The sequence below is a fragment of the Symsagittifera roscoffensis genome, chromosome 1 (genome assembly GCF_963678635.1).
Source record: "Symsagittifera roscoffensis chromosome 1, txSymRosc1.1, whole genome shotgun sequence".
In the NCBI taxonomy this organism is placed as follows: domain Eukaryota; kingdom Metazoa; phylum Xenacoelomorpha; order Acoela; family Convolutidae; genus Symsagittifera; species Symsagittifera roscoffensis.
Genome location: NC_087062.1, coordinates 21363323 through 21507501, shown reverse-complemented (window position 1 = coordinate 21507501; position 144179 = coordinate 21363323). Strand labels below are relative to the sequence as shown.

The 144179-nt window shown below is 34.4% G+C and overlaps 4 protein-coding genes across 12 annotated transcripts in view; 1 reads left to right on the top strand and 3 right to left on the bottom strand.

Moving 5' to 3' along the window:
- Positions 1 to 7010, top strand: part of LOC134841387 (gamma-aminobutyric acid receptor subunit epsilon-like) — a 36379-nt gene extending 29369 nt beyond the window's left edge. For 3 of the 5 annotated variants that reach the window (XM_063857376.1, XM_063857351.1, XM_063857341.1), the window contains 5 exons: positions 4368 to 4571; positions 5494 to 5559; positions 5791 to 5835; positions 5907 to 5930; positions 6415 to 7010. In XM_063857376.1, coding sequence (XP_063713446.1) covers positions 4368 to 4571; positions 5494 to 5559; positions 5791 to 5835; positions 5907 to 5930; positions 6415 to 6756 — 681 coding nt within the window. In that variant the 3' untranslated portion in view covers positions 6757 to 7010. The remainder of the gene's footprint in view (positions 1 to 4367; positions 4572 to 5493; positions 5560 to 5790; positions 5836 to 5906; positions 5931 to 6414) is intronic. The other 2 variants (XM_063857359.1, XM_063857368.1) reach the window with 2 other exon arrangements.
- A 14325-nt stretch (positions 7011 to 21335) lies between these two features.
- On the bottom strand, positions 21336 to 29070 carry LOC134841377 (uncharacterized). The gene is made up of 8 exons (XM_063857329.1): positions 28877 to 29070; positions 27859 to 27968; positions 26687 to 26763; positions 26399 to 26459; positions 24250 to 24421; positions 23092 to 23293; positions 22429 to 22570; positions 21336 to 21898 (listed from the first exon to the last, which is right to left on the bottom strand). The coding sequence occupies exons 1-8, from the start codon at positions 28992 to 28994 to the stop codon at positions 21695 to 21697; spliced, it is 1086 nt and encodes a 361-aa protein (XP_063713399.1). The 5' UTR covers positions 28995 to 29070; the 3' UTR covers positions 21336 to 21694.
- Positions 29071 to 32313: 3243 nt separating this feature from the next.
- Positions 32314 to 43936, bottom strand: LOC134855533 (uncharacterized). Its single transcript, XM_063872079.1, has 5 exons — positions 43748 to 43936; positions 40561 to 40681; positions 39434 to 39582; positions 36647 to 36780; positions 32314 to 32694 (listed from the first exon to the last, which is right to left on the bottom strand). The coding sequence occupies exons 1-5, from the start codon at positions 43779 to 43781 to the stop codon at positions 32452 to 32454; spliced, it is 681 nt and encodes a 226-aa protein (XP_063728149.1). The 5' UTR covers positions 43782 to 43936; the 3' UTR covers positions 32314 to 32451.
- A 17405-nt stretch (positions 43937 to 61341) lies between these two features.
- Positions 61342 to 132219, bottom strand: LOC134855496 (uncharacterized). 5 transcript variants are annotated; one of them, XM_063872046.1, is made up of 8 exons: positions 132155 to 132186; positions 131444 to 131558; positions 71395 to 71606; positions 70489 to 70668; positions 63673 to 63817; positions 63370 to 63523; positions 62381 to 62529; positions 61342 to 61660 (listed from the first exon to the last, which is right to left on the bottom strand). In XM_063872046.1, exons 3-8 carry the CDS (start codon positions 71552 to 71554, stop codon positions 61540 to 61542), a joined length of 909 nt encoding a protein of 302 aa, XP_063728116.1. In that variant the 5' UTR covers positions 71555 to 71606; positions 131444 to 131558; positions 132155 to 132186; the 3' UTR covers positions 61342 to 61539. The 5 variants fall into 5 exon arrangements, with proteins under 5 accessions (XP_063728116.1, XP_063728138.1, XP_063728124.1 ...); XM_063872068.1 differs by lacking the exon at positions 131444 to 131558 and having other exon boundaries at positions 132155 to 132219; XM_063872054.1 differs by lacking the exons at positions 131444 to 131558; positions 132155 to 132186 and adding an exon at positions 130433 to 130614.
- Between the last annotated feature and the right edge of the window lie 11960 nt (positions 132220 to 144179).

The following is a 144179-nucleotide window of genomic DNA, read 5'->3' as shown; positions in this document are numbered from 1 at the left end:
TTATAATTGCCATTAGAATAACCAAATCAAAACGGAGTGAAATGCAGAGTTATTTTTAGTCTTATAATTTTTCCTGAAGACATATTGGTTATCTTAAAATATTAGAAATTTTTTAAAGCTGTGTTAAATACAAAATTATATATTTCGCCAGTAGCAAAGTATTAATAATTAACAAATAGTATACCTCAGGGGCGGATTAAGGGGGGGAGCGAGGCGGACGCTCCCTTTCTCAGGGATTCGACCCCCTGCCGACACAAAGGGTTCCCCCTTTGCACCATTTTGATATATCCATATTTGGTGACAGACCATTAAACACTTTCGAAAGGCACCTTCGGCGCGAATATATACTGACTTTGAGGGGGAGCTCGCGCCAAAACAAGCAATTTTTTTGGTCAGAATTTTCCAAAAAGTTCCTAAAAACGCTTTTTGTTCTGTTTTTCAAAATTTTGGCCTCGGATCAAAAAATCTAACAATCTTAAAAATCGCTCCAAATTGGTTGAAAGAAGCCTATTTGTCATAATTTGTTTGCTGCAAGGAGCAAATTAGATTCTTTTGTGCGGTATATGGCGTGTGGGGGGATGATTTTCATAAAAAATTTTAGAAAAAAAACTTTTTTCATTTTTTTTAAAATTTCATTTAATTTTTTAATTTTATAATTGCTCCATAAACCTTAAAAGGCAGTCGAAACATTCAGGGCTTCCCTCTGATACGAGCATTCTTGTTATTATTATTCCGACCTTCAAAGAGAGTGCCTGAGTATTTCTACGGCGTACAAATATTCAGCCACTTTCTTTGAAAGTCGAATAAATCATAATAAATTTGACGTTTTTCAGCTCACTATTGATTTCCCAGCTGTTTTCTGTACAATTTATCCGTGTTTTAATGATGAAAAAGAAATTTCGAAAAGAAAAACCTCAATCTACGTTTTGCACTCAACCCGCTTACTCATGTAACATATTACTGTATCTGCACGACGCGTTAAATTCTAAATTCTAAACATTGAAATTACAAATTTAATATAGATTAGGTTTTTATACAAAATCATATTTAACTAACTGTGAAAAGTTCTTACAGAAACTGAATGAAAAACTTTATTTTAAAAGCAACAGTTCAAAAGTAAAATTTTTTAGATTGTACTAATAAAGTTTGAAACTAAGTCTGTATAAACCAATTACCCGTTCTTAAAATTTTTTTTATTTTCATTTTTATTTCTTATGGGAACTAGATGTTAAAATTACGATTTATTGTAAAGTTTGGAAAAACAGCCAAGAAACAACAAAATAAACATTAAATCGTCAAAAAACTCAAATTGTGATAATATGATAGCGTTTTTTTCTTCCAGATTTCGAAGAAAGAGACTGAATATCTGAACTCAATATGTTTTTACAAGACAAATTTTGCCTTTTTGACTAGCAATGTTCCACATATATTATTATCATTCGAAAAATGATGTTGTCATCAGCTCAAATTTGAAAAGATATTTCACCTGTGATTATATTTGATTTTGTTGTGGGTTTTCAATTTTGTTATGATTGTCAATTTTATCAACTGGGGCCAAATAACGCGCAATCAAATACACACTATTGAGGCGAAAGTGGGCATTCATTCCGTCTTATAAGTCAATTCAAATTGAGGCATGGTATTTGGTGTAATTAATACTTTACTCTATGCAAAATTTATCACTTTGTTTTTCCTCTAATGTGTGGGGATTTAAATTGCTTAATAAAATCACAAAAAAACTTAGAATTTATTCGATATTATTTATTTAATCCGTCGTATTTAATGAGTGGAGATTCAATACCAAGAACCTCAAATGGTAGTCGGAAAACTCAAAGTTTTGCCCCGAGACGAGCAGTAATGTTTCAATTTATAGCCATTAAATTTTTAATATTGAATTTTATTTATTCATAAAGACATCAGTGAGCTTATACCAAAAAGTGCATTACCGCACGTTTATTTTGAATAATTTATTTGCGTTATTTTTTTTCTATATCGTATTTTACCATAACACAATTTCAAAAAGTAATTCTTACACTATTTGGTACTCCTGTTTTTTTTGTCCTGTATAGTTACTCCTATTTGGTTTCTAGCTTTAATAACAGCTGGAAAACGATTTGAATCTTGAAATATTACGGAATTGATTTTAATTTAATTTTCAATAGTCGAAACAATTCAAGTAGTTACTTTCAAACTAATTATCTGAGAAAGTTTTTTTTAACAAATGTTTTTTGAGTGGGCACATATAAACATATTTGATTTAGTACAATAGAGCTGGGTGAAACTAATTCCGAATGATAAATACGTCTAACTATCTTTTTTCAATCAGAATGATGAAACAAGAATAAACTATAATTATCGTCGGCAAGTAAACCAGTTTTTGGCCTTCTGCTCAAACTACTTAATTTGATCCTTTTTTGTAGCAAAAATTTCTTAAGCTCGCAATTAAAAAAAGTTATGACGACAGTTCGTAGAAAGCGATAATCGTCACCAACCAACTTGATAAAGTTTATTAGTTCCGTGAAAGTTCCATATCAAATCTCTCGCCTACGTGTATAGCTTTTCAATTGCTGTGTATTGCGGGAGTACTTTTTTTAAGTTAGTTTTCTTTGTTAAGTTTCTGTGTGACAAAAGGTTGCTTTTTGAAATGATTGAGTCCTGCAAAAACTATTGTCGCCTTGAATATTATGCCGAGTGTGATGGGTTTTTGCTAATTTTTGTGGTCATACGAACCACCAGTTTGCCCATTTGCACTGTTTATCCGTGTTTTAAATCGGTTGTTTTTTATTAGATAATGAGAGTTGGGATGAATAATTGTGTGAGCAAAATTTCATACAACAGTGCAAATTTATAAGAACTCTGGCTGCTCCTATAAAAAAAATTTTTGTTCAAAATATAAAAATTGATGATATTTCAAAAAAAATGGAAACAATTGGAATTTTTTTCCACATTTTTTAAAATGTTTCCCCCACTCGTGGAGGTCCTAAAAAGTTCAAAGTGAAGGTCTTTAAAATTTAAGGTCCTAAAACGTTTGATTGAGATCCAAAAGCTTGCCTCATGCATAATGCATATTTGGAACAATTTCAGAGCGTGGTGAAAACACCGCTTACGCCGCGTTATTTGCACATAACTTGTGCTTTAACAGAACATATTGCGCTTTAACAGACTTAAATTGGCCTAGTTAGCACTTTATAAAACCCGGTAACTTCCAAGTAATGTGTAAAATAAGATGAATACAAATTGAATATTGAGCTCAGAGTGTCAATACTTTCTATTTGATAAAAGAAGTTCTAATCAAAAGTGACTAGTTAATAATTCTAAATTTGTCTGAAGAAAAAAAAACACACCAAGCGCATAGCGAAAGCAATCCATCTGATCTTCAAAAATCAGAACATTAAACTCAAATAGCTTGCCTCACTTCAATTTAGAACAATTTCTAAGCCGGATGTTAAAATGTTTCATAGGATGTTGAAATTAGGATTGAGTTAGTAAAAAGTTTTAAATTTGACCAAAAAAAACGGGTCTTATAATTTGCCATTTTCTTCGTCAGATGGAGCAAGCACAGAGCTGTGTCAACACAAACCCTTAAAAACCATATCAATAAGCAAAGTATGAGAAACAAGTGAACAATCTCCCCTCTATATCAATTTAGGAATTAGACCGTTCACTTCGTTAAAAGTAATATATTTCAGCGGATCAGGTTTGAGCATAATAGCTGCAGGATTTATCACTTGAATTTTTCATTAAATTTTAGGGGGGAGATTGCTCACTTGGTATACAGTGCTGATTTAAATTAACCGGACAAAACGAATTAACTTGAAATTTAAAACGCGTTTTTCTCAATTTGGGTTGAGTTTAGCTGAAAACTGATGAAGACAAAACTTGCCTAAAATGTTAGCTGAATTAATATGATGTGATTTGTTTTGCGAAATTCGGGCCCAAAATGTTACTCAAAAATTGGGTCATTTTGGCTTTTCTTAGTTAATCAAAAATTATGCCAAAAATACGCAGTCGCTCACAGACAAAATTATAGCAAAGTGAGCCCCTTACGTAGCCCAACAAACTTTAGGAAGGGTATAAAAGGTCTCTAATTGCTGCCTTTTTAAGCTAATTTTTAAAAATTGGCACACTCTTCAAAAGTTTATGAGAGTTTTGATAACCTGAAAGTGGGTTAATCAACCTAAGAAAAAAATAATAGCTTTTTTGAATCTGAATATAGAAAAAATTGCCTTTCTAGAGTGGTTATACCAATCATACCTCCTGTGATGCTCTGATTAAGCCTGCAAAACTATTTAAAATTGTTAAATGTAAACCCTGATTGGAAAATTGATTTGGGATGTTTCAAAGCAAGATGCAACAATTGTTTGCAGGATTTCTACGTGCTGTTTGCAATTCTTATGCTGACAGTTCTGGTGGTGGCATTCTCCGTGCTTCATTTAGTCTTCAGGACCAGTGACCTCGAGGGCGAAGAGAGGGAGGAGTTCTTCTGGCATCTGGATGTATGGACTGTGTCCACACTTGCTCTCGTTTATTTCCTCTGGAATGTCGGGTTTGGGATACTCGCTATCGCCAAGGTAGCACCAAACTTTTGATAAAAAAATTTCGGAATTAAGAGTTTTTTCTAAAAAAACTAACAAAAAAACGTAAATAAATTTATTACACCTAAAAGTTACTCGTCGGACATACGGTTTTTTTTATTGGCAGCCCATATAAAATGCGAAATTATTGTTTAACTGAAAAATCTAATAGAAACGGGGAACATAGATCATGATGTTTCAAAGCTATTGCAAGTTAACATGTTGAAATCTATAAGAATTTTTTAAAAATTAAGTCGAAAATTGAACTTGATCTTTTTACCCTGAAACTTTGATCTTCACGACCGGATGAACGGGAGCTGATAGTTGTAAAAGGAAACAGAAGAACTTAAACTTAACCAAGGCGATCTCAAATAACCCTACCCAGGCAACGGAAGTCTAGTTTCCCATTACTCCTACCTTTTACAGACGCAAAAACCTAGGAAATAGGAAGTCGGTTCAATAATTTCAAATGATAAGAACAACATCGAATTGTCCGTAGGTTTTGATATTTCCCAACAATTTCTCAAGCTGACTTTTCAAGTTTAGACAATGGGTTCGAAATAAAATAAGAACCATATAGCCGGTTGCGGTCAATTTTTGTCGATTTTGTTCGTTATGCGATGAGACGATCTGAATGAAAGCTTAGATAGAACATAAACATATTCGATGGTAAAAGTTATTTAAACATCTACAGATATATCACTTGAACCAATCTGATTATTAATTTTACTTTTGCGCGGAAAAAAGTTTTAAAAGTAAAACGAAAAGAATTAGAAACACACAAAGACAAAGTTGGTCCTCAATTCCAGCGGTCAGAACAATTTAAACACGTTAGAAGTTTCTGATCACAGATGGCTATATTTGAGTTTCAGGTTTGTTGCTTTGTTTTTACGCAACATTTTGCAATTAAATGTTTCAGACTCGAAACGCTTCAAAGAAACTCAAGAACGAGGAGCAAATTTATACAAGAAAACTCATCGGAATGGTAAGATGACTTTTTTTTCAAGGGTTTTTTGGATGTATTTAACTAATAATTGCAACCCCTGTAAAAAACGAATTCAACGGCTAAGCATATGTTATTTCTGTACCTTGTAACGACACCCCCCCGCCCAACCTTGCAAAAGGGTGGGGTAAAAAGTTAACAACATCCAGCTGACTTATAAGAAGTCAATAAATTGAATGATCTGTAAAACAACACTTCGATTTGATGTTTCAGGCCGACCAAAAGTCCGTTCCAGGCTTGATTTCTGCACGAACTCGAGTGAGTGAAATCTGTTCTTACTTGCACATTTTCGAAAAAAATTGTTCTAATAATTTTTTCGTTGTTTACAGTATTCGTGCTTACTGGACGTAAATGTAAAATATTCGAACCATTCTTACAACGATTATCATTACCATTACAGCGCATGATAGATAAATTTTACTGGAGACGGGTTTCATCTTTACGAATGTTTCTCGTCCAAAAGCAACTGAAACGCTTGTTTTTCCCATTTATGCCTGCATAGAAGGCTTTTTCAAATCTTCATTGTTACAAGCTGAATACTCGAGATTTATTCTTTCAGAATAATAAAACAAAAATCGGCTTCTGCAGAAAAATGCATGAATTTCTATGGTAGTTTTCCAGCTGTGGTAAATGTTTCAAGCTTTTTCATGTTAAAAGGTTGATGGTCTACTATTTGAGGGCAAGACATCATTTCACAGGCCAGGAAAGAAACAAGAAATGTTGCATGTAGATGATCTAAGCTAGAGACGATGCACCAAACACGCCAAAAATCTGAATAGCTCGTATTTTCGTTCTCTTCAATGAATTATCTTCAATCATTTTTTGAAACTGATTTAGAAGCAAGCCTCAATGGAAGTGATGACACGAGACGACTCTGTTCTCTCGGTGGAAGAAAACCCGAGCCGAATGGGCGACCACACCCGACCCCCATTGCGATTCCAATACACGACAAACTTTGAGCATTTTTCAAACGATGAGTTAGCAGTTTCTCAAAACTGTCGTATTACACTCACTAATAAAGTCCAACCCACCGAACATCGGAAGTTTAGTCAGTCTCGGCCGCCGACCGGAAGAAACGCGAACTCGGCTGACACCGCGTGTTCCGAATCTCCACCAGACAGCACCGACGACTTGAAACCGAATCCAAAACTTTTCACGCCGAGTCTGAAAAATTTATAAGTGCGGATTTCTCTAGTGTAGTATATGCCCTTCCACCAATATATTTGCAGAAAATTTATTTGAGCACAAATAGTTGACCAAATTGTAGTTTCTGGATTTTTGAGCTGCTTCATGCTTCAAATTTTGTGAAATCAAGAGACCTGATTATCATCGCGACCAAATGATAGAGAATGCTTTCTCCTAAAATTTGACTTCAAATTGAAGAAAATCGTTTATTTTCAAAGATTATGTTATTGGATGTAGATATCAGCCTTATCGACTGAAATAAATTAGTTTTTCTTAAAAATAGTTTTTCCGTATTTTAAGACGCAAAAAAGCCTGGGTTGATCAAATCTTCTAATCTTACAAAATCCATGAGTCAAAACTTTTTTTGTGATACAGTTCCAAATAGTTCCATATGTACAGAAAGTTGTATGAATCCTTTATAATAAACAGTTCCCCATACAAGTAAATTGGGGACCCTTCGTCCAGCATTGTCATAAGATCGAAAGGAGCACAGAATGTTCCAACCATGGCCTTAAAAATACATTAAAATTTTTTTTTTCAAATTAGTGTCGTTTTGTTTCGCATCGTGTGATAAAAACATACTAGAGATTATGCATACTTGTTAAAGACAAGTCATACTATAGTAAGCAAACTGAAAAACAATTTTTGATGGAAAATGACAAGAAAAATGAGAAAAAAATCAGAACGAAATTTCAAAGTTTTTAATTCCAAAATGGCGCTAAAAAACTCGGAAAAATTAGTTTTACTCGATTAAAAATACATTTTTACGTTTTAAATTAAACTTTTCTAAGCTTTTAAGCCATTAAAACAAGCTATTGTAAGCCAGCTTGCTCGAATTAAGATGAACAACCAAAAATTTCAAACTGTTTTTTATCGACACTAGAAAAATTATTTGAATTTTGTTAAAGGTCTGTCTCTCCGATAATTAGTTTTGGTAGTTGATACAGCATGGAAAAAAAAATAAAAAATAAAACACACCCTGATACAAAATTCCTCCCCCTTTTTAAGTGGTCGGAACAACAAGTACAGAAGTCTCGTTGCCTTTGAAAGTATCAACTAGCATAATTTTGAGAGCTAAACTCTCAGAAATACAAAACAACTGTTGAAATGGTAAAACGATAGTCGTCTAATTGTTAATTCCGATACAGGAGATAGTCAACTTAATCTTACAAAGTTAGCATAGAAAGTGGTTGAGAACACAATCCAAGGGTGACAGACTGTTCCAAGGACAAACACCTGCTAATCAATTAGTCTAGCACCGAGAAAGAACATTTGATTGACAGCTTCCGAAATGAACTAAATTACTCTATACAACACTTCCCCTTCGATAATGAAACTTTAATTGAATAGAAATGATTTCACCTGTTGATTTTAAATGACTGAAACGATTGATCATGAATGATTGAAAAGAATGACTAGCTTCATGTTTGGATGCAAATTTAGACCTTATAATGACGAAATTTTTAACAACTAAAAACGATCACTGAGCAGTGATACCAATTGAGTTTTGGGTCACTAATGACTTCCCCTCTCCCTGGGTTAGAACAGTTTGAACGAAAATTTACTATTTGTTGATGTTGGTCACTTGTTTCCCTCCTTATTTTGATTGATGAAATCAATCATTACTCCCCCCATTTTGGTGACCGCAGTTCTCTTGCGCCCGCTTCTTCTAGACGTCGTGGATGAGGTCTCGTCCTGGCTATCACCCTGGCTGCTGTATGAAACCAGCCTGGCTTTCTTTGATGAGGCTCCCTTCTTCTTACTATTGGTAGACTTCGACTGGTCCCCTGGATTGGACGTTCCTTGGTCCCTTGGATGATGATGATCTAACTCACCGCCCCGTGCCGGAATGGTGTCCTGGTCACTTCCAACATCGACTTCTGTTATTGCTGTTGCTGATCGCTCTATAGGTTCATCGGGGGTGGTAGTTAATGACTGCTTCTTTTTAATTAATGACTTCTTTGTCCGTTTTACCGAGAAAATCGGCAAGTCTTCGCTGTCTTCCGATTCCGAGCCACTACTTTCTAATCTTCGCCCGATTTTTCCCCGTTGTTTTTCCGCAAGTCGTTTTGTTAAACGGTCTTTAACTGCGCGCGGAGTTGGCGGTGGTAACACTGGTTGAGTTGCTGGCTTGTTTACTTCACTCGAGGGTACCGGTAATACGGATTTAGCTGCAACTTTCAATTTCTTTGGTTTGGGCTTTGTGGCCACTCGCGATTTCCTAAGCACAACCCCATTATCAAAAGTTAGGGTATGTGTACTCTCGGATCTTACTTTAGAGTGGATTTGTTTATACCTTTTTAGGTTCCGGTTCCCAGTTCGCTGGAACAACAATCCAGATGGTCCCGGTTGTCCAATGGGGTTTGCACTTTTAAGTAGCGACGGTTCGTCGTGTTGTTGGGCGGATTGGTCCTCTGTAAGACGTCTTGCATGGGTCCTGTTTTTGATATCGTATGCGATGTCTGATCTTACACTCCAGTTTGTATCGGCTGGATGGGGCATGTCTTGCTCATTTGGATCGGCGGCATCTAAACAAGCATTCTTCGTTGTTATAACCCGTGACCAATCCAGATTTTGAAGAGATGGCTTTTTAGTAAGGTTCCGTAAAACTGTGTTCGCTTCTCTACCATGGTGAGCTTCGAAAGGCGAGATTTTTAGAGTTGAATTTTTTGAGAATCTGAGAGCACCAAGGGCCCGTTCAACCATTTTCTCCAAGGGTTCGGGATTCTTTTCTTGAGCGAAGGTAAGGATCAAATTTTTCAGACTGCCAATGGTACGCTCGACGCACCCCGTTTCTCGATGGTCGTTTACTGGTGATTTAATAATTTCAATGCCCTCCCCATTACAAAAAGCTTTAATCTCGTTTGACATGAAACTAGCTCCCTGATCAACGTGAATTTTCCGTGGCACCCCATGGTTTGTTATATAGATCTTCAAGAATTTCAGTATTTTATCTGACCGATTATTTCCACATACCATTGCCGATGGCCAACGAGAAAACCTATCTACTGCCACTAATACATATTTGCGGGATTCATTTAAGTAATTGATGGGGCCCCCAAAAATCTAATTGGACTGATTCATTTGGTTCTCTTGGTTCCGATACAGATCCAAGTTGGTTTTTCTTTATTATCGTTTTTAATATATTACCGGCTGCGGTACATTCGGGGCACCCTTCGGCAATGGAAGCTATTGAGCGGTAAATATAAGGGTACCAAACATCTTTCGCTGCATCGAACATATTTGATTTCCCGTGGTGATACGCATGGATTCGGTTATTAATCGCTGATTGAAGGTTAATTGGAATTACTAATTTTTCATTCATCCAGACTACATTTTCCTTCACCGAAAAGTCATTAACGAATTGACCATAATAGCGGTTCATTTCAGTGATTTTTTCATCGATTTCAGGATCTTGTGTAACAATAAGGTCGCGAATAGCACTCAGTTGGGGGTCAGATACCTAATTCGATTCTATGAATTTTAGATTAAATAGATCAGGTAATGAAGTAACTTTATTTACGATTTTGCAATTCCGAGGGATAATTGACATACATAATAGATTCGGGTCCACTGGTGGTACTGTTTCTCCTTTGAATGCCGAGGGTAACGAGAGAGTTGTGTTAGTGCGAATTGATCTTGTTTCTTTGGTAACGGCTTCTAGTGATACATTTGGGGGCAATTCGTCAATTTCGTCGCTACTACTATTCAAACTTGGATGTTGTTGAAGGAATTTTTGCCATTTACGCATGCTTCGATCCATTTTGGTATTTGATGCTGAAATTTGAGAATTGGATTTTGATAATTTTGAACAACTGTGTTCTGATTTAATAATAGCCCCAACTAATCCAGTGCGTATTTTGCGTAGCCGTCGGCTCAAATTACGTGTTTGAATCTGATTGGTTGATTTCCGCTAACATGTTTTTCCGCCCTCTACCGATTCATTTCGTGACGAAACTTCCAGTCTATTTATAGATTGCTTACTTTCCGCTGTACAAATTGGTCCCTTGGATTTATTGTGTCCCTTGGATGTATTCGTCCCTTATAAAATATCGTCGATGAACGCGTGCGCCTGCGGGTATTCGGCGAGTATGCAATCCATTGCGCGTTGGAATTCCGCGGGCATAGTAGTTAGACCATAGAATCCGGTCTTGAACCGGTACGTTCCCGTCGAGCGGCCTCCAATGAGAGAAAAATTGCACTGTACGCTCGTTTCAGCGTTTAATGGCAGTTGGCCATATGCGTATGTTAAGTCCATTGTTGTGAAATATATGTCTCCCTGTTTTTTTTCACTAATCGTTTGCCCAACTGTGTCCATTAGTTCCTCGATATTCGGCATTTGATATTTGTTCTTATGCACTTGTTTATTTAATTCCCTCGACTCGAGTGCTAGCTTCACGGACCCATCCTTTTTTACTGTTATTACTATCGGGGACACAAAATATTTGTCCGAGCATTCTGTTAGTTTTTCGATATGGCCCTGTTGCAATAGTTTATCAATTTCAGCGTCAACTTTTTCTTGCAACGAAATCGGAACTCGACGCCCCTTCTGTTGTACTGGGGTGAGGTTTTCAAAAAATTCAGCTTGTATTTTGTAGTTTCTTATTTTCCCTACCCTGCTAAAAAGGTTTGAAAACTGCTTACTGAAATAGTTTTGCCATGAATCCAACTCCCCCTCCGGTTCCAGTGCGTCCTGGTTGCCTTCTTCAATGGACATTATCTGTTCCCCTGGTGATTTTTGCACCAGCTGGAGTCCTAATTGGGGCATCAGATCTCTTCCAATTATTGATGGTCGGTTTCCTCCGATTACTTTTATCCTCGCGTGAATCTTCCAGCCGTTTGATTGTATTGTTACCGCCATTGTTCCAATCATCTGTAGCGGATTGTTTCCATAATCCCGAAAAGCATTATCTTCCTCCGTAAGATTATCCAATTTTACTCCTGACGTTCCCAAAGTCATCCTCAATTCCCCAATGGTGAAGATCGAAATTGGAGACCCGCTATCGATCCACATCGGTAATTGTGCCCCAGCAACTTTCAGTTCTGTAACTCTTTTATGTTTTATTGCCATGACCATATAGTCCCCGTCTGAACTGCTCGAGTCCCACGAGTGTACCACTGGATTCTTATTGACCCATCCAATGGAACTTGCATGTTGTGACGCTTCTTCATCCCCCGAGTTTTCCAGATGACCATCGTCAGCATTCTCCCGTATCAATCCTACGGCTCCCTGTCCTCGCTGGTTTCCACGCTTCCCCCTACAGGTAATTTTGTGGCAAAAGTTACATGTAACGCCTTTTGCTGGGCATCTGTCCAAATGTTCCCTGGTGAAGTTTTGTTGATCGCAGTAATAACATTTATTGTTATTGGGAAAATTTCTACCCCGATTCGATCCTCGCCCTTGGTAAGAGCCCCGGCCCCTTGCGCGATTGTTCCGGTAACCTCCACGAATTATTCCGACTGGTTCCGCTTTTATTTGGATCCCTCCGCCTCCTGATGTCAATCCTTGGGCCCCCACTGATCCCGTGGCAACATATGATGATGCATACTTGTTTCCCCTCTCGTACGAGAGAGCTATCCGGTACACTTCCTCAGGTGTTTTCGTCGACCTGCATAGTTCCTTTTGTGCCTCACGGTTATTCATGTTGACAATGAATACGTCTCTCAGTATCCGATCCTCTAGTGTTCCAAAATTGCACCGCGCCGCCAATCCGCTGAGTACGGAATGGAATTGCTCCAAACTTTCATTGATAAACTGCTTACGGGAAAGAAGTTGGTATGTCTCATATGTCTCATTTCTTTCTTTCTTGAATTCCGTTTCCAGTGCGTCTAACATTCGTGGGTAACGAATCGCCGAGAGATCCAGATGCGGTCGTCTTTTGTGAAATTCGTCCTGCCCTTTTTCCCCCAGACACAAATACAGATTCGAAATCAGCACTTGTTCCGATTCCAGTCGATTTTTTCCATCTACTTCCTCGGGCAAGGCAGTAACTTGAGCAGCTGAGAGAGTGTCGGCGTAGTAGAAGTTCTTCGGATTTAGTGAGTGCTTTGCGACCATTCCCCATTGGAATCTGTTAATCCAAAATTCCCACATCATTGGCGGTTCCGTGCATTTCGCTGGCCAAAATCCCGTGATGCCCAGTGGATTCTTTCCCCCACCTGAGACTGCTGGCTGCGCCATGTTGAAATGGTAAAACGATAGTCGTCTAATTGTTAATTCCGATACAAGAGATAGTCAACTTAATCTTACAAAGTTAGCATAGAGAGTGGTTGAGAACACAATCCAAGGGTGACAGACTGTTCCAAGGACAAACACCTGCTAATCAATTAGTCTAGCACCGAGAGTGAACATTTGATTGACAGCTTCCGAAATGAACTAAATTACTCTATACAACACAACAACAACAATAAACTTTTGACTTGAAAATAGTTTTTATTGAGAAATAGAACACCGCAAAACACATATACCACTACAAGCCTTTTATCATAATATCCTAACTCAGATTTTGCTATGCACTGTTTGTCAATTTTGAACCAATGTAGATAAGCAGCGAATACTGAGTGACGGGCATAACACACCTCAGATTGCAGGTAAACGCGGAACAAGCTGTCGCTACTTCTCAATGATGTTTGGGTTTCAGTTTTAATGAATTTAACGCTAAAATTGGCTGAAAATTAGTTTTTGATTGCCGTTCAGACTTTTGAAGAAAGCGTTGAACATATATGCTCGGAATGGTTGTTTTTTCAGACCACTTTAAAAACTCTTTGTTCTTTCAGGAGATCGCTCTTTTGCTCTGCATGGTGCCAGACGAGTATGCACACAAGTATAGTATCAAGTCATGACTACGTGGAAAAATATTTGTTTTATTATCCCGTTCAAAAAAATTGTTGCAAATTGAACTGAAGTAGCTGATTAGTTTGATTAACTTCATACACGTTACAAATTGCAACACTTAATTTATGATATTTTTAGCCTGAATGCATAGTATTTCAAAATTTAATTTACCAAAAAAAATCCAAGTCGAATCAGCTTTACCGTGCAGTCGTGTTGACTTTAATGCAGGTCAATGAACCACGATAAAAGCTCTATGGCTATCATTTTTTATTCTAAATCAAAGTAGAAAAGCTTCCATAAAGGCAATCACCAGAAGAATTCTCACAAGCAACTTGTTTAAATGGTAATCATCTCACATTGAATCACTATTTGTACCCTGGGTGATTCATCGTTAAAGTTAAGGTTTTAAAATTCTCGTAGCAATACAGTTATCAAGTTTGCTCGTGAATCAAGGTAAAACCTGGCAAGTTAACATTATTCTTTAATTGATGTCGAATAGTGAAAATTGCTTCCGTTTTGGTAACTATTTTTTAAATGCAAACTTGGCGCTGTCAGTATCGAACAACAAGACTTCGCGCTGGCCTTTAATTGGTCTCAGAAAATTTTTGGTAAATTGAATATTGGCTAAACTGTGAATTTTTGGGTGATAAAATCATGATTTGAGTGTTACAATTTGAGTCGTGTATGAAGTTAATAGAACCAATTAGCTATTTCAATTCAACTTGGAACGATTTTGTAATGCGGGATAATAAAACGAGCAATTTTCAATTACATGCTCATGGCAGGTTACTATAATTGTGTTCACACTTGTCTGGGCATATTTAGATCAAGTTATCGAGGGACCAGACTTTGTGAAAATAGTGTGAAAAAAAAACCGGCTCGAGCATATATGTTCTTCATTTTCTTCGAAAGTCGGAACAACCAAAGCTACCCGCATCCAAGTTTAGGCGTAAATAATCGATTATAACGGATTATTATGATGATTTTTTGACAATTATAATCGATTATAATTACCAAAATTAGGTCCTTAAGGGATTTATAATTGATTATAATCGTGATATATTCCAAGCGATTATAATCTCTTATAATCGATTATAATTGATTACAGTTCTTACTAAAAACCCTTAAAATCAATTATAATCGATTATAATCTATTATAATCTCTCATTTTGCCGAAATTTTCTTATATTCGAAATATATCTTTTGGGTTATTTTTTGTGTCAATAAAAAATCTCTAAAAGAGAGATCTCTTGAACACTTTGGTTCATCTGAACACAAAGTTATACCGCGAAACAAAAGTTTCATAGAGATCCTTTCATATGAGTGGAAAGGTTCTCGCGGTAGATGAAAAATAAATTTTCCAAATCAATCATGAAACTAAATCAATTTGCCGATGTTTTGGTGTTTAAAAAAGCTTAACATATGGATCACAAACAACTCTAATGGGGAAGAAATGAAAAAAAAACTTATAAATTTGAATTAATTGGAAAACTTTAAAAACATTTTTCTCATTTTTCATAGGAACCAACGTACACAAAAAGCATAAAATATAAGCAATTTAGATGCAACTTCGAAGACAAAAATGGACAAACAAAAGGGATTATAATCAATTATAATCAATTATAATAGATTTTTGTGCAAAACTAATAAAACAGAAATTTGAATAAAAATAATGGATTATAATCAATTATAATCGATTATAACTCTATCGAAAAATAGACGAATAAATAATCGATTATAATCGATTATAATGGATTAAAATTGATTATAATTTGAATTTAAAAAGAGAGATTATAATCGATTATTAATTGATTAAAATTGATTGTTTCTCAATTTTAGTGAGACTGGTACTAAAATCGTAATATAATCGATTATTAACGCTTGAAACTGGATGCGGGTAGTTTTTAAAATGAAAGTTTTTGTAGAGAGCCAACTTGAACAATTGGCTTGCCTCATTTCAATAAGAAACAATTTTGATTCCAGAATAAAAGACCACGCATTGAAAATTCTCGTCACGTATCAGCATCCGGAATGACAAATTATCGCAACTAAATTCGGTTTTTTCTACCTTCAAACACAGGGTTTCAATATTCATTAAAGTGGGAAAAAACTTTGATAAAATTTATCATTTTAATCAACAAAAATGGTCTGAATAAAAGCAACCAACTCGAGAGTATATTTTCCTTTATATTTCCGAGCTTTTTTCTTCTGCGGCCTAGCTTGGGATTGAGAGAATTCATCAGGAGGGATTGAGAGCGAGCATTCAAAATAATTTCAAAAACTTTGTTTCGGTGTCGAGTGGACCTTTTTTTTTCTATATTCAGTGTGTTTTGTTTTTCAGACAGTTTCATGAATTATAATTTTTGTGATTCGGATCTAAGCTATACAAAATATATCACAGTGAAAAATATAGCGTGATAGCCTATTTTTTCAATAGCCTAGTTCCAGAATAAAGAATGATATTTGGTTTTATTGAAAGTTATGATTTAAGTGATGACTAGGCTAGCTGATTCCTTTTAATTTCAAATTTTCAGCAGTTGCCCTGCAATTGAGACAAAACCGCTAAAAGGTTTATTATTTGAAGAACTTTGGAAAATTTAACCCATCAAAACTTTTTATGTTCAGTTGTGACAGTTCTATGTACATTTATGCAAAAACCACGAAATGATTGGCAAAAAATCAATTTAAAAACTGAAAAAAAGCTCATGTTTCGAAGATTAAAAAACTTGTGCTCCAATTTTCTCACTAATGATAAAAATGGCCTATTTTTGACAGTTCTAAACATATACAAAAGCATTCTGATTTTGGGGGCTTCGTTTTGGCCTGAATTTTATAGTTATTGCTCCTGAATACTACATATTTTGTGCCATAACTCCGCCGATTTTGAAAATTGGAAGAAGTTGATTAAACATTTTGTCAATTGAGAAAGTATCTGGAATCCATAGACAAGGCAAACGTAAAATCAAATGCTTAGCCAAGCTTGCCATGGATTCCATAAGACATCTTTGGCATTAAGGCAACTTCCAGAATTTTTACAACAGTACATTAATTGCATTTATTTTTCAGAATTGTCCCAACTCAGTTTGGCTTTGTTTCCTTCGGTGTCCCACTCTTTAACCCTACGATATTTAACCCCCTCTGCTTACACCCCCTATATCATAACCCCGTAACATGATAACCCCACAACAATTTAACCCCCTTTTAATGACGATAATTTGTTCCAAATTAAGTCTTTTTTATAAGTACAGGAGTAGTCCAATTAAGCTTACTAATTGAGGCCTGAAAAGCTAGTCTTAATTCACTTGATGCCTCTAGCATCTCAAAAGTAATTGCATTTCGATTAGTTAGAGAAATAATCCCTCACTCACGCGTTTAAAACAGAGATAACCTACATGGTGCTAATTGAAGGCAACAAAAGACGTTTGTGAGTTTTATAAAAAATCATACTGCCTATTTCTTTAACCATTGTTATACCACTCTATCAGATCAGATATAATGTTTGAAGCGTCATTCCATTTTACTTTATCTTCGAAAGATAAACAAATGCTAGTGGTATCAGGCCACGAGTATTACCTTAAACGAAAAAACAAAACAACAACAAATTGGAACTGATCAAAGTACCAAACCCATAAATGCCGCGCAACAGCAATTACGGATGGAGATAACTTCATTGAAACGAGGGGTCAACATAATCACGATATTTCCACGGGCAAACCTGATGCTCGACTAGTTTTGAAAAACATCAAGGAGCTAAGCGATAGTAACACCCCAACCGTCGCAGTCGCAACCGCCATTCAGCCAATTACAGACAACATTGCCACTCAACTAGCCCTACCATCCAAAGAACATTTAGTTCGCACCGCACAACGAGCGCGCAAGCAACGAGAAGAAGTCTTACCAGTCTCCCCAGCAAACAGAAGTTTCGAAATACCCGAACTTTTCAAAAATTTTATAAGATTTGACAGTGGGCAAAATGATCACGAGAGGATTATTTTATTCGGTGACCCTGAAATGCTACGTGTGCTTGAAACATCCAACTTTTGGTTGGCTGATGGAACTTTTAAAGTCACCCCGAAAATGTTTTATCAACTTTACTCCATACACGTTAGTCTTTCAGGATAAGCCCCTGCTTGCATATATGCGTTCCTGCCAAATAAAACAGAAAAAGTTTACCACCGTTTCTTAGAAGCCCTAAAAATACTAGTGCCTGATAGTAGACCTGAAAAAATTTTACTGGATTTTGAGCAGGCCGCTATTCAAGCGTTTCAGAAAAATTTTCCCGAGACCAAGTTGTCGGGATGTTTCTTCCATCTTTCACAAAGTTTTATGAGAAAAATCGGGGAGCTCAGATTGAAAAAGGATTACGAAACAAACCACGAGTTCGCTTTAGCACTCAAAATGTTACCCGCACTGGCTTTCGAAAAAGAAGAAGAAATAGGAAATTCAAATAGTTTGCGATCGCACTATAAAAGAGTCGGAAAAAATAGCGAAAGTTGACGAGCTTTGCCTTTATTTTGGATCTAACTACATAAAAAGTCTCGTCCCGAATCGGGAAGCCCTATTCCCCCCTTCATTATGGAATCAAAGGGATGCGGCATCATCGGGTTTGGCCAGAACAACAAATGCTGTAGAGGGCTGGCATTATGGCATACAGTCATACTTCAGTGGATCGCATCCCAGTATATGGAAAGTGATTGCAAATTTGCAAAAAGACGCGTCCGTCCAAAAACTTAATTTCTATAACGCCTCGAGTGGGCATCAATTTACAAAAAAGAAAAAATACCGGGTGCTCAACGAAAAAGTGCAGAATATTATGCATGTTTACGAAGAAAAAACTGATTTGCATTTCTTTCGCGCTATGGCGAACTTGAGTTAAATATTTGCTATTTAATTTATATTGCCAAGCAATAAAATTTTTTCCAAGTTTAATTATTTTCCTTGATTTTTCAAAATTGAGCTAGAGTCGATTTGAAACCGGCAAAATAATAAATACATACAAGGTGTTGACTTTTCTTTTCCCTCCGCCCAACCCTGTAAGGTTAACCCATTTATTGTACCCTTGATATACCCGTTATCATATTGACCCGAAATTCAACTTTTTTGGGAAAATTGGAAAATTTATTGTGCCGCCAGGAATTCGATCCTTTCAACTCTAGATTTTGAGACTAATGCTTTAACCATTATACCATGAGGCCTTTGGTTGTCATCCGAAAATTTCTTCCAAGTTTGGCTCTTTGATCTTAATTAAGCCCATGTTTGAGTTTTCAAAGCGTAGATCAATTCTGTCGGCGCCAAAAGATCAAGGTCGAGAAATTCAAATGGTTTTGGACTGTTTTGTATATGCACCAGTTTGAATCATGTCGGTCGGATTCGTTTTCAAGTTCATATCAAAGTCTAGACTATCGGCAAGGTCATTTCTGTTCAAATCTAAAACGCATTTAGCAGCGTGCGTGTTAACTCATTTTGGTTCGCAAAATTTTTCGCAATTAAAGCTTTGATGTTTACCGACGATATGGTTCCGAATCCTTTTCAAGTAACTTTCACTTTGATTCTAACAATTGGTTTTAAAAAGGGGTTAAATTGTAGTGGGGTTATCTGATTTGGGGGTTATATGAGAGGGGGTTAAGAAAAAGGGGGTTACAAAACACGGGGTGATAAGCTTGGGAACCGTTTCCTTCACCCCCACTTCACACAAGCATCAATTTTATGATTTAATGAGTGGTTTTACTAGGTTCATTATGAAGACCAAATATTTTTGTCATGGCCTAATTTATTTTTCTTAAAGAGTTCTCAGTTTTTTTCGCAAAACTTTTAAAATATTTTATACAAGCCTAGAACTATCAGTTGACAAAAAAAAAACTAAACAAATTGCAAGCGCTTTATCAAAAACTGCCGACTATAATGACAAACAGTGGAACTCGTTGGCAAAAACCAAAAAAAAATGTTCGAGAGGTAATGCTGCTGAAACCAGCCTCTAGTTCAATTCTTTTTATCGGCCAAAACTTTTTTGGTTCAGCTGACCTCAAAAAAAGTAATAGCTTTTTGTGAAGGCCTCATTTGTTATTACTTTTTTGAAAATTCAGCACTCGGATTGAAATTCAGATTCATTAAAACCCCATTTTGTGCTTAGCTTGGTTACAAAACTAAGATTTGCGTTGTAAGTAAATTGACTTTGAATTGACTTTTAACTGACTTTAAATTGAGGCCAACAAAGTTCTAGGAGGGTAAAACTTCTAAAAGCTTGTCTAGCACGTTTAAAATTTGTTTTTAAGCAAAGGTTTTGATAATATAGTAAAAGTGGCTTTTATATTGACTTTAAATTGAGTTTAAATTGTCTTTAAATTGACTTTGAACAAATCTTGTGCGAAATAAAAAGATCGATTTACATTAGAATACACTCGGTTTTTACCGAAGAAAAAAAACAGTCTATGGATTAATTCTAGGAAGAGGATATAAAACGGAACTATGTATCAATGAAGGGCTGATGTATCAAAAAACGGAACTAAAATTGTCATTGACTCAGCAACTATTTTTTTTGTGCCCTAGAAGAAATTATTCAGAAGTAGACGACTGAAAGAGTGTATTCGGTTTGCATTGCTCCTCTGACTGCTCTATAGTTAATGCCAAATTGCTGGCACTATCGGTGACCTTCAGCTGTCAAATCGGTCAAAAGCTATAGCGGAAAAAAACACAAAAACATAAACTTCGCATGTAATAAATTCGAAAATATCAAACTAAATTTTGTATAAAATACTTCAAAAAGTTGCAAAAAAAGACGAGTTGGAAAAACTCTGAAAATTAAATGCTGTTAATGTACTGTTGTAGAAACGCTGAAAGTTGCGTTAATGGCGACGGTGTGTTATGGAATCCAAGGCAAGCTTGGCTAAGTATTTGTCTCTTTATTTGCCTTGTATGTGGATTCCAGATAGTTTCTCGATTGACAAAATCAATACTCGATTGTGACAAACTTCTAGCAATTTTTTTTCTTGACAAAGCGCACAATCTTTTTCCTTTCGATTTTCAAAAACAGAAAGAAATTTTTGACACGCTCGAGCGACTCGCTCTAAGTGCTCTGCCCAGTAAGTGTGCAATCGGTTTGATTAGAACAAAGTCAACCGCAGTCGGGCCTTGAGCTGTCTGGGCCACCCAGTTAATTTGACAAATTTTTAATAACTGTACATACAAATTCAAGTACTAAAAATTTTAAAAAAAGGTTTTAAATTAATTTGATTCAAAATGATAACTTCCGCCCAATTTAAACAACAAATGATATCGATTATAATTAGTTTAAAGTCAATATCTTGAGATAATTTATTCAAGTCGGAATTGGAAAAGTACAACTCGGTAGCATTGGAGCTAAATGCGCCTTCAGTTTTTTTTAGCAACGGTCAACTAAAGATTATCTAATAAAAATTTCTTTAAAAAAATTATCTAGCTAAGATTAAAATAGTACTAAAGGATCTTCCCTTTGGGCGGCCAGGGGTCAAAATCCCAAGTTTCTGATCCTCTTTGATCCATCATTGACTTTAACCATACAAAAAAAAATTCTCGATAAATTGAAGTTTCATGTTCTCTAAGTATGCTTTTATTATATCAATATTAAGATAACGTGTAACTCTCCGACCTAAAAATCAACCAAAAAAAATCTAAAACTTGTGGTCTGAATTTTCAGAGACATTCAGCAATTATTAATTTGGGTGCACCTTTCTTTTATCTCTGTTCTTTATGTGCAGAAAAGTCACCAATAAATACTTCAATTTGATAAATTTCAGTTTCATTTTCACCTCAACCTGCAATTCAATCATCAAATATCGCAATATAAGGAAACCACACTGCTTATATTTTGCAATTAGAATAGAAATGCTCATCAGTTCCAGAAGAGAAACACACCGCTAATTTGGGGTCAGAATAAAAACACACCGTTAGAAACACCGTTCCCTCATACATCACATAGGCTGTCCCTAGTTGTTTGACGAGATATATTAAAATTAAGTGTTTTAGGTGTCGCACCATATATTTATTCTCATAATCCAGCTTTTTACAGTTTCAACTGTGGTGTCATGCTGCACTGTCGTGACACAATTGTAAAATCATCACTTAGTTATAACAGATCGGGAGCCCATCGAAGGGGTTCAAATAGGCCGAATCATTCAGCTCGAGGTAGTTTTCATACGAGAACACAGGAGAGTTGTCATTCATCATATTCGATCCACCAGCGTAGGCGCAAATTAGGATGTAATCATCATAAGGACCGCATGTAGACTGGTAACATCCCATTTTTGTGATATCATGCCACATCATCTAAAATTGAAACGGGAGCTAGGATAAACAGATAACCAAAATCGAAAAGAAGCAAATTAAATGCAACCTTTAAAATGAAAACAGATAGAAAACAGTCGATTGAAAACAGATATCTAAATAAATTTACAAGATAATCGTAGATTGTTGGTCCGTAAAAAATGTTTGATAATAGGTAAAATCGCTTAAGAATTTTTCCAAATGACAGCTTCTTCCAAAACTGTTTTTGTTCTTTTCTTATTTGGGATCTTTTTAACTATTCCCTCCCTTTGGGCAGTTGCTATGCAAACCTGTTACTGAGTTTATCTCTTCTAATAATGTTTGAACTAAAGCCTTATATAATTTGTGAAAAAATGGGGGTAATTTAAAATCATGTTGCAATTTTCAGTTCTTAATTTGTATCAAAAGAAGCTCTGATTTAGAATCATGTCCAGGCCCTTTTAATATTTATGATTAATATTGAAGAATGAAAACTGAAAAAAGGTGAAGTTAACTTTTACCAAGATGCTTCTAAGTTTTTTGCGTAGACTTACCTTCCTGAATGGGTCGGCTTCCGAATGATAGATCGTGTTGCGCATGCAAGTCTCACTTGATGCATAAGTATAGTGTGGCCCCGCAACAACATTCCCCCCTTGGTTTCTCACGGGAAACTTGAGCATTCCTACTGTGTCGAACCTGAAAACATTTCAAGCTGTTTAAATTGTCCATAACTTGAGCTATTAACCTTTGTATCAACATGGAACAGTCTTCAAACAAACTGTTCACGGAGAGTCAAAGTTTTAGCTGATACGCGACACCAAGTTAGGCTATGATTCACTGTAAGTTTTGCACTCGTATATCAAATCGCAAAATCAAAATTTGAGTGGCACAACTTGATTGCTAAAAAATTATCTGAAAAAATGAAAACTAACACGACATAGTTTCACTCATTTGAACCAATTGCGAAATCCTAGAAGCCGTGTAAATGAAAAAGTTTAAACAATTTTGCCAGTCGGCCAAATTGATTTCATCAACTTTTTCTGAACCAAAGAAGGACTGCGTTTTGCTATAGTTTTATGCACCTGCTCGCAAACTTTGACAAAAAGGATCTACTCAAAATAAACATGTTGGCAACGATATTTAGTCATCCCTCTCTAAATGCCCGTGCCTGCATGAGACTATATCGAGCTACGAGATAGAAGAGTGTCCGTTCTTACCATTCCCGTTTCACGATCCAGGCACCCGAGTCTTCAGAGTTTCGCCCGGCAGGGTACCAATTCATTGAATCGAACACGTTAATCATCACGTCTTCCCCACAGTGCTCCATAAAGTAAGTCTTTTTGGTCTCTTCAAACATGAATTCCGGAAAGCATTCTCTAGCCATGTGCATATCATATAACAGGATGCCCGCAGCTGCCGCTGTAATATGCGATACGCTCAAGTACTCATTCTAAATTAGTTCCCAAGTACTCTTCATTTAAATTATCCGGAAAAAAAACGAACAAAGTTTTGAAAATTTGAATCAGCACTGTAATGTTACTGTTACTGTTTGAAAAAATTAATGTTAGCTTTTATTTTAAAAATATGAATAAATATGAGTGTATTGTCGCCGCAGTACAAGCAAAACTGCCCACCAATCAAAAGTGTTCAACTAATCTGACAATTAACCTATCCAATAGCGGAAAATTTGTTCGAAAATTCCAAAAAAAAAATCTCTCTAATTTCGACCAGTTTTTTGCTGTTTCTGAAGCGTTTAATGTCAAGCCAGAAGCGAAATTAAAAGTGATAACTATGGGCAGCTAAAGGCTGAGAAATTAATTTCATGATGTTTTTGAAGTATTAATTTCCATTAAAAAATCTTTTTTGAGGAAGAGTTTTCGAACACATGATAGGTGGCCATATACTGTACCTGAAAAACAGAACGAGCTTTCCACTATTTTGCTAAGAGCACTCAGACAAAAACATGTTTGGAATCCTTGTTGCGCAATTTTTATTTGCTCAAAATGAGCTAAACAATGAAATCTAATTAATTCAGTATTCCGAAGAAAATGACGGAATAATTGTAATGGGGTCAGATTTTTCTCCTTTAAAATTTGCCGCACTAGAGTTTCATTGAGAAAACCCTATTTAAGTCAAATCGATTGAAAAAATCGATTGAAAAAGTAAAAATCCATTGAAAAAATTAAACCTATCTTGTAGTCGTTTTAAAAAATTGTTGGGGCTTCACATTTGTCATTGTTGACAACTTGATACAATTGATGAAATTTGTTTCTTTTAGCCCTTAAGATAATTGACGTTTTACTCCAGCTCAAAAAACTCTTTCAAATCGGTTTAGGTAAGCCATGTTGAAAAATTTGAAATTCGAATAGACTTACACAAGCAGTTGTCCCAAACTATTGGCTGCAGTCCAGCTGCGCTCCTCAAAAAGCTAGTTTCACATACAATTCCCTTGGAATAGTTGTCCTCCAATGACATAGCTACAGCCCAAGGACGAGTATTGGTGGATACAAAACCGAACCGTCGGTCCCAAGTTAGGTTGCCATATACCTAAATATTAAAAAAGACATGGTAATTGTGGATCAAGATAAAGACATCCAGAATTTTTTTAAAAATTTTTTTAGTCTTCATAAGACATTCGTCGGTAGTCTATTTTAAACTATTTCCATGTTTCAAGATTTGAAAAAGTATATTGAAACGTTAAATTGATTCAGTTATATGCAAAGCCTGAATCAGCAAAGCCTATGAGAAACATGATTGACGAAGTTCCTTCGATTAAGCGAAAATCAAAGATCTTCAAAAATTTTTAGCTTTTTTTTATTCCATTCAGAAGACTGTCGAAAATCAGACAAAACTGCAATTTTCAAGTTACTGATATTTCACGATTGCTGAATTGTGTAATAATAATATTTTATGTTTGATTGACTGAGAAGAATTGGGATTATCGCGACAATCTATAATTAACAGAAACAAATACAACAAAATTGCTCGTATCAGGGTGAAGCCCTAAATGTTCCGACTGCTTTTTAAGGTCTATGGAACCATAATAACATTAAAAAACTAAATGTAATAAAAAATAATTCCTTTTTTATGTGAGATTTTTCGTGAAAATCATCTCCCACGTGCCATTATAAAGCAAACACGATGGGATAAATTTCGCTGAGTTACAAATCAGTTAAGGCAAATAAGCTTCCTTCAGCCAATTTGGAACGATTTCTAAGACGGATTAAATCTCCGCTCGTGCGTTAGTAGTGCGAAATATATCGCGCGTTAATTGTCCCAAATTAGCCAAAATAGCAAAATTTAAACCCGCATAATTTATACAAAAAATGATTACAGGTAAAATATCTTTCAACATTTAAGCTCGAGACAACAAAACCTTTTGAATGATTTTAAAAGTTCCGTCAAAAATGGCTAGTTACAACGTCAAAATTTGTCTTAAGAAAAAAAAACACCCCGAGCACAAATATTCCGTTACTTTCTCTACGAAAGTCGGAACAATTATATCTCATTTCGATAAAATCTTTTTTGAGAAGTTTACATTTGAGATACAATTCGCTTTATGCCTCATTGAAGACATCGACTCTCTTAAATCAATTTAAAATATCAGGTAAAATATCTTTCAAAATTTAAGCTCGAGACAACAAAACCTTTTGAATGATTTTAAAAGTTCCGTCAAAAATGGCTAGTTACAACGTCAAAATTTGTCTTAAGAAAAAAAACACCCCGAGCACAAATATTCCGTTACTTTCTTTACGAAAGTATGAACAATTATATCTCATTTCGTTAAAATCTTTTTTGAGATGTTTACATTTGAGATATGATTCGCTTTATGCCTCATTGAAGACATCGACTCTCTTAAATCAATTTAAAATAAAATTAATTTACGTCCGATTATTTTTTTTGAAAATTTTGGTAGCTTGAAAGTTGCCAATTTGGCAATGCTTTGAACTTATTTATGCTCACATATCAGTTTTTATCAATAAATTTGAAAGTGTAACGCAAATTATTTATGCGTGGCGATTTTACCGCTCAATAAAATTGTTCCAAATTGAATTGAGGCTCGCTAATCGGTCGTATTAGTTTCTGATATTGTCTGAATTAGTCTTTCTTAGTTTCTGAATTGAGGCTCCCTAATCGTGTGTATTAGTTTATGATATTGTCCAAAAAAATTATTCAGTATTTTCTTCTCCCACAAATCTATATGATATCGATTGAAGGGCATTAAGAACAATCAGGGCTTTGCCCTGATATACGAGCAGTTTTGTTGGTTTTAATAATTCTATACATGACTCAAATTGTAGCAGTTAATTTCTTATAATATCAGCCTAAATTGCACTATTTGGCTATTCGGCCAAAAACTAACAGCGGTGTTCTGTGAAAGTTTTTGTAACAATTTTTTCATTTCATTTGCTGTCGCTTCATTTTGAATCAACAGCAAATTTTTGGTTTCTAGTTCTTTTTGATTAAACAATTTGGCTCAGAACTATAAAAAAAAGTTAGTATTAACTATCAAAAAGAACGTACCTTTTGATAATAACCTGCATTTTTCAGCTCCATCCATCGGTTTGGGAAATCGGTATTCCCACTAAAATAAGATGAAATTCATCTATTACTATAAAATCGTTAAATGATTTTCTTAGCATCCTTTTAAAATATATTTAACGTATCTAAGCTTTCAATGACCCTATTATTTTCAGAGCTGGTAAGCGTATGTGTAACTGTTGGTAGATCGAGTTCTGTTCATTCGTCGAAGCGTTATCGTATTTTGAACGAAAGAAACGATTACCCATAAGTAGTTGGAACAAAACTTACCATTGCATTGTAAAAGGGTCCTGTTTGGGAGCGGCGTAGGAACAATCAGCAACTCTTGGATCACTATTGGGGAGATCCTGAAAATATATGATCACATGAGAATTATAAAAAAGATTTTCCAATCGTTGATCATCAAACAGAAAGAAAATTTTCAAATCATTTTTCTCAGCATTAGGAACTGATTTTTCAAGTTTTCCACACAAATTACATGATGACCAAATGTGTTTGTGAGTAGATACAACGACATTTTTTGGGCTACTCGAATTCCATTGCATAAGTTGAAAAAATTGTATGAAAGTTCTATGACTACTTTTTTTCATGCTATGTAACTGTATGATAAACATCCTGCAATTATTGGATGGAATAGTATCAATTGTATTGAATCTTTGGTTTGAAAATTTTTGATGATTAAACCAGGATGAGCAATCTCCCTTTTCTTTAAATTTTTATTTGCCTAAGTTTTTGATAATGATACGAACTTAGGTACCCTTTAACCTAACTGAAACTTTAAAAAAAAAAACTTTTTTCTTTTTTTTGAAGTATTTTGAAAATTTCCAAATTTTGGCAATTTTTTTTCCAAATTATCCTCAAGAATGTGCTAGAAACACCTAAAAACTTTATAAAATCAATTTTTCTTGTTTTATAAGCTTTCTCGCTTGCTTTATTTGCTCGAAATAAGACTATAAATCCCTAATTCGAAACCAGTTTTTCTCGACTTAGAGAAAATTTTTGGAAATTTTCTGAAGTCAGTAGTATGCCGACTGAAAAGCTTTGATCAGACATATCTCTCGATCGATTTCGATTAAAGTTTCTAATTTCTGGTATTGCAACAATAAAAAACACTCTGAAGACAAACATTTCTGTCCGTTCTTAATGGTCGGAACACAAATGGACTATATGAAAAAAGGGCTCAAAAGTGAAAATCAACTCCATAGAGACCATTTTAAAAAAACTCCATTTGCGCCTAAAATCTTAAACTATAAATCCCTAATTCGAAACCAGATTTTCTCGACTTCGAAAAATCAACCGAACCAGGAGCTGGGTTGATTCAGCTCCTCCGCATAGAATTTTTTCCCGGGTAATTAGGAAACACAAAACCAAAAATAGGTGAAAGAACCCACATTTTGTCCCAAACGCCAGCAGTATTAAAACACAATGAAAGTGAAACTTACCGTGTCACACAACTTTTTTGAGTAATGACACAACTTGGAGTTGGCGCAGTCATGGTCATTGAAGCAACGATCATTTTTACCACCTTGGTATGGGTACTTCCGAAGAGTCTCTGAAACAGTCAAATTCTTTATGTGATTTTTCTTTCAGTATTTTGGTAAAGGGTCTTTCTTAACCGAGAAAATGCACCACTAAGGTTGGTCTTGTTCCATTTTCTGAACTTTTTCATTCGAGCAAATGGCTCTTTTTGCTTATCACATCAAAAATCAGTTTTTCTCACCTCTAACTAACTCTTTTGCTCCTATCTTATCAGAATCAGCCAATCAAATTTCAGCTCAATCTCAAAATGATTGTTCAAAAATTTCAGTCGACATAAAAATAAGCCGAAATGGTCAAAAATATTGACTACAATATCAACCAATTCAAATAATTCAAAAGTATTTCAAATAAGCTGCATAGGTTTACCAGACCAGAAAAAAGCAGAAAATAATTCCAAAAAATACTACCGTCTCATCAGCTCAAATGTTGGCCTCTTGTTAGAAATCGGCTTAATAATATAGTGATCGCCTTTCTTTTAACCAAAACAATAATTGCGATCAGAGTTTTGCTCTTTGCATTTGTGCATTAAATATTTTTCAAAACCCGAAACTACGAAATTTGGGTGAAACAAGTAAAAATACCTTTTTTTCTTTTTGACCTCTCTCTTTAATTTTGGGCGCTAAAAATAAGAGAGCTAGTCTACGTTTATTTGTCGAAATTGAGCAAGCATTTCCATATAAAAGGTGCCCATGGCCCTCTCGAACTTGATTGCTATGCTAGAGATCTGTAAAACACTTTGGAACATTGCAATCATTTGAACCAGCGAAGCATCCGAACCCGGGTCGAGCTCCACGACTTAAGAAAAAACTCTTTAAGTCGCGGCGCCACAAACCGTTTTTCAGACTAAATTTCGTACTCGCGCCGTCAGTCTTTTCTTAAGCATTGAAGTTTCATTACTGTATCGAGAAGGAAGCTACTGACCTGTTGTCCCGTACGATTGAGCGAAGAACTTATTGAAGCAGTATGCTGCCAGTTCAGACTCCGTCACTGCGAGGATCGAGTTCGCCCAGAGAAACATTATTGACAAAGAGAGGATCATTTCTGCGTCGGTGTACTACAAATTCAGTTGGAGAGAAGAGTGAAATTTTTTGGGTGATTATGTTGCTTTTTGGGAGATCACCGATTATATAGTGACTACAGGCTGTTCTATAATTGAACCAGATGCATTAATTGTTTTTCAACCACATGTCAATTACTCAAAAGTAACTCCCTTTATTATATAGTGAAATTTATCTCTTTAAAAGTTATCTCTGTTTAATTGAGCTTCCGCAATCTATCATCTGATGCAAGAGGTTAAAGATCGAACTCTTTTTTCTTGCCTTTTAAAAAGTTAAAACATAAAAATTTAATTTAAGAAACTTTTTTTAAATCGAAAAAATCTTCCGTTTGTCGATTTTTTTAATCCAAAATGAATTGACGTAAATACGAACAAAAATTGAAATTTTCAAACTTTTCGATCAATCATCATCGTTTTTATTGTTAAGAAGAAAAATTTACAAAACAAAACAAACGCTTAATGAAAAAGTAAAATTAGTCTGAACTCAGATAATTTTGAAGGTTCAGATAATTTTGAGGGTTATCTGCCGCTGCATCAGCCATTTATGCTCACTGGCAAACAACCAGTAGAGCAAAGTTCGAATTTACTCTAAATTTTTGGATTAAATTTTACTGAATTAAATTTTAAATGATGAAATGTTTGGTAATCTTACTTTTTTCCAGAAAAAAAACATGATCAGTCAATTTTTACCGCTTTTCCTTACATTGCACAATTTAACCTGCTATCAGTTTTTGTATAACAATAGAATGTCGCAAACATCTTGTCCGCAAACTGAATTTTTTTCGGAGCGTCTTGTTTCTAGTGTTCTAATAGCAATTTTAATTTCCGCGGGTAAATAATCTGGACCTATCAAGTCAATTTGAGCGGATAGCGAAAAAAGTTTGAAAAAACTGTAAAAAGGTGACTAATCTTGGACTTTGTATGCCTAAAAGAAGCACATGACCAATTGCAGTACCAAGCGTTTCATCATAAAAAACCAAACTTTCTTCGAAAACATAGAAAAAGTCGGAGTATTTGAGCTGAGGGTGGTTTTTTTCTCCAGACAAGTTTTGAATTGTTGAATTTTTAAATAGTCATTTATAGAACAACTTTATTTTATCATCCGAAAAAAAACTGTTGCCTTGAGCTCAAATTAAAAAAAGACTGCTCGTATCAGGGCGAAGCTCTGAATATTCCGACTGCCTTTAAGTTCCACGAAGCAAAGTTCGGTTCGTTTTTTAACAATTGCTGATTTTTTCAAAAAATATTTCTTTTCTAATTTGAGATTTTTAAAAAAATCAAACCAGATAAAAATTCAAAGAGATAGACTTCGCTCATAGTATCATAATAGTTCAAGGCAGATTGGCAGATAGCCCGATTCGACCAATTTGGAACAATTTCTAAGACGGATTAATTTTCCGCTAACGCGTCAAGAGCGCGAAATATATCGCGCATTTATTGTCCCGAATTGGCCAAATTGCAAGCTTTAAACCCCTATTGCTACTAAAAATGATCACAGGTGAATACTTTTTTTAAATTTTGTTTCCTGACAAAAATACTTTTCAGATGATATTTTTAGAAAACCTTCAGAAATGGCTAGCTAAAAAATCTAATTTTTTCTGAAGAAAAAAATCACTCAGCTAAAATATTCCAAAACTTTCTTCGAAAGTCAGAAGAAAAAAATACTTTGCCTGTGTTTAAATTATTTTAAGTTGTGAGTGTTTAAAATTTATCACTTTAGCAATTTTAGATTAGTCAAATTGCCTTTTTTATGCTATTAACTAATAAGCGAAAGTTGAATCTGTCTTAGAATTAACCCAAATCAATTGAAGGCATAGTTTTTGGCCCATTTTAAGTTTTGCAGTATGATAGTTTAAAAAAATTGCTCCACGAAAAAAAAAATTGGCAAAATTTGCTTATATTGGTTTGCTTATAGAAAAATATCGGTTGAAAATTTGCTCCACCTTTGCAAAAATATGATTATTGATTTCTGTTAAACTTAATAGAAATAAAAAAAAGTTTTGATATGTATGAGTTTGAAAGAATTGTTTACAACTTTGGCGAACTGATTTGGAATTTTTTGAGCAAAATTGTGACGCAAGAGTTCCAAATACTGGAAAACAGTATAATTGGGTTATCTATTAGAAGAAAGTTTTTTTATTTAAAATTCCCTAGAATGATATCAAGCGTTTGTAGACATAATAACAATTCAGATCTATTAATTTTTTTTGGCTTCCATTTACCATCATTTGAAGAAGTATATTCGAAAAGACCGACCGTTCAATAATGTGTGCAGCGTCTTTTTTTCCAAAAATCACCTAAATAAAAATACCTAATTTATTTTTTTCAACTAAACTTTTTTTAAATCAATTGTTTTACAGATAAAAAATGAAACTGTTTTGCAGATATGAAAAAGTTTTATATGCCAGAAACTTGTCCTAAAAGAGCTAAAGTGCTTTTTCTAGCCAAACCGAATAGAGGATTTAGGAAAAGCAAGAACTGCTGGCTTCAGCTTTTTTTTGCCAACCATTGTCGTCAATTTGTTTTTCTCAAACATCGGTTCTTTTTTTTCTGCGATTTTTTTTTAAAATTACCCAGGACGTTTTCGATTGCAGTTTTTTTTGAAAAAAAAATCAGATTAATTAGAGAAACATTGAATCTTTGCCAAAAAATTATGCACTAATAAAGGCTTCACAATTTAAGTTTCCACAATTGATAGCTCAACTTTTTCAAACTAACTGAAAGTTTTTAAATTGTGCTCGACACTGATAAACTTTTTGACTCTTCTTTCATGTCGATAGAATTGAGAGTCAAAAGGCCGTAAAATGAGATATAACTGAAATCCATCTGACGTTAATAGTTAGTACCTAATTTTCTGATCACAAAATCACCGCAGTCTTGGCGAAAAAAAAAGAAAAAAGGTTGTAGCTTAGTTTTTGGCACAATAACTTTTTCGTATTTTTGGGGCAAAAGGGTGGTGATAAAAGTTTTACGTTTGAGTTCTCAATCCGCTTCACATAACCTCCAATTTAATCAGTTTCAGTTGCTTCAATTTAAAAACTTTTATAAGTTGTTGACGTTTAGTTGCACTAGTTAATGAAGAGTGACATAACTCATCTCTGTAAATTAATCTAAAATCAATTATTTCAAATCGTTGCCAAACGCATCAAAATCTCGAAGGATGCTCAAGACCACGAAAAAAAAGAATTTTTGTATGATAGATTACTCATCATCAATTTACATTTACTTTTGGTAATTGGCTTTGCGTTCCGAAGTTTTTCTTGCTTTCAGTAGTTTGAACAAAAGTTTTCCCTTTCGCAATCCATACTAAACAAAAAGCAAAAACTTCGAAACTGTTTTCAATTGTATGATTCAATTATCTTATTTCATCACAAACTGTGTAATTTATGATTACCATACACTAAAAAACTACAGCTTTCTATTTTTTGAGTATTTTGAGTCAGTTTATCTTTTTCTCGTCATTGCACAGCCAGGGTTGACCTTTGCAAACAATGCTCTTTTTGAACCAATCATAAGTGAGCTCGTTCTGAACGTCGTCAAATGTGAAAATAGTGTCCATCATCTGCAATTTGGGCGGAAGAACGAAGTCGTGATAGTCCTTGACCCCATCCATCACAAGGGATCCTTTTCCGAAACCCAGCTCCGATATGATGTTATACTCAGAAGTCGAGTTGTAGCGCGCCTGAAAATTTGAGCTAAATTTGTTTTCCCCTCCTCTGAGAAGCATCAATAACATGTTAATACGTGCTCGTTGTTTAAAGAGGAAGCAACATTGCCCAGCCCAGAAAAAAAAAACCAAAATAATTGCGCGTAGATCTTAAACAGAGCACAACGAGCTGAACATATTGTATGTTGGTCCTTTACATTGTGGATAAATGTTCCGACGTTCGAAGAAAGTAAGGAATTATACATGCTCGAGTTTTTTTTATGTTCAGACCAATTCTCAAAATTAACTCCCTGGGGGAACCGATCCATCGCTCTTCTGTAAGAGCGCTGTGATACTTCGTTGCTCTTAAGTTTACGCGCACTATTTACGCGTGGCGAATTATCATGCACCACAAAACTGTTCCAAATTCAATTGAGGCTTGCTAATTGGTATTATTAATTCCCTACACGATTCATAGAGTTCAGCTTAAAATTCAAAGTTTTAAAATTCAATATTTCATTGACCAAAAACTATCCGAGACCAGTTTATGGACAGTCGGAACCTTCAGGGCTTTGCCCTGATACGAGCAGTCGTGCTGACTTAAGTGGTGGCCAATTTGCTAAATAATTGGATATTGATAGCAAAGTTTTTACAGGTGAAGATTGCAAGTTGGGGGGGGGGGGGGGGGGGGGGGAAGGGGGATAGCAAGAACATAAGTTGCAAAAGAGAAACGCAGTTTGATTTCGACTAGAAGAAACTTAATCAATAACTTTTAAATTTTTATTAGCCAACTGATGAACTACTTCAATTGCTTGAACATTATAACTGGAAAAACTTTTGGAGCCAAATTTCAAGTTACTCTTTTATCGGCTGATCATATATGGAGCGCTCTTTGATCTCAAAGCACCCTCATTGGAGTTCCGTGAATAAAAGTCTTTTATAGTTGACTTTCATTGTCAGTGTCGACAAAAATAAAAAAATCGAATATAATCCTTTTAATAAAATTATGGCTTTACTTTTTTTCGAGGCAACAAAAATTCAATTGTGATTTATTATAATCAATTTTTTTTCTTCATATTTATTGAAGACTGTTGATAAAACTCCATTATAATCAATTTTTTCCATTTTATTGTGCTTGGAATTTTAAAACAAAGGTTTTTCTACGTTTTAAATTAAAGTTGGTTACTTGTAGTTCAATTGAACTTTTTTCTGCGCAGCCTTGATCTTTTGATCGTTTTTTTTTTCAACAACTAACTTAAATTAATAAAAACTGGGGGGAGTGGGGGGGGGGGGGGGGGGATAAAACTGGAGGTCGACAAATCCCCTTTCCCTTACCCCCATAGCGTTTGCCCCTTTGCCACCTTTAAACCCCCCCCCCCCCCAATGTTTGCCCCTTTACCCCCTTTATCTTTTACCCCCAACTCATTCCCCCATCTGATCCAACCCCGCACACCTAAACCAACCCAACACCAGCCCCCCCGCCCCCACCTGAACCAACAGCTCCCCCAGCTTTTAAGTTTTTATAGAATCTATTATAATGGATTTCAAATGAAATATGATGCATTATATTTTTGCAGGAAAAAACGGGTTTAAATCCAATTTTAACCCAATTTTGTTGTCTGAGCGTAACATGATAATCGATAAATTTGATAAAAATTTAGACCACGAAAATCCAGTATAATCGATTTTTTTCACTTTTCTCAAATGAGGGTGGTATCACTTGGTCTCAAGTGGTAGCCGATTTTTCTATTTAATTGTACATTGTTTGCCAAATTTTACAGATTGGCGGAGAAGAGAAAAAGCATATATTGCAAAAAGTGAAACCTTGTTTGACTTCGACTAAAAACAAAACAAGACTACTCGTATCAGGGCGAAGCCCTGAAGGTTCCGACTGCCTTTTAAGGTTTTATGGAGCAGTAATAACATTAAAAAATTAAATGTAAGAAAAAATAAAATGAAAAAAATTTTTTCTAAAATTTGATTTTTTTTTGTGAAAATCATCCCCCCACACGCCATACAAAGTATAAAACGATAGATTTCGCTCCTTGTAACAAATCAGTTATGGCAAATAAGCTTCTGTTAACCAATTTGGAACGATTTTAAGACGGATTAACTCTCTGCTCACGCGTTAATAGCGCTAAATATATCGCGCGTTAATTGTCCCATATTGGCCAAAATGGCAATCTTTAAACCCGAAGTACCGAAAAGAGATGGGGTTTCCTATTTACCTGCCTCACGACTCGAGCAGTTCACATCGAGTTGGTTCCATCTCTCGATACTAGTTCGTGCGTCATGGGCGTAGAGCGATTTATTGCAAGGCGAGGTACCCCCAAAACCATTCTTTCTGACAATGGCACGAATTTTGTTGGTGCTCAAAAGGAGCTCCTATCCTGTGTCCAAAATTGGAACAAAGTCGCCCCGGCCGTTTTCGTCCACAAAGGCATTAAGTGGAAATTTAACCCGCCCAGTGCCCCTCATCACGGTGGCGCCTGGGAGCGGCTAGTGAGAAGTGTTAAGCGAGTGTTGTACGACATATTAGGCAACAGGAGATTAACTGAGGAAGTTCTAGGAACAACGCTCTGCCTAGTTGAACAATTACTTAACGCAAGACCGATCACTCCGGTCAGTTCCGATCCGCACGACCTAGAGGCACTCACCCTGAATTACTTCATTCTCGGTCACAGCGCAGCTAGCTTCCCGTCGTTAAGTTTCGAAGATAACTTTGATTATAAAAAGCGTTACGCCAGAGCACAATCGTACGCTAACGCAGTTTAGTCACGCTGGCTGCGTGAATATGTACCATCTCTCAACAAGAGAGCAAAGTGGCATAATGATTCGGATGTCACACTGAAAACCGGCGACTTGGTTTGGGTAGTCGAACCCGACAGCCCACGTGGGCATTACCCACTCGCCCGTATTGCTAAACTACACTACGGCAAAGACGGATGCGCCCGATCCGCCGATATCAAAACTGTTACGAGCGAGCTGATACGACCGAACGTAAAACTCGCACCTGTTCTTCTGTCTTTAGGGGCGGAGGATGTTGCAGCGCAAATGTAAATGTGCGAGAGTATAAATGCATAAAACTGAACCAAAATATAAATGCATATAGGGACAGTAGCCGAGCGTATACATGGTGCGTCCCGGCGGTTTCGGCGCCGGTTCGAACCCCGCCTAGGTCATTTCCTTTCTAGAACTCGAATGTGCACCGAACTTGATGGGATGCTCCGTAACCAGGTTCGGTCCCCCCAAAACCCATTTTAACCGTCTTTTCGCTCTAATTTGGTTCAGCCTTGGTTAAGGCTGACCTTTAAAAAGAGCAATTTGTCTCAAGGACAAATACTGGCCAATTTTGCAGCTTGCTTTGAGTTATGCAGTTTATTGTGGCCGATGTTACCGATGATAAAGCTTGTTAAACATTATAAATTATCCTTATTTTTTCAAATTTCCGGAGTTATTTTGCCGAGAAAATACTCATTAATTAAAGTGTTTAAAAACCGTTTTTTTATATAATCTTGGAGATTGACGCGCACAATTTCACCTGTGATCATTTTTCGTAAAGTTATGAGGGTTTAAAGATTGCCATTTTGGCCATTTTGACCAATTTGGGACAATTAACGCGCGATATAATTCGAGCTATTAACGCGTAAGCGGAGATTTAATCCTTCTTATAAATCGTTCCAAATTGGTTGAACGAAGCTGATTTGCCATAATAGATTTGTTACAAGGAACGAAATCTATCTTTTTGTACTTTAAATGGGGGGGGGGATGATTTTCATAAAAATTTCAAATTTTGGAAAAAAAAATTTCATTTTATTTTATTTAATTTTTTAATGTTATTACTGCCGCTTCATAAACCTTAAAAGACAGTCGGAACATTCAGGGCTTCGCCCTGATACGAGCAGTCTTGTTTGTTTTTGTTTTTAAAAGTAGCTGTAATGAATATAAGTAAAATTTAAAATTAAAAATCCAGTGATTAATTTCACACCTTGATTCGGTTGAGTTGCTTGTCGTTGTTTTGGTTGGAGAAGTCGGTGACTTTGTCGAAGTAGTCCTGCGGCGACACTCCATAGTTACAGCCATGACTCATGTACTCGTGCACTTGCGAGTTACAACAGGTGCCTAGAATAGGAAAATACATAGAAGTATGTAAAATTCAAAAACAAAATTGAAAAAAAGTTTTTGCAGTGTTAACCCTGTGTTCATGTGGTGTTCATGTGGGTCAACTGTCTTGAAGCGCATTTTGTGTAATTTTACTACTACATAAAGGCAATATTTACTCTGTATATTTTATACTTGGTTTATACCTGGTGGTTGGGGGATGGAAGAATAGCCGTTAAACACTATGACCGACATGAGTCGGTGGGACTATCTGAATAGTTGAGATACTTTGACCGAATTTCCTTTGACAGCGCTGAAAAGTGCACATTCAGTTCTCTTTCTAATCTCGAGCTAATTTTTCAAAATCATTACTTCAATTTCTCTGGGATTTCAAGCATTTATTAAGGTATAATAAATTAGTCTTGCAAGATAACCAATAAATATTACGGAACCAGTTTAAAACTAGTAATTAGATCCAATTATACTATTGATAAAACTATTGCTATAAAAAACTTCTGGGGGCTATTCTCATGCGCGAAAGACCGAATGCGCGAAAAATTTCAACCAATCAGAAATCGTTTAATATTCTACCGTTCTTACTGGAATAAAATTTACGATTTTAAATCGAAAAAAAAACAGTCGAAAGTCAATTATTAAAATGAATCAATTGCCAAAGTTGGATAATAAAACATATCAAATGAAATTGAATAATATATACAAATACCAAAAAAAAGACCAAAAAATTTACAAATTTCGAGAAACAATAGAAATATTGTTCAAAAAATGATCCAAAGTTATTACACGAGTTTCATTTGAATTTATTATCCTTCGTATTTTTGCGTTCAGTTGCAGCCAATTGATTTTTTGTGCTGTTAGTTTTTCGCCTCGTTCAATTCTGGAAAAAACTGTCTGCATTTTTTTTCTTGAAATTTTAGGATGGCCTGACACGGGCAATTTCTCGGTTTCAACTTGATAGCCAGCTTTTGCAGATACTAGCAGTTCGTAAATTGTAAACCTGTTAAATACATTCGACATTCCGATATTAATTTTTTTCATCCAAAAATTTTGAAAACAAGTAAAAAAATCTATAACTTTTGGCAAACCAACAGCAAGCGACTGAACTTGTTGGCTTTGTCTGAATTGATCGTAGTAACTTGCTACTAAATTCTGAGGAGTCCCATGGCGAAAATTTTCCGCGAAAAAATTTAAAATTTCTGATCATTTTTGTTTGAGTCAACCCTAGGGCTTGAAATCGACAATAAATGGGCTGGGTATAATGGAAATAGCAACCCTATTGAACTGTATAGGGTAAAATTTCTTGTACCGCCAAATTAAATCCAATCTCGAAGTCCGAAAAACTCTCTTTGTAACTTCCGTAAAATGAATTCGTACTACTGTCTTTGCTCTTTTCTTTTAAGAAGCGCCCAACGCACGGCATTTTTTTTTGTAACTTCCGTAAAATGAATTCGCATTCGTACGGGCTTTGTTGTTTTTCTTTGAGAAGTGCCCAACACACGGCATTTATGCGCTATCCAAAAACAGCAAAAATGTATGAATTTGCAAATAAAATAGTCGAGACGCAGTTTTAAATGTGACCTCGCAATTACTTGTATCCGTTTTCAACGAATTTTCTAAAACTTTATTCGTTGTAAAAATTGCTACACCCATGTCAGTGTTGAGATCAATCAAAAACTTTTCTTTTTGCTGAGATAAAGCCCAGGATCCATCAATTGTAATGTCAAAAATTTTTTGCGGCACTGGTGGCAGACATTATTTTCTCTCACGATATCAACTGTTTTTGACTTTTTGTTATTCATGGGGCAAAAAAATCACAGTTTTGTTTGCTGCGATAGTTTTTTTCGTAAATGATTTTCAAGCTTTCTGTTGGATGTTTTAGAACTATTTCAAAAGATAATTCTCGAAATTTGTTTTCGGCAATAAATTGACGATCGGGTTCGTGAGAACGATATTCGTCGAAAAAAATAATTAAATTTTTGGAAATGTTTGTAGTTAATTTGGCTTTGCAATCGGAATCGACCCATCTGTAATAAGTACGACATTTAGATATTTTATTTCTTGTATAACGAAACCCTTTGAATTTTAAATTTGTTTCAATTCGCCGGCGATCAGGGACAATTTGAAAATTTTGCATGTTTCTGCCGTTTTTGTATTCGGCCAATATTAATACTAAGTCCCTAGAAATAATTACTTTCTTTGAGATTATCGCGCTTTCTTTCCAGTTACTGAAATCTGATTGGCTGAATTTTGTTTTCGCGCATTCGGTCCTTCGCGTATAAGGGGTTCCGCCAATACTTCTTACTAACAAATCATGATCCATAACTAAGACTTACAATAGTTTGTAAAGCTGAAACTATTTATAATTTCAGTTTCAGCCAGAAAAGAATAAGTTTAAATTAGCAAACAGTTGCTCTTCTCCAGAAAATTTCCTCATATCTTATTTCGCAAATACCAGTATGCACTAGATCTATTGAGACTAGGAGATATAAGAGTAAGATTAGGATCGGTATTAGACTAAGAAGTTGCACGAATCCATCTGGCCGAAAATAAGATAGCGTTACGAACAGACGAGGTACCTTATCTGAAAATACTCTATGAGTAAGCCATTCCGGACTTAAACTCAGTAAACTTGTATTTGCTTTTGTGAAAAATTCACCGAATGATCTGGAGTCGAATGAGAACCAGTTGTAGTTCATCCACACCCCCTCAATCAGTGCAGTCCACGTGTCAAGGTCATCTGGCTGCACACACATCCGATTGCTCTGCACTGAATTGAACCAGTAGCCATGGAGACAGAACGAGTCACTGTCCAAAAAAAATCCTGTTATTTTTAGCCAAAAACAAAAATCATAGCGTATCATTGCAAAGTGAATAAAACAACCACAGGCTTCAACAATAATAGCAAGTTAGTAATAAATAAGTCGCCGTAAATGATCTCATTTAGCAAATTCGACAAACTTAATTGAATTTTTTGAAGGCCCCAGGCATGCTCATTTAGAGAGAAATCGCGATGACGCACAGGGATCAACGAAGATATTAAAATCAAACTTTTACCAACTACTGTTCACATTGTTCACAATTCTTTCACATACATTTTTTGTCAAATTGATAGCAGATTGATGAATTAATCGGTTGAGTCATTTTCAGCTATCGAGTGATAACCTTTTCTTTATTTTGAGGTAATTTTTCTAAAAAATTTTCTTCGTGGTAAGACTCTGAGTTCAGTTGACCGATAGGTGATTAATATATCATATTATAATATTTCTTGACAGCAATTTCTACGTCAAAAGGCCTAAAAATTGAATAAACAAAGTTGCCAAGGTTTTTAAGCTTGTCGACTCAACTATCGACCCTGGTTGGCTCATGTATCGACCCTGGTGGGCTCAAGTATCGATCCTGGTGGGTTCATGTATCGACCCTGGCTGACTCCTCTATCGATCCTGATCGGTTCAAATGTCGACCCTGTCGACCGTTATCCACCATGTTGCTTCAAGTCTCCACCCTGGTAGACTCATGTATCGACTCTTCTTGAGCATAATTGATCCTGGTCAACTTATGTATCGTCAAAATGAACCATGATTTTTGGTCGATCAGTATAAATCAGATGTCCTGTCGACCCACCCGGCGATACATAATCCGACCATATCAACCCGAGTGAGCGTAGGTGGCAGGAAGTTTGCCCTTTAACGCTCTTAGACGGATATAAACTTCTTACAACTTCAACAAAAACTTTTCGATAGTATAAAAATTATTTAAGTGGGGTGAACAAGATTGTTTTCTCACCTGACATTATAGCAAGTAATTCCTGCCCCATGAGTGTCGCCCTCATCCGGCAGAATAAATTCCAGCGTCTCCCAGTTGCTATCGGCATATTCATGGCCCTTCGATACCCACATAATCAGAGCTAAAATATAGAGTGCTGCTTCAAATTATCCGGACAAAACAAACAAAACATGTAAATTTAAAATATAATTTCTCAAATTGGGTCAATTTTTGGCAAAAAATTCTCAAATTCTGTTAATTTTAGGCCGAATGATCATTTTTGGAACTTTTTAGCTTCTTAGTTTATCAAAAATTACGCCAAAATTATTAGTTCAACTGCTGACCATCTATATCAAAGTAAGCGTCCTATTTAGGTTCCCAAAAGTTTAAAAGGGTTTCTTTTCGCCTTGGTATGAATAAATTTATTTTTCTTTGTTCGTCAAAAATGCCATTTGCGCTATAAAAATAATCAATTTTTATGCGTTTTGTGCCAATTTTTAGAGAATAAAACTTTCCTCAATTTTGTTGGGCTACATCAGAGTCGCACTGCAATCTAGTTTCGTCAGCAATTGAAGAATAGTTTTGGCGTAATTTTTGTTTGACTTAAAAGTTCCAAACAAATAATTTTTGGGGAAACCTTTTGGACTCGAATTTCGCAAATCAAATTACACCATGTAATTTCTGCTAAAATTCTAAGCAAAAATGTCAGCATCATTTTTTTACCTGAAATCAACCCAGTTTGAGAAAAACGCATTTTATTTTTCATGTTGTAATTGTTTTGTCCCGATAATTTAAAACAGCACATTAGTATATGTTACACGCATCAAGTGCTCTAAAAATACATCTCAAGAATCTGACCTACAAACCAGTCAGAGAAAACTAAAGTTGGTTTGAGAGGCCCTATTTAACCTCATTCTTCGCTTAAATTTACACACTATCTTCACTGGTTTAAAAAACATAGAAAAACTGATCAAAACTGCTTTGTGATTTTGGAAAACTCTTAATCGATAAACTCAGTCGACCTGAAATACAACTCTGAAAAAACTTAATAATTTTTTATCGAGATTTCCTTAATTTCATCATAATTCAAAACGTATATCTCATTCGCCGATAAAACTTAGGGCAAATTAGTTTTTATAAAACTAACTCCGAACAATTTTTTATAAACATTACACCCAACACACTATTGCGGCTTGTAAGATTCACGAAACGTCTCAAAAACCTCAAAAAAATCAATTTAGAAAAGTTTCCTTTCATCGATTTCATCTAACAATTTTAATAAACATCCTGTAAACTTTTATCCGATGACGTTTTTCAACTAAAATAACGCTCAGGAAAATTTCACATTTTCAGTTGTATCAAAAAGTTTTACATAGTTACAGTTTTCGATGTAACTAGTTTCGAGCAATCAATAACTTTCAGCAGTTTCCAATGAATAAATCGGGTAACGAAACTTTTGACTCTCTATGTGTTATTCTTTTTAACTTTTTTCTGATTCGTTTTGAGTCATCTCAGTGATTTTTTTATTCTGAGGGACTGAAGAATTTTACAATATGCACCAAAATGTTTTTCTAAATTCAGACCTGAACATTCTCAAATCATTTAGAACTCAGATGTTGTGCAGTTCTGACCCTCGTTTTTTGCAGATGCAGATATGCATATTTGATTTAGTTATTTGCCAGAGCTATGCTATGAACTTGACCAAGACATATCTAAACCTTGAACTGACATGTTCCAGACATGCAAGAAATTGAATGACATTTTCAGGCATGACTAAGCAATGAACTGATTTGTGCAGGCATAAACTGAAATTGGAGCTCTGACATGTTTCAAAAGTGAAACAGTTTCAAATTGATCGTTTTACAAGGTAACAGTGATCTACTGAAAGCAGTCTGTTTTTTAAAAGCAATCCACATTTCCTCAACAGAGCAAAATCATAAAAGATGTGAAAGTTTTTTTTTCTCTCCCCGAGAAAATATTCTTCGTATCGCCACTCCCACTAATTCATCAATCGCTCTTTGTTGTCCACTAACCCCCAACATCCTTCTGTTGTCCACTAACCCCCAAATTTGGTTAACATTATAAAAATTGCTCACAACCCTTTTTTAGCCAGGAAAGGGTCAGAAGAAAGCAGTGCTCTGGGAGAGGGCTGTTGGTTTGGAGATTTTAGATCCTACGACATCCTGTAACGGTCGACGATCACTAAGTTTTTCCATAACTTTTCGGTGCCAAAACAGTCATTTGAATGCTTTTGGACTGAGTCTTTTTTCAAAAACCCAATAAAAAGTAATTTTAGCCGTTTTTTTTAGTTTTGACTGCGCAGGTTACTTTTTAATAATTCGGAGCAATTTTTTGTTTCGCACTTTGAAGATCAAATTAATCAAATCAAATAAATTTGGTCGACAAAAAATTTTAAAAACAATGAAAAATTTTTTTCGAATTACTTCAAAATACTCATAATACTTCCCATTCGGAGAATTCAAAAATTACTGTGATTTATGATTATCAGAGGAAATTAAACATAAACTAAAAATATAAGGTTAAATTGAAAAAAAAAACTGAAGGCTTTTTAACTATTGAAGCGTTTTTGTTTGACGAAAGATATTTAAATTACAATGCGGTTTATTTTGCGTTCAATCAATCACTTAGAACTAACTGCGGCAGGATAAAATGAGTCTTTCTTTTTAGTTTTTGAAGCGCGTATAAACAAATCTTGCAAACCGTCAAAATTGGAACTGAATTACTTATAGTAAGATTCACGTCTGTTCAAAAACCGATTTTGTTTGAGTAATTTATCTGTTCACTGTTATTTTGATGGCTAAAGTTGGGATAGAAACAAGGCACAACTCATTAGAAACTAATCAACTAAAAATGTCTAATTTCGTTTAGGCTCCAAATGTTTCTATTTATTTATTTAAAATTTCTTTCAGTGCAGCCAACAAATGGGAAACGGTTCGTAAAGTCAATCTTCACAATATTTCACCCAGCAACCATCTGCAAATAAACACATCTAAGATCTGCCAGAGCGCTTCAAATCTATAATTTCCAGCAGAAAAACCATCTGAATGAGACTTTAACCTCATCCGAAGGGTCAAGTAGAAAGAATTTCACTCTAATCAACGACCTTGCTTTGTAAAAGTGTTTTTAACTTGAGCAGGGTTAGTTCTCTAAAAGTTCACTCAAATGTTATTGCAAAATTTTAACTCACATATTTGAAGAAAATGTATTAGACAAGATGCCATTTTTACAGTATCCGTTTATTCATAAAACTTCCGAATAGTTTTCTATTTCTCAGATATACAAGAATGTATTAATGAATGTATTGTGGTACAGATATGAGCATCACAGCTAGTATGCTCACAGCAAACTGTTGTCAATAACTCGAAGCTAAAGTAAATTTTTGGTAACGTTTATTGAATGCATTCAAAACTATCGAATCTAGTTAGAACTTTGGTTAAGATAAACCTTAAACACATTATCCAGTGTGGAGTTCATATTAGAACAAGACTGCTCGTATCAGGAAGAAGCCCTGAATGTTCCAACTGACTTTTAAGGTTTTATGGTGCAGTAATAACATGAAAAAATTAAATGTAATAAAATAAAATGAAATTTTTTTTTCTAAAATTTGAAATTTTTATGAAAATCATCCCCCCACACGCCATAAAAAGTACAACAGGATAAATTTAGCTCCTTGTAACAAATCAATTATGGCAAATAAGCTTCTTTCAACCAATTTTGAACAACTTCTAAGACGGATTAACTCTCCGCTTACGCGTTAAGAGTGCGAAATATATCGCGCGTTAGTTGTCCCAAATTGGTCAAAATGGCAATCTTCAAACCCCGTAACTTTACGAAAAATGATCATAGTGAAATCTTTTCAAGTTTTTTCACAGGTGAGATCTTTTCAAATCTGAGCTCAAGACAACAATACTTTTCGAATGAAATTAAAAAATTCCGTCAAAAATGGCTAGTTAAAAAGTCGAAATTTGTCTGAAGAAAAAAAAAACCCACCCCGAGCACAAATATTCCGTTACTTTCATATCGAAAGTCGGATCAACAAGAATGCTTGTATCAGGGCAAAAGTCTGAATGTTTCGACTGCTTTTTAAGGTTTATGGAGCAGTAGTAACATAAAAAAAGTAAATGTGACAAAATTTAATCAAAATTTTTTTTTCTCCAAAATTTGACATTTGTTGTGAAAATCATCCCCACACACGCCATGTAAACTACAAAAAGATAGATTTTGCTTCTTTTAACAAGTCAATTTTGAAAAATAAGCTTCTTTCAACCAATTTGGAACAACTTCTAAGACGGATTAACTCTCCGCTTACGCGTTAATAGCGCGAAATATATCGCGCGTTAGTTGTCCCAAATTGGTCAGAATGGCAATCTTTAAACCCCCTTAACTTTACGAAAAATGATCACAGCGAAATCTTTTTAAATCTTTTCACAGGTAAGATGTGTTCAAATTTGAGCTCAAGACAACAATACGTTTCGAATAAAAATAAAAAATTACGTCAAAAATGGCTAGTTAAAAAGTCGAAATTTGTCTGAAAAAAAAACACACCCCGAGCACAAATATACCGTTACTTTCGTATCGAAAGTCGGAACAACAAGAATGCTTGTATCAGGGCGAAGATCTGAATGTGTCGAATGCCTTTTAAGGTTTATGGAGCAGTAGTAACATAAAAAAAATAAAATGGACAAAATATAATAAAAAAAAATTTTCTCCAAAATTTGACATTTGTTGTAAAAATCATCCCCACACACGCCATGTAAACTACAAAAAGATAGATTTTGCTTCTTTTAACAGGTCAATTTTGAAAAATAAGCTTCTCTCAACCAATTTGGAACAACTTCTAAGACGGATTAACTCTCCGCTTACGCGTTAATAGAGCTAAACATATCGCGCGTTAGTTGTCCCAAAATGGTCAAAATGGCAATCTTTAAACCCCTTTAACTTTACGAAAAATGATCACAGTGAAATCTTTTCAAATCTTTTTACAGGTGAGATCTTTTCAAATTTGAGCTCAAGACAACAATACCTTTCGAATGTATATTAAAAAATTCCGTCAAAATTGGCTAGTTAAAAAGTCGAAATTTGTCTGAAGAAAAAAAAAACCCACCCCGAGCACAAATATTCCGTTACTTTCATATCGAAAGTCGGATCAACAAGAATGCTTGTATCAGGGCAAAAGTCTGAATGTTTCGACTGCCTTTTAAGGTTTATGGAGCAGTAGTAACATAAAAAAAATTAAATGTGACAAAATATAATCAAAAATTGTTTTCTCCAAAATTTGACATTTGTTGTGAAATCATCCCCACACACGCCTTGTAAACTAAAAAAAGATAGATTTTGCGTCTTTTAACACGTCAATGTTGACAAATAAGCTTCTTTCAACCAATTTGAAACGATTTCAATGACGGATTAAATATCCGCTCACGCGTTCATAGCGCGAAATAAAACGCGCGTTAATTGTCCTAAATTGGCCAAAATGGCAATCTTTAAACCCCCATAACTTTACGAAAAAATATCACCGGCGAAATATCTTTTCAAGTTTATTTGAACTCAAGACAACAATAGCTTTTGAATGATATGAAAAAAAAATCCGTCAAAAGTGGCCAGGTAAAAAGTCGTAATTTGTCTGAAAAAAAAACCCACCCCGAGCACAAATATTCCGTTACTTTCGTATCGAAAGTCGGAACAAAAAGTGAAAAAAAACACGACCATCGTCGATGAATTAATTATTTTCCATTGCCACAACAACAACTTTTAAGCTAATTTTTGAGCTGAGACAGCAATAGATAGTTTTTCAAATTCTGCAAAAACAAGCAACTACAGGAAATTGAACCCTCATCCGTTGTCTGATTAGATCTATACTCTACCTATGCTCCACGAGGTCTTAGCTTAATTGAAATTTTAGGGTTTAAAAACTCACACTTTTATTTGAAAGTTACTAAAATAGGATATAGAATTAAATATTTTAAGAAAATTTCTTAAATTTTAGGTCTGATTTTTACTGAATATGTCTGATTTTTGTGTCTGTATGCTCCCGGATTCCAGAGACAAGTCTTCAAATATCCCGGGTTGACCTGTATAAACCGAAAATGTTTATCTTAGATTTCCCCACACCGAAAATGCTTATCATACAATTGCCTACATCAAATGTATGGAAAAATGCTAATCATACAATTTTCATACAATTTTTAAATAAAAACCCAAGTAAAATTGAAATTGCCCCAAAATTTTTTTTTGTTTTTTTTTTCAACCTCAAATCGAATTTTGTACTCAAACAAACATTTTCCAAAAAAAAATTTGCATGCAAACTTTTAATTTTTTGTTTGCATAACGTAGTCCACGATGCACAAAAATTGGATTTTTTTTTTCGTTTCTCAGGATAACTTTTTTAAACAGGCTAAAATCTCTTGTTTTTTGTTGTATGGCATGTTTATATATGCCTTGATCAATTTATGATAATTTGAAAATTCAATTTAAAAAAAAATCAACTTGGAAAAATTTTGCCAAAATTTAAAAGTTTGATGCTTTCACTTTATCATTTGTGAAGTAATCACTTTTACAATTCAGATCATTTGCAATGCATTGTCGATGACAGACAACCAACCTTCTGGGAGGAAAATGTAGGGAAATGTAGGATAAGCCTTTTTTCGAATATGGAAATTGTAGGACAAGCATTTTTGGTCAACCCGGGATGTTAAAAGTTTGCCGGAACGATCAAAGAAAATAAAAAAACAAAATAAGAACAAAAGGAGCGTCCTTGTTGCGGAATCCGCTTGTAACTCACAAAATGCACAGTTTGGCCTCGTAATATTAGCGATGAGTAAAATTTCTGTATTAGTCATGAATCAGCGCTGGAAAGAGGTGATCACTGGGATACTTCAGAAAAAAGCAAAAACTTATGTTGGGACATCGAACCCGGATGTAAGTAACAGTGTTATATTTGCCTAACCGCAGCAAAATTTCTCAGTTTTTTATCTTTTAACTACCCGAGTTGACAAAAAATGCTAAAAAAAAATTTTTCATATATGGAAACATGCCAATCATTTACTTTTATGCGATTCCATAAGTATAGAAAATAGCATGAAAGTCCATGATTAGTGATATTTCATCTATGGAAATTGTTTAAGTAGGTGTTTTTTTTTAAATTTAATTTCTTCTCAAATTTTATGGATTGTCTTTGAAACCAAACAAAAATGCCTAGGACCCTGGTTACTCAAAGCTAGAGTCACCAAAGGCCTAAGATCTTGCAAGTATAATAGAGTTTTTTCTTTTTTTTCAGAACTTTTTTTCCTCAAATGCAACCCCTTCAAATATGAGATTTTGAGCTCAATGAGTGAAACGAGTTGAAAAGTTCCCAGGCATAAACATTTTGCCCAATTTGTTGACATAAAGTTAAAGGTTTTTTGACCGTTTTTTCAAATTTTTTTCCTATTCTCAATAACTACCATCACACAAATCTGAGATTTTGATTTTATTGTGTAGAAAAACTTGTGTGAAACTCATGTGCTTTAGCTGTTACTCTCAATTTTTTTTTGAAAAAAAAAGATATAATCCTCAAAAAGTCTATTTTCCGATGTTTGACAGTTTTTTGAAACTTTTTGACTTCTTCGAAACTATCCTCCCAACTTTGAGGTTTTGGTATCAATTGATAGTCCGGGTTGTGAGAAATTTCCCTGCTTACGAAATTAGCCCATTTTTTTCTACACGAGAAGGATTCTCAGAAAATTTATTCTTTTTTTAATTTATTAACCATTTTTTTTAAATTTTTTATTTTTCTCAAAAACTACCGTCAGAAAAAACCAAATTTTAGATTTTTCGTTCATTTTTTGATTTTTTTTTCAGTTTTCAATCAAAAAGATGGGTTCTGATAAGCTTTCTGTATCAGCGGCAACGCCCAGTTTTTCACGCACAAAAAATTATGACTATGTCGAAGTGGAGTGGGTTAAGCTGACCCCGATGTTTCTAATTACAGAAAATTACTTTCGCTCGGGTACAAAAATCAAAACTTAAAATTCTCAATTTAAGGGCTTCCCCTTGTCTCCCCAGGTAGGTAGGTACCCCGTACGAGTCCTTACAATGCTAATTTACCGCTTTTTAGGGGTTTGCGGGGGCCTTGCGGTCAAAAATGCGAAATGACCTCTTAGATGTGATCCGAGGTCAAATGAGGTCAAACGCGTCCAAACGTCTTATTTTCGATGGGAGATCATTCCCACTAAGTTGCATTCATATCGGACCATCCCTTCCCATATTTTCGAAAAATTCGGTTCAATTAACACTTTGCCCTAAAATTGCCTATTTCACCCCATAGGAAGTTCCGGAGAGGATTGGGTCACAAGGGGTCCCCCAACTGGGTTTGGTCCACCCCCCTTCACATTGGTGCTATAAAATCACAAGTCAATTATCGCTATCAGGTGTTAATAGCCTAATTCAGTTTTCAAGTGCAAATAGCTTCCGACGTAGCCGCCGGATTGGGTCCAAACATTAATACATTATAGGTCTTCCCCCAACCTACCATCCCCCAAGTTTCAGCCTCCGAGCGTTATCAGGGGTCGAGAAAAAACAAAAAGTGGGTTTTGTTTACATAGGGCGTAAAATCGGAAATAATAACCGGATGCGTTCAAAATCCCGGTAGTGAACTTCCCTCGCCTAGGGCTACAACATATTGCAATTTGATGTCATTTTGACCATTATTTACCGGTTTACAAAAAGTTCTAATTGCATTTTCGGAAATCTTTATCACTCGCCCCCCAGGGGTCCCAGGGGTCTGGAAAGTGGCATGCCCGGCTTAAATATTCTCTATTAGTCACCCATTCAATTTCATAACGATCGGACCAGTGGTTCCCAATCCGGGGGGGGGGGTTTCCAGATTTTGCGCGCTTTTCCAATTCGTCGCCCTAGAGGTCAAACTCAAGTTGCAGAATGCGATTACGATTGTTTGCTCACAAACTAAGCTTATCTATCTTTTTTGAACTATCTTTCAATTCCCCCGCCAATAGTTTTGCGCCTACGCCTAATTTCCGTCGACGCACGAAGTCGGTCCGATTATCACGTGTGAAAATCGCGATCTTAAAAAAAACAAAATCATTTTTTTTTCTTCGAAAAATTGGAATTTCTTATGAAAATCATCCCCCCACACGCCATACAAAGTACAAAAGGATAGATTTTGCTCCTTTTAACAAACCAATTGTAGCACATAAGCTTCTTTTAACCAATTTGGAACGATTTCTAACACGGATTAACTCTCCGCTTACGCGTTAATAGCGCGAAATATATCGCGCGTTAATTGGCAATCTTTAAACCCCCGTAACTTTACGAAAAATGATCACAGGTGAAATATTTTATCGAATTTGAGCTCAGGACAACCATACTTTTCGATTGATGTAAAAAAAGTTCCGTCAAAAATTGCTAGTTAAAAGTCGAAATTTGTCTGAAGAAGAAAAAAACCCACCCCGAGCACAAATATTCCGTTACTTTCGTATCGAAAGTCGGAACAAAAATATTGGGACTAAAGTAAAATCAAGACGAGACCAGGTTCAATTAAAAAAAAAACTGAAGGCTTAACTATTGAAGCGTTTTTGTTTGACGAAAGATATTCAATTTATAAAGCAGTTTTTTTTTGCGTTCAATCAATCAATTAGAACTAACTGCACCAGGATAAAATGAGTCTTTCTTTTTAGTTTTTGGAGCGCGTATAAACAAATCTTGCAAACATTTAAAATTGGAACTGAATTACTTATAGTAAGATTCACGTCTGTTCAAAAACCGATTTTGTTTGAGTATTTTTTGTTCACTGTTATTTTGATGGCTAAAGTTAGGATAAAAACAAGGCACAACTCATAAGAAACTACTCAACTAAAAATGTCTAATTTCGTTTAGGCTCCAAATGTTTCTATTCATTTATTTAAATTTTCTTTCAGTGCAGGCAACAAAGGGGAAACGGGTTCGTAAAGTCAACCTTCACAATATTTAAACCAGCAACCATCTGCAAATAAACACATCTAAGATCTGTCCAGGGCTCTTCAAATCTATAAAAACCATCTGAATGAGACCTTAACCTCATCCGAAGGGTCAATTAGAAAGACTTTCACTCTAATCAACGGCCTTGTTTAGTAAAAGTGTTTTTAACTTGAGCCGGGTTAGTTCTCTAAAAGTTCACTCAAATGTTATTGCAAAATTTTAACTCACATATTTGAAGAAAATGTATTAGACAAGATGCCATTTTTACAGTATCCGTTTATTCATAAAACTTCCGAATGGTTTTCTATTTCTCAGATATACAAGAATGTATTAATGAATGTATTGTGGTACAGATATGAGCATCACAGCTAGTATGCTCACAGCAAACTTGTTTTCAATAACTCAAAGCTAAAGTAAATTTTTGGTAACGTTTTTTGAATGCATTCAAAACTATCGAATCTAGTTAGAGCTTTGGTTAAGATAAACATTAAACACATTATCCAGTGTGGAGTTCATATTAGAAAAAGACTGCTCCTATCAGCCCTGAATGTTCCGACTGACTTTTAAGGTTTTATGGTGCAGTAATAACATGAAAAAATAAATGTAATAAAAAAATGAAAATTTTTTTTCTTCTAAAATTTGAAATTTTTATAAAAATTATCCCCCCACACGCCATATAAAGTACAGCAGGATAAATTTAGCTCCTTGTAACAAATCAATTATGGCAAATAAGCTTCTTTTCCAAAATTTGACATTTGTTGTGAAAATCATCCCCACACACGCCATGTAAACTACAAAAAGATCAATTTTGCTTCTTTTAACAAGTCAATTTTGACAAATAGGCTTCTTTCAACCAATTTGAAACGATTTCTATGATGGATTAAATATCCGCTCACGCGTTAATAGCGCGAAATAAAACGCGCGTTAATTGTCCTAAATTGGCCAAAATGGCAATGTTTAAACCCCCATAACTTTACGAAAAAAGATCAGAGGCGAAATATCTTTTCAAATTTATTTGAGCTCAAGACAACAATAGCTTTCGAATGATATGAAAAAAAATTCCGTCAAAAGTGGCTAGGTAAAAAGTCGAAATTTGTCTGAAAAAAAACACACCCCGAGCACAAATATTCCGTTACTTTCGTATCGAAAGTCGGAACAAAAAATGAAAAAAACACGACCACCGTCGATGAATTAATGATGTTCCATTTCCACAACAACAAATTTTAAGTTGATTTATCTCTAATTTGGCTAATTTTTGAGCTGAGACAGCAATAGATAGTTTTTCAAATTCTGCAAAAACAAGCAACTACAGGAAAATGATCCCTCATCCGTTGTCTGAGTAGATCTATACTCTACCTATGCTCCACGAGGTCTTAGCCTAATTGAAAGTATAGGGTTTAAAAACTCACACTTTTATTTGAAAGTTACTAAATTAGAATATAGAATTAAATATTTTAAGAAAATTTCTTAAATTTTAGGTCTGATTTTTACTGAATATGTCTGATTTTTGTGTCTGTATGCTCCCGGATTCCAGAGACAAGTCTTCAAATATCCCGGGTTGACCTGTATAAACCAAAAAAGCTTATTTTACATTTCCCCACACCGAAAAAGCTTATCATACAATTGCCTGCATCAAATGTATGGAAAAATGCTAATCGTACAATTTTCATACAATTTTTAAATAAAAATCCAAGTAAAATTGAAATTGCCCCAAAATTATTTTTTGTATTTTTTCAACCTCAAATCGAATTTTGTACTCAAACAAACATTTTCCAAAAAAAATTTGCATGCAAACTTTTAATTTTTTGTTTGCATAACGTAGTCCACGATGCACAAAAATTGGATTTTTTTCCGTTTCTCAGGATAAGTTTTTTAAACAGGCTAAAAACTCCTGTTTTTGTTGTATGGCATTTTTATATATGCCTTGATCATTTTTCGATAATTTGAAAATTCAATTTAAAAAAATCATCTTGGAAAAATTTTGCCAAAATTTAAAAGTTTGATGCTTTCACTTTATCATTTGTGAAGTAATCACTTTTACAATTCAGATCGTTTGCAATGCATTGTCGATGACAGACAACCAACCTTCTGATAGGAAAATGTAGAAAATGTAGGATAAGCATTTTTTTTCATATATGGAAATTGTAGGACAGGCATTTTTGGTCAACCCGGGATGTTAAAAATTTGCCGGAACGATCAAAGAAAATAAAAGAACAAATTAAGAACAAAAGGAGCGTCCTTGTTGCGGAATCCACTTGTAACTCACAAAATGCACAGTTTGGCCTCGTAATGTTAGCGATGAGTAAAATTTCTGTATTAGTCATGAATCAGCGCTGGAAAGAGGTGATCACTGGGATACTTCAGAAAAAAGCAAAAACTAATGTTGGGACATTCAACCCAGATGTAAGTAACAGTGTTATATTTGCCTAACCGCAGAAAAATTTCTCAGTTTCTTATTTTTCAACTACCCGAGTTGACAAAAATTGCCGAAAATAAAATTTTCATATATGGAAACATGCCAATCATTTACTTTTATGCGATTCCATAAGTAAAGAAAATAGCATGAAAGTCTATGATAAGTGATATTTCATCTATGGAAATTGTTTAAGTAGGTGTTTTTTTAAATTTAATTTCTTCTCAAAATTTATGGATTGTCTTTAAAACCAGACAAAAATGCCTAGGACCCTGGTTACTCAAAGCTAGAGTCACCAAAGGCCTAAGATCTTGCAAGTATAATGCAGTTTTTTCTTTTTTTTTTTTCAGAACTTTTTTTCCTCAAATACAACCCCTTCAAATATGAGATTTTGAGCTCAATGAGTGAAATGAGTTGAAAAGTTCCCAGGCATAAACATTTTTGCCCAACTTGTTGACATAAAGTTAAAGGTTTTTTGACCGTTTTTTTCAAACTTTTTGCCTATTATCAAAAACTACCATCACACAAATCTGAGATTTTGATTTTATTGTGTAGAAAGGCTTGTGGGAAACTCATGTGCATTAGCTGTTACTCTCAATTTTTTTTTTTGAAAAAAAAAGATATAATCTTCAAAAAGTCTATTTTCCGATGTTTGACAGTTTTTTGAAACATTTTAACTTCTTCGAAAAATATCCTCCCAACTTTGAGGTTTTGGTATCAATTGATAGTCCGGGTTGTGAGAAATTTCCCTGCTTACGAAATTCAGCCCATTTTTTTCTACACGAGAAGGACTCTCAGAAAATTTATTCTTTTTTTAATTTGTTGACCATTTTTTTTTAAAATTTTTTATTTTTCTCAAAAACTACCGTCAGAAAAAACCAAATTTTAGATTTTTCGTTCATTTTTTGATTTTTTTGAGTTTTCAATCAAAAAGATGGGTTCTGATAAGCTTTCTGTATCAGCGGCAACGCCCAGTTTTTCACGCAGAAAAAATTATGACTGTCGGAAACGTCAATGGTTTGGTTTCTTGTCCGATTTTTTGAAATTTTGACTCTTCTCGAAATCAACTCCATCTGATATTAAAGGTTTAATCGAAGCAACAGGTTGTCCGAAGCCTCCGTTCACAAGAAGATACCCTAAAAATTGTTCAAAAAGTTTATATTTCTGGGAAGATCCCAAAATCAAAAAAAGTTTCTTTCATATTTTAATAGAACAATAACTAGGTTTTGATTGAAGCTAATTTTTTTAATTTTTGAAATCACCAATTTCATCGCACATCAGAACAACGAAATCAAAACTTATGAAACCTGTACCTCCAATTTCAGCTGAGCCTCTAGAATTTTGGAAGTCAATGACACTATCTCCGAAAAATTGGATTTTTAATGACTTCATCCAGAAAACCAGAAAAATTGAAAACACTCAATTATAATCAACTATAAACGGAAAGGCTGCATTTTTTGAGATTTATTCCATTACAACTGAACAAACTAAAGAAGATCTTTTTTCTGAATCTGCTTCGAGTTTTTTAAAAGCGAGCAGTGCAGTATACTCACTTCTTGATACTTAGTTTATATTTACACCCATTGTATAAGATGAACTCAAACATACTTTGGCCTTGAAAACCCTTAACTTGTTTTTAAATTTTCATTTCACGCTTGTTTATTACAAATGTCTCATGTTTTCCTTTTTTGATGACTTTACCTAAATTCCCTAAGTGAACATTTTTCTTTGAAATTACAAAAGATGACGTCTCCAATTGTGCAATTTGTCAAATTTTGGAGATTCTTTGAAAACCTTTGTAAAAAATTTTCAAAAAATTTACTGAAAAACCTGTTTTTATTTCCATAAATTCCCCAGAAAAATACTTTAGGAACATTACTAACAGAAAGCAAGAAATTCTGTAATACATGAAATCCAACAGTACTTTTTGAACTCTTTCGTCAAAATTTAAATATTCATTAGAAAATTATGAAAAATTAATGAAAATTGGACAAATTAAGTTTCGTAAAACAATAATAAAATTTGTATATAAAAGTGGCAATTTAGGCATGCTGTTAACATTTAATTTTTTTTTCATCAAAAAATCTTTATTGTCCCTTTATTCTTACGCCACATTATTTCACAGAAATAAAAATCTGAACATTTTCTGAGTTAATCAAAGCTTGATATTTTTCATTTTGCTTTTTTTATTTATACCTCAAAATGGTTGGTAAAACACTAAAATATGGATCTACGAAGTATAACAAGCTTTTAACTGTTTTTACTGGCTGCGTACATATCTCTAGCATTAAAAAATCTTTACTGTCCGAACTAGGCATATACCGCAACAGCCAAAACCAAAATTGATGCAGAGTCCGCATTCTTGCGGTTTTTCTTTGATTTTCATTGCTGCTTTGGATTCCAGGAACAAAAATTAATACACTCTATTGCTCAAAATTGCTCCCAAAACAGGCAATTTTGCGGAGATCGCAACGAAATTTTAGGAATAATGCACAGTTTTTGAAACCCACAAGCAATTAAAATTTATTATGTTTATTAAACTCAAGCTGACGTGGAACCCGCATTTGCAAGTGGAATCAGCAAATCTAAGCGGAAACCGCAAACTGTGAGAGGATCCGCTTAAAATTGTGAAATCCATTTGTATTTGCAAAGTCCAGAAGAACTAGCTATTTTCGCTCTTTGTCGATTGCACAACAAGCTAATGTGCCGATGAAAATGACGATACAAATGCTTGTACACGGAATCCATAGAAATTTTGATGGTGGTTTTCACTTACAATTTGGACCATCTTTAGAGACTTGTCTCTGAATTCCAGTTGCCTAGAGACGCAGAATTTAGTGCTTATTCAAAGCACAGTTTGGCCTTGTAATGAAGATCTTTTTAAAAAAAAAAAAATCATTCAAACTTTTTGCCAATGATTCAAAGCTGCGCTGTATAAAAAATTCCTATTTTCTCTAGTATAAGTATAGGTATTTAGACTATTTTTTAAGAAAAAAAATTATATTTGATTTGACTGATTTTGAAAAACAAAAAAATGATAAATCATTTGATATCAAGTGCAGAGATGACTTTTACCGTGTTTCCATCAAATGTGTTGTTTAATCTATTTTATTCATTCAATTTAATTAATACTAGTCCTCAAAAAGTTGCGAGTAATAGAGTTTCTATTTATGCAAATTGTGTGATGAGCGTTTTTTGCCAACAAAATTTTAAGTTTGATTCGAGCCGATTCTTTAATAATGTATGAAAATGCATGAAATTGGGTTTTTTCATGATTTACTTTAGTTGAGAAGCTTTGGAAAACTTTTTTACTTTTTCAAAAAATTTAAAATTAAAAAATATAGTTTTTTTTTGAAATATACTCTTTAGGTTTTTATTTTAAAAAAAATGGCACCAATGGAAACTCTCCCAACTACCCTGAAGGTCCGTATAAATGCCTAGGCTCTCTTTACCTTGCCCAACTTTTTTCGAAAAAGTGTATCGTTGGAATTGTTTACCCTTATTTTAGGATTCTTCACATTTTCCCAAAAAATGCTTTCCCAAATCTGAGATTTTGGGTTCAATGGATGGTAAAGGTTACAAAAGCTCCGCTGAATTAGCCGCTACGCCCAAAAACTTTACACAAAAGTTATCGCCCTTAAAACTGTCAAATGTTCAATTTTTGACATTTTTTTAAAAAAATTTTCGACTTGTCTGGAAAACTGAGGTTTTGGTTTCATGGCGTAGAACGGGTTGTGGCTAGCTCATCTGCAGACACGGTTACGCCAAAAAAATTTTTAAACAATAATGTATGATCCTCGAAAATGTCAAGTTTTCTAGTTTTGACCGTTTTCTGAAACTTTTTGACTTTTCTCTGAAATTACTCTCCCAACTCTGAGGTTTTGGTTTCAGTTGGTGGCCGGTTTTTGGGAAGTTCCCTTCATACGCCAAAATTTTTTCATGCAAAGAATAGTAACCCCATCGAAAGTCATTGTTTTGGTTTCTAGTGCGATTTTTTGAAACTTTTGGACTCTTCTCGAAACAACTCAACCTGATATAAAGAGTTTAATCATCTAGGCAACAGGTTGTGAGGAGCCTCCGTGCCCAAGATACTAATGTTCAACAAAATTTTGTTCAGAAAATTCCAAAATTACAAACGTTTCACTCATATTTTAATAGAGCAATAACTATCTTTTGGGTAAAGCTCAAAATTCACATTTTTGAAGTTATCTATCGCATCTCGCACCAGAACAACAAAATCAAAAATGATCAGAAAAGTAATTCATGCATTAGCTGGGCCTCTGGTCTCTTAGAAATCAAAGACACCATCTCAGCAAAAAATGATTTCTATCGGCTGTAACCAGAAAAATTGAAAGCACTGCATTATAATCAATTAAAACGGAACTGTTGCTTTTCTGTGAGCAATAAAGTCCATTATAATCCATTAAAACTGAATACAACAAGTTATCAATTTTTTTTTGAAATTGCTTCGAATTTTTCAAAAAGGGTGAAGTACAGTATATTCAGTTCTTGACAATTGGTTGATAATTGCACCTATTGCATTATATGAATTCAAATACACGCCTATTTTAATGTTTTTTGGTTCTCACTTTTGCTGATCTTTACTTACCTTCCTTGAGTGAACAGATTTCTTAGTAAATGGAAAAGATGACCTCTCACATCGTGCAATTTTCGTCAACTAATGCAGACTTTTTGAAAAAACGTTTAAAAAATTTTCACACTTTTCACCATAAAATCTGTTTTTATCGCCTTAAAATCCCCAGAAAATCGATTTAAAAATATTACTCACTGAAAACAGGAACTTTTGTCATAAATTGGGTTTGTCGAAATTTCAATATTCATTGAAAAACTCAATAAAAACCTGTGAAAATTTCGACGAATATATTTTCGAATATAAAGTTTTGACAAAAATTTGACGAATATGGAAAATCCGACACGTTAAGAAAAGGTAAACATTGATGAAAAAATTAATAGAAAACAATCAAAGATTGCAATTTTAGATTAACTAAACAATAACAGTGAAAGAAATTTAACGCTAACCCGCTTATTACATGTTGGCAATGCTTCAATTTTTTAATCGTATTTTTTGATTTATCAAATTTTTGGCTTAAAACATGTAATTTAAACTGTATGAGTTCAAGGGAAATTTTTTTCTCTTTAATAAAATGAAGAAACTGTGGATATCGTTGACTGAAAGTCCGACGACCAGAAGCGTTTGTTGTGCTTAAAACTCGTCATCTTGTATGCCAGACTCCCAATAGGATGCCTTGAAGGGTCTGACTATCGCATAGACTGTCAAACAAAGGTTTGACAAACAAAATGATGAAATAATCTAAAAATGTAGTAAGCTTATGAACATTTTAGTCAAGGTTCAACAAAAAATTATCGCCTAGTAAAAATCAATTAAGTTATTTGTGTGTTTTAGAAAAACTCTGCTTGAAGCGCACAAGGTATCGCTTACGAGAAGCTCAACTGTACTTGATTACTGCAACCTGATTGGTGTTAACTTTCTGTGTAGCTTTGGGCTTTCGTATATTTTAGCCGAAAAATTGAATAAAAATTGTATTAAATTAACAAATCTTGATCCATACCACTACAATATATCACCAGCGGCCTATTTTTTTTCAAAATTTTGACTGCGACGCAGAAAACTTAGCCATAAAAGGGTCTTTATGATTTATAAGAGCTCGGAAAATCAGTTTGGTGTACGTAAAAAAAAAGTCGATAAAATTTTTCAAATTTTTTGAATACCCCTCCTCGAGAAAATCCAAGATCTCACCTGCCTTAAGCAGCAATGATACCTTGCTCAATTTCAAAACAATACAATTGATCAGACCTTTTTTTAATACAGGTTGAAAATTCTTTAGCGTGGCTAATTAGAAATTTTGCGCGAGTGAATTGGGTTTTTGATGGGTAAATTAAACCTGTAGCATTTCTAAATTTGGAGTTTGGCTGTACTAAAAGAGATGTTGTACAACTAACATAAGGCCTTGGTGCGATTATGTCAAAATTTTGGTTCAACCAAACGATATCATCGACGCGACTAAAGTAAGGGTTCGGCACTGCTATACTATGACTTTGGCTTCGGTGCGACTTAGAGAAAACTTTGACTCGATTAGTAAAAAAAAATTGAGCAATGAAGATAAGATTTTGGTGCGAATAAGTCAGAAATTTCAGTGAGTCTGTGTTTTTGTCGATGCGACTCTGACAATAGTTTGGCATAAGTAATTTCAGACTTTCGCCCGAATTCTATAAGTTTGGCGCGTGTCGGCTGCGTGATTCTAGCAACTAGTTTCAGGTTTCTGTAGAGCTAAGATATGACTTCCGCGCGACAACCATAACCCTTTGGTTCGAGATAGATCCGTGACTTTTTGCGTGACTTAAATACGACTTTCGCGAGATTGAGTTAGGCGTTTGATCGAAGAATTTGAGAGCTGAAGCGAATAAACTGCTAAAATCAAGGCATTAAAACGGAAGAAGGTCCACTAACGGTAAGCAGTCTTTTCGAATCTCAAGTCTTTTCGAATTTCAACCGGGAAGAGTCTTTCTTTTTTTCAATCACTCAACATGCCTGATTTTTGAGTATCTTTGAAATACTACAAGAAAAATGCCTCATTGCTTAATCTATCCATACTACTATGAACCATTTGTGATCACTTTTTACTTCAAAGAATAATTTTTCTCCTCTTTTTAGGCACAGAAACACAGTCAGAGTTTTAAAATACTTTTGAAAAACAAGTGCATCTAAATTAATATGATTGATTTTTGTCCCCCTTAAAAACATCTAAATTGAATATAAAAGTGACAATTTAGGCATGTTGATAACATCTAATTTTTCTTCGTCTGGATAACCTTTATTGTCCCTTTATTCAGCCTTACGCCACATTATTTCACAGAATTAATAATCTTAACAGTTTCTGAGTTGATCAAAATTTGTTAATTTTAATTTGCTATGTTCTTTAATACCTCAAAACGGTTGGTACAAGCACCAAAAGTTGGATCTACAAAGTATTAGAAGCTTGAACTATTTTTGCTGGCTGCTTACATATCTCTAGCATTAAAAAATGATTACGAGGCAAAACTGCGAGTTTTGTGAATTTTAAGCATATACCGCAACAGACCAGAAACAGAATTGATGCAGAATCTGCATTCTTGCTACTTTTCTTTGATTGTCATTGCTGCTTTGAATTCCAGGGACAAAAAACTAAAAATCTGTATTGCTGAAAATTGCTCCCAAAGTAGGCGATTGTGGAATCCGCAACAAAATTTAAGGAATATTGCACAGTTTGTCGAATCGACAAGCAAATAATAATTTTTATGTTTTGTAAACTTAAGCTTTTGTGGAATCCGCAAATTGTGAGTGGATCCAGCAAATTGCGAGTGAATCCGCGAACTGTAATAGGGGTCTGTTTAAAATTGCGGAATCAATTTAGAGTTGCGAAACCCAGAACAACTAGCTAAATACGCTCGTTGCGAAATCCGCATTAAAATTGATGTGCCGACTAAGATTATGAAACAAATATTTGTACGAGGTGTCCATAGAGTTTTTGATAGTGGAATCTACCTACAATTTGGACAATCTTTAAAGACTTGTCTCTGGACTCCACTGACTTAGAGACACCAATTTGAGCGCTTATCCAGATCGCAGTTTCATCTCGTAATGAAGATCTTTTTTTTTGCTACTCAAACTTTTAACAAATGATTCAAAGCTGCACTGCATAATTAATTCCAACTTCTGTAGTATAAGTACTAAGACAATTTTATTTTGATAAAAATATAGGACTTAACTGATTTGAAAAGCAGATACAAGATGAAACGTTTGATATCAAGAGCATATTTGATGCTTAGCTTGTTCAACCAAAAAGGGTCTGTTTTATTGATTCAATTTATTGATCAATTTTTTTGATCAAACAAAACCATAAATAAGCGATAGAAAAGAAGCAGATGCGTCTAAAAACGGGCTGCAAAAATTCCACTATACTAATTTAGTTTTGTTTGCAAATGTTCTTGTAAATGTAATAAAAATTGTGTCCTAATTCCTAAATTGTGTCCTAAATATTAATTACTAACTTTAATATTTTATCATAAAGATTAGTTAACCCATTGGAAGCATGCTTTTTTGTTTTCCAAAAAAAATACGACAAGTTGCGTTTTGTAGAAATTTTTATGGGCTCACATCATCGACCAGGTTAGTTTCATCAGCATCACTGGGTTGAAACAAATCGAAATAGTTACAAAAAGAAAAACCTATTGGAAAACGTTTTTATGAACTATTGAACCATACGAAAGGTCATTACCTTTGAAATTTGATTGGATCAGGTTGAATTTGTGAAAATAATCTAATTCTAGATGACAGAAATCTACGCAACCATGGAAATATGGAAACATCTCAGTGGATTACCAAAACATAACTCTTTTCAGTTAAAACTTTTTCATTCGATGTCTTTTTCTCAATTTATGATCTTGTTTGTTGGATATCGCAAGGTGTGGAACAATTGAAACATAAATAATCAACAATAAAAATTTCAGTATTATGCAAAATATAATATCTAATAAAAATATTAAAATATCAAAAATAGAAAATTTAAAAAATGATTTTCGTTTCTTTTTCTTCAAACTTCGTCGGCTTGATTAAGACTATTGGTCTCTAATCCAGCCATAGAATGCTTCCTGTTTAGCTTCTTCAGGTGCTTTCTGTGCTGTAGTCTGGCCCTGTTTACAACTGTGTAGCATCTAAATAAATTAACCAATGATACATTTTACTAGTTATATTTAACAAGTCTTCATTCGGCGCGCTTTTTTCGAAAAAAATTCCATTAAATTTTAAACTTCAGTTGGGATCGATGCTAAATTGCCGGATGCAAAAATAAAGCATAAGACCATTTTATTACGCGTAAATGATGTGATTTTTTTATTCTATCTATTTTTTTGTTTCCGCAAAAACTGGGACAGAACTTTGTGTAAGGGCGAGTTTTCTGAATGCCTACTATCTCATAGAAACCTCGTAGAGTTTGAGTGTGGTATCATAAGCGCTTCCAGTTTTATTTACGATTCCAAAAAGAGAAGTAAAAAAAGTTAAATCAATGGCGAGAAAATTGGTACGAATATACTTACGCTTTTCAGACTCCATTTTCATTTATCGCGGTGGAGAGGAATATAGCTCATTAAATTTAATTAGTGGGGTCGGCATTCAAAACTTGCTACTTAGAGCAAGTTTAAACATACTGAGATTGTTTTCATTTCAGTCTCAACTTCAATTTGCTTTTTTTACCCAATAAAACGTCCTAAAAATCCGTCAAATTTTTTTCCGTTTTTTTTAGTGATTGGAACATTCTGTGATGTTTAAACAGGAACTGGTTACCACTAACTTAATGAAAATAACAACCAATAAAAGTCTTTTGACTTTGCAAGTATACAATGGTGACTAAACAATGGTTCAAAAACCTAACCAACCTTTCTAGGCCTAGTAGCACTGCGCAAAGGAGCATGGCCAGCGACCACACACTATACTCGGAGAATTTGTCAACTATTGTCACATTTCCATCGAGCCAAGCAAAATTGATCCTAGTTTGACCCCTGATCACGTTCTCAGTTGAACCACTCTGAAAAGTCAAAACCAAAGCCGTACTATCTGTTAGCTGAATACATTTTTTAAAATTGACTATCCTTTTTTGCATTTTCTCAGTGCAGTTGCAATGGTGATTTAATGCACTTTAAGGGTTATATAGATCACGAAGTGCTATATCGTGCGACTGGTCTTTGAAGAAGATGGTTTTGCCAAAGAAATTATTGCATCAATCAAAAACGAGGAACTGAAATAAAAACCGATCAGAGCCCTGAAATACGCTTCGAATACCAGTCGTTTTTTATTTGCCTTTTCTATCGAAGTTATTATTGCGATCGATCCGTCGATGAGGGAGGTTTGTCATTTATTGAATGATCGTTTTTCTGATTCGAAATCTGAAAACCTATATTTTTATGATTTTCCTAACCATAAATCAACGACTTGTCACATCATCTCATTCCCATAGTGCCTATTTAGGGTTGTTCTGATGCCAATAAATTTTCCCAAAACTGTCCAAAGCTGATTGATTTTCATGTTTTACTAAACAATCTGATTTGCTAAATTACGAGTTCTGAAAAAAATTAGATGATTTTGATAGCCATTCGAATTCATTATTCAGTATAAAAGAATGAAAATCAATCAGCTTGAGACGGTTTTGGGACATTTCTTGGGAAATTTTAGGAAAACCATAAAAATGTAGCTTTTCAGTAACAAATTGAAAAAAAGTGTAGCAAAATTGTCAGGGATAGTTAGGGAGATTAGCAAAATTTTGCTGAATTGTCGGATATCGACTTATAAAGCAGATTATTTTTATAGAGCAGCAGGTGGCGCAGATTTTGAATCACTCGACATTCTGCCCGTGATATCATCTACTCACAAGTACGTCGATGGTGGATGAGTTGAGTTTGTGTTGGACGTAGAGTTCTGTCTTCCTCAGCTGGAGACTGCTGTAGAAGTTGCAGTGCACCCACACCTGCACCTCATTCAGGAAGGAACTGTTCACCAACTGCAGACGCTCGGGCTTACTCATCCTACGGTGTTAATAAGTGAAAAAAAACAGTCATTGCAAAATTATAGGGTTGGTGATCATTGGAGGAGGTTTTGTGAAACATTCAAAACTGCGTTTTTTAAATATAAATTTATTTGTTATGAGAGTTAAATTTGTTGTAGCTGTTCTTACTTAATCCATGTGTTTTTGATCTGTTCGAATGGTTGCATAAGGATGACGAATGTGAATCCGACCACTGGGTCACGTGGGTGGTCGCAGATGAGCACCTCCCTCTGAGAAGCACCCCAGTTCACTGGAGTCTCCATCAAAATCGCATCTAAAATCAAAATGAAACAAAGATAGCCATGTTTCATCAATCAGTTTGATAACACGAAAAGGTGAATTTATAAAAATAATAAATAACGGTGGTTTTTGCGATTCGATTCGGCTATGATTGAACGCGGTATTTTCACCCTGTTCGAAGTGCTCATTTTGTGTTTTGACCGTCTCGACCGAATGTCTGTGCGTTTCGTCTGTGCTCGACCCCAGCCGTGCTCGATCAAAAAAAATGTGTTTATACTGTGCTCGACCAAAAAAATGTTCTGACCCGAGCAAAATATGTTTATACTGTGCTCAACCGTGCTCCACCCAATCAAAGTATGTTTCAAAGTTTCAAGCGTGCACGAAAAAAAATACATAGATACTGAACTATTTTGCCATTTGCGTCTGTTTTACAGTTTTGCGAGCAAAAAAAAATCCGACTAAAAAAAAAATTTTCTCAATCTGCTTACTTCAAGTTTTGACTGTGCTCGAGATATGTTTCAACCGTGCTCGAGGTAGGTTTCGAATGTGCTCGAGGTATGTTTCGACTGTGCTCGATGTATGTTACAACTGTTCTCGAGGTAGGTTTCGAATGTGCTCGAGGTATGTTACAACTGAGCTCGAGGTAGGTTTCGAATGTGCTCGAGGTATGTTTCGACTGTGCTCGATGTATGTTACAACTGTTCTCGAGGTAGGTTTCGAATGTGCTCGAGGTATGTTACAACTGAGCTCGAGGTAGGTTTCGAATGTGCTCGAGGTATGTTTCGACTGTGCTCGATGTATGTTACAACTGTTCTCGAGGTAGGTTTCGAATGTGCTCGAGGTATGTTACAACTGAGCTCGAAGTAGGTTTCGAATGTGCTCGAGGTATGTTTCGACTGTGCTCGATGTATGTTACAACTGTTCTCGAGGTAGGTTTCGAATGTGCTCGAGGTATGTTACAACTGAGCTCGAGGTAGGTTTCGAATGTGCTCGAGGTAGGTTTCGACTGCGCGCGGTATGTTACAACTGTGCTCGAGGTAGGTTTCGACAGTGCTCGAGGTCTCTTGCAACCGTGCTCGAGGTAGGTTTCGACTGTGCTCGAGGTATCTTTCAACCGTGCTCGAGGTATGTTTCGACTGTGCTCGACGTATGTTACAACTGTGCTCGAGGTAGGTTTCGACTGTGCTCGAGGTATCTCTCAACTGTGCTCGAGGTATGTTTCGACTGTGCTCGAAGTAGGTTTCGAATGTGCTCGAGGTATGTTTCGACTGTGCTTGATGTATGTTACAACTGTTCTCGAGGTAGGTTTCGAATGTGCTCGAGGTATGTTACAACTGAGCTCGAGGTAGGTTTCGAATGTGCTCGAGGTATGTTTCGACTGTGCTCGATGTATGTTACAACTGTTCTCGAGGTAGGTTTCGAATGTGCTCGAGGTATGTTACAACTGAGCTCGAGGTAGGTTTCGAATGTGCTCGAGGTATGTTTCGACTGTGCTCGATGTATGTTACAACTGTTCTCGAGGTAGGTTTCGAATGTGCTCGAGGTATGTTACAACTGAGCTCGAAGTAGGTTTCGAATGTGCTCGAGGTATGTTTCGACTGTGCTCGATGTATGTTACAACTGTTCTCGAGGTAGGTTTCGAATGTGCTCGAGGTATGTTACAACTGAGCTCGAGGTAGGTTTCGAATGTGCTCGAGGTATGTTTCGACTGTGCTCGACGTATGTTACAACTGTGCTCGAGGTAGGTTTCGACTGTGCTCGAGGTATCTCTCAACTGTGCTCGAGGTATGTTTCGACTGTGCTCGAAGTAGGTTTCGAATGTGCTCGAGGTATGTTTCGACTGTGCTCGATGTATGTTACAACTGTTCTCGAGGTAGGTTTCGAATGTGCTCGAGGTATGTTACAACTGAGCTCGAGGTAGGTTTCGAATGTGCTCGAGGTAGGTTTCGACTGCGCGCGGTATGTTACAACTGTGCTCGAGGTAGGTTTCGACAGTGCTCGAGGTCTCTTGCAACCGTGCTCGAGGTAGGTTTCGACTGTGCTCGAGGTATCTTTCAACCGTGCTCGAGGTATGTTTCGACTGTGCTCGACGTATGTTACAACTGTGCTCGAGGTAGGTTTCGACTGTGCTCGAGGTATCTCTCAACTGTGCTCGAGGTATGTTTCGACCGTGCTCGAGGCATGAATCAACTGAGCTCGAGGTATTTTTCAACCGGCTCAAGGTATGTTTTCAACCATACTCGAGGTATGTTTTGACCGTGCTCGATGTATCTTACAGCTGTGCTCGAGGTAGGTTTCGACTGCGCTCGAGGTATCTTTCAACCGTGCTCGAAGTATATTTTGATTGTGCTCGAGGTATATTACAACTGAGCTCGAGTTATGTTACAACTGTGCTCGAGCTATGTTTCAACCGGCTCAAGGTATGTTTCAACCATACTCGAGGTATGTTTTGACCGTGCTCGAGGTATGTTTCGACCGTGCTCGAGGTATGTTTTGACCGTGCTCGAGGTATGTTTCGACCGTGCTCGAGGTATGTTTCGACTGTGCTCGAGGTATGTTTCGACTGTGCTCGAAGTAGGTTTCGAATGTGCTCGAGGTATGTTTCGACTGTGCTTGATGTATGTTACAACTGTTCTCGAGGTAGGTTTCGAATGTGCTCGAAGTAGGTTTCGAATGTGCTCGAGGTATGTTTCGACTGTGCTTGATGTATGTTACAACTGTTCTCGAGGTAGGTTTCGAATGTGCTCGAGGTATGTTACAACTGAGCTCGAGGTAGGTTTCGAATGTGCTCGAGGTATGTTTCGACTGTGCTCGATGTATGTTACAACTGTTCTCGAGGTAGGTTTCGAATGTGCTCGAGGTATGTTACAACTGAGCTCGAGGTAGGTTTCGAATGTGCTCGAGGTATGTTTCGACTGTGCTCGATGTATGTTACAACTGTTCTCGAGGTAGGTTTCGAATGTGCTCGAGGTATTTAACAACTGAGCTCGAAGTAGGTTTCGAATGTGCTCGAGGTATGTTTCGACTGTGCTCGATGTATGTTACAACTGTTCTCGAGGTAGGTTCGAATGTGCTCGAGGTATGTTACAACTGAGCTCGAGGTAGGTTTCGAATGTGCTCGAGGTATGTTTCGACTGTGCTCGACGTATGTTACAACTGTGCTCGAGGTAGGTTTCGACTGTACTCGAGGTATCTCTCAACTGTGCTCGAGGTATGTTTCGACTGTGCTCGAAGTAGGTTTCGAATGTGCTCGAGGTATGTTTCGACTGTGCTCGATGTATGTTACAACTGTTCTCGAGGTAGGTTTCGAATGTGCTCGAGGTATGTTACAACTGAGCTCGAGGTAGGTTTCGAATGTGCTCGAGGTAGGTTTCGACTGCGCGCGGTATGTTACAACTGTGCTCGAGGTAGGTTTCGACAGTGCTCGAGGTCTCTTGCAACCGTGCTCGAGGTAGGTTTCGACTGTGCTCGAGGTATCTTTCAACCGTGCTCGAGGTATGTTTCGACTGTGCTCGACGTATGTTACAACTGTGCTCGAGGTAGGTTTCGACTGTGCTCGAGGTATCTCTCAACTGTGCTCGAGGTATGTTTCGACCGTGCTCGAGGCATGAATCAACTGAGCTCGAGGTGTTTTTCAACCGGCTCAAGGTATGTTTCAACCATACTCGAGGTATGTTTTGACCGTGCTCGATGTATCTTACAGCTGTGCTCGAGGTAGGTTTCGACTGCGCTCGAGGTATCTTTCAACCGTGCTCGAAGTTTATTTTGATTGTGCTCGAGGTATATTACAACTGAGCTCGAGTTATGTTACAACTGTGCTCGAGCTATGTTTCAACCGGCTCAAGGTATGTTTCAACCATACTCGAGGTATGTTTTGACCGTGCTCGAGGTATGTTTCGACCGTGCTCGAGGTATGTTTTGACCGTGCTCGAGGTATGTTTCGACCGTGCTCGAGGTATGTTTTGACCGTTCTCGACTATGTTTTAAGGTGATATAGTTAGAGGAGCAACATCATAACATATGGTTTGAACGAGGCTGGGTTTTTAATCATTATATACGGGAAATAAAATATTGAAAAAGCCTTCCAAAGCAAAAGTTTCCCCAATCAATTGGCTAAAAAACAGAGTCAACGTAAAAAGGATGGAAACGGCCTAATACTTATATATATATATATATTTATATATAGCAAGATACTTGATAAACATAGCAAGAAAGTATGAATTCAAAACGGAAATAGAGTGTTGATTCAATGTTTAAAACCACCTTTCTCGCATTCGTTGAGTACGGGGTCTGCTTGTTCTGGAATTCATTATTTATCATATTTCCTGCGAAGGAGAAGAATTTTTTTGTCTTACTGTTTGCGGAGCAGTTCCACTATTTTCTCTTTTTTTTCATTCCATCAGGGGCGGATCTAGAGTTTTCTCGGTGGGGGGGGGGGGGGGGGGTTATTTTCAAAAAAAGTTTCGAAAATTTCAATGACCACACTCACTATGAAGACCCTGTTCTTCTATAATTAAAAAAAATACAGGACAAAAATACCTTTTGGACATTATTTTAGAAGGGTTTGACCAGAAAATTTTTCTGGATGGGGTAAAATAGTATCAAAGGAGGAACCCTTTGGTTAGTGAAGGGGTCGAGTCCCTGATAAAGAGAGGCCTCCCCCAGCCCCCGGCCTCTCCCTTCAATCTGCCATTGAATATTCCATGTGAATATCTTTCTCGAGAAAAAGTTTTTGTTTAGTTTTAGTTGATTGAATGGGAAAATGGAGCTGTGATTTTGACAGCCCTTCTTCTCAACTCAATCTGTGTCGGGATATCGATTTAGGAGTTAAGAATAAGGGATTTTTCAGCAAAATTAACTTTGAGTATAGCCTAGATTTAACTACAAAAATAACAGCTCTAATAGAGAATTTGATTGGAAATAGAATAATTTAGGTTACCGATAGCATTCAAATGCAAACCCACAAAAATATAATAAAACTAATTTTGTTTATGCGTTGACTGCACTGTTTTTTGTACGGTTGATTGAACGGTTGCTCCGCAGGTGTATTACGGGTAACTAAAAAGTCTCATTTTGTAAAAAAAAAAACTTCTTGATTTCACGAAATTGCGAACTTGTAATATTGATAAATAGCCGTGATTTTTTGCGATTCGATGAGAATCTATGAAAGACTATTTTAAGCCTGTCTGAACACAGTCCATCACTGTTATTCTTGCAATTTTTGAAGAAAGAGACAGAACATTTTTGCTCGGGGTGATTTTTTTCTCACGAGAAATTTCGACGTTTTAACCAGCATTATTTGACAAATTTGCATTGTAACTTGCGAAAAGTTTTGTTATCCTGAGCTTGAAAGTAAACGATTATTTACCTGTAACCCTTTTTCCCAAAATTAGGAGGGTGTAAAAATTAACAAATTGGCCCATGTGGAGCAGTCAACACGCTACATAATTCATCCTATTAACACGAAAGCGGAAATTTAATCCGGACTAGAAGTCAATCCAAATTTAAAACTTTGCTTTATTTAAAAAAAAAACATCAATGTGTAATCTATATATAGCGTGTGTAATCTATGTGTAATCTATATTCAAAAAAATCTCATCTTTTTGGAGAGCTTCAGCCATTTTTAAAAAAACAAACACTGTTCTGTGGATCTTAAAAAGTTGTCGGAAAAGTCAGGACTTCGTTTGATACGAGCAGTCTTGTTCGCTTTTTTATTGTTTTTTTTTCTAAATTATGCTATACTTTTCGAAGTATAGGATTTTTGTTGCGACTTTCGAAATAGACGGAAAATTTATGCTCCGGTATTTTTTTCTCCAGACAAATTTCAATTATTTGGCGAATAATTTCTGCAGTTTTCAAATACTCTTTGAATTTTTTGTTTTTTGAGCACCATTTTTAGAAATCATACAATTCACCAGTGTTTTTGTTAACTTATGGGGATTTATAGATTGCGCGATATTTTTCGTGCTGTTTAATAGTAGATAGAGATTCAATTTTTAAACAAATTGAAATAAGCAGGCATGTCATTCGATCTAGTTAAAATTTTTTCATAAGCTAAATATATCACTTTGCACTGAGCATAGCGTGTGGGAAGTTGATTCGAAAAAAACTCAAAAAAAAATACCTTTTTAATGTATTTTTAAAATTTTTTCGCCAGTTTTTTTTTTTAGAAAAAACACTGCTCCATAGACCATAAAAGGCAGTCAAAATAATCAAGCTTTTGCCCTGAAACGGGCAGTCGAGTTGCTTTTACTATTGAGTGGGTTTCTTGTGGTGATGAAAATTTTAAAACTCAGAAATATTTCAGTGTGGAAAGTATGCACTCTTTGATGAGCTCTTTGTAGATCTAATACCAAATGAAAAATACGCTGTATAAAGAAACATGCACCGTTTTCATGTCTTTGTTTTTCAAACGAAGGCTTTCGGATTTAGATTTTCTTAACATTTGTAAATCTCTGTAAATTTCGTCCCCAGCGTGGCCTCATAATCATTCTAAACTAGAGCCAATAATGTAGATAGAAAACATTATGTGGAAGCTGATGAGCACACTATGCCAATCAACTTCAAACCCCATGTCATAGCCTACAATTAATTTGACTAGAAAGCAAATTTTCATCTTTCCTCCGAGAACTTTGGGGCGAGGATCTTGATGTGATCTCAGTTTTTATTTAGTCTTGAAAGAACCAGGGTTGTTGGTATGTATACCTGTGCCGTCTTCTATTGATGAGTTGAGTCTGAGAATGTTGTCGCACTCGTAGTACCTCATCATTGTCTCGACTGACCCATTCAAACACTGACAGTGCTCACTCACTAAGAAGGGTGTGACAGCCAGGTTTATGGAGTCATTGGCCACGGCTTGCATGATGAACCCAGTGAAGATTATCACTAAAAATAACATAGAGATGTGCTACCCGGAAAAGCATGTACTACCTACAATAATATACTACAAAAAAGTTTTAAAAAATAGCTTTTTTTGAAATGAAATTTTTGACTGCTAAAAATAACTGCCTACTTTTGCATGTTAATTCTACTGACCAATTCCATGAATGGCTACCCGTTATGATCCAATTTTTTTTTAAAAAAAATTTGGACCACATCACGTAACCCCCTCATGGAATTGGTCAACAGAACTAACTCGAAAAAAATAGCGTTATTTTTGCAATATTTTTCATTTCAGAAAGTGTTGTGAGTTTTATATTTTTGCTTTCTCTTGACAAACGTGATAATAATATGAAGAAAAACATGGAGCTCTGAAAAACTTGATTGTAGGCCACTAGTATAAAACTCTATTTCACAATCACCTCATTGTCAGACTCAAAATCCATCGAAAGTTTTAGTACAAGTAACAAATTTGTCTGAATTATTCGCTTCGCAGTTAACGTAGCGTACCTGAATATCCAACCCAACTCGTCCGTAAGCCTTCAGTAAAAAAGATGATCAAACTCGTAGACGGTGCTAATTGACTCATAGTTTTTTAACCGGACTTTTGCGAGGACGGTAAACATGAAACTTGATTATCCATATCAGAATTGGGCAAGATTGGTAGATTTGCACTGTCTGTGCTTGAGATGAAATATATGAAAGCGGATGTTGATATAATAAAAACTTTACCTGAGCTTTCGTGGAATCCATTTGTGTTGCTGTAGAAATTAATGGAGGAGACAGGGTTATCTGTAGTTCTGATGAAACTTCTGATCTGCTGGACAATGGTGAAAACCAGAAGCAGGAAAAAAGCCAGACTGCAGACAATAATTGCCTTGTAACAGCTCATAGCTCAAGGAATTCTTGAATGGTATCTCCTTCTATGACACTATTTTTCAGTCCTAAATTAGCAAGTAGTAACTTAACGAGACTGCTCGTATCATGGCGAAGCCCTGAATGTTTCGACTGCCTTTCAAGGTTTATGAAGCAGTAGGAACATAAAAAAATTAATGTAATATAATGTAATGAAAAAATTTTTTTCTAAAATTTGAAATTTTTATATGAAATCATCCCCCCACACGCCATTTAAAGTACCAAAGAGCAGATTTCGCTCATTGGAACAAATCAATTATGGCAAATGAGCTTCTTTAAAACAATTTGGAACGATTTTTAAGACGGATTAAACCTCCGCTTACGCGTTAATAGCGCGAAACATATCGCGCGTTAATTGTCCCCAATTGGCCAAAATGGCAATCTTTAAACCCCCGTAACTTTACGAAAAATGATCACAGGTGAAAAATCTTTTCAAATTTAAGCTCAAGACAACAATACCTTTTGAATGATATAAAAAAATTCCGTCAAAAATGGCTAGTTAAAAAGTCGAAATTTGTCTGAAGAAAAAAAACCCACCCCGAGCACAAATATTCCGTTACTTTCGTATCGAAAGTCGGAACATTTACATTTTTTATTTTAAGATTGCCAAATTCATCCCCCCATCCCCCCCCCCCTCTCACACGCCATATAAAGTACAAAGTCATAGATTTCGTTCCTAGTAACAAATCAATTATGGCAAATAATCTTCTTTCAACCAATTTGGAACAATTGCTAAGACGGATTAACTCTCCGCTTACGCGTTAATAGCGCGAAATATATTGCGCGTAAATTGTCCCAAATTGGCCAAAATGGCAATCTTTAAACCCCCGTAATTTTATGAAAAATGATCACAGGTGAAAAATCTTTTCAAATTTAAGCTCAGGACAACAATACCTTTTGAATGATATAAAAAAATTTCGTCAAAAATGGCTAGTTAAAAAATCGAAATTTGTCTGAAGAAAAAAAACCCACCCCGAGCACAAATATTCCGTTACTTTCGTATCGAAAGTCGGAACAATTACATTTTTTATTTTAAGATTGCGAAATTCATCCCCCATCCCCCCCCCCCCCTCACACGCCATATAAAGTACAAAGTCATAGTTTTCGTTCCTAGTAACAAATCAATTATGGCAAATAAGCTTTCTTCAACCAATTTGGAACAATTGCTAAGACGGATTAACTCTCCGCTTACGCGTTAATAGCGCGAAATATATCGCGCGTTAATTGTCCCAAGTTGGCCAAAATGGCAATCTTTAAACCCTTATAAATTTACGAAAACTGATGACAGGTGAACATTTTTTTTCAATTTCAAGCTCAGGACAACAATACTTTTTGAATGACATAAAAAAAATCAGAAAAAAACCACCCCGGGAACAAATATTCTGTTACTTTCCTTACGAAAATCGGAACAATAATACTTAAAAATTGAAGTGATGCACTTAGATGTAATCTGTGAAAATATTCAATTGTAGAACATCCTCTGTCTTGAGACCACTTTTTAAATGTCGCTCAAAACCATCTGCCTTGATAAAACTCTATCAAAAGTTGATGAACTTGGACCACTCAAGAATTTTTATTCATTTTTTGGCGCTTCTGTCACTTGAGAATTAGCAAGAGGGAGATTTTCTGTTTATAAAAATAGCAATTGTTCATGATAAGGTCCACCAAAGTTGCAATAAACAAAAATGCGATTCCAGAAGCGCATCTTTCAAAAATACTAAAAAAAGATTGGTGGTAAATGATGCGGAAATCGATTAAACAGAATGGCGCCAAAACATAGCAAAAACTTTAAGGATCAAATAGTTTTTCATCTTCATGGATAAAAGTAGCAGCAATATAATAACCAATCAAGCGAAGCGATTAACGCAAAAAGTTGTGACGAAATCAAAACTAACTATATGATTGTATAGAGAGCTATGCAATTCTTTTTATCGTCTGTCTTTATGACAGAAGCGGCCGGTTTTTGAGGGAACTCTTACTTTTATAAAAGTTCGCAGTTTATCAAAACCTTAATGTATCACCAGGAGAATTTGTTATCTTCAAAATTCAAAATTAGCTGAAAAGTAGCAGGAAACCATTTTAGCAATATTAACAAAAAATCATTTTTGTAATTAATTTTTCAATAGTGGTCATTTTAAATTTTGCCAGATGCTTCTTTTTGCTTACAATGCAATCCATTCACCACCAAAGTGTTCACCACCAAAAACTTTACAAGCGTAAGATAACTGATTCATATCTTTGCTGCTGGTTTGGTGGCAATTGAAAACTCGAGAACTTTCTATGATGTAAGAAATCGGGCGGATTTAGCAAGGGGGTGGATGATGGCAAACGTTCCTTTCCTCAGGGTTTCCGCCCCTCGCCACCCAAAGGGTCCTCCTTGGTACTACTTTACAGCATCTATTTTCGTTTTACCAGCCCTAAAAAAATTCTAAATTCGTCTTTGGCGCCAATTTTTTTAAGATCATTTATCCACGAGGGATAGGACCAACATACGAGCTGTACAGCTCATCACGGCGAACCGCTGTTGTGCCCCTGTTTAAGAACCACATGCAATTTTTTTTTTGGTTGAACTACATGCAATTTATTCGTATTTTAAAGGGTAGCGCGTGCTGCAAAAACGCAAATTTTTTGTCAAAACTTTCCAAAAAGTGTACAAAAGTTGTCTGCGGCGCAGAAAGTTTTGTTAAGATAGGATCTGCATAGTCTTCTGGGAGCGCTATCAATTTGGTCGATCTAGAAAAAAGATAAACGTTCGTCAAAGATTTTTAAAAATCCCCCCTCCCTCAAGAGGAAATCCAGGATCCGCACTTGAAGTTGCCGAAGTTTTATTTTGTGACATCCAAAAGCTTTGAATGAAGTTCAAGAGCTTTCCCAAGCAACTCGAAAGTTTACAGCAGAATTTTTGAAAACAAATGAAAAAATTTTAATGAATGGCGGAAGATCTTCGCATTTTCTCTTTTTTTTCCTACTTTGATGCCATCGGTTCACAGCAAAAAAATAATAATTCACCTGCTATGGTTTTTTGTTTGAGTCTGAAGGTTTGAAACTTCCATTATGGCCCAATTGGAATTTTTAAGTGGAAATAGTTTTCCTTTTAACGCACGAATCGCCGAATTATTCCGTACTCAAAATATTCTTTCCAAAATAAATGCGACAAACTAATGGTCCATCCATTTATAGCAGTGTCCTGTGGATGACTACCACAGGCAGGGGCGGATTTAGGGGGGGGCAGGGGGGGGGGCGGACGCCCTTACCTCAGGGATTCGAACCCCTGCCAACCCAAAGGGTCCCCCCTTTGGTACTTTTTAAGAAATCCATTTTTGGCCGACCGACCCTAAAATTTTTCTAAAGGCGCCTTTGGCGCCAATATATACTAAATTTGAGGGGGAGCGCGCGCCAAAAAAACGCGTTTTTTTTTGTCAAAGTTTTCCAAAAAGTGCACAAAACGGCTTTTTTGACCTGTTTTTTCAAAAAATTACCTGCGGCGCAGAAAATTTGGCCAAAACAGGGTCTTTTTACTGCTTTGGGAGAGCTCGGAAAATCAATCTGATGGACCTAAAAAAAGAAAGGTCGTCAAAATTGTCGAAAATTTTTTAAAAATCCGCCCCCCCCCTCGAGAAAATCCTAGATCCGCCCCTGACCACAGGGTAGCAAATGGGGGAGGGGGGGGGGGTGATGCCTCTAATTTTTTTTCTTCTCTATCTTTTTTTAAAGCTGGTGGAACCTGATCTAAACTACATTTTATGATTGGATAAATTAAATGTTTTACCAATGTAAAGTATTTAATATTAACCAATCATGATCCATCTAACTAACAACCCACTTATTTGTAAGTGCTGAAGTTACTTGTAATTTCAGCACCAGAGAGATTTGAATTTAACTTAGGAATTAGTTGGACTCTCCCGAGCACTTCAGCAGCCGCAATAAACCAGTATACCCTAGATCTATTGAGCCTAGCAGAGACTAGTTAAACAACCTGAGACTAGATAGTATAAGAGTAAGATTAGGATCGGTATTAGACTAAGAAGTTGCACGAATCTATCCGGCCGAAAATAAGATAGCGTGACGAGCAGACGGTGTACCCTATCCGAAATTACTCTATGAGTTATACACTCCAGTCCTAACTCATCTGGTGCGACCATAAGTCTCGAACAAGACCTTACTAGATTAGAATTAACCAAAATTAGATTAGAAATTAGACAAAAACATTTACAAAATGTTATACGACAATAATTTAATTGAAATGTCTCTCCGACTCAATAGATCAGAGCCAATATTCCGAACCATAACAGAACTACCCGGAATTGGAAGAAGACCTCGAACCAAAGACGACATACGACAAAATAGAAACTTGCCGTATAGTTATATGATAGTTCGGCAAAAGCCAGAACAAACTTTTATATTTCGAATACTACTTGCAATGAATTTAGATTTCCATTTGCAAACATAAAACCTTGAAGTTAATCTTCAAAATCATTTCAGGCGCTAAAAAAAATTAATATTATACAATAACGATTGATAAAAAGATCTAAGATCGTTTTCCTAAAACTCTGCAGTATTATACAAAACATGTTTGAAAAATATTTATTGGAAAATAAAAATAAAAATTAGTAGCATGACAATAAATGGTTAGTAATCATAAATCATCCTGTTGTTCCAGCTTCATCACCTAAAACATAACAGCAATCATCAACTCACTAACATCATAAAACACTAAATCTTTCCTTTACACACATTTAAAACCTTATTAAAACTTAAAGTCACTTAATTTAAAATCAGATCATCAAGGCTTATCCTTGGATCTTAAATCATTTTCTACTTAATTAAATTTCAAACTTGATCATCAAGGCTTATCCTTGGATCAAACAGAACAACTTTGTTCTCCCCCACCCACTTAATTAGTGTCTAACGACCTCAAACGTCGATTCACTATCCAACCCTTTCTAAAAACCCAGGACTAATAGAAATTTTTAAACAAAACTAATCATTCAAATTAGGATAAACAGTGAAGAACTTCGGTTATTCATCCTTCACTTGACCCCCCCTCTTACCAGACCCAGGATAAATCTTAGACTTAGTAAGTTTAAAATAGTATCTAACGAACTACTCGCGTTCTAATTATACCTGAACCTTGTGGATCGATTTACTATTCTCCAACCCTTGAACACAATCACTACCCCTAAGTAAGATTAAGTAAGTTAACACCTTAGCTTATACTAGTCACGAGAAAGTAAAAATCATTCTTCGGAATCGATATACTTTTCTCTCCAACCCTGAACAAACAGACCCAGGTTAAGCTAACCAAAAAATCGTAAGAACTAACAGTTTAAGAAAATAGAAACCATTTAACAACCTTTTGCATCCGTCATCCTAAACCTTATGTCATTTAAAAACCTAGGAAATAAACAAACAATCGTTTTACACAATTGTGAAATAGATAACAAAAAATACGACCTTGTAATCACACCTCATACACAAACAGTTGGATACATTCGCACAAAAAGACAAACACTAAAAAGGAAAATAATAACTAAACAAAGACAAATAACACGAAAAAGATTTTCAAAAAATCGAAACGCATTTTCAGAATCAGAAACCAACAGTTTAGACGAACTTTACAAACTAAAAGAATCAATAGATAAAAATTGCCCACTTCACGATCAATTATATTTTTCTGACTCAGAAACAACTTCAAATTCATCAAAAAGAGGAAAAAGAAGAATAAAAAAGCAGTATAAACACAAACCAGTACATTTATACAATTGGAATCAACCAATTAGACACATTGATAATTACATATTAACAGTCATCGAACGAAAAAATGAGCTCAACGCACACTCCAGGTGAAGAAACTCCAGATGATGATGAAATCTTTCCTTTTATAGTAGACGCAGATACTGATAGAGGACAACACATATTTTGTCAAAATTTACTCGTAAATTTATTTGAACCCGGAATCAGTCCATGTAAAACAGAGTTCCCCGATGTAAAAATCAAAAGACAAATCATAGATCACTACTTAAAAGATATATGCAACATAACACAACAGTATGGAATCTACTCAATAGAATTCACCTCACCAAACCATAATAATAGAAAATATACAATTCAAACAGACGATCTTGACTTAGAATTTTCAAAAGTTTTTTCAGAATATATAAAAAGCATCCAATACCATAACTCACAAAGAGCAAACTCCATTTTCACCAATGAAGTTTTCGCAATAATATATAGTTATATTTCGATATTAGAAAACGAAATCCCAATAACAAATGTCTCACCGACAGAAACATCTAAGCATTTGAAAGTACGACATGAAATCACACTACTCTCTAGTTATTTAAACATCATTAAAGAAAATTTCACGAAAGACGACGTTTCACAACATACAAAACACGATCTACAAAAAATTTTGGCATGGTTCATAATAGATTATTTCACACACAATATTGATTTAATTGCACAAGCAAGAAAAAATTTTAGACCCCAAAATTCGAACGATGATACCGCTATCACAGAACAATCAGATTATGTTTGGGACCCCGAATGGTCTCATCCCGCATTTATAAGCTTCCCACAATCAATCTCAAGTCAAGCAATAAGTACAATATCTTACATAAGAGATTATGTAAAAGTAATACCATTAACAATTGATGCAACACCATTAAACTATAATACATTTTTGCCCGATACACAAAATAATAGTTTAAACTCTACAGCCATACACAACGAAAACCTCAATGGAACTAGGAATCTTACTCAACAAGATATCCAGACACCATCACACTTCATAAATGAAGAAATTGTGCACACAACAACTACACAACAGAGTATTTCACCAATACGCCCAAATTTGACAACACCAAGAAATACAAATCCTTCACAAACACAGGTAACCTTACAATCAACCGTTAAACCTTCGGTTGCCCCTAAATATTCACATATGGATTACCAAACATATAGACCCATGACAATACCATCAAAAACACGCAAAACATTCACTAGAAACAACTTTGCAGACCATAATTATAATTATACACATCCGTCAAAAACAAATTATCAACCACAAAGGAATTTTAATCAATATACAAAACCTCGAAACTGGGATAACCCAACGGCCCAATATAATTCCAAAAATTTTCAACCAAATCCTCCACAGGATCACAGTGAAAATTACCCATTTTTTCAACAAAATAAAAATAAAAAACAAACATCTTATCAAATGGATTATTTATCCTCAGATGATGATTTCTTACAACCAGATATATTTGCACAAAATACTCAAGAATATCGTAGACAAGGAATACAGAGAACACGTACAAATCATAGAAATTTTTCTCCACAACCGATAGATGCACAACATCAACAACCAATTCAACAACAAAATCTAATTAATACACAATCCTTTCAACCAATTCAACAACAAAATCCAATGACTGCACACTCGTATCAACCAGCACAAATGCAAAATGAAATACCACTCCCATATTATCTTCAACAACACGAAATAACAAGAAATCAACTTTCAAATTTTTCTCAAATGCCAAATGCAGCAGAATCATTACAAATGACGATGAATCCATACCTTATGGGTGGATCATCAATAACATCAAACAAACCTTTAATGGTTTTCACAGGAACAGACCCTGAATACTCTGTAGAAGATTATTTAAATGCAGTAACAGCAAACTTGATTTTAAACATTGGACCTGAACCAATTAATACGCCACTACATCAAAACTGGATACATCGACGCACAGCGTTGATACAAACAACCTTAGATGGCGCAGCCCAAAAATGGTTTTCAGTACTACCTCTAGAAATAAAATCAAACTGGAAAAGATTTACACAAGAATTTTCAAAAATGTTTGACTCCGAAAGAAACAAACAACAACAAAGAGTTCTATGTAATGAAATTCGCAGATTACCAAACGAAACCATCAAGCAAATAGCAGTACGAATCGAAACACTAGTTCGAAAAGCATATTCATTAAATACACATGACTATAAAAACACAAAGATGACAGAAATCTTAATGATGACCTTAACACCACAATTAAGGAAAATAGCAATAAAAAAGAGAGCATCCCATCCTTCTTCAATTCGAGAACCCGATTTAGATTTTCGAAAACTAGTAGACAAATTAGAACAAGCAGAAATCACGATGAAACTAGAAGAAACGGAAAATCTGAAATTACAATACGTTAACAAAATTGAAACGACTCCCACTAATATTAATAATATACAGGAATCAGAGACAGACCTCGTTGAAAAAATCACTGAAATACTCAATATTTACGAAAAGAACCCAAACTTTAAAGGCAAACCATCTTTCAAAAAATGGTGTAATTATTGCCGACGATACGGACATAGTATTTCCGAATGTAGACAAAAACAGCAAGATAGTCAAAATAAACCTCAAAAATACAAAGAACCAAATAAATCATTCTATCAATACATGAAAAAAGATCAAAATCTACCAAACAAAAATGTATACAGCAACAACAGTTCAGGAAAGCCACTCCCGAACAATACAAATTATACAAGAAATCAATCGCCATATAACTCAAGTTATAGAGGAAGATCACCAGAACGAAGAAACACGTATAATTCATCACAGAATCACTACAATAGACCAAATAGTCGAAATAACTACTCCAGATCAAATTCAAATACACAACGATTTGTTTCTAGATCTAATTCCCAATCAAGAAATAACTACTATCCAAACAACCAATCACGAAATTCATCATACAATAGGAATAGAAACTACTCCTATAATCGAAATAGAAGTTATTCAAACAACCGAAACCAGAATTACCCGAACAATCGATCAAGGAATAACTCATATAATAGATCGAACTATAACAGACCAAACAGCAATTATCAAAATAGATCGCGAAATAATTCACAAAATCGACACTCAAGTTATAATAACCGTTATAGAAATTATTCCCAATCACCACACCGGAATAAAAATCACTATAATAACTCTAATAATCGCCACAGAAGTAGTACACCTAAGCATCAAAGACAAATCAATCAAGTACAATCTAACCCAGAAACAACATCAGACCCTCCAGGTATTGATGACACAGTAACTGATACGTTACAACTCAATCAAATAAATTGTACATCATCAGATTCAGAAAGTGATACAGAAAACACTCTTTCTATCAATATGATAAAAGTCGAAAATGACTATGAATCTGTCATATATGAACAACCGTTTCCATCACACATATATGAAAATCAATCAGAATTTCTTCAAAATTATTACACTACACCCATAAATTCCACACCAACAACGCAAGAAACAAATGCAAAAAATACTACAGAACAACCAAATCAAAGTGTCAAAACAAAATGCTTAAATACAAACCACATCTATCAAAATATACAAAAAGAACAACCCAAAGAAAAAATTTGGATAATACCATTTCTCTTAGAAAGCCCAAGAAACAAAGAATTTCAACCACCAGACCTTGAAATAGATTTTTTAATTGATTCAGGAGCAGAATCAAACATAATAAACATTCCCACATGGAATGAAATAAAAACTTTACACCCAAAGCTAACACCTCTTGAAACCTCCAGTAAGCTAGCAACAGCACAAGGATCAACATTGATAAACTACGGAAAAATCCAATTATTTCTCCTCCCCACCAGAACAATGGAGCAAAGTAAAATTCTAAATAAGCCATTTAAACAAATATTCCATATCACTGATATTAAATATAATATCATTGGAATACCATTTATTTCGAAGTATATACCAACAATTAACATCCTAAATAGTAAAATATTAATCAAAGATAAATATACAAAAACAAAAGAAACATCCTTAACATTTTTTCAAAGATTAAATAAACAACCACCATTCTTTTCAAAATTCTATCCGATATTTAACCAACAAAGAAAACACCTGAAACCACTATCAGGAAACATCTATAATTTTTCAATCAAACAAGTTCACCAATATGATAAAGAACAAAACAAACAAAAATTTTATATGTCAGATTTTGAATTCAAACCTATTCACAAATTCTTCAAAATCACAATCTCATCCATAAAATATTTGAAAAATTCGAATTCAGATATCATTTCCTTACATGTCTATAACAACACACCTTACCAAGTAACATTACCTTTAGGACTTTTAGGATATTGTGAAACCAACGCTACAATATCACCAATACACGAAAAAGCCTATCGCGTAAATAATATACTCCAATTACTAGATATTTGCCAATCTACAATTCTTAATGAAGAATTATCTATAAATAATATAATAAGTAACGAAAACAGAAATACGGATTATTTCACAAAAACTCCATATTTCAAACCTACATTCAACATAAGTAACTACACAGAGGACCAACAGAAATTTTTAACAATGTTTAATTTCCAACATTCACAAATAACACAAGACGAATTCGAAAAGTTAGCCAAACAGCTAATTAAATATTCATCAGTCTATGCAACATCAAAATTCGATGTTGGCAAAATCAGTTCATCACTACATCTCCCATTAAAACCAGACGCAGTTTTCAAAAAACAGAGAGCAAGTAAAGTACCAATTCACTTACATGATAAAGTAAACAGATTACTCGATATTTTAGAACAATACAATATTATATCACCAGTTAATAAAGAAGAACAACCAAAAGGCAACACATTTATCAACCCCGTTATCATTCTAGCTAAAGGAGAATCATTAAAAATCGTTCTCGACGCTAGATACCTCAATTCACTCATAGATGAATCAAAATGCAATTGGCCCATCGAACCAATACAAGTTATTTTAACAAAAATAAACGGCAAATACTTCACAACCGCCGACATGAATAGTGCATACAACCAAATGCCACTAGATGAACAATCACGACGTTTAACACAATTTGTTATCGGAAACCAACAATATGAATTTAACCGCTTATTCCATGGAATATCCATAGGACCAGCAGCATTTTCAGCTTTTATGAGCAAAATTTTTAGACCACTAATACTCAAGAAAAACGCAATCACCTATCTAGACGATGTTTTTATGCAATCACAAACAAAAGACGAAATGTTCAAAGTTTTAGAAAAATATCACCAAATACTTCAGAACGAAAATCTGAAGGCCGCCCCCAATAAATCACACTTCTTTTTGACAAGAGTTAAATTCTTAGGACATAATATAGAAAGAAAAACAATTACTCCACTGAAATCACGCATTGACGCTATTCAAAAACTTCAACCACCAACAAATAAAAAGAAAATCCAAGAATTCCTTGGAATGTTAAACTTTTTAAGTAAATATGTTTATAAAATGCAATTATATCTACGACCATTTTACAACATCCTTAGACAACAAAATAATTTTGAATGGAATACAGAACATCAAACACGATTCGAAGAAATAAAGAAACTTTTAACTGAACAAATTTCAAACACAATTCCAGACCCTGATCAACCATTTTATGCAATGTGCGATGCTTCGAACTTTGGCATCGGTGCAGCACTATTACAATCACATAATGGAACAAATAAAATGAACCTGATATCAGCAAATTCCCGATTATTCACTCAAGCAGAGCTACGACTCTCAACTCTAATGAGAGAATGTACAGCCATAATATATACACTGACAGAATATGAATTTCTGATACTTGGATCAAAACATCCAACAGTTCTATTCACAGACCATAAACCAATCATCTTTCTCTTTACACAAAAATCTAACCCAAACCACCGAGTTTACAGATTTCAACTAATTCTAATGAAATTTCCAAACTTACATATAGTTTGGACTGCAGGAAAAAATCTTGCATTACCAGACACCTTAAGTCGAAATACACCACCTGAATTACTTACACGAAAAACAACAGTTGAAATACCCAAAAACATAAAATTCTACCTTGCAGAAAACGAAACATCACCCCGATTGGAATGCAAATATGCAGTTAAAACTGATATTGAACAATCACAAATAAATAATTTACAACATTTCCCACTTTATTTAGATTGTCAAAATAATCATTATGAAGTTGACTTACTCGGAACATCAACTTTCAAACCAATCCCATATTCTCAATGGATAAAAAATAACACCCAACAAAAACGAACAAAACAACACCCGCCTAAAAAGGACCATTTTCCACTAATAGAAAAAGAAGATTTAACTGATAAAATAAATTTATCAGGACCACAAACAAATGATTCAAAATACACAATAAATCAAGTTTTTGACCTTCACGACCCACTTGATACAATACCCTTATCTAAATTAGAAATTGAAAACATTTTTCTCCCTCCAACAGAAACGATTACAATTTTAACACTGAAACAATATCAAAATCTTGACCCGATAATTAGACAACTGAAATCATGGCACAAATATAAAACTAAACCTATCAAAGCAGATTCAACCATTCTAGGAAACAAAACACTCCTCCGATACTTTCGCAAATTTAACAACACAACAATTAACGAAAATACAGACCTTTTAGAGTATAACCTGAATGAATCTACAGTTCCATGTCTCCCTTTAAGTATGATACTTCTAGCTTTTAATATTTCACATACACAAAATATTAAAGGACACTCTGGATCAGAAAAAACATATTCAAATTTTATACAAAATTTTTACTTCCCAAATGCACCAATCTGGATAAAAGTACTATGCAATGATTGTATAGTATGTCAGCTAAATAAACCTTACCCAAATCAAAAACAAATTGCACAAAAACAAGATTTTAAAGGACAAAGTTTGTACTTTAATCATCGTATCTCATTTGATACTAAAGGACCAATTTCACCCTCATCAGAAGGAAACTCCTACATTATGGTAATTGTTGACGCATTCACACACTATGTAGCACTTAACCCAGTACCACATTGTAATGCTTATTACGCATATACAACACTTTATGAACACTGGATAGCAAAATTCGGACTACCAGAAATTTTAGTCACAGACAATGGTACAGAATTCATAAATAATGATATAATAACATTATGTCATTTATATAACATTAAACACAAACCACGTACATCTCATGCACCTTGGACAAACGGCTTAGTCGAAGGTATGAACCGTTCACTACAAGAATATCTTAGATGTATCATCAACGGAAATGATACAAAATATACCGAATGGTCAGCAGATGTAAAATTATTTCCCTTAGCATATAATTCACAAATTACGACAACTTTAGGAATGTCACCATATGAAATGGTTTTTAACCAAAAGCCACGCAAACCAATAATGTTTACAGCAAATTCCCATAAAAACGCACAAGGTTATTGTAAACCAAATAAAGACTCAATTTGTTATAACCTACCTTTACATACACACGATGAAGATCATTTTCATCACCCACAAATTCTTAAATTAGCCTCCGGTACACACACCGAATGGATTTTAAACAGAGATAAAAAACACAATGAAATTTATCAAAAAGTAACAAAAAAGTTGTTACAAAGGCAAAATATTAATGAACAAATAAATTCACGCTTTACACCAGCCTCCGATTTAAAAATTGGAACATTTGTTTTAATACCCAATTTTAATACTCAAAAAGGAATTTCAAAAAAGTTACAACCCCTTCGTAAAGGACCATACCAAATAATTACAAAACCCACTGATGTCACATATAAAATCATCGACTCAGACAAAAAAGAAATCGTTCAACACCGAAACAACCTATTACCTTATTACCCAAAAGAATACGCACTCCGCGAATTAACCCAATTATATTCCTTCACAGGATTAAAAATAGTTCAAAACGAACCACATCTGAAAAACACAGAACAAAATGATAACCCCACCGAAAATCAAAACACAAAACCCACCGCTACCAAAAACACTACAAAAAATCTAGACCATAAAGAATCCCAAAAGCAAAGAAAAAATAGAAAAATGACAGAACAAATAATACCCCAAGAAGAAATAGACAAATCAGAACATAGAAAAACAACAAGACTCCGAAATCAACCACGTAAAAACTACAAAATGTTCATCCCCCAATCTAAAATATTAAAGAAAGTAGAATTTAAAAAGTAATTTTAAGATTTTATACTTCACAATCTTGAAACCTCCGTAACATTTTTCATTTCAATTTTTCAAAATAACATGCTCACAAACACGCAATAATTCTAGTTCAAAATAGACCAATAGGATTCATCCAATCCGCCACTTTCTCTAACTCAAACTAAGATAAATTAGACGAATAATCTAGAACTCCAGGCACATCTCTAACTATAACTTTACAACCTCCAGGTCAAAAATAAGCAAACCACTCCAAATTGACAACTAAAATAAATATCACCATAATACCGTACCCCTCCCTTATCTAATAACCCAAAGATCAACAATATTTCCCCAACTCAGACCACGGATACCCCCAAAACAAATTTGATAACTTAGCCTAAAGTAACAAAATGAAGATTTTAATTAGCCTAAAGTATAAAAATCTCACCATACCCCGGATCATTTGACAAACAAAAATAAAGAAAAAGACGACCTCCCAGTCACCATAAAAATTGCCCCCAACAAATTTTTACAAAACTCAACCCACTTGTCAAAAAACTAATAAATAATTCGACCACACTAGAAAATCGCCTCAAACAGCAAAAAATATTCGACCAAGAGATCATTTCTTAAATGCTCTTCTCTCAAACAGCTGCTCAAATACTTATAAATTTTAAACATTTTTTTTCAATACTTGAAGCCTTTATAATATTTCTTTTTGATATACTTGAATCTTTTCTAATAATCCTAATCATTTTTTGTAACATTTTTTTAATTTTCTACACTATACTCGAACTATTCCTCCAACTTTCCAAAACCCTTGAATATATCCACAGGTACGATTTTAACAACTTGTCTAAATGATACGAACAATTTTCAGTAGAACTGATATCTTTTTATTGTTTGTAATTTTCATAACATTTTTATCATCCCTCATTTTGACCATCTGTAAATGTATAAAGAAAGCAATCCTCACATTTGCCCTAGCAACAATCCTTCTAATTCTTTTTTTGGAAGAATATTATAATAAACACAAAATTTCTCACTAAAGTAACAATTCAAAAAACCATCAAAAATTGCTACCCAACAGTCACAGAATCAGTCTTCACCGACATCATCCCAAGATAATCCAACACCACCTTCAACTACTCAAAATCCTCAAACATCTACACGAATTTCTTTTCAAGACAATCCATACACTTTTGAAGAACGACATGCTCGTTTATCAGAACCACTAGAACCAGTTCAACGACAAGCACCTTTAAGCGAACCAACATATAACCTATACCCAACACTACCACAAGAACTAAGTAGAATAAGAAATCTTAGTCAAAACCAAAACACAGTCGAAATAAATAGACAAATTATACATCCTCGACGAAACAGAAATCTTCAAACTCCCCGAGTTCATTTTGATATACCTCAATCCCCATCACAAAACACTCCAGAAAACCCCATTGGTATATTACCAGAAACCCCTACGCTTCTTTCACAACGTAGCACCTCAAGCCTACCATCAGATTACTTAGGTTCAACACCAACATCTGAACAAATACGTGAAAATCCCTTTAACCCCCCAAACCAAGCATCACGACTTCCATATTGGACTACACATTCATTCACACAAGGTGAACCAAATTTAGTCAATGACCCCATAGACATTTCTACAGATACAACATCTTCATCACTACCAGAAACATTATCACTACCATCAACACCATCAATAAGCCAATTTTCACCACTACCTTTTAATTTAAATTTTCCAAATAATCTCGACGCCAGATATCGAGAACAATCATCAATAAATATTCCTTTAAGATTAGATTGGAATACATTCACAGCACCTCCACCATTATTTGGACAACATCAAGAAAGTAACCGCCTTCATAACTGGGCACTTAATAGATTACAATATCGCCAAGATATTCACAACGATATCCGTGATCACAATATTCAAATACTCCAACAAAACAGTTTACAATTAAAGTTTGAAATCACAGTTAAGTTAAATAATATTACCCAACATCCCTACCCATTAAATCCACCTAACATAACAGCTCAATCACTACCATCACCGTTTATAACTACTGAAGTAATATATAAATACGACAGATATACCAAAAACACAATTGGTTACATTACATTTTATAACCCATACTCAGGATTATCATACACATGTATATTCTAAAATTATTAATTTTTCTCCAACTCCTTTTTCTAGTAACCTCAAATCAAAACATAAACCCTTCTCCCCGTACAGGACCACAAGACTTATTAGTAACACATTACGATTGCGAAGAAAATGAACAAAAAACACTACATAAATATGCAATAAATCAAGTATCACAATGTGAAACAGAACCACAAGCTATAGAAACCACAGATGTAATAGCAACACTCTATTCAAAAGCCCGAGCAACAACAGTTACAGGTTATAAATTCACAGCGACATTTTCCGAAAAGAAAGTACATTGTTCACAAGTCTCGAACGGAAACAAAAACCGACTTGATCATGAATCATTCTATCAAAGTAATATAGAACGTCTTTTACATCTCAATCCCGACGATTGTAAAAATGAATTACTTAGACTAAACATCACACAAAATAAAAACTCCCAAAGAAAGTTAGTTAATTTTCAAGTTTTTCCAGACTCTGTACATCAATCACAACTTGAAAGACACCAAGGACATATAAGACTAGACGAAAAATACCCGTATAACGGCGCACACGGACGATTAACCTATGATCTACATGATAAACATTGGATACCACACATTGGTATAAATGACCCATCAAACTGCAAAGCAGACACAAAAAATAAAGGATACCAAGAAATAATGTTTTTTGATTGGAAAATACAACTCGAAAAAATACAACTAACACGAGATTTATCTGATAATACAATGATCTATCAAGGAATCCGACTACCTTGTAAAAATGATCAAGGATATTGCGACCCTACAACAAGAACACAAGCAACAATTGTTTGGTTCCCCGAAGATACATGTACAACATTTCAAGTAGCAAAAATACACGCTCGTATGATAAAATTTCACGAAAAATATTTTATACAATCAATTCCATATGAACAAGTCCATCCATCACGAAAACTAAGTTCTAATTTTAGAAACATAGACAATATAGAAAACAAATTGACACGTTTCCAAATATATCAAGAAACAGAACTTGCATGTAAATACAGGAATCCACTTCACAGAACACAATACTCTGAAATATTAGTTGAATACAAAAAAGGATTCGACATGACCACTGGAAAAGTAAAAATCGACCCATATGCCACAGGTCATCCTCTAAACGAAGGAACATCCTATATACCAGTTAATTTTGAAAAAAGCAACGGACAACCTGGTGGACATCTAAAACCTTATGACACCAGAAGCACACGCTTACAAGAATTATCACTAATGAATACTACATATTTCGGTAATATCCACTATGATATTCATTTAGATATGAAACTAGATTATACAATTAGCCGAATTTTTCAAGAAATGTCACTCTCCGAATTAGAAACACTACACCAACTATGCGAATTAGAACGAACACAAATATTACAATCACTTGCATTAGCAGTATTAAAAATACCCTATGCAGGATACTTATTATCAGGAAATAGATCAAATTTTTTAGACTATGAAGGAAACATCTTATGGTTTTATACTTGTACTAAAAAAGTATCACCACTATACGTTTTTGAAGATAAACGATGTTATAAAAGAATCCCTATCTTTTATAAGAATAAAGTACATTTCGTGGATACACTTTCACGAAGAACCTATTTCTGGGATACCGCAGTCCCATGTGGATCAGAAAACAGCCACAATGTAGTACAACTAAACCCTGATGAAAATAAATATTATCTTCTCACTCCATATCCCACATTAATGCAATCACTCAAAAAATTTTCACCAGAAAGCATTCGCGCTATTGCTCGAAACCCAAATATAGACTTACAATCAATAGGAATCTATTCAAAATCAGATATTCAACATCACATTAGGACACAACAATTCCAAGAATTATTAACACAAATGGACACAATACAAAGACAATCAATAGACCAAAATTTACGCAAACTTGCAGAAACCGCAGGATTTGCCGATATCTACACGCAAGACTACAGCGGATATTTTAAAGATATTAAAGATTATATATATCTAAACGGTGAAAAATACCGTCCCCAAGATATATCACCAATTAACATTTTTAGCTTTGTTACACTCAAGAATGAAATCCTTGATTTTCTAGGATGGCCCTACTACATCTTAGAAAAATTGACTATTTTATACGCAATGTTTAACTTTATTGGATTTCTTTTCTCACTTTTAAAAGGAATCTACAACACATGTGCTATACACACACAAGTAAACAGACAAGCAAGCGTAGCACGCATACTCTTTGCAGGATTTTTTGGAATTTTTTCCACATCAATAAACAAAATTCTTTTAGACGCACAAATAAAAGAATATAACACAAAAATAACAACACGACAAAATACATACGACGAAGAACATAACAATGTCGACACACAGCCAACGGCACCACAATTACCAACCCTACCAAATAACCATCCACTATCCCTAGTCCCACGAAATTTTCGAAACTTAGCCATCACACATAATCCAAATTTTCGACTCACCACATCACAAAGTCCCATTCAACATATAATGACACACCAGTCACAAAATGATAATACTTATGAACAAATTATTGAACAGCCCCATACCACCGCTTTTCAATCTCAAAATAATAATTTTTTTAGCCCACGATGAGCCGCCAACTTGGATCACTACATCGATCAAATTCCCATCCAACCAATCTTACCTCTCCAATCCCAATCATACCACTTTTTGCTTTTCCGCCACCCGATTTTCCATCTAGCAATGTAACATCAGGCATGAATTCCGACACTAACTCACAAATTTCAGTTTTATACTCCATCTCACAGCTAAATAACCCGAATATTGAAACCCCCGATGAATTTGCCGACTCAGAACCATCCCCATCCAATAATTTCCATAACCCTTCTAATTTTTCTCAACCTCCTTTTCAACCCATACTGTCCAATAACCCTGACCCAATCACTCCAACACCCTCTTATGCTTCCCAAGTTACCCCAACCTACTCCTCATACCATTCTGACCAATCATCTCATTCTCCAGACACCCCCCGAATCTCCCCAGAGCTAGATAATTTTATTACCCTCCAACAACAACCCTACCACCTTAACACCCCGACCATCAACCAAATCTCCTCCACTACAGATTCATCCAATCCCCCTACACCCTCTTCAAATTATACTGAATCATTAACACCATCATCCACATCCACTATATCTTCACTAAACACTAATAGAGCTTACCGCACTTTTAAAAGAAAATTCCCCAACCATCCTTTCCCAGCAAAACCAGGAACAGCCCGTGAATACATCAACCACCCCCAACATACTAACACTAAAGAATTTTTAGCTATCACTTTACCCTCATTTCCACAATACACTTTAAACACCCCTCACGACGCTAACGAAACACGCAACTTTGTAGATGAATACGTTTTAATGCCCACTCTCTCTTGGACCTCATACTATCATTTCACTAACCCCCTTTGCTTACCTTTATCCAACACTTCCATCGATATAGAACGAAATAAAGACATGCTATATCGACTAACTACACCACTAACCGCTAGACAATTTACATACGTTGGATATAAAAAATCACTAAAAATACACACTGCACCAAGAGCTAACGAATATACACTAGAATACTACGATCACAACATCATCAGAGCTAACCAAGATCAATTCTTAGACGACGATCGCTTCGCTAATCCACAAATCACCGAGAAATTTTTCATCAAGACACCATATGTATTTACACTAAACATCTTCGACCGAAAGTTTGATCACATTATTTCAGAAGCACTAACAAACACACAAGCATACGAAAGTTTTAAAGAACGCTTCCAAATCTTTTCACTAACCTTTCATTTCCTTGCACCACACGAAAGAGATTTGCACTGCTCACACGATATTATGTTGCGCACTAAACAAACACATACATACAGTTACTATCGTTTCATCCAAAATCACTTTGACCTCCACACACCCTCTAGACAACCACACCATCGTTTTCAATTCATCAATTCAAAATACACTTCACCGTATTTCCTAAATTTCACATATTGTATTAAAGACACTAACCTCCATGGTATTCTTCGTAATTATGACCCCATAACCCAAATGTACATTTTCTGCCCCATCACCAAGACTTTCAACGCCGAAGAATCCCGACCCTTCCTTATCCCGCACGAGTTTGTACAACCTATAGAAATCCCAATTTTAGAACTCATCCACAACACTAAATTTAACCACAAATTATATAACTTAATCCAAAACACACCTTATGAGTTTGCAGTAGGCACTGAAGAACTAACCACTATTAAGGCACTTCAATTGCTTTGGCCACTGCTTCAGACTAAAAATATCATCCGCATTCTAGCAAAACTACTAACAACTTCAGAACTAATTCACGACATCTTCCCCCACGGTTTTTTCCCCGACGACTAACAGGTAAGTATGAATTAAGTAAATATTACTAACTAATTACAGTATTAAAAACTCACCATTCTTTATTCATGTTTTCATTAGATTTTTAGCTTTCATCCGACAATCACCTACAAAAACCACAAAAGAAACAATAAAAATCACAATTTTCATCAAACAATTTTAAAAAAAAATTCTATTAATCTCTTACACTTATAAATTTCTAAAATTAATATCAATGCAGTAAATTTATCTATAATATTTTCCCCAAAGCAGTAAATCTAATAATGATGAAAATTTGTAACTTAAAATTCCCCCATAACTAGCAGTAAATTTCCGAATTCTATGTAGTAAATTAAATAAATGCAAATGCAGTACTAACCTTTTGATATTCTCATTCATTCGCACAGAAATTCTATCCACACTCGCACAGCTCGCCCACGAAGAATTGTTTAAAATAATGAATTTCAGTTTCAAGTTTTCACACTCAACAACTCTAACATATAATAACATGTTTCAAATTTTCCTTTAACCCGGTTGGAAAGGAATCATATACTAAACAAAACTAACCAACGCAGCTTACTAAATACCACAAATCATAGAATAACAGCATGACTTAGAAAAGGAAACCAACGGTACCCAAACCGGATTAACCCAGTTTAAAACTGGATAATTTATTCTTTTGAAGACTATTACAAAGTCTTAGAAAGAAATAATAAAACACAAAAAAGTCGAAAGACAAACCCATACCACAAACAATTTGCTTTTTGGAAAAAGTACATAACCAACAAGACATAAGTAAGACCACAACAAACCCAACATAAAACGTTGTCACATAACAGGACCCCTCACAAAAACCGCATGAAATCATACTCCCACCCCTGGCCTAACCCACCAGGAAGGACGTCCTGAGCATGCTCTATAGCCGGCCTAACCCACCGCGCTACACCCACGCTTTGTGACCACACCTTTATTTTTAATAAGAGCTACTCAAGTGTGAGTAACTCTTCAAAATAACCGAACTAAAACAAAAAGCTTTTGTGAAAACAACTAACTAAAATCATTATTAAAAAATATTAAACTAATAAAAGTTTTATAAAATGTAAAATCACATGATGCAATATATAGATCAGAATACAACACCAAGGACGAACATCAAAAGACAAGACGACCCCACTACACTCGAGAGAGAATGACCAACTACAATCGATATGCCGCTCACAACCACAACTCAAAGGATTTAGAGTACGACTTGACTTCGCAGAAAAGGACTTCATTGAACTAGACCAATGACCACCTCGATGTTCAAGTATACGTACAGATCCGAGTAACCAGGCATCCCCTCCACGCACAATCTCCACGCCATTCCCAAGCTAGATCAGACACAAAAGAAGTTCTCCCCGAAGAACAGAAAAACCTGACATAGCCAACCATTCTGAAATCAGAATTGACTTTGTTGCAGAGACTCAGTCGTTGTCACAAGAAGAACACAACGTCTTATGTCTCTAACTCCAACTTCCTGGAACTTCCTTAACAAAGAAGAAGCGGAAGAAAATTATGATGTTCGCCAAATACCAACGTCCATCATCCATCCTTGAACTACAGAACTGTTCTAAAAAACTCTGTAAAACCCGGATGGGTGGAACCTGATCTAAACTACATTTTATGATTGGATAAATTAAATGTTTTACCAATGTAAAGTATTTAATATTAACCAATCATGATCCATCTAACTAACAACCCACTTATTTGTAAGTGCTGAAGTTACTTGTAATTTCAGCACCAGAGAGATTTGAATTTAACTTAGGAATTAGTTGGACTCTCCCGAGCACTTCAGCAGCCGCAATAAACCAGTATACCCTAGATCTATTGAGCCTAGCAGAGACTAGTTAAACAACCTGAGACTAGATAGTATAAGAGTAAGATTAGGATCGGTATTAGACTAAGAAGTTGCACGAATCTATCCGGCCGAAAATAAGATAGCGTGACGAGCAGACGGTGTACCCTATCCGAAATTACTCTATGAGTTATACACTCCAGTCCTAACTCACTGGTTTTTTTTTGATTTAGTGATAATCGATGCTTATTATGAGTATCGAAACTTAATTAGATTTTAAATACATATTAGTTTTTTAATAGAAAAATTTTTTTGCGGAAAAATACAAATTGAAGCAATGGTCAATAAGGATTGTTTCTTAGCTACTCTCGAAATGAAAAAAAGTCTAAAGAAAAACTTTTTTATATTATTCACTTGGAGCTCGGCTCATTTGAATAATTGATTTAAGCCAAAAAATACAGCAAACAGTGGTGAATATAGTTGTAAAAAAACTTCGAACAAGTAATGTTGAGAAAGTCCTTTGAAATTTTCCGATATCCCAATCTTGTCTAGCAGGGCTCCTGACTTCTACAATTTTTTACGCATACACTTGACCCTAAGTTTCATTGAATTGGAACAAAAGTTCATCAAAAACTGTCCACACAAATTTCCGTTGCGACGTTACTTTGTCTGAAAAACGAACAATAAAAGGGTAATTGATCTTAATTAAGGATGTTAAAACAGAAACAAGATACATCAAAGCGACTTGTAGCGGTTTTTTTGTTGAAAACTTGATTAAGGCGATGTGTTTCAAATTTGAGCCATCATTTTCGATTATAACCGATTATATGATCTTTTGTATGTAAGGTCATAACTGATAACTAATCAAAAACTTCTAATGACGAGCGGCTCCTGATTTCTGATTTTGTCATCTTTCATTCAAGATCAAGATTCTCCAGTGCTCGTGTTTGAAGTAGTCATAGTCTGTATTAAAAAACTGGTCTGTATCATATTTTCGGTTTTCACACCATTAGACGAGACTTGCTGAAAAACTGAATTCCAAAGTTCAATTTTTCTTATATTTTTTCTGAGCTTTCCAGATACGTAGAAAACTCTCAATTTAGTCAACGATTATTGCACCACAGGCAAAAATGCTTTTTTGGGTCTATTTTGCAAGGCTATAACCAAAAATCATGTTTTTTGTCGTAATCTCACCCCTAAAAAAATTGTATCTATTAGTGACAAAAGAGCTTTAGAAAGTTTAAGAGCTGATCAGCCCTTATCAATTTTTATCAATGGGGGATTTTCTTTTTTGGTAGCCGAAGTGGAATGGATTAGAAACATTTTACGCTTGGTTAGTCAAAAAGGAAGAAACGAAGCAATTGGGGGGAAGGGGGGGGGGTGTATTTGGTTACGGTGTCATTTTACGGCGTCGGACCGTCAAGCAAAATCAGCCCCTGGTTTGAAATAACAGAATCGGCAAAGTATGAAAAATCAGTGAAAATTGTGTTTTCAAACGATTTGTATATTAATATGTTTTGCGTAGCAATGTTTGCAGTTGTAAATACCTCAGAGCTTTCAATATAACTTTTGAGTTTGGTATGTCCTTTGAGTCAATATTAAACAATTTGTTGCCTATATTATGTTTTTTTTTGCTTTGATGTGACTTATCAAACGGATAATTCCTTTACATCAATAAAATTCCAAATAACTTTTCCAATATTTCAGAAAATTCCCAGTAACTTTTGAGTTTGGTATGTACTTTGAGTCAATATTAAACAATTTGCTGCCTATATTATGTTTTTTTTTTTGCTTTGAAATGACTTGTCAAACGGATAATTCCTCTACATCAATAAAAACGAAAACAAGCTGGAATAAAAGAAGTTTTTCTTGAAGTTTTTTTCTTCTTTTGCAGTAGAATTTATAGAATTTAAAGAAAATAAAGACCTAAAAACATATAATTGCTTGAAAAATGAAAACTTTTTAAAATATCAATTTTGTCATTACGGCACACTTCTGATGTTGCAACTGATTTTTGACGTGCTTCATAGTAATGGAACGAGTTCTAAACTAGTATTTATAACCAAATATATTTTTGATAAACTATCTCTATTAAATATTACAAACTAACCAATCATATTCCATAACTAACACTGACAATTATTTGTCGTGCTGAAACCGTGCTGACAATTATTTGTCGTGCTTTGTTTCAGCAAAAGAAAAATTTGAATAAATCTTAGAAGACAGTTGTTCTCCTTTGGACAAGTTCCACAAAACATAACCTGCAAATACCAGTATACGCTAGATCTATTGAGACTAGGAGATATAAGAGTAAGGTTAAGATAGTTATTAAACTAAAAAATTGTACGAGTCTACCCGGCCGAAAATAAGATAACGTGACAAACAGACGGTGTACCTTATCTGAAATTACTCTATGAGAAAACTACATCTGGCTTAAACTCATCTGGTTCGACCAAAAGTCTCGAACAAGACCAAACTAACCTAGATTTAGCAAATTAGAATGAGAAAAAAACCAAAAATGCAAAAGAGCAAAATGATAGATGGAATAGACAATTTAATAGATATGTCTCTACGTCTCAATAAATCTACTCCAATATTACAAACCATACAACAGACACCAGTTCAAAAACTGACCGATAGACAAAGCTACTACATCCTGACAAGAAGCAAACCGCAAAGTGTATATGTCTTCAGAAACCTCTATGCAGTAGACTTTCATTCTCTGACATGAATGTAAATTTACTTGGAAAATTAAACCTAATTTCCACGCAATAAATTTCTCGATGCTTTATTGCCATATTATATAGCAATAAGAATGACCGATAAAAAAAACACAAGTCGTTACTTCTATTAAAATCTGCCGTTTTTTAATTTTGAAAACTTTTGTAAAAATAAATTTCCTTAAAAAAAAATTATAAAAAATTTAGAAATTAATTTCAGAAATTATAAGAAATTAAAATTATATGATTTTTATACTAAATTTATAAAGAATTTCTTGCTTCTCGAGAACTCGTTTTTTCCTAATCCTCGCTTTCTCACCTAAAACATAACTACATTTATTCAAAAACTAAAATCTTTCAAAATCATAACCCTTAAACAAATTTTTAAAACTATATTTTTCTTTAACTTAAAATTTGTAACTAACTAATTATTTAGGCTTGTTTTTGCTTTTCGATAATCTAAAACAGATCATCAATGCTTACTTTGGATCTATAAGTTTTGCCTCAATTTAAAAATTATTCATTTAATTTATTCGATCATCAAGGCTTCCCTTGGATCAATCAGAACAATTTGGATCTCCCTACCTCATAATTAAAAGTGTCTAACGACCTCAAATGTCGGTTCCCTCTCCAAACTTTATCAAAGATCCAGGACTTATAGAAACTTTAAGAAAAAAACCACTATAGTTAGGATAAACAGTGAAGAACTTCGGTTACTCATCCTTCACTTGAGCCCTTCCTCTTAGCTGACCCAGGCTAAAAGCACCATAATAATAGTAATTTTCAAAATAGAATCTAAAAATCTGCTTGCGTTCTAATTATACCTGAAACTCGTGGATTGATTTACTATTCTCCAACCTTTGATTATAATTGAAAACCTTAGGAAAGATTAAGTAAATTTTTCTTAGAATAAAACTTAGTCACGTGAAAGTAAACATCATTCTAACGAAATGATATACTCTCTCTCGAACCCGTCAATCTCGACAACCTATGTCGCAAGTTAAGATAACCCCATAAAAACCGTAAGAAAAAACAGTTTAAAAAAAACTATAACCTCCAAATTTTGCATCCATCATCCTAACCCTTATGTCAAAAGAGAATTTAGGGAGTAAAACAAACAATAATACACACAATTATTTAATTAAAGACAAAAGATACGATCTTGCAATAACACCTCGGAAATAAACAAAATAATCAAAAAGACAATAATAGGAAAAAAAAACAAATTATGAGACGAAGTTTCAAAAATACCTACCGCCGTTTCGGAATCAGATATAACTACAATACAAAAACTTCAGGACCTAAAATACTCATTAGATAAAAACAACCCATTAAACGAACTAAAAAATGTTCAGACTCAGAATCCACAGCACCATCATCGATAAAGGCCAAACGTAGAATAAAAAAATCATATAATCGTAAGCCAGAACGACTATATAATTGTCATCAACCAAAAAGACATATTGAAAGTTACACAATAACATTACTATAATATAAAAAAAATTATTCAATACGACAAAACTTTCAACGAAGATTCTATACTTCCCTTTGTCATCTATTCACAAAATGATCCCGCTAGAGGACATGTACAACTTTGTCATAATTTATTTGCAAATTTACCCGAAAAGGAATTTCCTGAAGTAAGAAATAGAAGACAACTACTTGACCACTATTTGAAATATCACTTCATTTTACAAAATATTCACTATTGATATTCTTACCATCACAAATAAACCAAACTTCACGTCAAATACAAATAGATGCCATAGGTTTAAACTTCTCAAAATTTTTTAAAGAACATATAAAAATTATACAGCATCAAAATTCACAAAGAGCAAATTCAATCTTAACAAGCGATGTTTTCTCTACTATCTATAATTATATATCTATATTAGAACCAAAAGAAGCAGTAAATGAATCATCATATCAAACATCTCGACATGCAACTGTCAGACAAGAAATTATTCTTTTCTCACAATTTCTGGATACACTTTGTGAAACTGTCACTAATTATGAAATATCAAAAATAAAAACATGCTCTACAACGAATCCTAGCATGGTTCATGAAAGATTTTTTTGTTCACTATTTAGATTTCTTTTCAACATCAAGAAAGAATTTTCGACCAGAAATCTCTGAAGATAAAACTATACCAGCCGATCAAACAGATAATGTTTGGGACCCTTAATGGTCTCATATATTATTTATCAACATCACCACTAATATTTCAAGTGCAGCAATTGCCACTGTTTCTGTACACAAAAACAATTCAAGAGTTACTCCACTCATTATTGATGCAACATCCTTAAATTCTAACACAATGTTTAAGGATAGAACAGGAAATAATTGTTTAAGCTCAACATTAATAAACACACAAGAAAGTCTTAATGAAACTAGAAATTTTACACAACAAGATATTCAAATTCCATCGCCTTTTGTAAATGAGGGAATAGTTGAAACAATTTACAACAACACAATAGAGTATTTCTCCTACCCATCCAACACTTACGACACCATACAAAAAGAACACTCATTTTCTACAAACAACTGTATAATCAACAGTTAAATCATCTGTTGTTCCGACAATTTCACCAATGAAATATCAAGCATATAGACCAATAACCAAGTCACGACAATCAAATAAACAAAAATATCAAAATTGGAATAATTTCGCAAATCACAATTATGATTTTTTTGCGAACAATTATATAAATAGACCAATAACAAAACCCACTTACAAACCAGATCATCAAAATCAATTACATGAACAAATTTACAATAAACAAATACCACAACCAGCTCCCCAATCCGTTTTCTTTAATGAACAACAAGAAACTACAGCAGACCGCATTGAAAATTATCCATTTGTTCAAAAAAACAGACATCCATCAAACAAACAATTCACAAGAAATCAACCAAACTGTTGAGAAGATGAAACTACTTCAATCAAAATCAACAAAAGAAACTAAAATTATTCAACGAAAGAACAACCGGAATTGCAATGATCAATCAGATAATACTTTTCAACAAGATGTTTTTAAACCTTACATGTACTCCGAACAAACACGGCAAACAAAACAATCTCTCCCTAAAAGACAAAATTCGGCATCATGCAATAATAATATACAATCGCAAAACCTTACAAAATGAAATTCCTCCACCATTTTATCTGCAACATTATGAAATTACAATGACCCTTCTTGAAAATTTTTCACAAAAACCAAATGCAGCAGAATCACTACAAATGACAAGTTATCCATACATTAAAGGTGCTCATCCATTTCTTCTAACAAACACTCAGGGTATTCACAGAAACATACCCTGAATACTCAGTAGAGGACTACTTAAATGCAGTTACAGCTATTTTTATCTTAAATATAGACCCAGAACTAGTAAATAAACCACTCCATCAAAATTGTACGGATCTAACCCAAACCACACTAGGTGGTGCAGCTCAATAAAGGTTTTCAGTTCTATCTATAGACATTAAATCAGATTGAAAATGATTCACACAGGAGTTTTTCAAAATGTTTGACACTGAAAGGAATAAAGAACACTGAAGAATCCTGTGCAACGAAATCCGTAGACTCCCCAACGAAACAATAAAACAACTCGCAGTAAGAATAGAAACTTTAGTAGGAAAAGCATACTCCCTCATTACGCATGACTACAAAAATACGAAATTGACCGAAATTTTGATGATGACTCTAACACCACAGTTACGCAAAATTGCAATAAAAAAGAGAGCATCACATCCATCATCAATTCCAGAACCCGATATAGTTTTTCAAAAACTAGTAGACAAACTAGATCAAGCTGAAATCACTATGAAATTAGAAAAGACAGAAAGCTTAAAACAACAGCATCCAATTACAAATTCAAAACTAGAGTTAAGCAACATCCAAACAATAACTTCACAAATAATTAATATCCAAGACTCTGATAATGAATTGGCAGAAAAAATCACCCAGATAATGAACATCTGTGAAAAGAACCCAAATTTCAAAGGTAAACCATCATTCACAAAATGGTGCAACTATTGTGGTAGATATGGACATAGCATTGCTGAATGCAGACCAAATCAACAGGATGACCAAAACAAACACCAAAAGCACAGAGAACCATTTAAACCTTGTTACCAATACACAAAAAAAGTTCAAAATCTACCAAACAAGAATCTTCAAAGTAATAACAGCTTAGGAAAACCACTTCGAGATAGCTACAACAATTACAGATCACAATCTCGTTATCGAAATATTTTTCCCGGAAGATCCCCGGACAGAAGAAATTCACCGTTCAAGAGTTTCATCATACAATCAAAATCAAAAGTGTTCAAACAATGGAAACCGAAACTATTTGAATAATAGATCACGGAAATACTCTTACAATAGACCATATTACCACAAAAACAATGATCGATCCTTTGATAACTCTAAGAATCGAAACAACAAATATCGAACAGACATAGAAACTTTTCTCAGTCACCACATAGAAACATTGCTCAAAACTCGAATTCATACAGTCAAAACTACAAAAGTAGTACATAAAAACATCAAAGACAAATCAATAAATTCCAAAATATATCCCAATCATCAATATCTTAAATAGTAAGTTACACATTAAAGATTATTTTAAAGATCATTAAAGTTCATAAATTTTTACTAAAAGAAAACATGAAAGCAGCCCCAGATATATCACATTTTTTCTCACTCGTGTTAAACTCCTGGGACAAATATCGAAGGTAGTACAATTATTCCCTTAAAATCACTAATAGATGCTATATTAAAACTTCAACCCCCATGTAGTATAAGAAAAATCCAAGAATTTCTTGGAATGTTAAATTTTTGGTGAAAACACATTTATAAAGTGCAACTATAATTAAAACCGTTTTGTAATATACTTCGACAACAAAATAATTTTGAATAGACATTGAAACATAAAAAAAGTTCCGATGAAAGGAAAATTGTTCTGACAGAACAAATATCAAACACAATCTCAGATCCAGATCAACCTTTCTGCGCCATGTATGACGCCTCAAACTTTGAATTGACGCAGCACTCTTAGAATCAAACAAAGGTACAAACAAAGTGAACCTTATATCAGCAAATTCAAGACTTTTTACACAAGCGCAACTTACACTCTCTACACTTATGAGAGAGTGTACAGCCATAAAACTTACACTCACAGAATATGAATTTTTGGTTCTTGGATCAAAACATCCAACAGTCCTAATCACAGATCATAAACCAAGAAACTTTCCAAAAAAAACAAATCCAAACCATAGAGTTTGTAGATTTCAACATATTGTGATGGCATTCCCAAACCTACATAAATTTTGGATAGCAGAACAAACCTTGCTTTACCAGATACACTTAATCCAAATACACCACCTGAATTAATAACACGAAAAACAACTGTAGAAATACCAAAAAATATAGAATTCCTCCATGCAAAAGACGAAATATCACCACGACAAGAATACAGGTACGCAATAACGACCGACCCTAAGACTTCACAAATAAATATTTTAGAACATTTCCCACTATACTTCGATTGTCAAAATGGCCACTATGAAGTAGATTTGTTAAGAAAAAATACATTGCAACCAAAACCATATTCGTCATGGATAAAAAACATTACAAAACAAAAATTATCAAAACAAAAGTTACATAGGAAAAACATATTCCCATTAAAAGAAAAGGAAAACTTACCAGATAACATGAACTTACCAAGACCTCCTGATTTAAATTAAAAATGTACGCTCAATAGAGTTCTTAACTTGCGAGACGCCCCAGATAATATACTTCTCTCAAAAAACGAAATTCAAAATATCTCTATTCCAGTCACAGTAAAAAAGACACTAGAGATAATACAAAAATATGAAAACTTTGACCCCAAAATTAAACAACTTAAACCTTGGCACAAATGTCAAACAAAACCAATCAAAAGCCGATATCACAAACATAGGAAAAAAAACACTACTTTAATGTTTCCGAAAGTTCAACAATTCAATAATCAACGAAAACACTGATCTCTTGTAATATCATAAACACTAATCTCTTGTACTATCATACTCCGGTAACATATTGCTCTGTCTACCATTAAGCATGATTTTAATCGGATTTCAATATCACACTCCTTGCATACAAAAGGACATGCAGGTTCAGAAAAAACATATTCAACCTTTACTCAACATTTTATTTTCCAAATGCATCGATTTGGATATAAGTTTATCCATTGATTGCATAATACGTCAATTGGATAAGCCATTTCCACACCAAAAACATTTAGCAGAAATACCTAACAGATAACATGAACTTACCAGGACCTCTCGACTTAAATTCAAAATATACGATCAATAGAGTTGTTAACTTGCAAGACCCCTAGATAAAATATCTCTCTCAAAAATTGAAATTCAAAATGTCTTTTTTCCAACCACAGTAAGAAGAACACTAGAACTACTACAAAAGTATCAAAATTCTGACCCCGTAATTAGACAACCTAAATCTTGGCAAAATATCATACAAAACCAAAAAAGCTGATATCACAATCTTATTCAACAAAACACTACTTAAACATTTAGCAGAAAAAGATGACTCCAAAGGACGAGGTCTATTTTTTAACCATAAAATATCATTTGACACAAAAGGCCCTATATAACCTTCTTCAGAAGTAATTTCGTAAATAATGGTAATAACTGATGCTGGTTAACATAATTTGGATTATTAGAAATTCTTGTCATAGACAATGGAAATGAATTCTTAAACGATGAAATCAAAACATTATGTCACCTTTATAACATTAAACATAAACACCGAATCTCTCATGCCCCATGGACTAATGGCTTAGTAGAAGGCATGAACCGTTCATTACAAGAGTATTTCCGTTGTATTTTTATTGGAAATGAAACAAATTATACAGATTGGCCAACCGATGTAAAGTTATTCCCACTAGCCTATAACTCTCAAAAAACAACAATTGTTAGATTATTACCATTTGAAATGGTTTATAATCAAAAACCACGTAAATCATAATGTTCACTTTAAGCTCCTCAAACAATGCCCAATGTTATTGCCAACCTACGAAAGATTCAATTTATAACAATTTACCACTCCATACACATGACGCAGATCATTTTCATCATCCAAAACTCTTAAAATTAGCCTCTGGTACATATACAGAACGTATTTTAAAGCATGATAGAGAGCATAACGAAGTTTATCAGGAAATTGCCAAAAAACTAGTGTAAAGACATTAAAATCAATCCTAGAAAAAATTACGTTTTACACCAGCAACTAATCTAAAAATAGGAACATACTTCTCAATAGCAAAATTTATAACCCAGAAATGAATATCTAAAAAATTGCAACCTATCCGGAGAGGACCATAAACGAAAAACCCAAAGATGTTACTTATAAACTTATTGACACCAACAAAAAAGAATTAAATCAACATAGAACCAATTTTGTACCATGTTATCCAAAAGAATGCGTTCTTCGCGAATTAACAAAATTATTCTTCTTCACAGGAATAAATTGTTTTGAAAAACCCAGAGAAATTAACAAACAATAAAACCCGCAAAAATCCGATCTTCTATCATTTTTACCCAATACACATCAAAGAAAGTACAAAAAATCCTCAAAACCAAATACCTCAAAAACGAAGGACTAATCGTAAATTAGAAGAAAAGTCCTATAACCAGAAACAGAGGAAAAATCACAATAAAGCCAACCACCGCGTCTTACAAATCAACCAAAAAAAGATTACAAAATCTTTATCCCACAACCTAAGTTATTATAGAAAGAAGAAGTTCAGAAACCCCACTGATTCATAAACATAGATTCATCATACTTGGATAATTATTTCCGCAGAGCCTTTAACTCTCAATCTCCACCTAACTAGTTGAAGTTCAACCAATCAAAATCGTTTCAAACATCACCCTATTCCGACATCACTATCATCAGCCGACAAAATCTTAACTTCAAATAAATCTAACACTTTAACTTGAACACCAGGTCTAAAATTATGCAATATCTTTATATTTGACAATTTAAATAAACACTAGACAAAAGTTACAACCCTTTCCTATCACTCAGTACAAAATGAACAATTTTGTCTAAAGTTATACAGAACATTTCCCCAAAAGGGAAATATCAAATAAGCCTAAAGACAGATTTAGACATAATCATTTCGCCAATGAATAAAAACAAAATTAGGAAGTTCATTCCTAAAGCCCTGGACTTTACTTCACCAAAAACTCTCGATATCCAACCCACTTGTCAAAAATCAAAAAAACAATATGGCCACACTTTGCTTCCAATCCATAAATCAAAAAATATTTCGACCAAGCAAGCCATTTTTCAAATGTTTCTCTCAAACAAGGTTCACTATCTTAAAATAATCGTTTCAACTCTCAATTTTTGTAACAATTTTCCAACTTTGTGATTTTTTTTCATCATAGACACTCATCATTGACACAAAGTTGAGTAGAAGGCATGAACCGTTCATTACAACAGTATCTCCATTGTATTATTAAAGGAAATGAAACAATTTGTACAGAATGGTCAACCGACATAAATTTTTTCCCACTAGACTATAATTCTCAAATAACAACAGTTTTTGGATTTTTACCATTTGAAATGGTTTTTTATCAAAAACCACTTAAACCAATAATATTCACAGCAAACTCTTCAAAAAAGACTTAAGGTTTATGCCAACCTACAAAGGATTCAAATTGTTACATTTTACCACTCAATACACATGACGCAGACCATTTTTGTCATCCAAAAATCTTAAATTTGGCCTTTGGTACACATTAAGAATGTATTTTAAAGCGAGATAAAAAACAAAACGAAATTTATCAAAAAAGACATACCCAATCATCTACACGCTTTTTATTTCAAGCAAATCCCTATACATTTGAAGAAAGACACGCATCATTATCCGAACCTTTAATACCAACTAATCGCCAAGCACCCCTAGGTGAACCACCATACTACATCCACCCTTCACATGAACAAAATACTAACAGAACTAGACATCCAAGCCAAGACCAAAAATTAACATCTACAACCGATAGACAAATTATTCACCCTCAAAAAATTGAAACCTTGCAACACCAAACGTTTATTTCAATATACCTTCATCACCCTCTTCCACCCCTTTGGATATTTCTAGTAATATACTTCCAAGTAGCCCCCATTTTCTCCCATCAGACAATTTCCCAACAAGTTACGCCAAATACCCCATCAAACTATTTAGGTTCAGAACCAACCTCTGAACAAATTCGCGGAAAACTTTTTAATCCTCCAAAACATCTTCCACATTGGATGACACAAGCATTCTCCCAAAGCGAACAAAACTTAGTAAACGACCCCATACATTTTTCATCCGACAACTCTTTAACATTGTCGGAAACCCTATCACTCCCATCAACACCTTCAATAACAGCTCAAACACCCACCAATACGTTCCCTCTAAATTGTCCTATTAATCTAGACGATCGTTCTCGAGAACTTGTAAGCACAAATATGCCTTTACGATTAGATTGGAATACATATGTAGCACCCCCTCCCCTATTTGGCCAACATCTTGATAGTAATCGACTATATAAAAGGACACTAAACCGATTACAATACAGACACCACTTTTGTAAAGATACACAAGAACATAATATACAAATCCTTTCTCAAGGTAACAAAACACTTAAATTAGAAATAACAATGAAGCTAAATAACTTAGTTCATCACCCACTACAATTATCTCTACCAAACATCACAGCTCAACCCTTACCCCTGCATTTATCACAACAGAACTTATCTATAAATACAATAGATATACAAAAGAAACTATACGTTATATAACATTCTACAAGCCATATTCAGGATTATCATACACAGGTATTTTTAAATACTTTTCTTCCTCAAAACCCTTTCCCCCTTGTACTTTTAGAACCCACATCTTATCAAAATCCTTACCTTAGAACAAGACCACAAGACCTCCTGGTTACACATTATGATTGTAAAGAAAACCAATAAAAACACTACTTATATAGGCAATTATTCAAGTAACACAATGTCAATCCGAACCACAAGACATAGAATCAATAATTAAAGTAACAACACTTTATTCAAAAGCACGAGCTGCAAATCTAAAAGGATATAAATTTTCAGCAAAAATCTTGGAAAAGAAAGTACATTGTTCACAAGTCTCAAAAGGAAATATAAACAGACTCGATCACGAATCCTTTTATCAAACTAGTAAAGAAATACTTTTGGGCCTTAACCCTAAAGATTGCAAAAATGATTAGCAACAATCAAAAATAACCTCAAATAAGAGCACAAAACGTAATTTAGTAAATTTTCAACTTTTATCAGACTCTGCGCATCAGGCAGAATTTGAAAGACACCAAAGTCATATTAAATTAAACGATAAATACCAGTACCACGGTGCACACGGATGTTTAACTTAGACTTATATGATCAAAATTGGATACCACACATATGAATCAATAATCCCTCGAATTGTAAAGCTGACACAAAAAAAGGCTACCAAGAAATCTTGTTTTTTGAATGGAAAATTCATTTAGAAAAAATACAATTAACACGTGATTTATAAGACGATACTATTTTATATCAACGAAAACCTGTAACTTGTAAAAATGACCAAGCATATTGCAATCCTACCACTCGCACACAAGCAACCTTGTTTGGTACTCAGAAGACGCATGTTACACATTTCAAGTTGCAAAAAATTCAAACAAGAATGATAAAATTTCACCAACATTTTTTTTATTGAATCAATTACTTTTGAAAAAAAGCAACCCTGATAGAATTAGATCTAAAGATCAAAATAAAAAAAATATATTAATGGTATCAAAACCCAACTAACACGTTTCCAAATTTATCTTGGTTCAATATTTTGGTCCACTACACTACGATATACATCTTGATATGAAAATAGTCTTTAAAAAAGTCGAATTTGTCAAGGAATGTGAATTTCTGAAATAGAAACATTTCATCATCAACGTGAACTCGAAACTACACAAATATTACAATCATTCGCATTAACAGTATTAAAAAACCATATAGAGGATATCTTTCATCAGGCAAAAGATCTAACTTCATCAATCATGAAGGAAACATCCTTTGGTAATGGCGCAGCAACTTAAAAAAAAAGGTTTGAACAAAACAACCTTATATCAGCAAACTATTTTACACTAGCGAAACTAACACTCTCTACACTTATGAGAGAATGTACAGCCATAATATACACACTCACAGAATATAAATTTTTGGTTCCTGGATCAGAACATCCAACAGTCCTAATCACAGTTCAAAAACCAAGAAATTTTCTATTTACAAAAAAAATTAAACCCAAACCATAGAATTTGTAAATTTCAACATATTGTGAAAAAATTTTCAAACCTACATAATTTTTGGACTGCAGAAAAAACCTTGTTTTATCAAATACACTTAGTCGAAATACACCACCTGAATTAATAACACGAAAAACAACTGTAGAAATACCAAAAATATAGAACTATTCCTTGCAAAAGACGAAATATCACCACGACAAGAATGCAGGTACGCAGTAACGACCGACCCTAAGACTTCACAAATAAATATTTTAGAACATTTCCCACTATACTTCGATTGTCAAAATGGCCACTATGAAGTAGATTTCTTAAGAAAAAATACATTGCAACCAAAACCATATTCGTCATGGATAAAAAACATTACAAAACAAAAATTATCAAAACAAAAGTTACATAGGAAAAACCTATTCCCATTAAAAGAAAAGCAAAACTTACCAGATAACATGAACTTACCAAGACCTCCTGACTTGAATTAAAAATGTACGCTCAATAGAGTTCTTAACTTGCGAGACGCCCTAGATAATATACCTCTCTCAAAAACGAAATTCAAAATATCTCTATTCCAGCCACAGTAAAAAAGACACTAGAGATAATAAAAAAATAAGAAAACTTTGACCCCAAAATTAAACAACTTAAACCTTGGCACAAATGTCAAACAAAACCAATCAAAAGCCGATATCACGAACATAGGAAAAAAACACTACTTGAATTTTCCGAAAGTTCAACAATACAATAATCAACGAAAACACTGATCTCTTGTAATATCATAAACATTAATCTCTTGTACTATCATACTCCGGTAACATATTACTCTGTCTACCATTAAGCATGATTTTAATCGGATTTCAATTTCACACTCCTTGCATACAAAAGGACATGCAGGTTCAGAAAAAACATATTCAACCTTTACTCAACATTTTATTTTCCAAATGCATCGATTTGGATAAAAGTATTATCCATTGATTGCATAATACGTCAATTAGATAAGCCATTTCCACACCAAAAACATTTAGCAGAAAAAAAAGACTTCAAAGGACGAGGTCTATATTTTAACCATAGAATATTATTTGACACAAAAGGCCCTATATAACTTTCTTTGGAAGTAATTTCGTACAAATGGTTATAACTGATGCTGGTTAGCAACATTCGGACTACCAGAAATCCTTGTCACGTACAATGGAACTGAATTCATAAACAATGAAATCAAAACCTTAAAAAACAGAAAAAAGTAGAACAATCATCGCGTCTTACAAATCAACCAAAAAAAGATTACAAAACCTTTATCCCACAACCTTAGCTATTGAAGAGAGTAGAATTTCCGAAACCCCACTGAATATTTAACATATATTCATCATGATTAGATAAACATTTCAACCGAACCTTTAACTCTCAATCTCGAACTAACTAGTTCAAGTTCAACATATCAAAATTGTTTCAAACATCAGCCCATTTTGACACCACTATCCTTAGCCGAAAAAAACTTAACTTCAAATAGATCTTCAATTTTAACTCGAAGACCTCTAGGTCAAAAATATGCTTTATCCTTGTATTTGACAACTTCTTTATCCTCCAACCTAATTTAATATAAAAAAGAGAAGTTCAGAAACCCCACTGATTCATTAACATAGATTCATCATACTTGGATAATTATTTCCGCAGAACCTTTAACTCTCAATCTCCAACTAATTAGTTCAAGTTCAACCAATCAAAATTGTTTCAAACATCACCCTATTTCGACACCACTATCATAAGCCGACAGCATCCTGACTTCAAATAAACCTAACACTTTAACTTGAAGACCTCCAGGTCTAAAATTAGGCAATATCCTTATATTTCACAACTTAAAAAAAACACTAGACAAAACTTACAACCCTCTCTTATCACTCAGTATAAAACGAACATTTTTGTCTCAAGATATAAACGACATTTCCCCAAAAGGGAAATATCATATAAGCCTAAAGCCAGATTTAGAAATGATATTTTAGCCTAAAGTCACGATATCTCTAAAAAAACTATTAACCATCCAATAAAAAAACTAGGAAGTTCACACCTAGACCCCCAGACTTTACTTCACCAAAAACTCTCCATATGCAACCCACTTGTCAAAAATCAACCAACATTTCGAACACACTTTGCTTTCCAAACCAGAAAAAAATATATTTTGACGAAAAAAATCACTTTTCAAAAGTTTCTCTCAAACACTGTTCACTATCTTAAAGTAGTCCTTTCGACTTTCTTTTCAAGTATTGTAACAATTTTCCAACTTTGTGTTTTTTTAATCACCGCCACTCATCATCGACACATGGTTTAGTAGAAGGCATGAACCGTTCATTACAAGAGTATCTCCGTTGTATTAATAATGAAATGATACAAATTGCACAGAATGGTCAATCTACGTAAAGTTATTCCCATTAGCCTATAATTCTTAAATAACAACAGTTCTTGAATTATTACCTTTTGGAAATGTTTTTTCTTTAATCAAAAACCACGTAAGCCAATAAGGTTCACAGCAAACTCCTCAAAAAAAGCTCAAGGTTATTGTCAACCTACAAAAGATTCAATTTTTACAACTTACCACTCCATACAAATGACGCAGATCATTTTCATCATTCACAAATCTTAAAATTAGCCTCTGGTTCACATACAGAATGTATTTTAAAGCGAGTTAAAAATCATAACGAAAAATCAAAAAATTGCCAAAGAACTAGTACAAAGACAACAAATTCAATCCTAAAAAAATCACGTTTCACACCAGCAACTAATCTAAAAGTAGGAACATGTTTCTCGATACCAATTTTTATAACCCAGAATTGAATATCTAAAAAAATTGCAACCTATCCAAAAAAGACCATTCCAATTAATCAAAAAACCCACAAATGTTACTTTTAAACATTTCGACCCCAACAAAAAAGTAATAAATCAACATAGAAACAATTTTGTACCATATTATCCAAAAGAGTATGTTTTTTGCGAATTAACACAATAATTTGCCTTCACAAGATTAAATATTGTTGAAAAACCCACAGAAATTAACAAAAAATTCCGCAAAATTCCGATCATTTATCAATCTCACCCGATACACATCAAAAAGCAACCATCGAAAAAAATCACAAAAAAAACAACAAACCCTCAGAACCAAATACCTCAAAAACAAAGGAATAATCGTAAATTAGAAAAAAAAGAACTTATTGTCAGAAACAGAAAAAAATCATAACAACGCCAATCATTGCGTCTTACAAATCAACCAAGAAAAGATTATAAAATTTTTATCTCACAATCTAAGTTATCAAGGAGAGTAGAATTTCAGAAACCTCACTGATTAATCAACATATTTTCATCATACTTGGATAAATTTTTCCGCCGAACCTTTAACTCTCAATCTCGAATTAACTAGTTCAAGTTCAACCAATCAAAATCGTTTCAATTTTAGCCCATTTCGACATCACTATCATTAGCCGGAAAAAACTTAACTTCAAATAGATCTATAACTTTACTTTGAAGACCTCTAGGTCAAAAATATGCAATACACTTGTATATGACAACTTAAATAAATACTAGACAAAAGTTACAACTCTCTCTTATCACTCAGTACAAAATGAACAATTTTGTTTCAAGATAAACACAACATTTCTCCAAAAGAGAAATATCATATAAGCCTAAAGACAGATTTAGACATTATAATTTATCCTATGGTCGCGATATCTCCCAAAAACCCATTAACCATCCAAAAAAAAACTAGGAAGTTCATACCTAGACCCCCAGACTTTACTTCAACAAAAACTCTCCATATGCAACCCACTTGTCAAAAATCAATAATCATTTTGTACACACTTTGCTTTCCAAACCAAAAAATTTTAAAAAAATTTGACGAAACAAACCAATTTTCAAAAGTTTTTCTCAAACACTGTTCACTATCATAAAGTAGTCATTTCGACTCTCTTTTCAAGTTTTGTAACAATTTTCAATCTTTAGGTTTTTTTAATCATCGCCACTCATCATCGACACATGGTTTAGTAGAAGGCCTGAACCGTTCATTACAAGAGTATCTCCGTTGTATTAATATTGGAAATGATACAAATTGTACAGAATGGTCGATCGACGTAAAGTTATTCCCAATAGCCTATAAATCTTAAATAACAACAGTTCTTGGATTATTACCATTTGAAAATATATTTTTTTTAAATTAAAAACCATGTGAACCAATAATGTTCACAGCAAACTCCTCAAAAAATGCTCAAGGTTATTGCCAACCTACAAAAGATTCCATTTGTACAATTTACCACTCCATACACATGACGCAGATCATTTTCATCATTCACAAATCTTAAAATTAGCCTCTGGCACAAATAGTACAAAGACAACAAATTCAATCTTAAAAAAATCACGTTTCACACCAGCAACTAATCTAAAAATCGGAACATGTTTCTCGATACCAAACTTTATAACCCAGAAATGAATATCTAAAAAATTGCAACCTATCCAAAAAAGACCATTCCAAATAATCGAAAAACCGACAAATGTTACGTTTAAACATATCGACCCCAACAAAAAACAAATACATCAACATAGAAACAATTTTGTTACATATTATCCAAAAGAGTACAATCCTTGCGAATTAACACAATTATTTTCCTTCACAAATTTAAATATTGTTAAAAAACCCACAGAAATTAACAAAAAAACCCGCAAAATTCCGATTATTTATCAATCTCACCCGATACACATCAAAACTCAACCATCAAAAAAAAATCACAAAAAAATACAACAAACCCTCAGAACCAAATACCTCAAAAACAAAGGAATAATCGTAAGTTAGAAAAAAAACTTATTGTCAGAAACAGAAAAAAATCATAACAACGCCAATCATCGCGTCTTACAAATCAACCAAGAAAAAAGATTATAATATTTTTATCTCACAACCTAAATTATCAAGGAGAGTAAAATTTCAGAAACCCCACTGATTAATCAACATATATTCATCACACTTGGATAAATATTTCCGCAGAACCTCTAACTCTCAATCTCGAACTAACTAGTTCCAGTTCAGCCAATCAAAACCATTTCAAACATCACCCCATTTCGACACTACTATCAGTAGCCGACGAAATCTTATTCTCAAACAGATCTAGAACTTTAACTTGTCGACCTCCAGGTCAAAAATTTGCAATATCCTTTTATTTGACAACTTAAATAAACATTAGACAAAAGTTACAACCCTCTCCTATCACTAAGTACAAAATGAACACTATTGTCTCAAGTTAAACACATATTTTCCCAAAAGGGAAATCTCGAATAAGCTTAAAGACAGATTTAGACATGATGATTTAGCCTAAAGACGCAACATCTCTCAAAAAACCATTGAACATCCACTAAATAAAAACAAAACTAAGATTTTCATACTTAAAACCCCCAGTCTTTAATTCACCAGAAACTCTCCAAATCCAACCCAACCCATTTGTCAAAAATCAAAAAACAATTCGACCACAATTTGCTTCCACCCCAAAAAACAAAAAAATTTTGGACGAAACAAGTCACTTTTCAAAGTTTCTCTCAAACACTGTTCACTATCCTAAAGTAGTCATTTCAACTCTCTTTTAAATATTTGTAATAATTTTCCAACTTTGTGTTTTTTCATCATCGACACTCATTGTCGACCCATGGTTTAATAGAAGGCATGAACCGTTCATTACAAGAGTATCTCCGTTGTATTAATATTGGAAGTGATACAAATTGTACAGAATGGTCGATCGACGAAAACTTATCCCCATTAGCCTATAATTCTTAAATAACAACAGTTTTGGATTATTACCATTTGAAAATGTTTTTTTTTTTAAATAAAAAGCAAGTGAACCAATAGTGTTCAAAGCAAACTCCTCAAAAACTGCTCAAGGTCATTGCCAACCTACAAAAGATTCAATTTGTACAATTTACCACTCCATACACATGACGCAGATCATTTTCATCATTCAAAAATCTTAAAATTAGCCTCTGGTACACATACAGAATGTATTTTAAAGCGAGCTAAAAAACATAACGAAATATCAAAAAATTGTCAATCCTAAAAAAATCACGTTTCACACCAGCAACTAATCTAAAAATAGGAACATGTTTCTCGATACCAAATTTTATAACCCAGAAATGAATATCTAAAAAATTGCAACCCATCCAAAAAAGACCATTCCAAATAATCGAAAAACCCACAAATGTTGTTTTAAACTTATCGACCCCAACAAAAAAGAAATAAATCAATATAGAAACAATTTTGTACCATATTATCCAAAAGAGTACAATCCTCGCGAATTAACACAATTATTTTCCTTCACAAATTTATATATTGTTGAAAAACCCACAGAAGTTAACAAAAAAACCCGCAAAATTCCGATCATTTATCAATCTCACCCGATACACATCAAAAAGCAACCATCGAAAAAAATCACAAAAAAATACAACAAACCCTCAGAACCAAATACCTCAAAAACAAAGGAATAATCGTAAATTAGAAAAAAAAACTTATTGTCAGAAACAGAAAAAAAATCATAACAACGCCAATCATCGCGTCGTTTAAGTCAACCAAGATAAGATTATAAAACTTTTATCTCACAACCTAAGTTATCAAGGAGAGTAGAATTTCAGAAACCTCACTGATTAATCAGCATATATTCATCACACTTGGATAAATATTTCCGCAGAATCTCTAACTCTCAATCTCGAACTAACTAGTTCCAGTTCAACCAATCAAAACCGTTTCAAACATCACCCCATTTCGACACCACTATCATTAGCCGACAAAATTTTATTCTCAAACAGATCTAGAACTTTAACTTGTCGACCTCCAGGTCAAAAATTTGCAATATCTTTATATTTGACAACTTAAATAAACATTAGACAAAAATTACAACCCTCTCCTATCACTCAGTACAAAATGAACACTATTGTCTCAAGTTAAACACATATTTTCCCAAAAGGAAATCTCAAATAAGCCTAAAGACAGATTTAGACATGATCATTTAGCATAAAGACGCAACATCTCTCAAAAAACCATTGAACATCCTTAATTAAAAACAAAACTAAGATTTTCATACCTAAAACCCCCAGTCTTTACTTCACCAGAAACTCTCCATATCCAACCCAACCCATTTGTCAAAAATCAATAAACAATTCGACCACACTTTGCTTCCAACCCAAAAAAATTTAAAAAAAATTTGACGAAACAAATCACTTTTCAAAAGTTTCTCTCAAAAACTGTTCACTATCTTAAAGTAGTCATTTCAATTCTCTTTTAATTTTTTGTAACAATTTTCCAACTTTGTGTTTTTTCATCATCGACACTCATCATCGACACAAGATTTAGTAGAAGGCATGAACCGGTCATTTTAAGAGTATCTCCGTTGTATTATTATTGGAAATGATACACATAATACAGAATGGTCAACCGACGTAAGGTTTTTCCCATTAGCCTATAAAACTTAAATAACAACAGTTCTTGGATTATTACCATTTGAAAAAGTTTTTTTTAATCAAAAACCAAATGAACCAATAATATTCACAGCAAACTCCTCAAAAAATGCTCAAGGTTATTGCCAACCTACAAAAGCTTCGTTTTGTACAATTTACCAATCCATACATAAGACGCAGATCATTTTCATCAATCACAAATCTTAAAATTAGCCTCTGGTACACATACAGAATGTATTTTAAAGCGAGTTAAAAAGCATAACGAAATATCAAAAAATTGCCAAAGAACTAGTACAAAGACAACAAATTCAATCCTAAAAAAATCACGTTTCACACCAGCAACTAATCTAAAAATAGGAACGTATTTCTCAATACCAAATTTTATAATCCAGAAAGGAATATTTAAAAAATTGCAACCTATTCGAAAAAGACCATTTCAAATAATCTAAAAACCCACAAATGTTACTTATAAAATTATCGACGCCAACAAAAAAGAAAAAAACCAACATAGAAACAATTTTGTACCATATTATCCAAAAGAGTTTTTTCTTCGCAAATTAACACAATTATTTTCCTTCGCAAGTTTAAATATTGTTGAAAACCCACAGAAATTAACAAAAATACCCGCAAAATTTAGATCATTTATCATTCTCACCCGATACACATCAAAAAGCAACCATCAAAAAAAATCACAAAAAATACAACAAAGCTCAGAACCAAATACCTCAAAAACAAAGGAATAATCGTAAGTTAGAAAAAAAAGTTATTGTCAGAAACAGAAAAAAATCATAACAACGCCAATCATCGCGTCTTACAAATCAACCAAGAAAAGATTTTAAAAATTTTGTCTCAAAACCTAAGTTATCAAAGAGAGTAGAATTTCAGAAATCCCACTGATTAATCAACATATTTTCATCACACTTGGATAAGTTTTTCGCCAAACCTTTAACTCTCAATCTCAAACTAACTAGTTCAAGTTCAACCAATCAAAATCGTTTCAATTTTAGCCCATATCGACACCACTATCATTAGCCGGAAAAAATTTAACTTCAAATAGATCTATAATTTTAACATGAAGACTTCTAGGTCAAAAATAGGCACTACCCTTGTATATGACAACTTAAATAAATACTAGACAAAAGTTACAACCCTCTCTTATCACTCAGTACAAAATGAACAATTTTGTCTCAAGATATACACAACATTTCCCCAAATAGAAAAATCATATAAGCCTAAAGACAGATTTAGACATCATAATTTAGCCTAAAGTCGCGATATCTCTCAAAAAACCATTAACCATCCAATAACAAAAACTAGGAAGTTCATACCTAGACCCCCAGACTTTACTTCAACAAAAACAAAAACTCTCCATATGCAACCCACTTGTTAAAAATCGATAAACATTTGGTACACACTTTGCTTTCCAAACCAGAAAATTAAAAAAAAATTGATGAATTAAGTCACTTTTCAAAAATATCTCTCAAACACTGTTCACTATCATAAAGTAGTCAAATCGACTCTCTTTTCAAGTTTTGTAACAGTTTTCAATCTCTGTGGTTTTTTAATCACCGCCACTCATCATCGACACATGGTTTAGTAGAAGACCTGAACCGTTCATTACAAGAGTATCTCCGTTGTATTAATATTGGAAATGATACAAATTGTACAGAATGGTCGATCGACGTAAACTTATTCCCATTAGCCTATAATTCTTAAATAACAACACTTCTTGGATTATTACCATTTGAAAATGTTTTTTTTTCAAATTAAAAAGCAAGTGAACCAATAATGTTCACAGCAAACGCCTTAAGAAATGCTCAAGGTCATTGCCAACCTACAAAAGATTCAATTTGTACAATTTACCACTCCATACACATAACGCAGATAATTTTCATCATTCACAAATCTTTAAATTAGCCTCTGGTACACATACAGAATGTATTTTGAAGCAATTTAAAAAACATAACGAAATGTATCAAAAAGTTGCCAGAAAACTAGTACAAAGACAACAAGTTCAATCCTAAAAAAATTCACGTATCACACCAGCAACTAATTTAAAAAAAGAAACATATTTCACAAAACCAAATTTTATAACCCAAAATTGAATATTTAAAAACTGCAACCTATCAGAAAAGGACCATTTCAAATAATCTAGAAACCCACAAATGTTACTTATAAAATTATCGACGCCAACAAAAAAGAAAAAAACCAACATAGAAACAATTTTGTACCATATTATCCAAAAGAGTACTTTCTTCGCGAATTAACACAATTATTTTCTTTCACAAGTTTAAATTTTGTTGAAAAACCCACAGAAATTAAAAAAAACCCCCGCAAAATTCCGATCATTTATCATTCTCACCCGACACACATCAAATGGCAGCCATCAAAAAAAATCACAAAAAATACAACAAATCCTGAGAATCAAATACCTCAAAAACAAAGGAATAATCGTAAATTAGAAGAAAAAAACTCATTGCCAGAAACAGAAAAAAATCACAACAACGCCAATCATTGCGTCTTACAAATCAACCAAGAAAAGATTACAACATTTTTATCCCACAACCTAAGCTATCAAGCAGAGTAGAATTTAAGAAACCCCACTGATTAATTAACATATAATCATCATACTTGGATAAATAGTTCCGCAGAACCTACAACTCTCGATCTCGAACTAACTAGTTCCAGTTCAACCAATCAAAACTGTTTCAAACATCACCCCATTTCGACACCACTATCATTAGCCGACAAAATCTTATTCTCAAATAGATCTAGAACTTTAACTTGTCGACCTCCAGGTCAAAAATTTGCAATATCCTTATATTTGACAATTTAAATAAATATTAGACAAAAGTTACAACCCTTTTCTATCACTCAGTACAAAATGAACACTATTGTCTCAAGTTAAACACATATTTTCCCGAAAGAAAAATCTCAAATAAGCCTAAATACAGATTTAGACATGATCATTTAGCCTAAAGACGCAATATCTCTCAAAAAATCATTAAACATCCACTAAATAAAAATAAAACTAAGATTTTCATACCTGAAACCCCCAGTATTTACTTCACCAGAAATTCTTCATATCCAGCCCAACCCATTTGTCAAAAATCAATGAACAATTCGACCACAATTTGCTTCCAACCCAGAATCTAAAATTTTTTTTTGACGAAACAAGTCACTTTTCAAAAGTTTCTCTCAAACACTGTTCTCTATCTTAAAGTAGTCATTTCAACCCTCTTTTAAATTTTTGTAACACTTTTCCAATTTTTTGTTTTTTTCATAATCGAAACTCATCATCGACACAAAATTTAGTAGAAGGCATGAACCGTTCATTTTAAGAGTATCTCCGTTGTATTATTAATGGAAATGACACAAATTATACAGAATGGTCAACCGACATAAAGTTATTCCCACTAGCCTGTAATTCTTAAGCAACAAAAGTTCTTCGATTTATACCATTTGAAATGGTTTTCTATCAAAAACCATGTAAACCAATAATATTCACAGCAAAATCCTCAAAAAATGCTCAAGATTAATGCCAACCTACAAAAAATTCAATTTGTTACAATTTAACACTCCATACACATGACGCAGATCATTTTCGACATCCACAAATTTTAAAATTGGCCCATGGTACACATACAGAAAGTATTTTAAAGCGAGATAAAAAAACATAACGGAATGTATCAAAAAATTGCCAGAAAGCTAGTACAAAAACAACAAGTTCAATCCTTAAAAAATTCACGTATCACACCAGCAACTAATTTAAAAAAAGAAACATATATCACGAAACCAAATTTTATAACCCAAAATTGAATATTTAAAAATTGCAACCTATCAGAAAAGGACCATTTCAAATAATCGAAAAACCCACAGATGTTACTTATAAACTTATCGACCCCAACAAAAAAGAAAAAACCACCATAGAAACAATTTTGTACCATATTATCCAAAAGAGTACGTTCCTCGAGAGTTAACACAAATATTTTCCTTCAAGAGTTTAAATATTGTTGAAAAACCCACAGAAATTAACAAAAATACCCGCAAAATTCCGATCATTTATCATTCTGACCCGATACACATCAAAAAGCAACCATCAAAAAAAATCACAAAAAAATTTAACAAATCCTGAGAACCAAATACCTCAAAAACAAAGGAATAGTCGTAAATTAGAAGAAAAAAATTATTGCCCGAAACAGAAAAAAATCACAACAACACCAATCATCGCTTCTTACAAATCAGCCAAAAAATTATTACAAAACTTTTATCCCACAACCTAAGTTATAAAAGAAAGTAGATTTTCAGAAACACCCCTGATTGTCTAACATATTTTCATCATACTTGGATAATTGTTTCCGCAGAACCTTTAACTCTCAATCTCGAACTAACTAGTTCAAGTTCAATCAATGAAAGTCGTTTCAAACATCACCCCATTCCGACACCACTATCATAGGCCGACAGACTCTTAACTTCAAATAGATCTAAAACTTTAACTTCAAGACCTCCAGGTTAAAAATAAACGGAATCCTTATATTTGACAACTTAAATAAATACTAGATAAAAGTTACAACACTCTCCTGTCCTTTAGTACGAAATGAACAAAATCGTCTCAACTGATACCCAACATTACCCCAAAAGGGAAATATCATATAGGCCTAAAGACAGATTTAGACTTGATTATTTAGCCTAAAGACGCAATATCTCTCAAAAAATCATTAAACATCCACTAAATAGACTTTACTTCACCAAAAACTCTCCATATCCAACCCACTTGTCAAAAATCAATTAACCATTCGACCACAATTTGCTTTCAACCCAGAAAATAAAAAATTATTTCGATAAAACGAACAGTTTTTCAAAAGTTTCCCTGGAACACCACTAGTGCTTCGAATGTTACTAGAAAGTTTTGCAGTTTTCGAATGCGTTTTTGCACTGTTGAGAAAAACTGGTTTGAAACTTTTTTTTTCGTCGAGCTAGTAAATTGAGCGAGCACGCTTATTCATGGTTAAGTTAAGCCGTTTGCAGTAGCCTAAGAAGACTAAAATTTAGATTAACACGAGTAAAAGTTGATTCTGGAGATTTTTAAAGCTATTTTGTGAATCAAAAAATTTGAAAATTCAAAAACTTTCTGCAAAAGAAAATTTGAAAAAAAAGTTCCATTTTTTTATGATTAAAAAAAAATTTCTTGTCATTTTCCTTCAAAAAATGTTCTCGGTTCTCCTGTTTGCTTATATTAGTATGAATTTTGATTTTGCCTAATTTAAGGTTTTACGTCAGATCATTTTACTACACCCAGGAGTGAAAACTACAATTTTTTTGTGTGTGGTTTTTTAAAGACTATGGTCGGAACACTCTGTGCTACTTGCACAGCAATCGGCATTGTACCAATACTTATTCAATAATGAATTCAGTACATTGATATTTTACAGCTGCAATCAAATGTTTCTGCTGAAGGAGGTGATGAAAACATTTTCTCTTGAATTTTGCACAAAAGCAATATCTAATATGAAAAAATATAGTTTGCGACCTGTTCAAATAAACTTCAAATAGTTTATGACCGCTGGTTATGATTTTTTTTCAAACGTGTTGGCGGCCATTTGATCATTTCTCAAAATTAGTGTTCCGACTTTTGAAGAAAGGATGCGTATCATGTCAATATACATCCCCCCACTTAGAAAGAAGACCTTCCTCCCCAATCAATAATTTGGATTAAAATTTGTTAGCAGAGCCTGTGTAATGTTCGACTATGACTGGCTAAAAATTGCAGCTTAACGTCAATTTAACATCCTCCTCCCAACTTAAGGAGTGAGGATGTTGGCTTGGTCCACGAATTAAAAATTGTGCTCGGTGTTTTTTTTCTTCGGGCAAATTTTGTCTTTTTAAATAGCTACTTTTATACAATTTTATTATACCATCTGAAAATTATTGACGCCGGAGTTCGAATTTACATAGATATTCCACTCAGTAGTTCAGTTAGGGAGAAGGGGAGGCGGTTTCGAACCCTTGACTACCCAAAAGGTCTCCCTTTGGTACAACTTTAGTACTCCATTTTTGGCTCGCTAACTCTAAAAAATTTGTAAAGGCATTTTTTGGCGCCAATATTTTAATTATGAGGGTGGAGCACGCGCCATAAACAAACGCACGTTTTCGGTAAAAGATGTTCATCCATAAAATGCCTACAGACGTCTATTTCGGCCTGTTCTTTTTTTAATTTGCCTGCGGCGCAAAAACTGTGGCCGGAACTGGGCCCCTTTTTAGTGCTGTCGAAGAGTTCGGAATATCAAGTTGGTCAATCTATAAAAAGTCGCCAAATTTTTTGATTTTACAATCAGAGTGAAAAAGAATCAATAAAACTGGGGCATATAAAGCGACTTTTTTTTGTTCTAAAAGGAAGAAAAATGTATTGCATACAATATTAAGGTGCTGCGGAGAGCAGTGTTTGATATTCAGATACAAGGCTAGAGCATCAACCCTGGTAAGTCGCTTTCCTCGATGAAGCTATGGTCGTTTTTTTTTCATAAATTTCGATTTTTTTTCCAATTTTTTTTACTCATATAAAATAAGCTTCAGTCGGTCAATTGACTGCTTGCTATAAACACATCATTCATCTACTTGCGTTTGCTGACGGCTTTTTGTAGCGTTTAATCGTTTTTGCTTGAGAGGGAGATATCTCAATTGGTCATTACGGGGGAGGGGGGGATTGCTCAATTGATCCAAACAGAGATTTTAATATCTACCACTTCCAATTCTCGAAAAATCAAAATCGGAACAATTATCATACTAACATGGCTTTTTTGGCAGAAGAATATCAAACAAAGTTTTTCCGAAAATCATCAAAAAAGCTGGCTTGAAAACTCAACCAGTTTTTGTAAATCAAAACTTTTTTGACAAAAAAAAGCAATCAGTTGTTCACTGTCAAAACAATTTTTCATGCTCAACTTGAGTTGGTATAAACACAAAAGGTTACTGACGGCAGGGGATGATTTAGGGGGGGGGGGGGGCAGGGAGGCGGGCGAAAACCCGTAACTGACGGCATGTAGAAACAATTTAAAAAAAAAACAATCAAGTTTATAAAAAAAATCCAAAAAATCACCAAGTCCTTGTAAAGAAACTTACTTTGATGCAAATTGGGGCAGAGCATCGAAAAGTTCCATTTTTTTACGTAATCAAACAAGAAGCTGATAAAATTAAATGATCACAGGCAACTAGATGCTCGTTATTATCAAATATCTGGAGGCTCAATGTTTAAATCAATAATGCATCTAGGGTCTAGAATGATATCTTGGTACTCGGTAAATTGAACAAAAAAAATTGAAAAGATTAAGTTTATTTGGTTTTAATAAAACGTCAAACAAACGGCATGGTGAATTGCCTTATGCAAATAAGATGACTATGGTATGATATCTAGGTTTAAAAGGAGAGGACGACCGCCTATTTGTATTAAAATATTAGTTAAAAGGTCGAATAGGGCAGATGTTTCAAAGAAGGATCACTTTCGTGTCGTCTTCCCTCAAGTAAAAACGTCAACAGATAGAAATTTCAGCCTCATTGATTATTTTCCGTAAAATATACGCAATTCGTCTCACGGGAAAAGCAATTACTGTTTCCTATAATCGAGAAGATGAATATGTTGCAGGGGAAGTATGCGGAAACAATTACAAAGAAATCATCCGATAATGTCTTCCGACCAGAAGAAAATCGCTCAAAACGGAAAAAGTGAAGAAAATTTGAACAAACGCGCAGCAATGATTATGAGCTCAAAAAGAAGTTCCTGAATTCCGAGTGATTAATGTTTGAGAATTAATTATTTATCTGTAAAATAATCGCTCGATTAAATCTCTTGGGAACCATCTAATTTTTTCTTCCTCTTATTGCCTCAATTTTTTTTTCACTTTTTGCCTCAAAAAAAATAGCTCATTTTTCTAACTTGCTGTTTTATGAGCTGTCTATTTAGCGCACTTTAAACTATTCTCAGTGGTAGAATAAAACCTCCTGGAACTTAATGGTCGATTCAACGGTGAAAGCTTAAAACGTCAGCAAATCAAGTGATTATGTCACCCCAAGGTGTAGGTATGGGTAAACTGAGGGGTCGTTTATTCAGAGGAGCCCAATCTGCCCTTCTTTTTGATTTTTGTACCCTAAAGATACGCGAACTTTGCTTTGAGAAGAAGTATGAAAAAGTAGCATGAATCATCAGACAAGACAGAGAGAATTTAAGCTTTATCACGTGAATTTATCGATGAAAACCGGAAAATGACTGATTATTTCCGGGAAAACTTCAGATGCGCTGTTGATGTTTTCATATCTGATTTTATAACTTTTAAAAAAAATAAAAGAAATTTTGTTTCAGCCAATCAATCATTCCGGGTAATTTAGGTCTGTAGGTCACTGGAATCCAGAAAAAATGCTTTAAACATGTTACAAAATGTAGATGCTTTTACAAAAAATCCGTGGATTTAGAGTACAAACAAGTGTAACGTAAATTTTGTCGGCACATTAGTATAGTCGCGAATTTCGCAACCAGCAAATATAGCTAGTTGTCCCGGATTCCCCAAAAGCACGCAGATTCCGCGATTTGCAAGCGGACTCAACAAATGTTAGCAGATTGTAGTGTATTATTGTCATGAAAACAAAATTGTTTGTTGATGCCACAAAATCTTCCAGATTCAACAAAATTTGTTGCCAATTCCACATATTGGACTGTTTGTTTAGCAAACTTGAGCAAAAAAGTATTTCAATTTTTTGAATGTGGATCCAAGACAGCAAAGATGATCAAAGAAAGTTGGGTAATTTTGCGCATTCCACAAAAATCTGCTTACAGCTGTTGCGCAATCCGCTAACAAATTACAAAACTCAGTCTTGGCCTCCTAATGATAAAATGTAATCAAATATTGAAAATCTGTATTGTCAGCTTCTAAGAAATTATCAAAAAGCTGAAAATTGGGTTTGGAGCAACAAAACTTTAAAAAACTGTTCAAATTATTTAATAATTGTTTGTGCAAAGTTTTGATAACGCTTTGATTTACAATATTTGTTTGCATTAGACTATTGCGATGACATTTTTCAAATCTTTTCCTTAGGCTCAATTTTAGCTCTTTTTTAATTTGCTCATTAGTTCGTTACAAATATCAGTAAGAACAAAAACCTCAGAACCCGGGTTGAAGTTCAATTGCAATTCAGAGACGTATCATTGTTATTGCATTGTTTTGACATGCTTCAGGGATTTACTAACACAAATACATTGTTTTACTCTGTTTTAACTATGTTTTGCCTTTACCCTTAGTTAATGAAAACATCTATGTCACATTCAAGTTTGAACTAAGTTTTAAGTTAAATTGATATAAGATTTCGATTGAAAACTCGAAAAATGTGCCTGTGCATGAAATTATCAGATCATTGTTCAATATTAGTTATATCAATAAAGCGTTACGTCATTCGAATATATCCTATTATCCTGTCCTATAATGCTATCCTGCCGGAACTCAAAATAATCAATATGATTTGATTGGGCGGATGAGTGGTGGGTAGAAAAAATTACTTAGCCCAACAAAAAATACTTCGTAAAATTGTTTGATTTAAAATGTACTATAATGGGAATTTGAATTATGTATCTTAGAATAAGTTCAAAAAGTCTATTTTGTTGCTAAAAGTCATCTTTCATGCCCGCTGCTCATCCGACCCATGATGTTTTTAGTGATTACCAAAACAAAGAGCTGAGCCCAGTAAATCATTTTGCTCTGAAACTAATCGAGAAACCAAAAATTTTAGTTTTACCAGTATTTAAAAGTTTTTAAAAAAACATGAATTTTCTTTTTAATGTTGCTTTACTAAAATGCTGTTTATTTTACTTTTTTTTTTTATTTGTTTTATGTTTATTTGTTTTAATTACTATTAGTCCCGCAATATCCCCAACAGTATCTAATAAAGAGTTGCTTGAAAGTGGAGGTGGGGAGGGGGATTGGGAGATTTTTAGGTGCCCGGGGTTGGTGGTTTAGGTGTGGGAGTTGGTGGTTCATGTGGGGGGGGGGGGGGGGAGTTCTGGCAAACAATTTTTTTCGCTCGAAGGTTTTTTCAATTTTTATCAAAAATCCGTCGGTTGTACTACTCCGGAGAAAATTGGAAATTTTGTATTTCTTTTCGAACATTTTTTCGCTTTATTTGGATGTAATTGCTTAGTTTCTTTTCTTGCCTGATAGCGTGCACTGCTATTTTTGTAATACTGCAAGTGATGCGAACCTCTGCTTTGAATCTTGGTCATGCGTATATTCTTATCAAAAGTTAAGTGTGAATTATAAATTGTTCCAGAAATGGTTCAAAGCGCATTTTGTTCTTCGTGTTTTTTTACTATTTTTTGTTCAGTTATATCCGCCTCTTTTCTACGTTCGCCAGCTTGCAAAGCTAAGCTGGCGCAGTATCGCAAAAGATGCAAGGCTACGCTTCCTCTTTGTGTAAAGTTTGTATCGAGCAAAGTGTTGGAATGTTCCAAATTATTAATAAATTTATGTTAGATTTTTTGATATTTGATGTTTTTAACATTTTTAGAGTCGTCTGTATTAAAATCGGTTTCTAAAATCTTGCAAATCTACCTGTAGGTTTATGTCAGTCCAAAAATGGGTCAACATAGCAATGTTTGAAAATACTCACCGAAGAAAAAGGATTTGAAAAATCCAAATTTTTTGTTATGACCATCAGTTCGAAAGCAACTTTAGGCAATCAACAAAATAATGCTCTAACTGACAAATGAATTATTTCTAAGATGAAAAACAAATTGATGAGCAATGGTTTTCAGTTTATTGCCTATAATTGCTTTGAAACTTGAGAGAATCATCAAAATGTTTTTTTTTTTGAAAAAACTAAATTCGCGAAAACTCAAATTGAGGCTGTTCGATAGATCTTTTGTTTTCATCTTAAATTTCTATTGATGTTATCTAATGTTTCCATTGACTGCCCACAAGTTCCATTGAACTGTCAATCATCGGTAATTTCTATATTTTTCCCCTTGAGTACTGAATTTTATAATTTTTTGCAATTTTTCTATACCAAAAACAGATGATTGCTAGTTCACAATCACTATTCACAGACGGTGAATTTGGTGAGTTAATTTACTTTATCTGTTTGCCTAAAAGTGCTTTGAGACTGATAATAATCAGAAAATTTTAAACTTTTTTGCTCTGTTGATTATTAGTTATGAGCCCGTTTTCATTGATAGTTTATAATTTATTTTTTTTTGTTTGAATCAAAGTTAGCCTAAATTTCATTTTTCTTATATAATTGAGTTTTTTAAACGAGAGTTCTGGAAAAATTTTTAAAAAAATTTTCCGAAAATATTAGATAAATTTTCAATAAGGAGGGCGAAAATTATCTTCAATAACGAAGCCGAAATAGATTCAACAAAAAATCTTAAAATTTTTCGAAGATTTCGAAGGTTGGTGGACTTGGGAAAAGTGGTAGTCTTTCAATTACTTTGATGGAAAAATACTAATCGACAAGCATTTTTTTTCCATAAACGAAATTCGATGAGAAGCATTTTTGTCAACCCTGGAGAAAGGCATGATACATCAAAGTAATTTGCGCCCATGTTTCATGAATGAAATAGATAATTGACATCCATGTTTCGGCCATAAATCATGGATGAAACATCAATTTAATTTTCATTGATGATTTATAGGTTTACCATAGAACTGACATCCGTGTTTCAGTCATGATTCATCGATGAAACATCAATTTAATTTGCACCCATGATTCATAGATGAACCATGGATGGACATCGTTAAAGTGGCACTAGCATGAATGATACATGGTTGCAAAAAATGAAAGATCTATGATACATTTCTGAATTGCAATGGAATTTGAGCCCGGCAAAACAAAAAATCTTGGTGACCTGTGAAAACGTTTGTGATTTTTGCCTCAAGTCCATACGTTTATCAATTCTCCCATCAATTTAATGGCTGGTTGTTCGGGGGAGATGATTAGAGGGGTGAACAGGGAGGGGATTGGGGAGTGAGTGAACAAGGAGAGAAAGAGAGCCTTGGGGCGTGGAAGGGGAGAGTAGGTGTGGTTATCGAGCAAGGATGGCGAACATCGAGATGAAAGCGGGTTGTACAAGGGGATGAGCTTGCTTGTTCGGGATTCTAATTTTGCAGTTAATTAAACAGCAAGCTATGTGCAAGCAAACTTTGTGGAGTTTATGAACAAAAATGATTATATTTGCAGATTATATTGCAAAAATGTGTTATGATCGATTATAATGGATTATTGATTTTGGGTATTTAAAATTACTTATCAAAATCCATTGCAGTGATTAAATGGGTCAAGAAATTGATTATGAGAGCCAAGTTTGTATTTCATCAATTCCCTATAATTGATTATTCTCATGAAAACTCACTGCGGCTTGAAAGATGACCAGCTGTTTGATTTTTCTGATTCCAAGGCAAACATTGAAAGCTCTAGCCCCTTATAAAAATTCAATAAAACCTAGCGCTTTCAAAGGACGCAATAATAAGCATATCTTGAAACAAGTTAACTCAGAGAGAAAAATGTACATAATTTTTTAAACCCATAATTTCGAAAACTCATTCAAACAAAGAGTAGGACAGATCTAACAATTTTCAGGATGAAAAATATTAACAGAGTGAATACTAAAAAACCACTGCATTCGAAAGTGGCGGTCTAAGAGAGAATAGAATTTCTAGATTTTAGGAAAGGATAGCCGGTTACTGTGCTAGTAGAACAGATTGTTCCGACCAGGTTCTTTAGAAAAAAATACAAAAAATAAGTTCTTTTAATGCAATTATTGTCGTTTTATGTGCGTGGTGTGTAAAAGCATCTGAACAAAAAAAATGGTCGCCACAGGCAAATTAGACAACAGTCTGTATAGAAATAATAATAGAAGTTTGAAAGAAGAAAAAATATGAAAGTTTTTTAATACGAAAGTTTTGAAAATTGATAAGATTAGAGTTAAGATAAGATTACTGACAAGAGTTAAATTTAATATTACTTGTAAAATGTAAAATGAGCTTTTGATGGTTTTAGCCCCATTTTGGAAAACAAAAACTTCAAAAATTCAAAATAAAAATCTGAAATTTTTTCAAAATAAAAAATTCTTAAATGTTATTTTTTTCATTTATCGGCTTTTTTTGTTTTTCTTACTATGACTATAGAATATGCTTAAGTTTTAGGCTATCCTTCTGATCCTTTTATCTCGCACCACGCACTGAATACGGCACAAATTTCGAAAAAAAAGTCGTTTTTAATTTAGTTTTTTTCAAGAATATGGTTGAAAAATTATCTGCTACTTGCACCAGAGCCAGCTATCCTTAATTGGATGTAGCTGCGATGCATTCTTTTTCATTTTGGAAAAACGAGAAAAAAAAATTGGCATTTAAAAAACTCTAATGATACAACTTTTATTCTTGAAAAAAATATCAATAGCAATTTTTGATATAGCTCTAATATAGTTTTGCCCTTTTAGCGTGTTAAAAATAAATAAGAGAGTCCTAACGCACCTTCAAATCAAACACTTGGAGCTGTTATAGTGAAAATTTCAGTGCCATGTTAACGTTTTTTCTTTCAGTTGAATGGTAACCTCATACCTAGAAAAAATTTGGCTAGATCATTTGAATATTCTCATCTGTCATGTTTCAAAGGAAACCAACCCTTTTTTCAATTTATTACAAGAGAAAAGCGAACAAAAAGGTTGATTTCATCGGTTGAAATTGAAAGTCACAAAAAGGCGCAACTTGAATGAAACTGCAAAATTGACGTAAAAATCTTTAATTTTTAACTATATATTTTTTCAGAAATTGTGTGTTTGAACAAAGTTTTGGTATCATTAGGACTGGCAGCCGACTCTGCAAAGTTGTCAGTTGTTTTCCTTTCGATTTGACAAAAATCGTTGTTTGAAACGAATCATATTTTGTCCGCGACATTTGCAACCGAGACACGATTTTTATTTCGGGCGTTTTGATCTATAAAAAGTTTATGGGAAAAGTTTTTGCACGTTGTAAACTTAAATAATTAAGAACGCTAGACAGTATAGATCCAGACGGAATACTTTATACTCATTTTGACCAATTTTTTTCCGTGTTAAGCCTATCAATTTAAATTTTTTGAAATTTGCATTCAACGCTCAAATCAATGGAAATCGATCGATTATTGAATTGAGCTTAATGAAAAAATGGACATCGTCATCTTTAGTAGATATTCATTTGAAAAACTCGCCGATTCTTTGTTCATAGACAGAAATTAGTTAATTCTATATTGAGTCCGTCGTTTTCTTTTAAATTCAGTTTTTGGCACAAACTTCCGGAAAACTCAAATACATTCATTTCAGAACTTTCCAAAAATTGTGCTCTTGACCTATTTGTAGTCAATTTGGGTGCTCTGGAGGAGGAAAATTTAAATAAGAACGAAGCTTTTTTGGTTCTGCTTTTGCAATCCCCACCTGCAATTCGTGTCGATCACGTGCCTTGAATGAGCTAACTGACGCATAAGGGTCCCGCACTGACAAAAAGTGGATAGAAATCGCTTTTACACAGAGATTGTAGCAAAGACCTTAAAAAAATCTATTTAAATCGATTTCAATCTCAAGTTTGTCAGTTCGGGGTGGCTTTTTCCCCTCCCCGTTTTGAGAACCTCAAAAAAACTCTCCATAGTAAAGCTCTATTGGTAGTGATTTGGATTTTTTTTTAAAATTCAGAAAACTGTTTTAGAGTCGAGGCAAGGTGTCCTACAATTTTTAAACTGAAATTTGAGGAAAACACGCAGCAAAAATGGACCTTTTGATCTTGCGATAAACTCTAATTTTAAGTTCCGTGTTGGTTGACCCCACAAAGTATCGAACATTTCTTTTAAAAAATCGTATATTTTTTTCTTTTTCTTACCTTATCGCTGTAGTAGAAGCATAAAGGTGAACTAGAAAGAGGAGCAGTAAAATTTAAGAAAAAAGTGAAATTAACAGTAACATGAACCACACATCAAAGTCCAACTGTGAAACTCAGTCACACTTTTTACGGGACGCATTATAAAGCGAAATTTTGGGAACAAGCTATCAATAAGAATGGGTGATACCATCATTTTGGTACATGTAATTTGAGGAAATTTGAACAAAATAAATAATCAGAATGTGAAAGACGCAAAAAAAAATTGGCAGACTTTATTAATGAAATTATGCAAGCTGCGTTATTTTCGCCATGTGCCACTAAGAGGAAACATATTTGATTAAAACCGGTCAACTTTTCAAAATTAGATCGTGGGTTTGATATCAAAAGCGAGCACTTAGTAAAATCAGGTTACCACTAGTCAAAACCTACCTTACACCTAAGAGAGATTTATTAAGACCAAATGTACCGGCATAACTTTGAGGAGATTCTAAGAATCGAAATGCCATTAAGGCGGCATAGACGCCCTTAGGGACAGGTAGTACCTGCGTAAAAGGAAACACTGGTATTTTAGGCCCATAATTTTATGGTTCTTATATCTTACGGATTCGCTTAAGAAGTGAAATCAAGTCCTAAATCTGTGGAACAATAGATCGGGTGTAGAAAGGATTCAATTATGGGTATTACATTATTGTGCTATTGCATAGAAAAAAAAACTTACAAACTTTTTTTGAACGTTTTTGTCTGTTTCTTTCTGATTTTTATATGTTGTAACATAAGACATGGTTAAACAAACAATGATTTGTAATGTACAAATGATGAATTACATCCCTGATACCAGATGCAATTTTGGATTTTCACAAAAAAAAAACATTTCTAATGTTCTGACGACTATTTTTGGTCGACTAAATTGATTTTCCGAGCTTATTAGGCGCCAATATTTACTAAATTTCCGCGGGGAACGCGTCTCAAAAATTTTTTTAATAGAATTTCACAAGAGGTATCAAACATTACCTGCTACAGGCAAAGGATTGGCTAAACAGTCTATTGTTAATAATTTAGTTCAGATCGACAATCCATTTTTTCTTTTAAAGCGATCTTGCATAAATCATAGGCCCAACCCTGCTTCCTAGCAAAAAGATGAAACAGGGCTTTGGAGGAACGGTGCTGAAGTGGTTATGAGTCCGCCTCTCAATTGAAAGGTCGAGTGTTCTAGGCCCACCATGATCCGTGCTCGTTGCTTTAGGGTGAGGCGCAACATCACCAAATCCAGAAACATAAGCTAAAATGTAGTTCTTTAGCAGTGGTACAAGAGCTGTACAGCTCGTATGTTGGTCCTTTCCCTCGTGAATAAATGGTCTTATAAAAGATATAGATTTCAGGAAAAAAACTGAATAGAATGAATTTCGACCGATTCTGTTTATTTTTCTGAAATCTAGATATTTTATAAGACCATTTTCTTCACGAGGAAAAGGACCAACATACGAGCTGTGCAGCTCATCACGGAGAACCTCTGTTGTACTAATGCTAAAAAACTAGATTTTTGCTTATGTTTCTGGGCTGGGTGATTTTGCGCCTCATCCTAAAGCAACGAGCACGGATCATGGTGGGCTTACAACACTCGACCTTTCAATTGAGAGGCGGACACATAACCACTTCAGCACCGTTCCTCCAAAGCCCTCTTTCGTATTTTTATTAGGAAGTAAAAGTTTGCAAACTACAAACCTTCTCACCTTCCCAGAAATTATTGTTTAAATAGTAAAGGACATTTCAAATTGGTCAAAATCCACTTTTGCAGTTAATTAAACAGCAAGCTATGTGCAAGCAAACTTTGTGGAGTTTATGAACAAAAATGATTATATTTGCAGATTATATTGCAAAAATGTGTTATGATCGATTATAATGGATTATTGATTTTGGGTATTTAAAATTACTTATCAAAATCCATTGCAGTGATTAAATGGGTCAAGAAATTGATTATGAGAGCCAAGTTTGTATTTCATCAATTCCCTATAATTGATTATTCTCATGAAAACTCACTGCGGCTTGAAAGATGACCAGCTGTTTGATTTTTCTGATTCCAAGGCAAACATTGAAAGCTCTAGCCCCTTATAAAAATTCAATAAAACCTAGCGCTTTCAAAGGACGCAATAATAAGCATATCTTGAAACAAGTTAACTCAGAGAGAAAAATGTACATAATTTTTTAAACCCATAATTTCGAAAACTCATTCAAACAAAGAGTAGGACAGATCTAACAATTTTCAGGGTGAAAAATATTAACAGAGTGAATACTAAAAAACCACTGCATTCGAAAGTGGCGGTCTAAGAGAGAATAGAATTTCTAGATTTTAGGAAAGGATAGCCGGTTACTGTGCTAGTAGAACAGATTGTTCCGACCAGGTTCTTTAGAAAAAAATACAAAAAATAAGTTCTTTTATTGCAATTATTGTCGTTTTATGTGCGTGGTGTGTAAAAGCATCTGAACAAAAAAAATGGTCGCCACAGGCAAATTAGACAACAGTCTGTATAGAAATAATAATAGAAGTTTGAAAGAAGAAAAAATATGAAAGTTTTTTAATACGAAAGTTTTGAAAATTGATAAGATTAGAGTTAAGATAAGATTACTGACAAGAGTTAAATTTAATATTACTTGTAAAATGTAAAATGAGCTTTTGATGGTTTTAGCCCCATTTTGGAAAACAAAAACTTCAAAAATTCAAAATAAAAATCTGAAATTTTTTCAAAATAAAAAATTCTTAAATGTTATTTTTTTCATTTATCGGCTTTTTTTGTTTTTCTTACTATGACTATAGAATATGCTTAAGTTTTAGGCTATCCTTCTGATCCTTTTATCTCGCACCACGCACTGAATACGGCACAAATTTCGAAAAAAAAGTCGTTTTTAATTTAGTTTTTTTCAAGAATATGGTTGAAAAATTATCTGCTACTTGCACCAGAGCCAGCTATCCTTAATTGGATGTAGCTGCGATGCATTCTTTTTCATTTTGGAAAAACGAGAAAAAAAAATTGGCATTTAAAAAACTCTAATGATACAACTTTTATTCTTGAAAAAAATATCAATAGCAATTTTTGATATAGCTCTAATATAGTTTTGCCCTTTTAGCGTGTTAAAAATAAATAAGAGAGTCCTAACGCACCTTCAAATCAAACACTTGGAGCTGTTATAGTGAAAATTTCAGTGCCATGTTAACGTTTTTTCTTTCAGTTGAATGGTAACCTCATACCTAGAAAAAATTTGGCTAGATCATTTGAATATTCTCATCTGTCATGTTTCAAAGGAAACCAACCCTTTTTTCAATTTATTACAAGAGAAAAGCGAACAAAAAGGTTGATTTCATCGGTTGAAATTGAAAGTCACAAAAAGGCGCAACTTGAATGAAACTGCAAAATTGACGTAAAAATCTTTAATTTTTAACTATATATTTTTTCAGAAATTGTGTGTTTGAACAAAGTTTTGGTATCATTAGGACTGGCAGCCGACTCTGCAAAGTTGTCAGTTGTTTTCCTTTCGATTTGACAAAAATCGTTGTTTGAAACGAATCATATTTTGTCCGCGACATTTGCAACCGAGACACGATTTTTATTTCGGGCGTTTTGATCTATAAAAAGTTTATGGGAAAAGTTTTTGCACGTTGTAAACTTAAATAATTAAGAACGCTAGACAGTATAGATCCAGACGGAATACTTTATACTCATTTTGACCAATTTTTTTCCGTGTTAAGCCTATCAATTTAAATTTTTTGAAATTTGCATTCAACGCTCAAATCAATGGAAATCGATCGATTATTGAATTGAGCTTAATGAAAAAATGGACATCGTCATCTTTAGTAGATATTCATTTGAAAAACTCGCCGATTCTTTGTTCATAGACAGAAATTAGTTAATTCTATATTGAGTCCGTCGTTTTCTTTTAAATTCAGTTTTTGGCACAAACTTCCGGAAAACTCAAATACATTCATTTCAGAACTTTCCAAAAATTGTGCTCTTGACCTATTTGTAGTCAATTTGGGTGCTCTGGAGGAGGAAAATTTAAATAAGAACGAAGCTTTTTTGGTTCTGCTTTTGCAATCCCCACCTGCAATTCGTGTCGATCACGTGCCTTGAATGAGCTAACTGACGCATAAGGGTCCCGCACTGACAAAAAGTGGATAGAAATCGCTTTTACACAGAGATTGTAGCAAAGACCTTAAAAAAATCTATTTAAATCGATTTCAATCTCAAGTTTGTCAGTTCGGGGTGGCTTTTTCCCCTCCCCGTTTTGAGAACCTCAAAAAAACTCTCCATAGTAAAGCTCTATTGGTAGTGATTTGGATTTTTTTTTAAAATTCAGAAAACTGTTTTAGAGTCGAGGCAAGGTGTCCTACAATTTTTAAACTGGAATTTGAGGAAAACACGCAGCAAAAATGGACCTTTTGATCTTGCGATAAACTCTAATTTTAAGTTCCGTGTTGGTTGACCCCACAAAGTATCGAACATTTCTTTTAAAAAATCGTATATTTTTTTCTTTTTCTTACCTTATCGCTGTAGTAGAAGCATAAAGGTGAACTAGAAAGAGGAGCAGTAAAATTTAAGAAAAAAGTGAAATTAACAGTAACATGAACCACACATCAAAGTCCAACTGTGAAACTCAGTCACACTTTTTACGGGACGCATTATAAAGCGAAATTTTGGGAACAAGCTATCAATAAGAATGGGTGATACCATCATTTTGGTACATGTAATTTGAGGAAATTTGAACAAAATAAATAATCAGAATGTGAAAGACGCAAAAAAAAATTGGCAGACTTTATTAATGAAATTATGCAAGCTGCGTTATTTTCGCCATGTGCCACTAAGAGGAAACATATTTGATTAAAACCGGTCAACTTTTCAAAATTAGATCGTGGGTTTGATATCAAAAGCGAGCACTTAGTAAAATCAGGTTACCACTAGTCAAAACCTACCTTACACCTAAGAGAGATTTATTAAGACCAAATGTACCGGCATAACTTTGAGGAGATTCTAAGAATCGAAATGCCATTAAGGCGGCATAGACGCCCTTAGGGACAGGTAGTACCTGCGTAAAAGGAAACACTGGTATTTTAGGCCCATATTTTTATGGTTCTTATATCTTACGGATTCGCTTAAGAAGTGAAATCAAGTCCTAAATCTGTGGAACAATAGATCGGGTGTAGAAAGGATTCAATTATGGGTATTACATTATTGTGCTATTGCATAGAAAAAAAAACTTACAAACTTTTTTTGAACGTTTTTGTCTGTTTCTTTCTGATTTTTATATGTTGTAACATAAGACATGGTTAAACAAACAATGATTTGTAATGTACAAATGATGAATTACATCCCTGATACCAGATGCAATTTTGGATTTTCACAAAAAAAAAACATTTCTAATGTTCTGACGACTATTTTTGGTCGACTAAATTGATTTTCCGAGCTTATTAGGCGCCAATATTTACTAAATTTCCGCGGGGAACGCGTCTCAAAAATTTTTTTAATAGAATTTCACAAGAGGTATCAAACATTACCTGCTACAGGCAAAGGATTGGCTAAACAGTCTATTGTTAATAATTTAGTTCAGATCGACAATCCATTTTTTCTTTTAAAGCGATCTTGCATAAATCATAGGCCCAACCCTGCTTCCTAGCAAAAAGATGAAACAGGGCTTTGGAGGAACGGTGCTGAAGTGGTTATGAGTCCGCCTCTCAATTGAAAGGTCGAGTGTTCTAGGCCCACCATGATCCGTGCTCGTTGCTTTAGGGTGAGGCGCAACATCACCAAATCCAGAAACATAAGCTAAAATGTAGTTCTTTAGCAGTGGTACAAGAGCTGTACAGCTCGTATGTTGGTCCTTTCCCTCGTGAATAAATGGTCTTATAAAAGATATAGATTTCAGGAAAAAAACTGAATAGAATGAATTTCGACCGATTCTGTTTATTTTTCTGAAATCTAGATATTTTATAAGACCATTTTCTTCACGAGGAAAAGGACCAACATACGAGCTGTGCAGCTCATCACGGAGAACCTCTGTTGTACTAATGCTAAAAAACTAGATTTTTGCTTATGTTTCTGGGCTGGGTGATTTTGCGCCTCATCCTAAAGCAACGAGCACGGATCATGGTGGGCTTACAACACTCGACCTTTCAATTGAGAGGCGGACACATAACCACTTCAGCACCGTTCCTCCAAAGCCCTCTTTCGTATTTTTATTAGGAAGTAAAAGTTTGCAAACTACAAACCTTCTCACCTTCCCAGAAATTATTGTTTAAATAGTAAAGGACATTTCAAATTGGTCAAAATCCACTTGAGGCCAAGATTTATCAATGAAAGTAGACACACTTCTAGCGTAAACATCCATTTTCAATTCAATTCCATGAGCATAAAATAAAAAAAATGCAACTGCTTCAAATCTACCATTTTTAACAGACCATGCAGATTTCTATTTTTCAACAAAGTGCCATAAATTTTCCTAATTTTTTCAAGACATAGTTTTTTGGGTGTTTTTGCCTTCTCCTCAATATATTTTTCGAAGGACTGAACAATCGGATAGTTGATCTGACTCGTTAACGCCATAGTATGTACTGGTACAACAACTCTTCTGCATGAAGGGAGATAGGAACCATAACAATTCTGGAAACAATTTTTGATAACTAATCAAAACTTGGTACACACCAGCATGCCAAACCATATAAAATTTTATTCAAAGCTTTCCTTGTTTCAAATTAGAGCAAGGTACCTTCGAGGCCGTTTTTAGTGTCCTGTGATTTTTATGTTTGTTGAAAAGCAAGGTAATTCTGGAATTGAGTTTGAACGCAAACTGCTGACAGCAGCGAGTTCAATAAAAGCTGTGAGACAGGCAACAGGTTAAAAGCAATAGAACTAAAAAATGGAAAACTTTTCGCATTCTATTTCAATCAAAGCTGGCAAAATCTCTTTTGGAAAACCAATGTTTTGACTGTTGCCCGGGCAAGGTGTTTGAAATAAATTATGCCTGAATCGGTCGAACACAAGGAAAATATTCGATACAAAATCAAATCTCAAAAGTTGCGCTTCAGTCAAAAACAAAATTAAATCGTATTCGAATCTTGTTCAAACCCAATTTGAGAAAACACAAACTAATAGGGACCACTGAGAAGCGACTCAATTTTGAATAATAAGAACTGACACAACTGAGTTTTTATCGAGCTAAAACGTTTGAAAAATGGACAAACTCAAAAATGAAAAGCGTCAAGAAATTTTTCCAGAAGTAATTTGGAGGAAACTGATTTTTTATTTCTTGTTTTTTTTTAAAGTATACTAGATGTTTTTAATTTTGGACACATCGCTCAAAATAATATATGATTGGTCTCAAAAATAGTTTAGATTCTATGCAATAGAACAAACAGTTGTTTACCTTTCAAGCGGAAAAAGGTGTTCGATTTGAAAGCGCGAGGTTGTCAAGCCCCCGTCATCGCAATGAAATTGAGAGGGGACCATTTAGCTGTAATTTGACCTCTATCTTATGGTTCTTCACAATCTGAATAATTTAAAGAGTTTAAATACTAGTACCACATGGAAGTGATACAGGCAACAACCTTCTTTGGGTTGCAGCAAACAGAAATTAATCAACTTTAGAAGTCTGGAAATAATCGAAATGTCCTTGGACTAAATTAAAAGATTGATAAATCCTCCACTATTCGCAGAAACGGCATTACTCTTTATTAAGTGCACATTTAAATCCTTTATTAAGTTAGATATATCTGTTAAAGATCTTTCGCATTTCGAACTCAGATAAAAGAAATGCCCTATTTGACAATTTGTTGACGTAGGCCGTCCCCACAGATATTGTAAAATTGATAAGATCTCTTGGTATTCATGTATTCACAGAGAATATAAAAAATTACTTTTTTTCTGAAAAGTGTTCTAAGATAGTCTCGCTCTCATGTAATTCAGAATCAAAGTTCACTTTTTTGGATCCCAACTTTTGCAAACAATTTTTGAAATCAAAGAAACCTCTAAAGTGTTTTCAATTGATTTCGGTTTGCCATATCATATAGTAACTTCAGATAGAGTACACCGTCTGTTGGTCACGCTACTTTTTTTTCGGCCTGATATGTTGGTGCAACTATTTAGTCTAATACTGATCCAGTTGTTACTCTTATTTTCTGGGTCTCAATAGATCCTATAAAATACTGGTAAAAAGATTAGTTTTGAGACTTACTTTATTCTATTCAATTCTATTGAAGTGGTCTGACTGCAAACAGTGAATTTGTTTGTACACTATATATTCTAAAGACTATTTTTTGAAGACTATTTTTGGAATAAGATTATAATCAGAGAGAAACAATAAAACAAATGAAACTCCCAGCATGTCACACTCTTAACCATTTCGACTTACAGCATGGTTTCCGATTGCCCCTTGAGACTTATGGCACTGGTGGTTTTTTTTCAGGCAAAAGCACGTATCCTAAAACTCTGAAAAGGTCAACTGATACAACGAAAAAAAATGCTTTCAGTCCTAATTTTGATTCGAAAAACCTTATTCAAAAAATTGTCTATGTGTCGAAAAAACGTGTCTCTACATTTTACTATTCCGATTAACAAGTATTTTAAAGTATAGAAAACGGCGCAGATCTCTAAATTCAAAATACTAGGTGAGCAGTTTTAGTTTTTTTTCTAAGACTAATATCAAGTTGTTTAGCTGCACAAACAAAATTTGAAAAAAGATTGTAGAGCTTCATTGTTTGCAGCAATGTGTGTGCTGTTTGCTCACCTACAATAGTTATCATTGATGATGCTCAAAAGATTTACAGACATCTGCATAGTGTCTGAAAATTCGAATCTTGATAACAGGTTTAACAAGATCATGAACAACTAATGTGGAGATTTTTACTATAAGTTGTGCAATTTTTTTGATGTTTTCTAAGTGTGAATGAATTTTGCATTCTCTTTTGCTTAACATCAAGCTTAGCAAAGGATTTAATTTTGTTGAAAGTGTTGGTTAGTTTCTCTACAAAAACTTTTCAATGATTGTGACATAGGGACCAGTTTAAGTTTATGTAAAGTCGTCGGTTTCTGTCTGGGGACCTGCTGTTGTGACCTTGCGATCGCTATTGTCTGGCACACACTAAAACAACTCAGTGCAGTAAATTCAGGTAGTTTGAACAATACAGTTGCCTTATAAATTTAACATTGATTACTCATCTTTCGGAAGATTCATCATGGCGCAGCCAGCTGAAAGAAAAAGGGGGGGAAAGAACCCACTGAACATACTGTCATTTTGGGACGTGCGCACGCCGGAGCCCCCAACTTATTGGAAGAAATGGATAAAAAAATTCCACTGGGGAATGATTGCTAAATATGACATAGATCGCGATGATTTTCACTTCGACTATAACGTGGATGCAACGGCGATTGCAGCGCTGCCTGGGGACGTGAACGGAAAGAATCGTTTAGAGGAGCAAAAAAATTTGAGGTCTATTTTGTACCTTTGTATCGAAGATGAAGCGCAAAGAATCTTTAAATCTCGTAAGGCGGCGGTTAGTATTAAAACGGAGAGAACCCACGAGTTCTGGACGAAATGCAAAATGTATTTAAGCGAGAACGAATTGTTACACACGAGCGAGGATTAATTCACGGAAGAAAATAAAGAGATAATAAAACGTTCGAAAAACGAGAGCGAATTTTTACACACGAGCGAGGATTGATTTACGGAAGAAAATAAAGAGATAATAAAACGTTCGAGAAATTTCATGCAGAATTAAGTGCTTTGACCGGGAGATGTGATTTTGCTAACGCTGCCGACAATAATCGAGATTTTTTTTATCATGAACTTGCGCGAGTCTGATCCTCAAAGAGAATTGTCCCGATCTACTAAGTCCTCAGAGGAAGCATATAGGATCGCATTGTCCTATGGGAGAGGAGAACGCGCCTACAAATCTTATACGGGAAAGCCGGACTCGGCAGCGCCGCATATGACAATCAAACAAGAACCAGTTAGCAGTATTAGAAGAGGTCAAGGATATTTTAGAAACAGAGGACGCGAGGGACGAGGAGGATATACACCGGGTCAAACAGTGTCGAAAACGGAAACAGTCGATGTTAGATTTGTGATGCACCAAATTTTACGTTGGATCTCATTTCCAACTGTCCAGGGAAAGGAGTATTGCTGTAATGCATGTCGAAAGGTAGGGCATTTTGAGCGCACATGTAAGGGTGTAAGACGGGGTACTAACCATTGGAGGGGATGTGGACGAGTCAGTTTAGTCCGGGATGAGAATGAGCATCACCGAAGTACGCACAGTGTAGACAACACACAGGAGGTGCAGGTAGCCTGGGTTAATCAGCAGCATGAATGCGGTGAGGAAATATCAACCTCCTCGGAGTCCGATGACTACATGGTGATGTCAATAAAGAAGAAGAACGCGATTGAGCTGAAAATTCCGGGTGCTAGAATCCAAGTTGAGGTGTCGTTGAAGAAGATGTGGCTCTGGTTTGGTAGCGGGTCTCCGTGACAATTTTGACGGAAGTTAATTCAGCATTAGGTAAAACAAACTTACATTTACAACCAACACGAGAAAAAGTTTTTGAACTATAACAACAACCGAATACACATACTGGGGAAGATTGCAGTGACGATGGCAATCAATGGTTGGATTACACCGCCGCAGGTGTCAGTAATTGCAGGGAACCATCAACCGATCCGTGGGCGTAATTTTATGGGCACCCTCGGACTGGAACTGGTTCAAAGAGGACGAGTCATGGGAATTACGGGAGTAAATAGCAGTGAGAGTGCAGAGGGATTAGATGAACTACAAACGTACTTCTGTAAGTTGCATCCAACTTTTTTTTTAACCAGAATAGGGAAAATATGAAACGCTAAAAAAAACCAAAATTTTGTCGCGTTAAAACCAGTACAACAAAAAAGACGTCATGTACCAATCAGCCCACAAGATAAAATTGACAAGGAAAAAAATCGATTATCAAAGAAGGACACATTATCAAGCTGCAAGATTGTTCGAATAAGAATTCAGTGTCCACAATAGTAATCACAGTGAAAAAAGATGGGAGCATAAAATTGGCATTGGAATCAAGGGAACTGAACAAACAGGTACATAAAAATAAGTACCAAATGCCCAGTAGTGACAAATTAGTAGACGGGATAAGTCAAATAATTGCAGAAAGAAAAGCGCAGGATGTCTATTTTACTACATTGTATTTTACGTATGCATAGCAATCGATCAAAAAAACCAGCGAACGGTGTAATTTCTCATTGGTAGGCGGAAAATCAACGGGGACATATCGTTTTAAAAACTGATTTTTAGGGCTCATGTCAATGCCGGCGGAATTTCAAAAAGATATAGATAACTTACTAGAAAAATTTCCTCAAGCGAACGCGTTCATGAACGACATCTTAGTCGCACCGAAAGGAACTAAAATAAAACCTATCGCATTAGTCGAGAAGATTCTCAAGAAGCTGGACGTATCGAACGTGGCCTTGAAATGACGGAAATGTGAAGTTGCAAAAACCGAGTGTGAATTGTTAGGTTTTCGAATCAGAAAAGACGGCGTTACACCTTTGGTTCGGAAAACACAAGCCGAGGACACAATCAAGAAAGCATTAAAGTCACTGATGGGTTCAATGAACAGCCTACATACGTTTTTTTCAAAACTCGCAGGATTTAGTTCATCTTTACGCCCATTACTAAGTTTGAATAATGAGTTCATTTGGACGCCGGCATATGATATCGCTTTTCAACAATTAAAAAGGTTCATCAAGAATATTGTCGAACTTAAACGTTACTATAAACACCGGGAAACACGAATAGCCTGTGACGCAAGCCATGACGATTTTGGGGCTGTGTTAGAGCAGTACGGCTCGAATGGGTGGCACCCTTTTTCATTTGCATCACGTTATCTTAACCCGGTCGAGAAAAAAATTCGACAAACGAACTTAAAATACTCACATTTGTATGGGCCACCAAACATTTTCGCAATTACATCTACAGGCGCTTTTTTACAATTAAATCGGATCATAAAAGCACTGTTAACGTTGTTAAATTCATCGCCGAAAGGAAATATAACATTTTTAGTAGATTAACCCGATGGTACGATCGGTTGTTACCGTATGATTTTAACGTTGAGCATCGACAAGGATAAAAAAATGGGAATGGTGGATTACTCGTAAGGTTTCCCGTCAGCAGCGGCACCCGAGACAAGTCATTATGTTGAAGTTTTTACTGTAGCAAAAGTACGAATGATTAACGAAGCATTATATCCTGTGGACCCTTTAAATCCTAGTACTCAAACAGTGATTAAAATTCAAAAAAATACCAAATGTTGAGGGCGTACGATCAAGCGTTTACTCAAGCGAGAGTGTCGCATCCAATAAATGTCGAGAGAAACTGGAATGTGCAAATGATAGATGGAATTGTAAGCGCTCAATAGAGGGCGTGGTTGCATGCAACTGGTGGTCAGCCAATCAGAAACAAGATATTTACATACCAAAGTATATATGCAAATTGCGTAACAAACAAAAGAGACTTTGTTGTCAGTCAGCTAAACACAGTTTCTCACTCAAACAAAATCACAATTTTTCAATTTTAACATGTCAAATACTAATTCGCCGGAAAAGTTAGATCCTAAACATTCTATAATTATAAATACGTCAACCCAGTCTGGAAAGGTCAATCTAAGTGTTGTGTTAAAGATAATTCAAAACCAGCCGCCTAGTTTAAGTTCCGATTCGAATAATGAAATTATACCACCAGAGAAAGTCGTATCCAAAACTCACACCTCGAAAAAGCTAAATACTATTATATCATTTCCCCATCAGATTCCCGGTCTGTCTTACCTTCTTGTAAATAGCGAAATATGGGTTTATTCTTTTATATCAACCGAGAGCAAAATAGTCAAGAAAATCGAGTACCCCGAAATTCTTAGTCTGAAACTTGTGGAGTCAAAACTTGAAAAAGACCCAATTTTGAAGCCAATTCGAGATGCGATTCGGGACCGAAACTCACGGGCAAAAGAATTTATTTCTAAAATCGTACAGTATTACGCGCAACATTATAACGACTGCAAGTGAAAGCAAACTGCCTTTGGATGGATAGCAGGTTGGTCATACCTTAGGATATGTCGACATCAGTTCTTAACCGACTACATCATAACCACCACGGTCGAGATAAATTGTTTGCGGCGGCTAAAGACCTTTGGATCCCGCCTATGCATCGACATCTCGCGGTCACCGCTAAGTACTCCAAGAGCTGCTTTGAAGCAGGTAAAAACCTTAGGCCGGACATTCTCAAAGATGACATAGGTATAACATGAAAACCTAAGGAACCAAACGGTTTAGTACAATTGGAGTTCTGGGGTCCAGTAAACTATGTAAAAGGGCAGAAGAAAAATGTCGTAGCAGCTGTAGATACTTTTTCACATTGGCCATCGGCATACGTTGCTCAAGTAACAATTCATAAAAGGTATAAGTACACATGGGCACCCAAGGAAACTACATATGGATCAGGCGTCAGGATTCTTTTCAAAGGAAATTCTAAATTTCTACAATTACGAGGGTATCGAGCTGATAGATTCTCCGATAAGGGATCATCGCGCAATTGGTATGGTTGAAAGAACCATCGCCTCAATTAGAAATTACATTTTAGCGTACCTACGGGAAGACAAAACCCAAAAAATCAAGAAAATGATATACCGAGCTTTAAGCGCTTTACGATTCGTACCGCTTTCTAAAACTA

Excerpts from the sequence above, each read along its gene's own strand:
- LOC134841377 (XM_063857329.1), bottom strand. The coding sequence starts at position 28,994 with ATGATCCTCTCTTTGTCAATAATGTTTCTCTGGGCGAACTCGATCCTC. Across the intron at positions 26,764-27,858 it reads CAAAAAAGTTGTGTGACACG|GATCTCCCCAATAGTGATCC; the intron begins GTAAGTTTCACT and ends ATATATTTTCAG. Across the intron at positions 21,899-22,428 it reads AAGCCGACCCATTCAGGAAG|ATGATGTGGCATGATATCAC; the intron begins GTAAGTCTACGC and ends TTTCAATTTTAG.
- LOC134855533 (XM_063872079.1), bottom strand. The coding sequence starts at position 43,781 with ATGGCATCTTGTCTAATACATTTTCTTCAAATAT. Across the intron at positions 40,682-43,747 it reads AATACATTTTCTTCAAATAT|CTCTGATTATGTGGGTATCG; the intron begins GTGAGTTAAAAT and ends TCTATATTTTAG. Across the intron at positions 32,695-36,646 it reads AGCAACTCAACCGAATCAAG|GCGCGCTACAACTCGACTTC; the intron begins GTGTGAAATTAA and ends TCAAATTTTCAG.
- LOC134855496 (XM_063872068.1), bottom strand. The coding sequence starts at position 71,554 with ATGAGCTGTTACAAGGCAATTATTGTCTGCAGTCTGGCTTTTTTCCTG. Across the intron at positions 63,818-70,488 it reads ATCAATAGAAGACGGCACAG|ATGCGATTTTGATGGAGACT; the intron begins GTATACATACCA and ends TTTTGATTTTAG. Across the intron at positions 63,524-63,672 it reads ATCAAAAACACATGGATTAA|GATGAGTAAGCCCGAGCGTC; the intron begins GTAAGAACAGCT and ends TTAACACCGTAG.